Source organism: Lytechinus pictus, chromosome 4 (assembly GCF_037042905.1).
Source record: "Lytechinus pictus isolate F3 Inbred chromosome 4, Lp3.0, whole genome shotgun sequence".
Classification (NCBI taxonomy): Eukaryota; Metazoa; Echinodermata; class Echinoidea; order Temnopleuroida; family Toxopneustidae; genus Lytechinus; species Lytechinus pictus.
The window spans coordinates 20249250-20393428 of NC_087248.1; the positions used below are offsets into that span (position 1 = coordinate 20249250).

The 144179-nt window shown below is 37.2% G+C and overlaps 5 protein-coding genes across 8 annotated transcripts; 2 read left to right on the forward strand and 3 right to left on the reverse strand.

Annotated features, from left to right (window-relative positions):
• Positions 1 to 9425: 9425 nt before the first annotated feature.
• Positions 9426 to 18667, forward strand: LOC129258324 (E3 ubiquitin-protein ligase TRIM45-like). The gene is made up of 2 exons (XM_064098585.1): positions 9426 to 9580; positions 15081 to 18667. Exon 2 carries the CDS (start codon positions 15094 to 15096, stop codon positions 16951 to 16953), a length of 1860 nt encoding a protein of 619 aa, XP_063954655.1. The 5' UTR covers positions 9426 to 9580; positions 15081 to 15093; the 3' UTR covers positions 16954 to 18667.
• Positions 18668 to 31446: 12779 nt separating this feature from the next.
• On the forward strand, positions 31447 to 49991 carry LOC129258868 (coiled-coil domain-containing protein 83-like). Of its 2 annotated transcripts, XM_064098586.1 has the most exons (11): positions 31447 to 31633; positions 33043 to 33176; positions 36209 to 36293; positions 37844 to 38012; positions 40147 to 40314; positions 40999 to 41090; positions 42147 to 42215; positions 43489 to 43610; positions 44495 to 44619; positions 45173 to 45384; positions 46491 to 49991. In XM_064098586.1, exons 2-11 carry the CDS (start codon positions 33067 to 33069, stop codon positions 46674 to 46676), a joined length of 1338 nt encoding a protein of 445 aa, XP_063954656.1. In that variant the 5' UTR covers positions 31447 to 31633; positions 33043 to 33066; the 3' UTR covers positions 46677 to 49991. The 2 variants fall into 2 exon arrangements, with proteins under 2 accessions (XP_063954656.1, XP_063954657.1); XM_064098587.1 differs by lacking the exon at positions 33043 to 33176 and having other exon boundaries at positions 31546 to 31633.
• A 1381-nt stretch (positions 49992 to 51372) lies between these two features.
• LOC129258867 (ribosomal oxygenase 2-like) lies at positions 51373 to 77244 on the reverse strand. Of its 2 annotated transcripts, XM_064098590.1 has the most exons (11): positions 63842 to 64474; positions 60884 to 63488; positions 59843 to 60068; positions 58923 to 59204; positions 58249 to 58368; positions 57679 to 57810; positions 56541 to 56644; positions 55847 to 55964; positions 54767 to 54929; positions 54056 to 54273; positions 51373 to 52873 (listed from the first exon to the last, which is right to left on the reverse strand). In XM_064098590.1, the coding sequence occupies exons 3-11, from the start codon at positions 60026 to 60028 to the stop codon at positions 52703 to 52705; spliced, it is 1494 nt and encodes a 497-aa protein (XP_063954660.1). In that variant the 5' UTR covers positions 60029 to 60068; positions 60884 to 63488; positions 63842 to 64474; the 3' UTR covers positions 51373 to 52702. The 2 variants fall into 2 exon arrangements, with proteins under 2 accessions (XP_063954660.1, XP_063954661.1); XM_064098591.1 differs by lacking the exons at positions 60884 to 63488; positions 63842 to 64474 and adding an exon at positions 76886 to 77244.
• On the reverse strand, positions 64193 to 77176 carry LOC129258866 (uncharacterized). Of its 2 annotated transcripts, none has more exons than XM_064098588.1 (2): positions 77086 to 77176; positions 64193 to 67885 (listed from the first exon to the last, which is right to left on the reverse strand). In XM_064098588.1, the coding sequence occupies exon 2, from the start codon at positions 67854 to 67856 to the stop codon at positions 64464 to 64466; it is 3393 nt and encodes a 1130-aa protein (XP_063954658.1). In that variant the 5' UTR covers positions 67857 to 67885; positions 77086 to 77176; the 3' UTR covers positions 64193 to 64463. The 2 variants fall into 2 exon arrangements, with proteins under 2 accessions (XP_063954658.1, XP_063954659.1); XM_064098589.1 differs by having other exon boundaries at positions 64375 to 67885; positions 77074 to 77155.
• A 24965-nt stretch (positions 77245 to 102209) lies between the features above and the next one.
• Positions 102210 to 105049, reverse strand: LOC135153826 (uncharacterized). The gene is made up of 3 exons (XM_064097981.1): positions 104996 to 105049; positions 102842 to 104710; positions 102210 to 102245 (listed from the first exon to the last, which is right to left on the reverse strand). Exons 1-3 carry the CDS (start codon positions 105047 to 105049, stop codon positions 102210 to 102212), a joined length of 1959 nt encoding a protein of 652 aa, XP_063954051.1.
• Positions 105050 to 144179: the final 39130 nt, after the last annotated feature.

Below are 144179 nucleotides of genomic sequence, written 5' to 3' on the forward strand. Positions count from 1 at the left end.
GGATGAAGTGCCATTAAAGGATTTATAAGCAATCACTTCTATTGGTCACAATCTTAAAAAAATTCTAAGTTACACTTTTTACATTTATTTTAATTATGTTTGATATAACAAATATCCCCAAAAGACATTAATTGCCAATATGAGAAGATTTGAATGCTTGCTTTGTGTAGGATATTGCCAAGATACTTTACTGGATCTCTAACCCACTCAATTTTAATACCTACATAAGTCTTTTCAGTCAATATACTCAGTAAAACATGGCATTATAAGTTTATTTGCTGATGTGTCATCAATGTTTTCTTCCAGTGAGCATACATTATTTACTGCCATGTCAGGCACCTCTGGGCATGTTTTCATGGATTCAGGGAAACATTATTTTTGTATCTCAATTAAAGGGACCATATTTTTCTGTTTTTCAGAAAAAAATTCAGAATAAAAAAAAATGCATGTGAACATATGTCTAGCAGCTCAGCAAGGCCTAATAAGCCTGACTTACTCAGAAGTTTCACACACATTTCAAGGAGGTAAACTAATGCAGGGTCAATTTTTCAAAGAGTCTATAAATTGGGACTGTTCTTTTTTTGCAAATTTTTACATCTTTAGATCCTTTCAGCAATTATATGGAAAAGATTTTTAACACATATAGAATATGACCCTACTGATGACAACCTTCTCAATAGTGTATTTAGATTGTGCTTTTTTATTGATGGAAAATTTCACAATTTCATTTTATGATTCAACTTTGGAAGCACTCTAAAGTCTGAACCAAACTGTTATACTGAAATAGACTAGACTGTATAATAAAACGATTATCATGTGCAGTCACATTCAATTTTGTGAATTTTTAAATAAACAGACTGATTATTATGCAAACATATATGTGCAAGCATTAAAACATTATGTAAACATTCAGTCGCCTTGACAGAAATGGAAGATTAAGACTTGTTAGGGCATGGTGCGACATATAGTTCAGCTACTTCAGCAGAAAAAAGCCTGGTAATAACATTTTCTACAAGGCCGTGTGGTACAAGGCGATTAAACATTCATACATAGTTCATGCTACGTTTTAAACTTGACTAAAGTCAACCTCATATTAAGTGTAATTTTCTCCCAAGTAAAAACAATTTTTAAATATAAAACATGTGTTTTATATATATATATATATATATATATATAAAGGTACCTCTTTTAAGTCAAACTTCTTCTAGGTCAAACGGACATCTGTGCTCCCAAAATACCATTTTGCAATAACCTTGTTCTTGAATACCAAATGGATATGCTGGAGGTTCCAGACATAGCAATGAATAATGTATGCAGACTGGATTTTAAGTTTTTAATAGGGAAATCTATTCATTTTTTCTCAGAGGACTTAGTTTTTTTGGTTATGTCATTAGCTCACAACACATTAATAAATGGTCCATTAATTTGATCTTTTTTTTACTGGGTCCTTATTCTTAAAACAGCCCAGTTACTTATTACCTTTAAAGGGGAATGAAACCTTTGGAACAAATAGGCTTGTTTCGAAACAGAAAAATTAAAGAATAAGAACAAAGAAAATTTGAGAAAAATCGGACAAATAATGAGAAAGTTATGAGCATTTGAATATTGCAATCACTAATGCCATGGAGATCCTGCTATTGGCAATGCGACAAACTCAAACTTTCGTTGATCTATTTCTTTAATTTTTCTGTTTTCATACTAGCTATATTGTTCCAAAGGTTTCATTCTCCTTTAACAAAAGAATGACCCCATATCATGGCAACATTTGATTGATTGACACTAACTACTTATAGTCTGCAGGCGCAGACCCATGGTTTTCGCAATTCACATAGTGCATGTCATGATACAGAGTCTGAATTAATGAGACTAGATTCACTGTATACTGTGGCTGGCCCATAGAGATGTATTAGTATATATCTCTATGGGCTGGCCCTACTATTTGACACAGACAGAGGCCCGTATTCTGAAGTTGGGTTTAATTTAAACTCAGTTTTAAAGTTGTGGTTTAAGTATGGATAGCCAATTGTTACATATATCACTAACATTAGAGATATCATATTTCAGCTCATTTGGCTCTCAAATCATTCATAATTGTCTAGGAAGTATAAATAGATGATTGTCTTCACCATCGATGGATCAGGAAAGAGCATAGTAAACATAAGAAACATACAACTTAATAAAAATGTAGACACTTTTGGCTTGCCATAATTTTAGCACAGAGTTAGACCATGGTCTAAATTAAACCTGACTTCAGAATACAGGCCAGAGTCTCTGGAGTCTGGTCTTTACTCTAAACCTGTTATTAGTTGAAGTGTAAAATATGAGTCTGTGCTTGCAGACTAAAGACATGTGCATGTAACTTTAATAGTAAATCAGTTTTTTTTATATGGGTGCATGTCCATTTGGATACATAAAACAAAATTATGTGCAGTCTATGTAGTCTGACCAAACATACTCTTTTAAGCAGGCTGTTTTCATTTCAGCACAAATTGTCATTAAAACAATACAGGGTCCGAAAAATTGGCTGTAGACTAGTATAATATACACATGTTGGCAGAAGCGAATACTTTTGAATGGATAATATTTACACTTTAGAATTACTTTTGAAATTATAAAACGTTCATATTTCAGTGTGATTTTGAAAACATTCACTTGTCTTTTAGACAGCTTAATAATAACAGGAATATAGATTTCAGGATATTTTTTTAAAATACTGTCAGTTACTTTGGCTTATTATAATCACTCGGGTCGCGTTCGCGTTCGAAATCACTCGGGTCGCGTTCGAAATCACTCGGGTTTTGGATTTTTGGCGATTTTTTTTTTTATTTCGATGCAATTTTTTTTCTAACGGTGTCTTCAATGGGACAAACACGCTGGGCAAATAAAATGAAATTGAAATTCTAGTTTCGTTTTAAGCCAGCAAATGCCTTAAATAAAATGCATCATCTTAAAGGCGCAAGTGCAATTAAAATGTAATAGAAGTCGCAAGCACGCGCGATGATTCGGAACATGTTATTAAAATGCTTTGGGGAGCTAACGTTTTCAAATCAATTTATTACTATCTTCAGAAATTAACTTTTGATAACCAAGAACAAATATAAAAGAAGCGGGGTCCGCTATCACCACGAGGTTGAAGAGAAGTGTCTATCATCATAAAGGAGGTAAGAGAGTAGTGCAGTGATGTCCGTCGGTAATACGACATTTAAAAGTTCACGGCGGCGTCCGCTATCACCACGAGGTTGAAGAGAAGATATCTATCCTCGTAAACATCGTCAGAGATAATACTGCGTCTTTCTCCCTGATTAATGCGACCTCTAAATAGCTAGCACCTCAAAAAAATCTTGAAATATGTTCTGAACGATCACGCACTGTAACTAGATCTACGCCGATATTTTATATCCGATTTTTCCTTCAAGGGGCATGATCGAAGATTGGCAGGTGATCGCGCCGATTGTGGTAAAATCGGGAGCCGATTTTAAAATCGGTTAATTAGAACAGGTACAATTACGATTTTAAAATTAATTTAAAATCGATTTCCAAAATCAATTTTAAAATCGATCTAAGATCAATTTTAGATTAGTTTTAGTATTAGTTTTTAAAAGCCCATTCACATTTTTACTGATGCTGACGAAAAGTTAGTTTGGTTGTCAGAGCATTATTTGTCCTGGGTCTAAATAACTATGTCCGATCGAAGGACCGTTTTAATTTCGGAAAGGTAGGAGAGACACAGAGAGAGACTGAACCCCGTTCAGCTCAACGTATACGTTTGGCACGCGAGCACAAAGAAGATTAATTAAGCACATCACCTAATGCAATGTTTCGAGAATTTAGGTAGGGAATTTTTTAGGTCTCCAGTTACTTAAAACATGATATGGCCATTTTATCTATAAAATAAGACAAATTTTATGAGAAATAGACAATAGTTAAGAGCATAATTTTAAAACGCCTATCGGAAAGATCGTCCTCAAAGCTCATTACGTATTAGACAGCTGGCAGCCGTCTGTTTCGAGTTTTTTAACATTTTTATTTCTCCTCGTACACAGACGGCTCGCTATGGTGCAACCATCATTACGGGGTTAACAATGCAAAATCCCCCAGACGGCGCTCATCGATTTTTGTCTTTATTTCATAAAAATATATGGAAAGAACTGTATCAAATAAATATTATTATTCCGTTTTGTCCTAAAATGCACCAAAAAAAGATAAAATAAACTTAAAAGGGGAAAAACAGTAACTAATTGCTTCGGCTGTCGCGCAACGTCACTTCCCCGTTTTATTGGAACTTAATGCATAAACATATGGCCATTGAGTCCCTGTACAGATCGAGATAGAACTCCGGTCTCTGTATTGGTGAGTGGAGCTAATGGAGTTCAGCGGAACAACGAACATTACAGACTGGAGACCGAAGCTTTTGGTCTAATTACGTATATATGCATTAAACCACGGATGGCTGGCTATGCATACCGCTGAATAAAATACTTTCGGACGAGCTGCAGACTGACTGGCACTGTAACGTGGGATCTAACTCGGCTGGACTCACGTTACCTTGCTCCATGCTACCGATGCACGCCGTGTCCGACCGTGGCCGGGTCCCGCCTTGGGGCCATTGCATGCAGGCATACATGTCCGTACATGGGAATGACGATGTAATATCGATGTGGCAAATACGGCAAGTTCCGACTCGGAGTCCTCGTATAAAAACTGTAGAAGTCTGGATGTATTCTAGGATAGTTGAGCCACATGGCTGATTTGCTTGTTTGTTATGTTAAGCAGTAGGCGAGTGCCTTTTATTTAAGGCACTTGCCGGCTTAAAACGAAACTAGAATTTGAATTTCATTTTATTTTCCCAGCGTGTTTGTCCCATTGAAGACACCGTTAGAAAAAAAAATCGTATCGAAATAAAAAAAATCGCCCAAAATCCAAAACCCGAGTGATTTCGAACGCGACCCGAGTGATTTCGAACGCGAACGCGACCCGAGTGATTATAACAAGCCGTTACTTTTGTGTAGTTGATTCAATCAATTGTGTGAAAGCAATTTACCCCCTATTTTAGACATGTTATTGATGTTAGTCTTCCCTCATTTTATCTTTTTTTCTGTATTTAGCTCCTTAGTTTTCATTGCTTCATATCAGACGGTTATTATATTCTTATCTCATGTTTTATACACCAGCAATTTTAAGGGATTGCTCTTTAATTGTAAGAACTTTGTCACCTTTAATCTTGTTATAAGAATATACAAACCACCTGGGTTATTATTTTTATGTGATCATCAAAGTTTTATTAATTAATACTAGTGTTGACAGAACTTCAACTTTGGTAAAGGCCAAACATTTACATAGTACTCCTGGGTCCCATCTCGCAAAGGGTTGCATTGATTTGATCAATCACAACTATGGAAAGCCAGCAATGTCAACATCTAGAATGCATGTTAGTTCAAAATATTTCCTACATAGATTGTATATGAATAGTTGAATACATTCATTGATTTCTTGAAAATTCTGTATTCTTCTCTTTGTTTACAAAGAACAATGTGCAAATTTCCTGTAGAAAAACATATGACATTGATGGATTTCCATACAGTTACGGTTGGTCGGATCAATCGTAACTCTTTGTAAGACGGGGCCCTGTTCTATTTGTGGTTAAATTACATATATTTTGATGAAATCTACATCAATGTACATGTATAATCAATGATAGTGTGACAAAGGGGCAGAGTCACATGATCAAAAGAGAGAATGGAGAGAGAGAGACAGGGGGGAGAAAGAAAAAGGGATAACAGTGGAACGGGAAAACTTCATAAAACAACTTTCAGGGGCTACTTTTTTAGCTCACTATAAAAAACCTGGTTTAAAGTTGTGGTTTTACTATGGATAGCCAATGCCATATAATGTTGTTTAATACTATATGAACTATACAGAATTTGTTTAACAGTTTAAACATCCATTATTGCTTAATTTATTGAAGATTAAGTATAAAAAATAGAACTTTGTTGTTTAGGACTTTAAAGAGAGCATGGTATGAATTTTCAAACAGCCTTTTTACTGTGTAAACCATAATGAATACCATAGTAATAATATTTTTTTTGAGCAACTGATGGCACTATACAATAAAAAAAGGTTCAGAATTTGTAATACCATTACCAATACTGCTTTTCAATAACACCGTCCCTATATATCCTCTTAAGTATTTACCTTATAAATGTTATACGGCTTCTTTTAGTTCAAGTGTTGCCAATATAAAGCATAAATGTAAATAAGACTATGACATTGAAATAAAGTCTTCAAGATAGATTCAAAACTGTTTTCCTTTGTGATTTTGTCAGAGTTTGTGAATTAAAGTTGACCCCCATTTCCATTTAGTTTTTAATTTTGTATAATAATAATAATATAGGGTATTTATATTGCGCACGTATCCACCTTGTTAGGTGCTCAAGGCGCTCCTATATTACCCGTCTAAGCTACTGTAGGCGTTTATAGCGCACACAGCTTTTTCAGGAATTGCTTCCTACCGGTACCCAATTACCTCACCTGGGTTGAGTGCAGCACATTGTGGATCAGTTTCTTGCCGAAGGAAATTACGCTATGGCTGGGATTCGAACCCACGACCCTCTGTTTCAAAGTCCGAAGACTAATCCACTGGGCCACAACACTTATTGGTCTTGCATCCGTAATTTTGTTAATTCAATGACTACTAAAAATCTAAAATTTGGTTTGAGCTATTTCTGAGTCAGTGATAGTTGAAAATGTTAAGAAATCAATAATTTTTTCGTTTTGTTTCAATAACTGAGAAAAAAGATGTGCAATGTACTTTGATAGGAAATAATTTTCCAATCGTTGAGCCAGATAACTTAGCCATCAAAATAATTTTCACATTTTGAAGTGCAACGAACGAAAATAAAACCACTTTCTTCCTGCTTGTTTGTTCAAATCCCAAAAATATAAGATATATTGAGGGGTCGAACATTTCAACTGGGGCATGGGTGGGTATTGACTATATAGGCGCCGCTTTTCCGACGGCGGCGGCGGCGTCAACACCAAATCTTAACCGAAGGTTAAGTTTTTCACATGACCACGGTCAAAGGTCAATGGAATTTGGCCATGTTGGGGGTATTTGTTGAATTACCATCATAACTCTGTAAGGATATTGGTCTAGTTCATAAAACTTGGACATAAGAGTCAAGTATCACTGAACATCTCATGCGAGTTTCAGGTCACATGACCAAAGTCAAAGGTCATTTAAGGTCATTGAACTTTGGCCATTTTAGAGGTAATTATTAGATTGCTGTCATAACTTTCAAAGTTTATAGATATAGTGTATAAAATGTGGATATAGGGGTAATCAAGTATCACTGACAAGTTTTAGGTCACATGATCAAGGGCAAATGTCAATGAACGTATATTGTATCATATATGAATGGTGTTTTTTGGAATTATTATTTTATAGTAGTTTTCAAAGTCAGCACTGCTGCTATATTGAATCGCGTGATGCAGGTGAGACAACCAGAGGCATTCCACTTGTTCTCCTTAACACCTAAAATAGTGTGTGACCCATACAGAGATATATGTGGAGGTGATCTTTTAGTACACACAATCTCAAAACATTCATTGTTATTTGATTCATAATCATATAAAAATCACAAGGGTTGTTTACTGTAAATGGAGGTGGCAGTTTCTTCAAATCCATAGAGACAAATTAAAGGAGACATCAATTAATATTCACAATGTAAGTGCCCATGCACAAGGGACATACGATTTTATTTTATTTAAAGATGAAATTGGCAAGATAAGATGTCTCCGGTGGAAAGAATTTTTGGCAATTATGCAATCGGCACCCCGTTATAAGTATATCCATAATCATGATAATGTTCGCTCTCAAAATGGGGGCGAATAGTGTTCTTACGTGACAACGGGAGCTATAGGCCTATATGAAGGACGTATTGCATTAGAAAAATCTGTGAGTATGGATTATGAGGAAAATGGGCGGAGTAGCCATCCCACTCTAAAAACAGTTAACCAAATATGGGGTAAAATATGAGAACATATATATGTATATAAGCTCATTGCTGGGTAAATTGATACCAAATACTTTGTGAATATTACGCAATGTTGCGTTGAAATTTACCCTTTAAACTTGCATTTTATTATACCCTAGAGGGAAAAAATAATGCAGCAAACATGCGTGCTCCCTTTCTACCCAATTTTTTACTCAATCTTGTTTTAGAGCGCAATGTTAGCGTCGTCGAAGAAATACATTAAGACCACATCTCCCCCCCCCCAAAAAAAAAAAGTAATGAAGTAAATAAATAAAAGTTCTTCCTTGCTTTAATTTTCGCTCTCATCGTTATACATTACATGTACAGTGGTGCTTAAAGTTTATTGAACCCATGTGACCACAAAATGCATTCCTTCATGCCGAGTGTTGGATGTAGACAACACTCATTTTATAATCTGATTTCACAATTGAATATCTATAACATGGCATGAACGTGAACACTTTTAAATATGTTCATTTTTTGGTGGGGGTCACTAACCTTTTAGCACATATTGTATCTAATAATAGAATATAATTATAGAATAGATTGAAATAATATCTTTGGCTGTAACACCGTTGGTTATACTGCATGCGGTCTTGAAATGCATGCATCTTTTCCCTCTTTTCCTTTCTATGCGGGGGGGGGGGGGTCAAGGTACATCGGGAGCTGCTATACAGGGAACAAAAAGTCAACAAAACATTGATATCATTTGTCAGAGAGGAGACGGCTCACCATGCAATTACGTCATTTGTGGGGAAAACCAAGGTTCTATGGTGTCTGTGAAAAATAAAGATATATTAAAAAAAAACGGTAAAACTTGGAAACGAAAAAAAAAAAATCATCAACATTTCTACCCAACAGTATTTATATCATTCCCAGAGCCATGGGGACAATTTTTAGTGGGGATGCTGATGTTAATTGGAAAAGCAAAAAAAAAAAAAAAAAAAAAAGTTTTCACTACATGCAAACTGCATGGAGGTAAAATTAAGTCCCGAGAAATTTGAAACGCAAAAAAGGGGGTTGACTAAAAAATGACGGTATTTTTGGTTACATAATATTTCAATTTCTACACATCTTCCAGAATATACCTGGGGTTGCTGCCTATGGAGAATAATACACGCAGTATCCCCAAGGATATTATTGGGGTGCTTCGACATACCCCAGCACCCCCGCTTTACAGGGCCATGATCATACCCTTTTACTATAATACTCCCTTGGTATCGCTTCAGTCTCTGAGGACGTGCACCTTCCATTCCTATGCTGCTGCTTTTTTGGAGGGTGGGGCTTAGATAAGATGGCGCAAAATACGTCATTGGTGGGAAAACCCAGGTTTAATGATTAATTATATGAAAAAAATATTTCTATTTCTATCACGACATTACTCGTCTCGTCTCCGCCATTTTCTTTCGTTGTGACTGTGATTGTTGGTCTGAACATCGCATGATTAGAATCGTGAAGATCTCTCGATTTTTTCTCGAAAAAGCCACTTGAATTCTGAAATTTACATGTAAATCAGCAGCAATCAGAATACGGTCATCTCTGGTACGGTAAGTGTGTAATCTCGCGATCTTTAAGGTTTTTTTGTTTTAAATCTAAATGTACGTCATGGCCATGGGTGGATTAATGATGATGATGAACGTATATATATGCGCACTTTTCAACAAGGATTTAGAAAGCAAGCCATTAGATTATTTCGATATAATCAAAACGGGAATTAAAGGAAAATGTGAAAAGAACAAACAATATGAGTAAAACAATATATAGACCCCTATATCTATAGTTGATGATAAGGTTTATTTTCATTTGGTCAAAATATAATGGCAATGCCAATTCGTCAAATTACCAACTCGTCTGCGTTATCATTTGGTCTACCATATCAGTTCGTCCACTATCCACATGCTCTAATTGCCATTTCGTCCACTTACCATTTTTGTCTCACCTGCATAGCAGAGTGAGACTATAGGCGCCGCTTTTCCGACGGCGGCGGCGGCGGCGTCAACACCAAATCTTAACCTGAGGTTAAGTTTTTGAAATGACAGCATAACTTAGAAAGTATATGGACCTAGTTCATGAAACTTGGCCATAAGGTTAATCAAGTATTACTGAACATCCTGCCTGAGTTTCATGTCACATGACCATGGTCAATGGTCATTTAGGGTCAATGAACTTAGACCATGTTGGGGGAATCAACATCAAAATCTTAACCTAAGGTTAAGTTTTTGAAATGTCATCATAACTTAGAAAATATATGGACCTAGTTCATGAAACTTATACATAAGGTTAATCAAGTATCACTGAACATCCTGCATGAGTTTCACGTCACATGACCAAGGTCAATGGTCATTTAGGGTCAATGAACTTTGGCCGAATTGGGGGTATCTGTAGATTTACCATCATAACTTTAAAAGTTTATGGATCTGATTCATGAAACTTGGACATAATAGTAATCAAGTATTACTGAACATCCTGTGCAAGTTTCAGGTCACATGATCAAGGTCAAAGGTCATTTAGGGTCAATGAACTTTGGTCAAATTGGGGTATTTGTTGAATTACCGCCATAACTTTGAAAGTGTGTTGGTCTAGTTCATAAAACTTGGACATAAGAGTAATGAAGTATCACTGAACATCCTTTGCGCATTTTAGGTCACATGACCAAGGTCAAAGGTCAATGAACTTTGGCCATAATGGGGGTATCTGTTGAATTACCATCATAACTTGGAAAGTTGATGGATCTTTCTCTTGAAACTTGGACATAAGAGTAATCAAGTATCACTGAACATCCTGTGCGAGTTTCAGGTCACATGATCAAGGTCAAAGGTCATGTAAGGTCAATGAACTTTGGCCACGTTGGGGGTATTTGTTGAATTACCATCATATCTCTATAAGTGTATGGGTCTAGTTCATAAAACGTGGAAATAAGAGTAACCAAGTATCACTGAACATCTTGTGCGAGTTATAGTAGTTTTCAAAATCAGCACTGCTGCTATATTGAATCGCGTGATGCAGGTGAGACGGCCAGAGGCATTCCACTTGTTTATAATAACCAATTGGTCAAATAGCCATTAAGTCCATAAGCATTTGGTCTAAATGGACTAATTAAGTGTTGATTGGGCGAAATAAATGAAAATAAAATTGAAACTAGACCAACTGGTTGTGAGACGAAATGGTCATACGAACTGGTGATTAGACAAAGCTGTAATGATTGGACCAAATGGTTAGACAAATGGGCGGAATGACATTAGACTGAATGAACGTAGACCATTTGGTGAGTGGACGACTTAGCAGTAGACGAATTGGCAATTAACCCATGATAATTATCTTGGATTTTGAAATAATTACTTGACTTCAGTGAATCATTTGATGAAATTTTCGTCATCGCTGACAAGTTGACATCCTTTTACAGTTAGTATAATAACACTGCTTACAATCACAAAATAATGACAGCGCCATGCACTCAGCTATAAATCAAAACCAATATGAACCTGACAATTTAGACTGTGCTGAGCAATGCACTTTCACGATTTTTTTTCCAGGAAGTGATTAGAATATTGAGAGACCTGTGCATATATCATCGTTGTTTTATCAATAATTATGATTATGTCATGAGGAATGATCTTTTGATCAATGGGTATATGTACTTTTATTTTGTCTCATACACTAAAGCATTCTTACTTAATTCAGTTCTGAATGAATATTCTGAAACATATAATTTCCCAAACAACTTTCCAGAACCAATATCACAATGAGCATTAATAATTGTACCATAATATTTGACATTTTATCTGTATAATTATGCAATTGTTTTCATTATTTGTAATTCTGTTATTCATTCATTGATATGTATTTTTGTTTTGTTAAGTGAATTTAAACTTCAGCTGTCAAGCTGTGATCATAATGTTTTGATACATCTTGGTCAGTATTCTGAACTTGATTCGGGTCTGCTAACATTATGTGTCAAGTGTCAAAATGTTGACTACAGTTATGTTTCTTAAGGCTGAAAATGTTTATATCTAAATAAATAGGGTAAAATTCACAAAGCAAAATGCTGAACATTTCATCAAAATCAGATAACAAAGTTATTGAATTTTAAAGTTTATCAATATTTTGTGAAAACAGTTATATGCACATCGTCATGAATATTCATGGGCTGATGATGTCACATCCCCACTTTCCTTTTTCTTATCTCATTACATGAAATCATAAATGTTTCATTTTTTCATAAATGTGTAAATAATGTGTCTCCATTATGATGAAATAGGTTGAGGCAATACATAACTAATGCACTTAATCAGTTGTCAATACAATTGTTTTAGTTCTTGGTAGAACAATTTTAAATAAACCTAATTTCATAATAATACAAAAGGACAAGTGGGAGTATTACATCATCAGCCCACCTAATAAATATTTATAAAGACATGCCTAGAACTGTTTCACCGGGATAATGCAAATCTTTAAAAATGTAATAACTTCGTTATTTGTTATCCGATTTCGATAAAATTTTCAGCATTTGGCTCTATGAATTTTTTTCTTTTTATTGAGATATATAAATATCTCCAGCCTGGACCATTCCTTTAATATACGTTTATTCTAATTGCTCTTTCCTAACGCTTCAATGCATGGTGAAGACAATTATCTTACCTATACTTCCTTGACAATTGAGGATGAATTGAGAGTCAAATGAGCTGAAATATATCTCTACTGTTTGGGAGTTATGTCACGATTGGCTATCCATAGTTAAACCACAACTTTGAATCTGCAGTTTAAATTAAACCCGACTTCAGATCAGAATAGGCGGATCTTTGAATCTTGGGCCTTGAAAGGAAGGCGACGGATTTGACCTTAAGTTACACATTGAGTTTGAATGATGATGATGCTGATTGTGATGATGATAATAATGATAATAATAATAATAATAATAGTTACGTTCCATCGTGCTTATTACACTTTATTTCTAAGCGCTTTACATTGTAATTATCATCTGTGGCCCGTGGCCCCCCTTGAAAGTTAGGACCTTTTATTATTATTATTTTTGTTTGCTTGTCAAATTTTCCGCGGACAAAATGACCTTCAGTTGTAGGTGAACACCTTTTTCTTTCTATATTTTTTTTCCCTTGTCAAATTTTCATCGGGAAAATGTGCCCCCCCCCCCTTTGGAAAATCCTGGATCTGCCCCTAATTGTCATTACCCCTGTCATCGGATCCTGGAATGAATAAAACCAAAAATACGAGTCGAGTGTATATAAGGTGAAATTTCATAGTTATGATTTGTTTTACATGCTTGATTTTATGACGTCTTATGCCAGCATCTTCCCCTATATGCAATGTAAACTCCACAAATTGTTTCACTACTATGCTCTTATGTAATTATATATATATATATATATATATATATATATATATATGTATATACAGTGCGTCCCACAAAAAACGAAACCGAGATTTAGCGATGATTTATCATAACTTAATCACAAATACAATAGACAAATGACCTACCGTTATAAAGCTTAGAATCTCCTCTTTCATCTGAAATTACTTAGATTATTCCTCATTCACGCATGAGTGAGCAAAATAATTTGAAGAAAGGATACCAAAAACTCATTTGGCGGGGGTACCTGAATTTCAAAAAGAAAATCACATACCTAAAAGTTCAATATCTGCTCTTTCATTTGATACCTTAATCACAGAAAATAGTCGTGAAGTAAACAAGTTCTGGATATTTGAAATAAGGCTTGAATTTCAACAATTTCATAAAATGAAGAGGTTTTACAGGCTAGCGTCCAGACTCACTCGACACTCCGTTTTGTTGACGATAAGCCATGCATTAAGTTAACCGTGCAATAGCTCAGAATCTGTGTGAAAACGGTGAAAACACGTTTATTTATTGAAAATTATGGAAATACAAGCATTGTTTCGAGGGGACAGAACTTGTTTACTTCACGACCATTTTCTGTGATTAAGGTATCAAATGAAAGAGCAGATATTGAACTTTTAGGTATATATATATATATATATATATATATATATATGCATTTTTTTTTATTTATATATATATATATATATATATATATATATATAAATATGCAAATATATACGTTATTTTCACGACTGTTTCAGAAAACAGATCTTGAATTCTCTTTTTTTTTGTCACATGGGCAATGACGAAGAGTGTGACTTTACCTTTCATTTTTTATAGCTACGCTCCTTATAAATCTCTGATTTTATTTCTACGCCATTTTTCTAAACCAATTGTGATTATTTTTATTCCTTATATGCCGAAGCGGACTATTTATATGAATTATATATATATATATATAAAGTCAAACATTACTATAGTAAATAAGTCAATGTGAAATGTCAAATTAGATATCTAAATTAATGAATAACTAATAAATACTTATATAACTTAATACATGATAAATAATTTCGTTAATTAAAATGATTATATAAAAGAATTTTCAAAAAGGCATGCATGTACATGTAGTAGGTCCATGGTTCATTTTAGAATATTCAGATTAGATTTAGTATAATGGAATTCCGGACCTATACGAGCCGGATGGTCACCAATTCTATTTTTGGGGTATTAAAAACATAGCTATATTCAATTTAGATTATGAAGTATGCTAACACATACGAGCTTGATGACTACATTATTCTATTCTTTTAAATATGTATGTAATGTATAATCTATATTGACTGTAATTATATATTCAGGAGCTACGACTAAGGTGGCTAACAAATTTATGTTTTTGTAACATCTGACCCTTTTTTCTCTTGCTAGTCAGAATTATTTGTCCTCCGATCCTGACAAAGATTTGTCAGCTATGTAAGCAATTGATTTACATAGTTACTTCTGTCATGTTTGTTATCAAGATCAAGCTTTTACAGTCGGAATTAATTATTGGGTTGAAATCACATCTGTCTCAATATTTATTTCTCTCCAACTTTAAATAGTTCATACAGTCATGTAGAACGTCTAAGAGGCTTATAATGAAATAGACTTGGATATTTTCTTGACAGTCTTTATCATATCTTTTCTATTTTCTGCAGGTGAAACGTCAGAATGGCGACTCGAATCAATGACTTGCTTTCACAAAATCTTCAATGTCCAATATGCCTCAATGTGTACAAGGAACCGAAATTACTTTCCTGCTCTCATACCTACTGCAAGGAATGTCTGTCTCGGCTTTTCACGTCTCAGCAACACCGCGTTAAGTTGTCCTGCCCAGTTTGCCGTAAGGACACCGCTGTTCCCAGGGGCGACGTCGGCAACCTTCAGGTCAATATTCCTATCCAGGGCATGGTGGATGATGTCCAGAATCAAAGTCAGCTCTGCACCGTCTGCAAAGACAAGGCCTTGGCTGCTACCTACTGCCAAGAGTGCGATGACTTCATGTGCGTCGATTGTTACAAGACCCATGCCAAGTGGGACAAGTTCGCCGGACATGACGTGGTTAAGGTCGAAGACATCATCTCGGGCAAGGTCGCGACGAAGCAGCGTCGCAAATGCAAGAAGCATCGGTCGGAGGTCGAGGAGTGCTTCTGTGTCGAGTGTAAGAAGTATGTCTGCTTCCGATGCGGGATGATGGAGCACACCAAGTCTGGCCACAACATTCTGGAGGGAATGGAACATGAAGATCAGCAGAGGGAGAAGATCCATGAGTTGCAGAGCAAGATGGGTGCCAAGAGAAGCAAGGTAGATGAATACATCAGCTTCATTGAGAAGCAACAAGCAAGGCTTCAGATCATACAGGAACAACTGGCCGATGAGATTAGCCAGACCTGTGAGGAATCTATTCAGCAACTGAAAGAGAGGAGGGATGTTCTCATCGAGGAATGCAAGAGTCGTTTGAATGGAATGACCAAAGAGCTTCAGGTCATGAAAGATGAGAGTAAGTTAGAGATGGGTCAGATTGAGGACGTGGGTAATTTGGTTGGGAATGGCGTCAAGGCACCGCTGGAAGGTGAGGCTCTGGTTGCCCATGACACACTCTGCCAGGAACTGGAAAAGATCCTTGCTAAGGGTGATCCCGATTACAGCAAGCCCAAGGGTACAACCAAGAAAGGCCACAAAGTGGCTTTTCAGCGCATACGCTGTCAACAAGTAGGCCAAAATGAGCTTGATCTGGGCAATATTGAAGAAGCTGAATGGAGCTTCTTAAAGTATATCGACTTTCCTGTCAAGGATGGCATCAATTGCTTGACATCTATGCCCGATGGTCGAATCGCCGCTGGATCCCGCTTTGGTGGTCTTTATCTAATATCTCCGAGTGGCTCACAATCCATTGTCCTTAGAGATGTCCCGGTTAGACAGGTTGTCTTTTTCCCCAGTGGAAATGTTGTTATCAGAGATATCCACAACACTATCAGCACTTACTCAAAGACTTTCGCAAAGCTCGAAGTAGCCTTTAAGAGTCTTAGCAGTGATGCTGGTGGGTTTGGTGGTCTGGAGATTGACACCAACAACAACACCATCCTCTGCAGTTACACGAAAGCGAAGAAGTTGTACGTGTTCAAGCAGACCGGCGGGAAACCAGTCAATATCATTCAGTACGTATTTGAACCCCACCAGATCTTCACTCTGCGTTCGGGTAGGGTCCTGGTAATGGTCGATGATTTCACGGTTGGTGTTCTTGACGCCACCAACAGCACCATCCAAAACCGAGTGACCAGAGATGGCCGCTATGCGAGCCCTGCCGTGTGCATGGATGGGTCTTTTCTCATTGCCTGGGTCGACCATTCCAATGGCTCTGTTTCCATTGAGCAGTACTCACGGGATCTCCACCAGATTGGGTGTTTGGTTCAGGCGAAGATTTCGATCCCCCAACATGCTTGGTACCATCTTCGGGAGTTCAGGTCAGGGGAACTTGGCCTTTGCTCTCCTGACCAGTTGTACATCTTCAAAAAGACCGTTTCGGTCTGAGATGATCTATCTGATTCCTGACCAATTGTGTCGTTTTGGTCAATCAATCCATCTTTTTTCGTAATATTGCACATATATGGTTATTAGAAAACATATCGTGGCCCCGTAGAAAACGTCATATATCTCGTTTGTTTTTTTCCATTTTGATTTCAGCGGTTAGACATTGGCTTTCAAATAATTATAAGGTTGGTCTTACCAAAATATTTGTCTCTTCATTATGTTCATCTCAATCACGTTTAGCCATGCAGGAATTAATTTTGGAGGGGGGCGCGCGCTAAACGCGCGAAGCGCTCTCCCTTGGGAGGAGATCTGAGTGCAGGGCAACAAAAGGGCGATGGTGTACCTATTCGATTTCGAATCCAGGTCGACGGAATGCACGACCATCCTCTACAGATTAAAATATCGACCGAGGGCGGTGACTCCCCCCCGCCCCCCCCCCACTGAAATTCATCATTTTGTACAGCGGCCAATTAAAGAGGGTTCGCCCCTTTCATGGAAGGAACAAAATTATCACGAATTCGGCGCCTCATCATTTTCCGCTACATTGGATTATGTTCTCGCGCCTTTAGGCAAGAAGTAAAACATTTGATTCATGAAAAAACGACACATCTTTTAAATAAATATAAAAGTTGAAGGATTTTTTTTATACATGTATATAATATCATATTCACAGTTTCATATTTAAAGACGGCAAGAAACGATATCTAGATGATATGTGGGATTTTTTTTCACTTAGCTGTCATACTTATCTATTTAAATATTATATCTTACATGAATTGCAATTATTCATCATGTTACAATTTTACCGTAATTACCGTATATATTACATGCATGTATATGCAATAATTTGGCAAAGAAACCATGAAAAGCAAAAGTGACAACTTAACTTGAGTATAATCTTATCTTCCTAATTCCTACCTAACATTATCTTGATACTTCACACGTATACATTATAAACCAGAGTGTTTCGTATTTAGCTAAATGATAATTGTCATGTTTGTGGGAAAACATTTATTTAGCCTTCATTCTTATCTATGAACTTATTGTTGTGTACTTATATATTGGAACGCTATATGTTTAACAATAAAAGTCTTATTTCTACATACATAGTAATATGTTGAAAAAGTGTAACAGATATATTCAATTCAACTTTCAATTTAGTATATAGGCTACTTTACATTGATTTACATCTGTTATTTACCGTTTCATGTAATAATTTCACCGTGATATAGATTTTGTATGATGTTTTGTTTATCATTGTCGACCCCTATAGATCGATTGAATATGTATAAAAAATTGCTGACATTCGACATTACCCATTTTAAAGCAAATTCCACGTATTGGACTTGAAAGAGGCAGCGGACACATATTCAATTTGGAGACGATATGCCCTTTATACATGGGCGGAAATCTGTCCCCAAAGGTAGGGGGGCCAGGGCCTGGAAAATTTGACTTGCAAAAAAAAAAGGTTTTCACACAAAATGTAAGGTCATTTAGTCCAAAATACATGTATTATTTCGATTGCGAAGTGATGTATTTTGCTACATCATAAAAGACTAAAAATAGTAGGGGGGGACATTTGATAGTATGCCCCCCTACTATTATGGGTTGGGGGACGCGTCCCCCCTGTTCCTCGGGATTTCCACCCATGCCTATACAGCTTTCATATGTTCTGTTTACTGGTATAGGGGACTAATTAAACATAATGATTGACGATATTCGGTCTTCTTCAATGTTCTTCATGTCATTCTCCTCCTCATTTGCCTTGTTATATTGTACTTCATATACATTGACTCTTTCAGCATGCGCTGCTGGGTCAATTTTTATTTGCATTATGTAAATAAATAATCACTATCCACCCCTATTTCGATTAAATATGTATGAAAGATTGCTGACATTCGATATTACCCATTTTGAAGTAAATTCCATGTATTGGCAAGAGTTGGAAGGGGCAGCGGACACTCCGTATGCTTCAAAATATCTAATTTCGGAGACGGTATGTCCTTTAATGTATTATGTTTACTGGTATAAGGGACTAATCAAACATCATAATTGACAATATTTGGTCTTCTTCTGAAGAAGACCAAATGTTATTTATGTCACTCTCCTCCTAATTTGCCTTGTTATATTGTACTTCATAAATGTTTGTACATTAACCCTTTCAACATATGCCGCTACTGGTCAATTCTTATTTGCATTATGCAAATAGATAATCATTATCCACCCCTATTACGATTATATATGTATGAAAGATTGCTGACATTCGATATTACCCATTTTGAAGCAAATTCCATGTATTGGCAAGACTTGGAAGAGGCAGCGGACACTCCGTATCGTATATATGTTTCAAAATATTTAATTTCGGAGACGGTATGTCCTTTAATATTGAAGATCCTTGTCGACCCCTACTTCGATTGAATATGTATCAAAAATTGCTGGCAATTGATATTCATATTACCCATTTTGAAGCAAATTCCATGTATTGGAAAGACTAATTGGAAGAGGCAGCGGACACTGTCCTTTAATAATGTGTATATATAAAATTTATGATTAATGGTCCATTCACTGAATATTCGGTTGAAATAATAATGAATGTTGTACAGAAAACAGTCACTATAATTGATGATTTTACTTCCAATTTAGATGCTTTATTGAATTGGGATGAATATGTCTGATTTCATTTCATTTACTTTCATTTCAGTATGAAAATATGACATAAGTTTTCATTTGAAACAAACCCCAGTACTAATAAATAAAGAGGCTTTAATATGAGTTATTAATAATAATTTGTGAACAAATTTTCGGCATTACTCCTATGTGCCGAAAATTTGTTCACAAATTATAATTATTTCCTATTAAAGCCTCTTTATTTACTATCTATTGTCCACGGCGGACGGCATTTGCATATTAATGGGTCAGAAAGAAGAGGATGAGCTATTCCAGTTCATCGTGACTTAGCCGTGAACCAGAATAGCATGTGGTTAACATGGTTAATGAGTCTCTGCCCGGCAAGCAGTAGATGATTTTCATTATAGGAGTAATTCCGAAAATTTGTTCACGAACCCCAGTACCATTTTTAGCTGACTTTGGTGGAAACTATAAGCCGATTCAAATCTAAACTGACTTGGTTTGATTGCATTCATCATGATAGTTAATTGAAAACTTATCATAATTGTAAACTATGTTAGATGAATAAATAAAAGAGACAATATTTTAGTGTTGTGATAATGTGTTGTATAGCACCACGTACATGTAATCGTAAAGTGTCAAACATACACTCTAATTCTAAAATCCCTGGTCAGATTGACCTTGTAACCGCGGGTCTGTAAATAGGCTTATATCAAAATGGCCCAGAATAAGGTCTGATGATCGAGACCTTTTTTGTGGCCAGATGACCCTACACTGTTAAAAGCCCCGTGATTTTACAGACAGAAAAAAGAAGATTTTGCAGAAAGCAATAACAGAATCATTCTGTTAATTCATAAAACAGGAATTTTTCTTCAATTTAACAGAACAGGTCTATTAAAAAGGGGAAAAGGTGTTTTATTCAAGGAAATTTGTAAGATTCCATACACCAAATACCAATTTCCTGTAAGATTACGCAATCTGGTAAAATTACATGTGTTCTCGAGACTCTGCTGCAGGAACTTCTTTTATTTTAAGGATAAATTTTCTAATAGTGTATATAGCTTTCTGTGTCACATCTGCCATTGATTAAAAGTTCTCGGTTAAATGTTTTGGACTCAGAATGGGGCTTGGCCACAAAAAAGGATCAGTTTCCGGGTCAATCTAGCTACCCAGGATTTTGTCATTGAATTAATGTTATGAGAAGATGGATTAAATATAATGTGGAAGATCTATAGAAAGGAATTGAAAGAAAGAAAGAAAGAAAGAAAGAAAGAAAGAAAGAAAGAAAGAAAGAAAGAAAGAAAGAAAGAAAGAAAGAAAGAAAGAAAGAAAGAAAGAAAGAAAGAAAGAAAGAAAGAAAGAAAGAAAGAAAGAAAGAAAGAAAGAAAGAAAGAAAGAAAGAAAGAAAGAAAGAAAGAAAGAAAGAAAGAAAGAAAGAAAGAAAGAAAGAAAGAAAGAAAGAAAGAAAGAAAGAAAGAAAGAAAGAAAGAAAGACTTTTTGACTTTTCAAATGAAAACTTTATTTACAAATTATAATCACAAAAGTCAGGTATATAATAAAAGAATAGTTTGACATAAACATTCAAATGAGATCAGCTTGATTACAAGCACAGAGTTATAAAACCAAATGTTAAATGAGCCATGCAATGCTGCCCTCGTTAATTGTAAAAAGTAATCTATTCATACACCATTTACGTAAAAAGGCATCAATATTAGAACATAATTTGTAATAAGTAAATTCATAGATTATTCTGTTTTTGAGACGATGTAACCAAATAATAAGTGGATCGGTGAAATTTGAGGTACGGTACATAAAATAAATGGTACTTTTTAAACTAATAATAAGAAAATTAGCAAGGCGGATAACCTTTCTGTCACGCCCTCTGGCATGCGGAATGAGTGCCCAGTATAGGTCAAAATTAAGTTTGAGAGAGGGGAGGAGATTGTTCAACAGTCTATGAAGAAGATTGAGAGAAGGTTGGATTCCTTTACATTCGATGAACAGATGTTGAATGGTTCCTAGTTCTCCGCACCATCCGCAAAAAGAAGAAATGTCTGTATTAAGATGATGGAGTATAGTGAGCGACGGTAAAATATTGTGAAGGAGTCTGTATTGAATATCAGCCTCTTTTTTCGGTGTTGGTAATTGATAGATAGATAGCCAGTTCACTTTTGTAGATGGATCGAGAAATCCAGTATCATGCCAATGTGAGCTTGATAAGATTGTCGTATTATCTAGTTCTTTCCTGTAGATTCTGTAGATAGCTTTAGAAGAAGCAATAAGTCCATTTTCGGAAGAAGCCAGAGTGAAGTTGATCGGAGTAACTGGAGCAGACAATAGATCAGAGTATTTGTGTTGACAGCCTGAGTCATTAAAATATGTAGGGAAAACTTTAGAGAGTGCAGTTCGAATGAGTAATGTTTCACGTTCGATGAGACGCGATGAGGGTTGTCGAAGTCCTCTTGGAAAGTTCTTTTGGAGACAGCTACACTCAATCCAAAGACCAGTTGAGTGGTTTATCAAATGGCGAACTAGTTTCACTCCGCATGCCATCAGGCGCGTCGGAAAAAAATTATCAACATCAATTGCATCAATAATATGAAAACTATTTAAGGGCATGTTAATTGCATGGCTGAAAGAGAGGGATTGTGTCACAATTCGAGCTCCAGATGTCAACCAAGCTCGCAGAACTTCACTATAGTAAACTGGAAGACTTGTGTAAAACTTAGGATCAATTCTTGTAAAGAACAATTGGTAATCAAATCCTAATTTACAATACTGTCTCAGAAAATGAGCCATAAAGTCGTTTACTGGATGAGAATTTAAGGAAAGAAACCGTTGAATAATCGAAAATCTGTAAATTAGAACACGAGCTTGGAGACAAGCTAGCCCCAGCCCTCCTTCGTCAGGTTTTTCATACAACACTTCTTTCTTTAACCAGTGCCGCTTATTTGACCAGATAAAATTCACAATTAAATTCTGAAGTTCGTTTAATACATTTTCAGGAGGAGAAAGAACTGCAAGAACATGAAATATTTTTGATGCAGCGAGCTGGTTTGCAATCAATACCTTGCCTTTAAATGAGAGTGAGTTCGATAAACGAGACCACGAAATGAAAGTCTTATTAAGTCTTTCTTTACATTTAATCCAGTTTTGTTTAGAATAATTAAACGTGTTCCCTAAATGAACTCCTAAAAAGGGGAGACCTTCACTATTCCAAGAAAAGTTGAGGGGTTTATCATTCCGCCCTTTCCAACGGCCGACCCAAAGGCCTTGTGATTTTTTTGTATTTAAACATGCAGCAGAGGCCAGACTAAACATATTGTAAGTTTGTTCAACTAATTCAAAGCCAGCATCGGCTGTGACAAATATCGATACATCGTCTGCATATGCAGATACTACACAAGGTTTGTTAATAGCAGGGATATTTAATGCATGATTTGACACGTTCTCTCTTAGTGAGTTCAGGAGAGGCTCAATGGCGAGAGTATATAGCAACCCTGATAGAGGGCATCCCTGTCGTATTCCTTTCTCAAAGGGGAAAGGAGCTGTCAGGGATCCACACACTTTAATGAGGCTTTCAGCCCCTTCATACAAAATTCGTATATAGGATATAAAATGACTTCCAAAGCCCATGCGTTTCATAACATTGAATAGATAAACGTGATCTACATTATCAAATGCCTTTTTCTGGTCCAAGTTCAATACAGCCAAAGAAATATTATCAGTGTTTGCATAGAACAAATATCTCTAATGAGATTAATGTTGTCATAAATAGAACGACCGGGGATACAATAACTTTGGTCTCTTCCAATAACATGATCAATGCATGATTTTAGCCTACTGGCAAGCAGCCTAGCAAAAATTTTATAGTCTGTGTTGAGGAGGGAGACGGGACGCCAATTTGAAATATCAGCGAGGTCTCCTTTTTTGGGGAGTAAAGTAATGACCGCCCTCCTAAAGGAGTATGGTAAAAATCCAGATTCAAGAGAGGAGGTAAGAACTTCGAGAAAATCATCTTTGAGCATGGGCCAAAAGACATGATAAAATTCAGAGGTAAGTCCATCGATACCAGGAGACTTATTTTTGCCTAGCTGCTTGACAGCATTATCAAGTTCTTCTACAGATATTGGATTCTCAAGGTCCTTTGATAAGGACGGATCAAGCGTTTTGATATTTACAAGTAAACTATTGATGGCGCTTTTGTCAGTTGGCTTTCGAGTGTAAAGAGATTCATAAAAATCCCGAACATGATTTTTTATCTCAGAAGGGTTCTCCGAAATACATCCCGAAGCGAGCCGAATGCGGGATATACTTTTTGATAAGGAATTCGTTTTTTCTAAGTTGAAGAAAAAATTGGAGCATGAGTCTGTTTCATTTGTGTATTTAAAGCGAGACCTCACAAGAGCTCCGCGTGCTTCATTTTTCAGTAACGAGTTTAATGCATTTCTATGCTCGTCGAGAGTATATTTATCTTGTGGGCTAGATTCTTTTGCGCTCTGGAGTTTATCAATCTCCTTGTTAATTTCTATGAGAGCTTGCCTTTTCCTTTGTACTATTGTTTTACTATACATTTGAGTAATTGATTTTATATGAACCTTTCCGAAATCCCACCAAGATGCAAGATTCGGGAAGTCATTTCTTTCTTTTTGCCAATCTGACCAAAAAAGACGAATAATATCAATGTAACTTTCGTCTTCCAAAAGGGTGTTATTGAAAATCCAATATGCACTTTTTCCTTTAGCCCGTATTGGGAATTTCAAAGTAAGAGAAACTGCAGAGTGGTCAGATAAGGAACAAGGTATAATTTCACACGTATGAATAGAAGAAACTAGACACGATGGTAAATAAAATCGATCTAATCTAGACTTTGAAAAGCCATGTGCACTGGCTGGATTGTGCCGTTGCCAGGTAAATTTCTTTTCATTTGGATTTAGAAAACGCCATGCATCGCAAAGAGAAGATTTATTCAGAACATTTTGCAAAGCCGTAACAAGTTTAGTGCAATTAAAATCACCCACAATCACAATATTATCTTCGCAACAGGTGGAGATATGACAATTAAGGGCATTAATAGCTTTAATTGCCATTTCATCAGATTGAGGAATGAGTGTGTTGTATACATGATAAATACAGTTATTATGGGAGAGCTTGTTATACAATATATAGCCATCAAAAACAATAAAAGTAGATAAAATATCGACTTGAGAATTATTGACCAAAGTTGTCACTCCTGACCCTCGAGTAATACCGGGTGAGCAAAAAGGTTTATGGGACCAGTTGCTCCAGCAAGGATTGCTATCTTTAAGGTGGTAAGTTTCCTGTAAAAATACAACGAGCGGGTTGCATGCAATTTGCTCAACATAAACTCGGAAGGAGGCGTTTTGAGTTTGGGAGGAGCATCCTCCGGTGTTGAGGGTCAGCATTGACAGTGCCATTATGGCTATAGCAACTTGAGCGTACGTAATGAATGGAGAGAAGGTAAAAAGGAATTAGCTCTCCAGAGTGCTGATCAATTTGTATATCCTCTGCTGCATGTTACGTTTTACTAGGGGGCTGTTTTTCAGGGGCTTTAATTGTTTAACTAGCCCTGGAATATTTGATGTATATTTCCGTGCAATCTGGGCAGGCTTTTTCCGCCCTTTCACGTTTGATAGAAATTTCACAATTTGGCCTTGGGAGAGGGGGCCTTGAGTCAATGGGAGTGCATCTTCCTTCGGGATATTTTCATCCGTTTGGGCATCTTCCCAAGTCATGGAGTCAGTGTCTGTAGATGAATCTCCAACTGTGGAGGATGGGGTAGGAGGGATATTGGGGGTTTGGGAGTCAAGGACTTGTGTTAGGGTTGGAGAGTCTACGGTTTCGGTTTGGGAGGAGGGAGCTTTCCTGGCCACTTTCCGAAGAGGAGAGGGGGCCTTCAGTGTAGTAAGAGTAGTGTTGTTTTCGTTTGATTCGGGTGTTAGTTGCTTACGTTTTGAAACAACTTCAGAGAAAGTTCGGACAGGTGATGGGGGAGTTTTCCACACAGGCGAAGGGCACGCAGAAATAGATTTGGGGGGATCGACTTGGAGGACACGACTATGGGCGTGGTAGTTGAATTGCTGGACGGTTGAGCAGGTGATGTCAGAGGTATGTGCAGTGGGGAGGATTGAGGCTTCCTAATTATGCGCGAGGGGGTGGCTGAGGTTGAAAGGGGCCCACGATCACGAGGTGGTAAACTAGGGAAATCAGAGGAGGTGGGTACAGGTGGGGGCATTGTAGTTGCCGCCAAGGGGGGAGGTGATGGTGGCATGGGGTCCGAAACCGTAGTGAGAGGCGGGGAGGATCCGCGCTGGCGCACTCTCGTGTCATTTGAAACTGGGGCAGCGTTTGTCTTTGACTGATTAGTATTTGTGCTTGTTTGAGGTTTCTTACAATTGCGGGAAATATGACCAAATTCACCACAGTTAAAACATCTAACTGACTCAGTTGAAATAAATACACGATAGTTCATACCTGAAAACACGAAATTAATGTTATCTGGAAGTGTTGTGTTAGGTTTCACTAACACTTGAACGTGCCTTCTAAAACTCATAATATGGTTTAGACGCTTGTCTTTAAATCCTAGAGGTATTGGTTTGCAGTCGGACACAACTTTGCAAAAAGGTGCTAGATTTTCAGTCAAGACAGAATTCGGTAGTTCTGGGTATACATTAGATAAAATGACTCGAGTAGTGGGCCGTACAAGGGGGGTTAGTTCAAGAAAGGCCCCCTCATACTCAAGGCCTTGTTGTACAGCATTGATAACAGCTTCTTTGGATTTTAGGTACACAGCTATGCGACCATTAGAGATGCGAGAGGCAGATATTACGTCATTAGCGGGTATCGTTGTAGTAAAGACATTCCGGACCTTTCGTTTGAGGACGCGCACGCTTATTTACGACGTTAGTTGATTTTGGAAGAGACTTTTTGGGCCCGTCATCATGGTCGTCCTGCAATGCAAATTGTGTGACATGAGATTTTTTTTTCGTTTCGCATCTGCGACGGAAACATTCAATATGCGTTTCGTGAGCAAAATTTTGGTTGCTACTATGGTAACAGCGATATATCTCATTGAGGACGACTTTCCAAAGCCACATTTGACTCCTCCTAGAGCTCGAGAGGCCGCCCGGGGGGCCCACTTCCATTGATTAGTGGATCCCAGGAGCGACCACGCGTAAAAGGGGACAGAGTGGGCAGGTACGTTACGTATAGGCCTATGTAACGTTATAAGGGTGTCAAAACGATGTTTAAAATGCTGACAAAAAAGGGATATCCAATACTTGTAGGGTTTCACAAGCCAAATTCTTGTTAAGAGATGCATTTTCATAATCTGGAAAAGAATTACTTCCCAGCTTGTTTAGGGTATTTTTCGAAACCCCATGGTCGTGCCTGGTATCCACTCATTAATGGAAGTGGTCCCCCCGGAATTTGAATCTAATCCCCATTTCTGGGGGAAGTAAAACATAATGCCCATTACATCGTGTGCGAGAGGCATATCGTTTGTGTAGAAGGAATAAACAAAAGAAACAAAAAGAAACGAGTTCAAATGTATTACATAATGGTGTGCACATATCAACTCACGCGAAATGTTCGGCTGGAGAGGTTGATCTGACCCATGAAATCAATTGCCAGTGATACACCAATAATCCACATTAAATGTAATATCGATTCGATGGACTGTAATGATCTATATCTAAGCCTTCATTCAGTAAGTTTTTCCTCACTCAATATGTACTCGATTTGTTTGAAAAACCACTTTCTTATCCATGTCATAATCTATTTTAGGTCTTCATTTCGAATATCTCAAACCATCAGTCGTAATATACATGCTATGTATGGTGCGAGTGTCGCAGAAAAGGATTTTGCACACGAAAAGCAGATCTGTAGGGCCTGTAACCCCCCTGTAACACAAAGTTTAGCATTGATTGTAGAGCAGTTTTCTACGTTTGATTCTATTGACTATAATGCACATTCAATCTTAAAAATCAAGTGTATGATTAAGCGTTAACTTTTGTGTTAGGAGACCCTAATATTAGCGTCCGTGAGGATTGCGAAAGGTCCCAATTGATATAAGATTGTATCGTTACATTTTCAATAGCTTGAAAGCTTACACCATTGTGACGGGTGACATTTTTAAAATGTCCTACATTGTTTAACAAAGGGCCAGCTGCACTTGTGGTACGCTGGCCCTGTACACTACGTTGGTTTGCTTGGCTGGCCATGTACGAACCAGTCTAGAAACCTTACAAAAAATAACAGAAAATGTGTTTAAAAACACTAAAATTGGTAAACCTGACGAAGGAGGATCGAGTCTATATTAATCTATAACCCAACACAATTTTAATGGTACAAAATCAAGGACCAAATGGTCATATAAATCAGTGAAAAACCAGAAAAACCGGAGCTCGAAAAAAACACAACTACCTCACGAAAGAAAGAAAGAAAGAAAGAAAGAAAGAAAGAAGGAAAGAAAGAAAGAAAGAAAGAAAGAAAGAAAGAAAGAAAGGAAGGAGGGAGGAAGGAAGGAAGGCCAGAAAGAAAGAAGGAAAGAAAGAAAGAAAGAAAAGAAGGAGTCTATTTTACGCGGGATTTTACGATTCATAGCATTTTTTCAGGAGTTTCTGCATTTATTGTAAAGTCAAAATAAATTTACAGTACATAGACCTAATCGTAGTATGACATTAAAGTACATTGCAATGTGACAAATTTTATAACAAAATCTAGACATAAATACAATTTAAGGATAAGACAAAGTAGTGAAAAACAAATGCAGTGGCAAACTATATAAGCAAAATAAATGCTTGAGTAAAAGCAGCTAAAAGCGAAAAGGGCTTCTGGAAACCAATTATATTGCGTAGGTGTGGAAGAAAATATTACGTCACAGATCATCAGAAAAGGAGAAGAACAAAAATGAAGTGTCCATGTGTGTGCAAGTGTGTGAACGTGCAGATGAGATATTAAGAAAAGTTGGATAAAAGATTTTTTTAATGAAGCTTTGCAAGAAAAGATAGATGCAGTGAATGTAATATCATTGGGCAAATCATTCCAAATGTCTGGGCCGTGATGTCTGATCGTTTTGTGTGTTAATAATGCTTTCAGGTTCGTCAGGTGAATGTTTGATGAGTGGCGTGTAGGATATGGATGAATGTTGCTATTAAATAAAAATATCTTGAAAGGGTGTAAGTATATAGATTTGGTTGCGGTACATGAAATTGAAAATGGCAGTTTGGAAAGTATGAATGTCATGATTTTTTTTTAAGTTTTAAGGTTCCGATCATAGGATCAGTATGTGCTAAAAATTGCGAGGGAACAAATGCGGAGTGCTTTCTTTTGGAGTCGCAGAAATTAGTCAATTTTCGTTTTGTTGCTGTTACCCCATACTATATTGCAATAATATGTGACAAAATAAAAGAATTGTACAGCATAAATAGTGATCTTTGGGAAAGACAACATTTCAGTTTAAATAGTATATGCCAATACCTCTGGCAACTAGTTTGCTAATTAACGTATGTGGCTATTCCAAGTTAAATTAGAGTTAATTAATACACCTAAGAATTTCGTTTCTTGTTTTTCAGCAAGATGTTATCAATGTTAATGGAGCCACGAAATATATGCTTAGAATCGATGTGTTTAAAGTACATGAATTTTTGTGTTAATGTTTGTTTAAGGAGAGTTTATTTGATTTAAACCACATGGACAATTTATTTAATTCATTATTGAGTACTGTTAAAAGTACAACTGTGTAAAAAATACATTGGTATTATCTGCGAAGAGAACATAAGTAAGGGTGAAGCATTGATTATATCATTCATATAAATTAGAAATAACAAAGGGCCAAGATAAAACCCTTTACATTACAAACTTCAGAAGATTTAGAGTTTAAATCAACATATTGATATCTGTTGTATAGATAATCTTAGAACCAAGCATGATAAAACAATCCCTCTGATTCCATATGTTTTTGATTTACACAATATGATGGTCGGTGGTATCGAATGCTTTCGATAGAACCATGAAAACCCCGACAGTGTGCTCTTTTTTTAAAGTGAATCTATTATTTTGTCGTATAATTGTAAAACTGCATAGTCAGTTGAGTGATTTGTTCTGAAACCGTATTGATTAGGAATTGATAATTTTTTGTGTCCATAAAAGAATGTACTCGTTTGTAATTTTTTTTTTTATATGCTTGGTAATATGAAAAAGGGCGGTAGTTCGCAATTTTGCAAGGGTCTTCTTTTTTGTATAAGGGAATTATTTTTGCAAATTTCAGTTGATCAGGGAAATTCCATTTGTGAGAGATAAATTGAAAATATGTGAAAGTGGAGAAGCCACAAAATAAATTATTTGTTTAGGTAAATGTACACTGATACCGTCATGACCACTAGATTTACTAGTTTAAATGATCGAACTATTTCAAAAATTTCATAAGTATTGGTGGGATTAAAAAATAAGGAATGTTCAGTATATGGTTATCTAAATATTTTGTGAAGCCGTTGGCAATAGTTACTATTTTAGATGAAACTTAACAGAATATAACTATAATGAACTGATTCAATGGAGTAGGCCTATTGGCTGAAATGCAAAAAAAAATCGTGACGTCTTTATATAAGGGGCTGAGTTTTGATAATGAGTCACTGAAAATTTGAGGGAAATAGAGGAAAACATCGTTATCAAATGCGTAAGTTTGCTAATGGATTTGGCTTGTTTTAATCAGCCAAATATTAAAAAGAAATTATCTTTAAAACTTCATCCATTAACTTTCTTTTAACGATTCGAGCCGGTCGTCATCTCGGATACAAGCAGTATTGATTAAAGCATATTGAAAAGGATAAATGCCGAGCTAGTTTGGCAATTCTAAAATCATGATTTAACATTAGGCCTTATGAGCAAAATGCGCGATTCAGGGATTTATTTTCATTGTTTTCAATAAGATTTACTTTTTTTATCGAACATTGGCTGGTCTAGCAAAACCTGACTTTGGATACAGGTGTATAGGATGCATGACTAAATCTAAAATAGTTTGGCACACGAAACTGAAGATAAAGAAGTACATTATTTCCATTTTTTTTTTTTTTTGTTTGACATAAAAATTAAGTCATAAAAAATGTGTTTGGACATTCCAGACTGATACAGAAAGCTTAATTGACTTTTTTTATATAAACGTTCCGAAAAGCTTCATAATTTTGCCCAAAATGATAAGCTATCCAGTTGGATTTCAATAAGTGGCGTACTCACCCCCCCCCAAAAAAAAAATAGATTAAAAACAAAAAAATGAGGAGGCAATCATAAAACATTAATTCTTACAGTAGCGAGCGATCCGGCGATCAATGCAGGCCTCAATCAAAACCTAATTTTGTGATAGATTTTGATTATTTCACCCAGTAGCTTTTTCCCTCATTATCTTTAATAATATAGGGTATTTATATTGCGCACATATCCACCTTGTTAGGTGCTCAAGGCGCTCCTATATTACCCGGCTAAGTTAGGCGTTCATAGCGCACACAGCTTTTTAAGGAATTACTTCCTACCGGTACCCATTTACCTCACCTGGGTTGAGTGCAGCACATTGTGGATCAGTTTCTTGCCGAAGGAAATTACGCCATGGCTGGGATTCGAACCCACGACCCTCTGTTTCAAAGTCCGAAGACTTATCCACTGGGCCACAACGCTCCACCAATATCAATTTTTATTTCCTATTGTGCCTCCCCCTTTCTTGGAACTTTGTGCCCCCCCCCCCCCCTGAATCTGTGTAGTGCAGGTGGAAACCGGAGTCGGTATAAACACGCAAACCAAGATCCGGATATAACTGACAAGTGACATGTACGAGCTGGCGCTAGTGCTGGCCGGTGCGCGGGTACCGGATTGATATTGGTTTCCTCTCGATTATCCGAATTAAAACTAAAGCTTCCTTGGATACCGCGTTGATTGAACCTTTTTGCGATGGGAAACTTCCGAAAATTTCATGCGAATTGCAGTTGAAATCACTTGAATCACAAGTCAAGTTTACGCTGGCGATGGAAACTTGAAAAGGTAAATTCAATTAATTCACACCAGACTCTGTTTTTTGTCTGAATATAGACTCAAGACTGAACTTTGTTTTTAAGTCGAAATAAAAAAGTTGCATTTTTTTTGTTAGGTCCCACAAACTGAATTCGATGTGACCTAAAGTTAGAACAAGTTGGAAAGACTTTTGACTTTGCTTTGTTAGAACTTAACTTAGACTTAACTTTTAGACGTAGGCCTGGGGTGGTATTCTGAAAGCTCAATTAGCGGTCAGTTAGCATTTTCTTATTCTGAAAAGTCACTTAGACTTCCTTACATGTATGTCCCCTCCACTAATTTTAATGAAAAACTTGCCAAAAGGCAAAAACCCCCTTCTTTGGTTTTGTTCTTTTTCTTTTTTTTCTTCTTACTTCCGGTTGGAACTTGGATTCGAATCTCTCGCTGCAGAATGAAGCATCTCCAGTCTGTCGCCTTACTCACTGAGCTAGCAGGAATTGTTGAAAGCCATGTGTTTCATAACGGTTATCAACCGATATTAATTATTACGACTAGGCGGCTAGGCCTAGCCCTAGTCTACTTTCTAAGAGACGAGTATTGGCATTGCCATTGGGTATTTATTTTTCTGACTAAATCCGATGCCCTTGTTTTTAGAATTACACACACTCGAGATTTTGATGGAATAAAGCCATATTTTGGTATGTATCCAACTTTTCCTTCCTAAATGCTAAATGCTAGATAATTCCTGATAAACTTCCATATTTTCAATTTTAGTGGAGGGAACTTATGGTATGGAAGTCTTGCCAGTGCCCATTTCCTTATTTGGCAGGGTTACATTGCATCGCGCGCACTTGCAATATTTACGCGTTATGACTGCGCAAAGATTTTGAGTAGATACGAGACTTTCGGTAATCTGAAAAGTCTCAGCGCTCAATTAGTGGACTTTCCAATGGGGAAAGATAATGGTGATAAAAGGTGCATTAAGTCTCATCATATTTAGCTAATTGCGGCTTTCATTAATCTTATATTAATATCATCAAATCGGTTTACTAAAATAATGTAACCTTAAGTAGGACTAGAGGCAGGAAGAGAATTATTAAAGGAGAGAAAGGTATAAAAAGGGAATAGAATAAAGGGAAAGAAGGTTTCATATTTCATGTATAGGCCTAAAATAAGGAATAGGGAAAATATTTGGTAATGAATAAATTAGAAAAGGGGGAAAAAGGGATCCGACATTGTCATTGTGTACATACACAGGGCTACAATGGTCCACGAACTAGGCCTATTGTGGTCTATAACAGCCTCATGAATTGTGAATGGTTTGTTATTTTGTATTAAAAATATTATTTTGATTAAACAAAAGTAAAACATACAAAGACCTCATACATTTATTTAGCCGATGTAATTTTCTTTATCTGTTTCTTTGTTGTTAATGTTAGGCTCAAAGGTCATCAGAAGCAGCCATGGGGAAGAAGAAAGGAAAGAAGAGTGGAAAGAAAAGTGGAAAAGGCAAGAAAGAGAAGAAGGAGAAGGAGCCTCAGATGACCATCAGGGAAGCCATTTTAGCTTATCAGTAAGTCTTGGCCACTCATTCAGTGAACAAGGTTATAAAACACTGTATATAACCTTGTTCTCTGTTACATCTCCATGTGTGGTAAAATAAGGGTGGCAATGTTTGGCTTATTTTCTATTTTTCTTTGGGACAAATGCTTGATTTTTTTTACACTGTCAGTTTCCATTACAGCTATTCGTCATATAACTTGGCTCTTAAAGGGGAATCCAGCCTTGGCCATAAGATGTTGTGTTGGGAAGGAGAAAAATAAATTAAACAGAATGGCGAAAGTTTGATGGAAATCGGACAAGCAATAAGAAAGTTATAGCTGATTTAAAATTGAGATCACTAATAGTATGTAGATTTCAAATTGGCAACTGGGTAAGTAAATTATGACAAGGGGCAAGGACGACTCTCCCATAGGCCATGTACTTTATAATCAGGGATTTGTGGTTTTCTCCTAAGTACCCCTTCCCCTGGGGCAGTTATCTAAACATAATCCAGGTAGTATATTGTTTTATGTCCTGATGAAAGAAAAATATAATTTGAAATAATTTTTTTTTGGGAAAAACGACATTTTAGCCATAATATGTATTGGAGTACATGGAAGAGTAGTCCTTGCCTTACATCACTATGACATCCCATATGCGGCCAATTTGAAGTCTCCATGGGTATAGTGATTACCAATATTTACAACTTTTAAAAATTCATAACTTTCTTGTTGTTTGTCCAATATTGTTCAAACTTTCACCTATCAACTTGTCTGATTTTTCTTTTTCTTATAAAAACAAGTTTTTATTTGGGTTGGATTCCCCTTTAAGTAAATTTGATTCTTTAAATAATTTTTTTCTTAATTAAAAATAGAGATTGAAAAAATGAAAATTTTCCTGCCACCTGACTTTCCTTCAAAAGAGGGCGTACACAAAAACATGCCCAAAATTCAAGTTTTTTAGTGCTCTGGTGACTACAAAAGTTATTCCCAAGTTACTAATGAAAAATAATTGCAACTGTATGGAAATTCGTAATTTTGGTCACAAAAGTTATATTTTAATGATTTTTAAACTGTGTGCCCTGTACAGCATTGGCATACCATAGTCCTACCTGTAGATTTTCCACAGGCAGGATGGTAGCAGTGAACAAGTGGTCTTGGCCTTGATCAAAGTCTGTCTTGGGTTTTGTAAATTCACTGGAGGGTGTCTGTCACTGTTCCAATGCATTTGTAGATATTAAAATTAATTGTTATGCCCTAAAATTGCTGTGGATGAAATGAAATAAAAATGTTTTATTGGAATTCACCTGTTTAATTATTGCCGTAGCCGTATAGGACATCTGAGATGGTCATTTACAAAACAGTATTTGGTCGGTCTCTGCGTGCACCTTAACTGTGCTTGCAGAGACGGCGCAAAATATACCTTTGTATTTTCCCTGGTCTCACATCTGGGTATCTGAGGACGCGTAGAAAGAGAAACGTGTCATATCAATGATCAGCGCAGCAATATTTTTTAACGTCATAATGCTAATCAAAATATGAGACAATGCTGGATTCTGCGTTCCCAGGCCAGGGACGGGACATTTCAATTACAGCACAATGGTAAAGCTTTGTGGCCCAGCCTGCTCAACATAACAAAATTGAGTCCCATTCTTTAAGGGTAAAATATCAAAATTTTCCAGATTTTGCCCTAGATGTCTGATTTAAATTGTAATAAAAATATTGACTAGCTGTTCTTTTGGGGAACGTCCAATATATTGCCCTTAAAAGAACCATATTGCCCTTGTCTAAAGACCCAGGCCAATATGATTCTATTGCGGGTATATTTGATGTTCCTGCATGTATCAAGGCCAATCAATATTTTGTGAATATTTTACAGGAAAATTTAATTTGATCGGGAGCCCGATCAAATAGAAATATTTGCATATTATTTTAAAATACATAAATACTTCTTACCTATAGTTTAGAATGAGAATTTTAGGATAAGATCTTTGTAGGTTTAGGTTTCTAATATCCATTCACTCAATTTTGAAAGATAAGTTTCCAGAGTGTCATGTTTATTAAAAGAAAACTAAAACATACCAAAAGATGGTGCTAAAGAAGATATAAACAAAGTCTCATTTGAAATAGAATCAATGGCTGAAATGAGATCTAGCTGCCACTATACCATTGTACAAATGGAATGTTGTTAAAAGGGATTCTCATTATTAACATTGTTGACCCTATACAGAAGCTTTAGATCTATAGGCTTTAATTTGAGCCTGTCTTTTATCAATCAATTTTTCTAATTTGTTTGAATATTTACTAATTCATAATAATAATTATAATAATATGCTCCATTTATATAGCGCTTAAATACAATGTTTCTAAACACGATATACCGGCACTGTTACCCTGGCTTAAGCATGGCTACCCATTTCAAGCATTCAAGGAATTCCTTCCTGCCTGGTACCCATTAAAGGTCAAGTCCACCCTATAAAAATGTTGATTTGAATTGATAGAGAAAAATCAAACAAACATAACGCTGAAAATTTCATCAAAATTGGATGTAAAATAAGAAAGTTATGACATTTTAAAGGCGATAGTAATTCCACGTGTTCAGGGAGGAATGAAACTTTGTTTCAAGGTCAATGAGGAGTAAATGGGAATAGATCATATTTCATATAATGAAATAAAAGAAATAGTGAGTGAGTGATGTCATCAGTCCCCTCATTTGCACATCGAACAGGATGTGCATATAACTGTTTTGCAAAATTAAGTGAAACTTAAAAATGTCATAACTTTTTTAATTTACAACCAATTTTTATGAAATTTTAAGTGTTATACTCATTGGATTTTTCTGTTTTTATTCAAGTCAACTCTTTGTTGGGTTGGACTGTCCTTTAACTACACCTGGGTGGAGAGTGGCATGAGACATAAGTAGATAAATACCTTGCCAAAGGACGCAAGTGCCATGGTGGGATTTGAACCCCAGACCTTTTGGAGCAAAGTCTGGTGACTTGTCCACTGAGCCACAACACACCTATTCATCCATTTGTCAATTTCTACCTCTTTCTTATCTCAGGATCAATGTCAAAGAAAATGCATTAGAGGAGTTTATGTACGAGATCAAAGGACTGGAGGAGAAACGCCAGAGGAATAAAGAGAGGGTAAAGTTGCGATCAATTACAAGTTTATAATTTTGGTCCCTAAAACCAATCATAAGTCTGGAACTTGTTCCATCAATCGTAAAATTAGAACAGAACATTTGCAATTAATCGCAAGTATTTTCTTGCAACACCCCCTAAGACAAAGACGGTCAACAAAACATGTTTTGTGTGTTTTAATGTACTTGAAACGTTACAACAGGGCCTGAGTTATAACAGGTTTTTTTTTTCTTTTGACAAATGCCCTCCAGTGGTTTTTATTTTAAGGAAACCGGCAGACTGGTGAAATAAATTCAGTGTCACCAAAGACTATATATTAACCATTTTACAAGCCAAATTTCCCTATCTATACTAGGACTTTCACATGATTGCAAACCTTTAATCAACCATGCGAGGCTCAGGAAATAAAGAGCAGGCTTTCTCAATTTTCTTGCTAGAACTCATTGGCCCATAACTTTTTGATATTGTTGCATCATGAATGGGTGCGGCCATATTTTTTCTGTTCATTTGCAACATTTAGGACTATCGGTAAATAAAGTCATTCTAACAAAAGCCATTTGATTGTTGGGTAAATGATAATCATTTATCTACCTTGTAAAATAACTACCCGGTATGAAGATTGAATTTTTAGCAACTAATGTTTCAAAGCAAATGGCAGTTGGTTCTATCTAGATTGTACATAATTTACCAACTTAAAGTGACTTTTGTAAGCTTTTCCACCATAGTATTGATGAAAAAAATCATTCACTTTGTCTTTTCTTAACAACCTAATAATTTTCTAAAGTTTGATGAAAAGCTGAATTTCATTGATCGAGGGGAAATCATGCACTTTTGATTTTGAACATTGCAATTATTTAAAAAGAATTTGCAATACATGTGATAAAGAACAGGACACTGTGATTGAAAATATGATTATATTTCTGAAAAAAGGATTTCTATGCCTTGCTTTACAATTTACCCAACACCCAGTTGTCTAAACTCCAAAAGCTCCAGAACGCTGCAGCACGTTTGGTCACCCTATAAAAAAAACATATTCATATCACACCCATTCTGAAATTTTTTCATTGGTTAAAGGTCAACAATCGCATCATCTTCAAAATCCTTCTCCATGTATTCCATGCAATTAACTGCTCTGCTCCACAGTATAATATTAGTCTAATTAACAAATACACTCCTGTCAGGTCCCTACGTTCATCCAACTCTGGTTCCCTAGTTATTCCCAAATCCCTTAAGACATGGGGGGTTCGGGCTTTTGCTCACGCTGGCCCTGTTCTCTGGAATGATCTTCCCCTGGTTACCATTGAATGCACTTCCATTGACACATTTAAACATTACCTTAAGACTTGTCTATTCAATGCTTCCTACTCTTAATTGTTCCTGAATCTATTACTATCACATTTGTTCTTTAATTTCTCTTTCTTTCTTTCTCTCTTTCACTGTGCCTTGGGCACTTACTATTATTATTATTAAGACTATCAGATTTTTAGTATAGTGAGATTGGCAACCCTTTTACCATTCCAATTTTTGTTTTCTCCAAACCTTCAATGCGATAGAATGAGCGTCTGAAGGAGGAGCAGCTGTACCATATCAAAACGCTCCTAAAACAAGCCAAGGAGAGAGACCAGGAGCTGGAGCAAGTGACCGTCATTAACAAGGAGCAGGTGGAGGTGGCGCTGAAGGAGAAATGGAGATCCTGCAAAGAGGAGGAGAAAGCTATCGAGGGTGAGTCCAGGGGGCCGTTTCATAAAGCTGTTTGTAAGTTAAGAGTGACTTTAAGAACGACTGGTGATCCTTTCTTGTGGTAAATGGTATATTCATTGGCGATGGTTACGCGTAAGAAAGGTCCACCAGTTGTTCTTAAAGTCGCTCTTAAACTTACGAACAGCTTTATGAAACACCCACCAGGGGGAGCTTCTTTTTTGGGGGAGGGGGCGGGAGATTCACATCATAGAAAAGGGCAATTCCATAAAATGATCAACCTTTTTGGAAGTCCGACCCCCATTTGTCTCAAGTCTTCTTTGACTTCATAAACTGATTAAGTCTTGATCATTTGAGAGCATTACAGAATGTCAAAAAGGCCAGAAATCAGAGACAGAAAATTTCATGAAGGTCCTACATATAGGGGGTCGGATGTACATATGTTATGGAATTGCCCAAAAGTCAATCATGAGACAAGATTTGAATCAAAGCTTGGGTGAATTACTTTCTTGCCAGAGTGGAGACTTTGGGTGGTGCTATCCAAGGTTGCTTGTTTGTATTTGCTTTAAGTCATTGTATGATCTGTTTTATGGGTTAAAAATACATTATTTAGTTGACTTTAATCATGAGTATGAGGTGCTGTGACAGGGTAGGAAATAATTTCAATTTTATAGGGGCTATCTTTTTTTTTTTTTTTACATAGGACGGATTGTGAAATTTTGGGGGCTGTTTCTATCATTTTAAGGGTTACTTTGTAGGGGTTACAAGCAATTGTGCAGGATAAGGAAACATCATTCTGCCATGTAGTTAGAATATTAATTTTTAATAATCTTGAATATTTTGTGACAGATCTTGGGGCCAATTGAGAAAGAATGGTAGCCCAAAGCATGGATTTTTTAGGGATTTTAGGGGCTATTTGGGCTGTCATGAGGGAAAAATCGCCCGTCGCCAACATGTATTTCCTGCGCTGTGGACATTGTGTGCAAGATTATTGATGTCAAAGTGCTATGAAAAAGTTCGGATAATAATAATAATACATGTAATATGATCATAAAGTCTTATAGGGCATTATATGGTTGTTTAAGAGTGCACAAGTGTACTCAGGGCCCTGGGAATGATTTTTGTCTCGCCTGCATAGCAGAGCGAGACTATAGGCGCCGCTTTTCCGACGGCGGCGGCGTCGTCAACATTGAAATCTTAACCAAGGTTAATTTTTTGAAATGTCATCATAACTTAGAAAGAATATGGACCTAGTTCGTGAAACTTAAACATAAGGGTAATCAAGTGTTACTGAACATCCTGCCTGAGTTTCAGGTCACATGACCAAGGTCAAAGGTCACTTAGGGTCAACAAACTTTGGCTGTGTTGGGGTTATTTGAGGTATTGTCATCATAACTTTGAAATTTTATGGATCTCGTTCATAAGAGCAGCAGTGTATCCCTGAATACCCTGTATGCATTTCAGGAACATGGCCAAGATCAAAGGTCATTTAAAGGTCAGTGAACTCTGGCCGTGTTGGGAGTATGTGTTGAATTGGCATCAACATCGACATAAGGATAATCAAGTATGGATGATTGTTTTGCACATGTCTTTGGTCTCATGGTCAAAGCTCATTTTGGGTCAATGGGCATAATATTTTATTATCATATTAGTGTTTTCTTCTGTGAATAATATTCATTAGCTATTTTCAAAAGAAGCACTGCTGCTATATCGCATTGCGTAATGCAGGCAAGACTGCCAGAGGCGTTCCACTTGTTTTCAGTATGGGGTGCTGGTTTCGAAGAAAAATTTGACAAGCAAGCAAAAAAAAAAGGTTTTTACTACAAACTTTCTACTTTTGTAGCATACCTACATGTACTTGATAAGACCCATGATAACACCCTAGCACCCTCGCTTCCCACAAATCTAATAAATACTGCACAGTGAAGTAAACCTAACTATAAACTTGTTACAACATTGGTCCCTTTTAGTGACAGACGACAGAAATTTCCTGCCTATGCATTATCGTGGCATCAGTTTCCATTGACCTTAACATTGGCTTTACAATCCCACTGACTTGTTTTAAACACAGAGGTTGCTTAATAGTTTGCTGATGAGCTCTGTCATATGTTTGAACGAACCTGTGATATTCCTGCTCCACTATACATATACATTTTAGACATGAAGAACAAAATTTCCGAGACGATAAAGCAGTACGAGGAAGACCTGATCCAGGTGAAGAAATGGACAGAGTATAAGAACAAAGGGAGCATAGAACATGCAACGCATATCAGACTTCTTCAGGAAGAGCTGGAGGACATGCAGAAAAACTTTGAAGAAATGAGAGGTAAGTGAGAGGAGCCTTTGTTGAAACAGGCCTTAAATTTTGTTATTTTAAGGGAAAGGCCATTTCTCAATATAGGGCACATTTCTGTATTACAAGCATAATTTGGAAGAATTTTGAAAGGCCAGTGAGAGGGATATTTATGTAATATTGTCTTTGAGGGGAATATATTGCCCACAGCAGAATCATATGAGCCAGAGTCTTTAGACGAAGGAAATATGGTGCTCCCATACACTTAAGACGTACAAATCTTGCGTTTGGGTTTGACCAGCTGGGAATATTGATAATTATCAACTGATAATTCTGCACAGAGCTGCAATAAGAAAATGAAAATTTCACAGAGTAGGAGTGTATGAACAGTATGTTCCCTAGTCTTACATCTGAACCCTGGCTGGGCCATTTTGACATATTTTATGTTGGGATAAACAATTACACAGCCAAAATACATGTCTATATCCTGTCATTCAAGTAAAAATACATATTATTATTCAATATGCTCATGTATTACACATGTTTGTAAGTGCACAAATATATTGATTTTACTCACTTGTAATCCAGTTATTTTGTCAGCTTGATTAGCTTGATTTTGGGGTGTACAGATTGAGCATATAGTAAGTTTTACCCAAGTAGTACATGTATATTATTAGAAATAAGTATAAATCTGTCATTTTTTTTTTTTTTTAACAGCTCATCTTGAGAGAACTCTAAACGTAGCCAAGGAAGAGATTAAAAAGGAAACGACAGAAAGACTAGATGAACAAAAATACATAGCCTCCGAGGTGAGTACGAATGCACTCTCACTTTTTGAGGGCATGTTCCTACTCGGCTTCATTAGGCTTGTTTCACATTTTGAAAATTGATTCGGAATTGATACATCTAATATGAGGAAAATAAAATATGAAAATAGAACAGCCTGCATCTTTTTTTGCATAATCTGATTTAATAAAATGAAAATTGTGAGAAAACAAAAATGTTCATATAGTGATGCCGTTTACATTTATCCTGATATACTGTGCAAAGTTTTGCATCATTAAAGATCTGAAGGGAGGGCCTTCATCAAATTTGCACCCCCATTAACTTTTTTTTAAAGCCCATGTTGAATTCCATTTACCTGTAGCAAGAATATATTTCTCTTAGATGTTTGTGTCTTTATGTGTTTGTGCCAGCCAACAAAGGCACTCGTATCGTGGAGTGTTGTGGCCCAGTGGGCAAGTCTCTGGACTTAAAAATAGAGGGTTGACCACTCGTGGGTTCAAATCCCAGTAATAGCATAGTTAAAGCAAGAAATTGATTCATATTGTGCTGCACTCGACCCAGGTGAGGTAAATGGGTATCTGACAGGGATTTATTCCTTGAAACGCAGTGCACGTAACAGCTGCTCTGATAAAGCCAGGAGTAATTATGCTGCATTCCTGTAGATTTGTAGATTACTTGTTTTAAGCTCTCATCTTCTGTGTCCGTCTCCATTTTTGTATATAGTTTTATATATAGTTTGTTTATAATTAGAATTGAAACTACGTTTAGGGACTTGCCTTCTATACAAGCTTTGCTTTTCTTGGCAAGTCCCTCCACTCATTTCTACATTCTTTTCATAGATAAAAATTATTGCAACACACTTTAGTTTTGTTTAATTATCTTCAATATTTGTTATGAAATGTCATTGATCTGTCTGTATTATATTGAATATGTATTGTTACTTTGATTATATTTTGAAAATTTTGTTGAACGGAACTAAACAGATTGGTTAGTAACTTTGGAGAAAGTAAGTGTTAAGCAACTACATGTATATATTTTTATTTTTATTGGTGATATGCATGTTTCTCATTTCCCAACAGAAAGCGATCAAAACTCTTGACAAGTTTAGTGCCCAAGAAGTCATAGATAATGACTGGTTAAAGAAAGAGGTTAGTACGTTCATCATATATTGGGCGTATATGACATCATTCAATCGTATAATTCAATGTTATCAACTAAAATGATCACAGTGCTAAAAACTATCAATTTTATATATTTTAAATGAAAAAGGAAGTATTTAAAGGAAAAATCCAGTATTGTAAATCTTGGATTGATTCCTTAGAAAAATGTAAACAATTATTGTAATTTATTGTAATATCATAGAGAGCCTCATAACCATCACATCTATTAAACATTAAAATATAATCATGCACTTGAAATTTTATGTACAGGTAATAAAATAATAAGCGTGTGACAACATCGTCGGCTGTCTCATTTGCACATTGCCCAGGATGTCGACATAACTGTTTATAACATTGAGAAGGTTTACGGTTCACCATGTATAATATGAAGAAGGGAAGGAAATACAGGCAGAAAGATTGAAATGGAAAGACGAGATAGGATGAAAAGAGAAAATTAGAAGTATTCTTTTCTTGAAAATGAGTGAAGTCCTGAAAAGGACTGTAAACCAGATGAGATGAGCTAAATATGGCTTGAGTAGTAGCAGGATGAAGTGAAGAGAGTGACCTCTCTTCACTTCTTCCTGCTACTACTATCTCGTCTTTCCATTTCAATCTTTCTGCCTGTATTTCCTTCCCTTCTTCATATTACACATGGTGAACCGTAAACCATCTCCACGTTATAAACTCCCCCATGCAAACCTACAAAGATCATATAACTGCTTATGTTTTACCTCCGATATTACCTCTAACATGTTCCTAGATTGGAAATTCTTGAAATTTAACAATAAAATGATTTTTGCTATTTAAAAGACATTTCGGACTTACTATTCTTCTATATTGCTTGATTTTTCAAAGACTAATACCTCAGTATGATTCTCGTTATGTTTGTATGTTTGAAAACTGTCACAATAGGTCATATATTTTTCAGAATTAATTCAGTGGTACAAACTAGTTTGAATCAAACTGATTGTTAATACAAGTTTTTTTTTTCTTATATGACATGAACTTTGCGCAGGGGATGGAAACAACTCGCCAATTATAAAATTGCTGAAGTGCTCCCCAGGGAGTGGAGATAATGCATACCTTGTGAGTAGTCATCCTAGAAGCCAATAACTGCAATTGTAAAGCACTCAGAGACATTGTTTTGATGTATTCAACGCTATATATTAACACAATATATATAGATATAATATTGCTGTTATTTGTTATTATTATTAGTAGTAGTAGTATTATCAATATTATTATTGTTATCAATTTCCAGTTGGAGCTTCATAAGGAAGAGACCATTTCCCTCCAAGGGGAGGTGGAGAGATTAGAACGGGAGAATCTAACAGTGATGAGTGATCTCTTTGACTGCAGAATAGAGGATCTCAAAATATCAAGGTGAATGGACATGATGGAATCATGAAAATAAAGAGTTCTCCATGCTATTAAAAATGTCTAGCTTCCAATATAGAAATGTTAGGAACCAGGCCAATAATACCTTGACTTCAATGGGGCTATTTATGTATTCATGAGGTCATATCTCAGGCCCCCATGGACCTATACCAACCAACTTTTGGTAGTGGGGGGTTTTCATCGTACTCTACCAAAATGTGGTATCAAAAATGCTGAAATGCAAAAAGTGAAAATTGATGATGTCACACTTTGGTACTCTATTCCTTATCAATATCTATGTGTTTTCTTATACAGTAGACTTAGAAAATGAGAAGATAAAATGGAATCATAAAAATAAGAGTTTTCCTTGCAATTAAAAATTTGGAGCAAATGTCATGGAACCATTATGTACACTTGGAGCGTTGTGGCCCAGTGGATTAGTCTTCTGGCTTTGAAACAGAGGGTCGTGGGTTCGAATCCCAGCCATGGCGTAATTTCCTTCAGCAAGAAATTTATCCACATTGTGCTGCACTCAACCCAGGTGAGGTGAATGGGTACCTGGTAGGATTAATTCCTTGAATGCATGATCGCTGAAAGGCAGCTCAAGCTAAAGCCGGGGTAATAATAATAACATCGCGCCTTGGAATAGAATATTTCTAGATAGATGGCGCTATATAAATGCCTATTATTATTATTATTATTACACTGGTCGACCAATCTTTCAGTGTCAATGTGATTGATTGACACCACAATAAGAGTGCAACTTGGGTGCAAACGCACAAAGTCATCATTTTAAGGAAAAGCTTGACAGCTTACTCCTCCAATGTATTCGGTTATGATGTTCATTCAAGCCATCATTTAATCAGTGCCAAATTATTCTACTTTTTTAGGAAGTTTTACCTGACCCAGTTTGAGGATAACGAGGATCTTAACGATGGTGGAATCTTGGAGTTTGACCTAGCTAAGTCTGCTATCAGTCAGGGAGAAGTTCCTCCTCCATTGGCCATCACACAAGGTAGGCTAGTCTTCAAAACAAGACCCTTGTCACATTTTAAATGATCGCTCTTGGGTTAGAAGTCAGGCATTAGTCGTGGGGGACTGGGGGTTATTTTTCCACTAGCACTCGCGGAAGATAGTTAAGCGTCATTTTTTCAATCGCTTTTCAAATCAAAGATTTACAATAATATAGATACCAACTGTTCACATACTTGTTCCTTTTTTCCTTGCTATAAATAAGGCAATGACGGTGTTTTTTTTTTATCATTGTGTATGTGCCATTATGTATTATGCACAAATTGCTTTCCATGTATAGATTTACAGCTCCTATGCTCGGTTTCGGGCCTGGCTGATCCTTTACGGTTACCAGACACGTAGGTCGCTCTAGCCTCAAACTGTATCTTTTTTATGTATCAGCTTCAGGCTGGCGATCCAGTAAGAAAATTGAAAATGATATTTTTTGTCAAAAAATCCTTTTCCCCCCTTTTAAGAATTTTGTTGTTGTTAAACATGGTTGGCATTTTTGTATTAACGTTATTCCATGATTAATTTTTGTGACCATTCGTCATCAGGACCCCGCAAGCAGAGGCCGCAGAGTGCAACCCAGAGGGCCGTTGAACAGAAAGTTTTCTCTCTCCTACCACCGGAGCAGGACCAAGCCACCAGCAAGGAGGAGGGATATGGGGAGAGGGGTGAAGAACTCTTTGCCCAACATAGCGGAGAGGAAGAGGAATACCTGGGCGGGTTGGACAACTATCTCAACTTTGATGATGAAGATTTTGATGTAAGTGAATCTCTTTATCAGAAATTTCAAGTTTTGTATATACTTCAACTTACTAGTTCAATAACATGAAAATAAGTGCCATGGAAACCTTGGTTTTTATTTAATCTATGTAAATGTGTAAGTTTCATCATACCCCCACCAAACTAATTTGAAGGAATTGTATAGGAATCAGCATACGATTAGATGGTCCGTTGCAAATCTTGCAAATTGAAGTACTTCCTCAGTTTCTGCCCAATGATCATGAGACTTGGCACCAACACAGTTGTTGGAACTAAGAAGTAAAATCATTTTGTTATGCCAGTTGATGCCTTGCCTTGGTAATGATACTGCTTTGCCATTTTAATAGCATGTCATAACGTAGATGTACCTCACATAACGCCATTGTGATTGGGTGGGGTATTATTTACCTCCGGTAATATTTCCATTTAAAATTTACTTTCAGTGATATTTCCATTTCAAAATTACCTCTATTATTCGATTTCCACAGTATTCACGTTGAAGTGGTTTTCCACGTTTTGTTTGATTTCGTTTGGATTTCGATCGGATTTTCACTTTTAACTGGTTGGATTTTGCCCATTTCCTTTTCAGTTATTCAAATCAACTTGATGTTCAGGAATTCAACCCAATTCACAGTTTAATTTTCTCATCCAGGGTGGTGTGTTCATAAAGCCATTTGTAAAGTCATGCGCGACTTTACTAGTGACTAAAAATGTTCTTTAACTCTTTACACGCTAATTAATTTTAGGGGGATAATTATGACAATTGTTTCCATGTTGTTATTTTCAAGATTTCCATATTGCACCACTGATAGATATGATTGTTATATAGATGTTTTCCAAGAATTATTGCCTTTTCTTATCTTCTCTAATTTAAAGGTTAGGGGAGAAGACTAATTATTACGATTGTTGAATTCAATTGTCGAATGTGCAGGATTGCAGCATCAGCGTGCAAAGGGTTAAATACTGTGCTGAGTCAGCTCCTTAGAGATGTTTTTAGCGCAAGAAAGGGCACCCAGTCATGTGCAAAGTTATCTTTAATTTATTAACATTATTATGAAACGGCACCCAACTTTAATTATTCTTTATCTCTTTTTCAAACCCAACCAGGATTATCTCAAACTAGGGCCCCTTGAACTCAAGCTGTTGAGCATAGAAGGCCACGCTAAACCCATCCACGAGCACAAGAAACTCTCGGTCAAAGAAGAGCAAGCCAAGCTCTCCGCACCGGACGTCTGGCCGGTCACGGGGGACATGTTGAGGTCGGCCACCCGCACTTCTATGCAAGAGACATGAGCTGGTGCAGACCGACTTGATTCATTTATTTAAATTTAAACCACTAGCTTTTATAATATGTATTTGATCAAATGTTCTTGTTCAAATTTGCACTGGCTGTATTAATATGTTTTGGATAATTATGAAATTTGGAACCACCGTTCACTTCGTAAACAGCGCTTTATCCAGTCACACGCATTGGTTCCTTATTTCCACCTCCATTCGCTTTGTACACAAGTGTGCACGTACATAACGACGAGTGGTTCCCCAAAACACGATTTGGCCAATTACAATATGCAACATTATAGCACTTCATACAATGTTTCTAAGCGCTGCATACTGTTACCCCGGCTTTAGCATGGCTACTTTTATATATATTTATGATAAAAAGTTTATAAAGAGTCTTCTCTGACCAATGGACGTGGATTTCAGTATACATCGGAGAGGGAATTTAGTCAGATCTACATGTACCTACACGAGTTAACATTCGATCTAATTCACTGGGCGATGGCGAGAAACTTTTTACATTATTCAAACCTTCCCCGGAAAGCTTAGTGTTTAACTATATTCACAAGGGATGATATATTGCCTTATCATTGATAATCAAATACCCAGATATGCAATATTATGCAACCCTAAATGTCTACTCTATCTAATTATTGGTTTCCCTGATGTAGTTGCAAGCAAACTTCCTACATTTAGAAACGGAAGATGATATGCATTGGTAGAAGAGCTTCCTCTGAAAAAATCTATAGCAATGCTATTGTAATATGCAACAAAAGCAAATCAACACAAACGATCATAATCTTTATGACATAGTATTTCAATGTGTTGTAATAAAATGTATAGTTAAAGAGTACAGTAGTACAATTATATGAGTGATTATTTATTGAAATGTTAATAGTTTCAGTGGGAATTCACCCTGATGAAAAATTTGATTTAATCAAAGCAGATGAAATAAAGATGTGAAGGTTTGGTGAATATCTGTGAATGAATAACAGAAATATGAAGTTTTTAAAGTTGGATTTCATGACATCTGAGACAGCAGCTACTCCATCCGACATGTTATATAAATTCAAGAAAATGGATTTCTTTTTTTATAAAAATGTTGTTGGGGTGATATATTATCACACACGTCCTTTCATTCTGGCCCCTCCTATAAGTAAAATATTGTAATTCATCAAGATGGAGTTATATTACATGACATATATGGGGAAGCTGCTCACATACGACGTCACTAATTAAAAACTTGAAAAAATAACATAAGTCTTTGATGGATTTTCATTAAAGTGTTATATCTTTGATAGATTTTCATCAAACTGTTATATCTCAAGTAAAAATTAACATGAAGGCTTTACCTGAGACTTTAGGGAGGTGATCTCTGCTTGGCTGCTAAGTAGTGAAGTGGCTTCGAAGTTCAGAGCAGAGACATTCTTTCTATTTAGTCAATGATATTCCATTCAGGTATCCAGCTATTGTTCTGTCATTAGATGGCATGTACATAACTGGGGAGCATGTACATTACATTGGCATGTACATTACATTGGTATTTACATTACATTGGTATGTACATTACATTGGCATGTACATTACATTGGTATTTACATTACATTGGTATGTACATTACATTGGCATGTACATTACATTGGTATGTACATTACATTGGCATGTACATTACATTGGTATGTACATTACATTGGCATGTGCATTACAGCTGGTATTTATATTCAGAGGTACTTCAATAGTACATACAGTAACAAAAACGTTTGCAAATATTTTTCTCTTATTTTGGGGGCTTTTATTTTAAAGCCAACTTATTATCAGGGTTGAGCTTCCCCTTCGAACCAATCTGTAGTCATGTTGTGATAGATTACTATCCAGGGTGTTTCATAAAGCCGTTCTTCAGCTTGTAGAAAACAAAAACATTGTAGAGACTGGAATATGAAATATCAAAGTTAGCCTAAATTTTCAATCATTTTGAAACAAATTGTGACTATGACACATTTCAAATTATTTCATTGAAATAATGGTAATTTACAGATTGTGTACTAAGTGTTTTGTAATTTCACATTCAGCTTCATGAACCATCCCCAGGATTTACTCTTAAGTAAATATATAGGAACATAAGTGTACTAATATCCGTCCAGAGGGCTGTTTCATAAAGCTGTTCATAAGTTAGGAGGGACTTTAAGAACAACTGTTGATCCTTACTTGTGGTAAATGATATTCACCATTGAATGTTCATTTGGTGATTATTTAGCGCATAAGAAAGGTTCACCAGTTTGTTCTTAAAGTTGCTCTTAACTTACGAACAGCTTTATAAAATGGCCCCCAGGGCCCTGTTACCATAAAGCCCAATGATTGATCATAAGGTTGATTTATACGATTGATCACACCCAATAATCAATGTAATCAATCATAGACATCAGCCCAATAATCAATCACTAAGCTTCATGTTACAGGGCCTAGCTATCATATGCATATTTACCCTCGTGCAATGTGAAATCCTCTTCGTATGCAAGGAATTATTTTAAAGGGATTTCCATTAAAGTAATTAAATTGTTCTAAAAGAGCAGTAAAAGTGAACAAGGATTTCTAACAATTAATGCAAATTGATTTAACTTTTAAATCAAATCAATATTAAGGACTGTATGTCAATTTGGCAAATTGGTCTCTAAATATGTTAACCTCTTAACATGTCAACATTTTACTTTTTGGTGAATAATATCACCAAATTCCATTTCAATCAAGAGATTCAGTTTTGACTTGTTTATGAACGAATGACTCAAGAAATATTGATCCAATTGCATAGACTTTCAGAAGGAAAAAAATGCTTTTAGGTCATTTTCGTATCACTTGGATATTTTCAAAAAGTTACAATCAGTTTTAAGTATACTATTTGAAGTCTCTGAATATTAGTTTTGGCTACACTGTTAATCGCATATCCACCAGTACAGAGGTGAATTATAAAATGACACTTTCTGACCACATTGTCAATTTGTCTTAACTTAACATTTTAAGGATTTAGAATAAAATGAACGACTTTCAATTTGTCATCTATCTTTTTCCTATCATTTTGCACTGAATAATTTTTAATATTTCTGCTTGTAAGATGTGATATTGGAATATTTCAAGGGATTAAAGTCCCCTATAATTAGTTTTAAGCTGAAATGCAAATGATGTATTTCCAGCTTTTCTACAGAAAAAGCTTTAATTGTATACATGTATGTGTATGAGATTATTTAAAATGGGGCAATGAAAAAAATGTTTTGTATGTTATGTTTATACATATGTATAAAAGACTCACTATTAAATTGTTTATTGTATATTCTTGAATTGTGCGTCTTTTGTCCTGTCTTGTATTTAATAAGTAAAACCTGTTTATAAATATTATCAAAGGTATATTGCATAAAGTTCACCTACCAAGCATTTGGTTCAATTTCCATTTAAGTCCATTAACCATTTTTATCTAAATTTTCATTTAGGCTCTATCCATTTTGTCCAATATCCACTTGGTGTGACATCATTCAGTCATTCTGGTTTAATAGATGAAATCGTTCATGAACCAAATTTTCACTTGACAAAGTGAAAATAAAAGGCAGACAAAATGGAAACTGGACCATTAGGCCGTTATGCATGTTTGCCTGTGCTTCCGGAAAGTCCCATAAGGCCCCCTCCTCCCAAGAAAAAAAATTGTACCGGAGTAAGGGGTCCTTGAAAAATAGGTAGGTAGTGCATTTCGGGGGGCCTTTTTATTCTTCCAATCTGCATGTTTACCCTGGTGGGTGTTTCATAAAGCTGTTCTTAAGTTGAGAGCGACTTTAAGAACGACTGGTGATCCTTTCTTCCCAGCCTTTCTTGTGGTAAATGATACATTCATTGGCGATGGTTATGTGCGTAAGAAAGGTTCACCAGTCGCTCTTAACTTACGAACAGCTTTATGAAACGGCCCCCAGGTGTTGTGTGTTGGGACAATCTTGTTTAAACGGTCATTTGGAAAAGTTACCAAGCAAAATCTCATCAATTTTAGTACAAAATGTTGGGCAATATTATAGAGAACAAACTTAAAGATTACAACTATTGAGTTCATATTTTTTGTGTAATCCAAAGACAAAAAAGAAAGCTTCAAAATTTTAAAGAGTATGGAACCCCCCCCCCTCCATCCTACCACTCCTTACACAAACACCCCCAACAATCACACTCACACATGTATACATACATCTTACTGAAGACAGGTTCATTTTGTAATAATAACTGGTTACCCAAGCACCCCAGCCTGAGATATCTGATGCACCACTCGGACCCATACACACAACAGATCAAAGTATGAAACACCAATATTTTCAAGAGTAAATGGCGACATACATTTCTGTTGAAAAATATTTCAGTGAAAATTCATCATTGGACAATTCTGAGAAATGATCTCATTTTTCTGTCCACAACACTTCCTTTTTTTTTTCAATGTGATCGCATCGTCAGCACGAGATGTAATATCGATACTATTGATAACGATACAAACAAAAACCCTAGGGTAGGGGATATTTAAAGGGTAGGACGGGTTACTACAACACAACAAATTTTTGGGCCTAATTGGTTGGACATATAAACTTTATGGAAATGCCATCAATCTTTTCCTTACAAGCTTTGTACAAAAGTGTACTTGATTAAATGTACTCACTGAAATGGTTGACACACAGAATATGACAAGGCAAGTTAATTAATTTTAGTTGAATGTTTTGCATTTTATTCATACAATCGTGATAGCAAAAACCTTTAAAAAAACACTTTGGCAATTCAAAAGCTGCTTGAATGTTGTCATCAGTCCAAATGTCTACAAACTTAGTTTACAAAGGATGATTATTTTCATGATCTTTGCTCCGTTTCCCACACCTGAAATTCACTGTGACTGTACTGAATCATATAACTGGATTCCTTGCAACGTACTTCCTCCATAATGTTGATGGGCTTTTAAAATCGTGTATCTCAAAATTGACAAATTTTGAGGATGGCTCAGAAAAATTTGTATTTTCCAGAGTTTTGACTATAAACTCAAAAAATTTTGTCTAGAAGAAACGGTTCTTTCCATGAATCAGGAAACTGTTTTCAGACTGGATGAGGTTGCCATAATTGTAAAATATGGTTTTTCTCTGAGCCATCTTTAAATTTTTGCATAATGTCCCGGACTGCTATCAGACCCTCCATCCATTGCGACAATCCTTTCTGACCTGATGCTGCATAACCCCGCCTCATGAACTATCCCCTGTCCCAGACTGCAACCAGACCTTCTGCCCAGTGACATAATTATCTGCAACCCAAGTGCCATATAACCCAGTCCCTGACTTCCCTGCCAACAAAGATATTAACCTTACTTTAAGAATGATCTCACATGTGCTGCAATGAATGCATCCTGAACTGTCTCCCATCTTGGATTACAACCAGACCCTCTGCCCACAGTGATACATTTATCTGCAACCTTATGCCATATAATCCACTATTAAATGACCTCTACAAGACCTTCCACCTACCAACACATTATCATCTGTGACCTTAAGCTGAATAACCCTTCTCCGACTTCAACCAAACACTTCTTCGCCCAGACTGACACAGTCATCTGAGACCTATGCAGTGTGTCCAAAAATCAAGAATTATCTCCCATCCACCAATTATACCACCAAAAGTGACATGATCACCTGTGACCTAGTGACAGCCTCGGAAATATCTCCTGTCCCCAACTTCTACCAGACTCTTCGCCCACCAAGACATTATTATCTGTGACGTAATGCGATATAACCCTGCCTCAAGAACTATCTCCCATCCCAAACCCTTTGCCCAGAGTGACACAGTCATCTGTGACTTCATGCAGTATGTCCAAAAATCAAGAATTATCTCCCATCCTCTAATTATACCACCAAAAGTGATGTGATTTATATGTGACCCAACGGCAGCATCTTGAACTATCTCCCATCATGGATTTCAACCAGTTCAACCAGACCCTCTGCCCATCAGGACATCATCTGTGACCTAAGGCTATCAAGAACTATCTCGACCTATGTCCCGGCCCTGACTTCTATCAGACCCTCTGCCCATAGTGACATCATCATCTGCGACCTGACGCCATCTTCCAAATTTATGTCTCTGATGTTCTGCCAGGATTGTGGAGATTCTTTAAGAGTTCTGAGAGCTGGCTCACATTCTGTTGGTAGCTGGATCCCTAGAGCCTATCAAGATAATAAAGTAATGATAGTGTAAATAAGATCATTGAGTCACACATAAGTGAGAGCTGGGAAAAGTCTTCCTGGGCCCTGACTAACAGACCAGGGACGAATACCCATTTTACCATTAGATTGTTCGCCAGAGTAAACAATCAAACAGTTCGAACAATCAACTGGCCCGGTCTTACAAAGAGTTACGATTGATCCAATCAATCGTAACTATACGGAAATCCATCAGTGCCATAATTTTTTTTCTACAAATACTTGCACAATGTCCTCTGTTTGCAAAGAGAAGTGCAGTGACTTTTCAAGAAAACAATGAATACATTAATATATATATCATAGCTGGAAAATATTATGAATAAACATTCATAATAGATGTTGACGTTGCTGGCCGTCCATAGTTACGATTGAACGGATCAATCGTAACTTTGTAAGACAGGGACAAGGAATGTTGATTGGATATTAAAATATCAGCATAGAGTTGTCCTACTTTACATGACCTAGCGGTGGTCACACATAATGAGTGAGCTGACTCAGTTAAGCAACACAGCTGAATGTGTGATCGCTGGCAAGGCCATCACTGTTGTATCTTAACAGGCTTATTTTCAATTGGTCTAATGCAAATTTGTCCGACTACTAACTCATCTACTATCATTTGGTCTACCATCATTTCAACCATGGTCTAAATGCTATTTTGTCCACTCACCGTTTCATCTACTAACATTTGAGATAGATATTTAAATAGATCACATATGAGAGATTCAAATTTTATCAGTATTATTATGACAAAGACCTGGGCCCCATCTTACAAAGAGTTGCGATTGATCCGATCAATCACAACTACGGACGGCCAGCAACGTCAACATCAAACATGCATGCATGTTTGTTCAAAATATTTTCTATGATGATTCATTGTTATCTTGAAGATTCAGTGTGAGTCTCTCTGTTTACTAAGGAGATTTCCTGTAGAAAAAATTATGACACTGATGGATTTCCATATAGTTATGATTGATTGGATCAATCACAACTCTTTGTAAGATGGGGCCAGGATGTTGTTGGAAACCAATCAAGTTTTGGTAGTCCAAGTTTCAAAACAAAGCCAAAGATTTCTTTTTTTCTTGACTAGATAGTACATTTGTTGTACAAATTTGTCAACATCTTATCGACATACAAATTATATCTCACCTCTTTAGATTCGCTGCACATCATGTGCTCTTGGTGAGAATTATTAAAAGAATGATAGACAAACAGTTGAAATGCTTTCTCATTATCATCTTCCTTTCCATCGTCTTCTTCCTCTTCTTCTTCATCATCCTCATCATCCTCTTCGCCTTGCCTTCTTACGATGAAAGTATGATCGGGGAGGCGTAGACGCACCTGGTGGTCTGATGAAGGCATGGGACCTGATGAAGAATAAAATTCATTAAATTTGGTCAAATAATGATTATCTTTTGAAAGGAGTGAATGTTGGCAAATGCAAAGATCTGCTTAATATCTAAATCTTCTGGATAACTGCACAAAATAAATGAAGGGACACAGGTACTTCAAATCAAGGGTCAGTTACAGATAATGTTGTGACAAATGCAACTTCAAAGTCAAGCCTGCTTTTTAATCAATCAGTTGTTCTGGTTTGGTATTTTCAATTCATTTGAGCATTTTTTAAAAGTCATAATGCGCTTCAAATGGCAGGATGAAGAGGAGAGAATTCATTGCCCCCTTCCCATCCCCTACATTCTATGCACATTCGTACACTCCCAGGATATACTTATCAAACTAAACATTAACAAACTCAAATATAATTTGAAGGAAGGTAGAGGGTAGCAGTACAAAGCTAAGAATGGGAGCCGGAGAAATAACCCTCGGTGAAGCAAGTTGAATTACCTTAAAATACCTCACCTTTAGGGCCGAAGTCTTGGTCACCATTGTTGAATGGTGGCAGACGGTTGGCTATGAAGTCACAGAGCATCTCATTGGCAGCTTCCTGACCATGTGATCCAATATGGCTGCTCAGTTGTGATACCAAACTTGTTATTTTTTCGCCCGTCTCGCTGCTGCTTGCCTGAAAAACAAAACAAAAACAAAAACAGGATATCTTGAGATAAACTTACAAACATGAAGAACCCTTTTCTCTCCTATCCTTTAACCATAACTCAGAATAAAATGAGATTGAAATATTGAGAAGATTAAATCATGGAATAAACTAGGAATCCAAAATTACAGATTTCCATACGAATACTTGAAATGAAAATTTATGATCGTTCATTCCAATGCATAGGATACATATGAATCAAATTCAGAATCTTAATTACATCATCGTAAATGTACGACAAGCTACAATTTTTAACCAGTTTGGCTATAATTTTGAACTTCTTTTATAGGCTTGCAATTATTTACAATCTTGATATCGCGATTCTATAAGGTATACTACACAGAATGCTTAATCGGCAGACCAAAGAACTCGAAGGAAGGCATGGTAGCATCTTTATCAGCATCTGTCTCGGCGCCATCCTGCGTTATCTACACAAATTGCTCCACAGACTGCCACTCTAGAGTGGGGCTCTAAAGCCACTCTAGAAAATGCAACACCTCGTGCATCTTATTTCGAGACGAACGGATGCCGGCAATGAGTTATCCAGAAACTCAAATAAGATCATTTGATATTTATACTATTAGAAAATGTTCAAAATACTGTTTCTTACAAAATTGAGTCATAAGACCAGGTGTGAGGTGTTCAGTGCCCTCAGCATACCAGGTGATTATTCTTCTTTTAATTTTGATAGTTTATATGCTAAATATTATATACTTTCAACTCGATGTGTAAAAGGTTATTTATCATTTTGATCATCTCAAAAGAAATTAAAATATCAGCATTAGGTAGAACCCACTATGAACATGCAAGAATATATGTTTATATTATCTCAATGGATCGAGGCAAATCAAACTTATTTGAAAAAGATTTCATAATTAATAATTTACCTGCCGACTATGATCTGAGAAAAATCTCAAAGGAAGACCGTGACGGAAGGAGACATTCTCTAAAATGGCTGTCTGAATCATGGACGGGAGGGCAACACTGAGAAAATCACCCCAAGAACTGCATGGAAATAAGAGAACAGAATTCTTTTTCAGCATTTTTCAAACATTATTTTTTTTATCTCAAACAATGTGTGATCTCTGAACATCTTAATGATTTTCACACTGACAAGTTATCATCACAATTTTCTTTTAATTGAAATAAATAAAAGGATAATAAATACTTGTAAACATACAAACTTTTGTCACAGCAGTCTTTTCTAGAAATACTGTGATTTTTCCATCATATTCCCAAATCCACCACAATCTCTCAACAAGTGAAATAATCAAAATGAAAAAGAAAGGTAAATGATTTAATGGAAATGAATTAAAAATATAATTTCCTCTGAAACTTTTAGATATTCACAAACACACCAGTTTAATAAAAATATCAACTGTGATCACTGCCAAACATAATGTGTACCTTGTGGAGGTTTTTTTGCAGCTAATGACGACTATTTTTGACATTTTGCTTGCAAAACCATCCTTAAACTTTCACAATTTTTCTTTTGCCTGATAGGCATATGCCTAGATTTTAAGAAATAAAAAGACTTGTGTGCATAAGTTGTTAAATGATAGAGGAAATTCAATAACTTACGATCTTTGGTATGTGCTAATAGTCAGATGTGTGGAGTGGGAACATGTACTAGGTGTATCAGCCTGGTGAACCGTTCCTCGTGGGAAGTACATAAGATCACCTGCCTAAAGATGAGAGAAAGAAAGGATCACCAGTCAAGCACTAAATATGCAATTCAATCTTGTCCATCAATAAATCAATCTATCCATAATTGATATTCCACATATATGATGAATATTGTTTCTGTCTGATTGGTCACAAGTGAATCACATGATCGCTTGTTCATCAACCCATCCACGGGTGATGTTCTGTATTTCGCTGATCTCTTATAAACTATTAGCTTTGATCTCAAGAGGCACTATGGGCATTATTACAATGTTGGCACAGATTCTTGAGACCTGGCAGCACCGACAAGTTTTCATTCGATGGCAGTTACCATGGGAATGGTCAGAGGCCAGTGTTTCTCGGCCAATCAAAACCAGGGAATTCACCGACATTGTAATAGTTGGCAATTTAGTCAATACTCAGAACTTCCATGAAACACCCCCCTACAGTACCCAGTTGCCCCGTATTCTGAAGTCGGGTTTAAATTAAACTCCGGTCTAAAGTTGTGATATAACTATGGACAGCCAATTGTGGCATAAATCTCTAATGGTACAGATTAAATATATCAGCTCATTTGGCTCTCAAATCATTCTTAACTGTCAGGGAAGGGTTAAGAAGATAGTTGTCTTCACCAATCAATAATTAGGAAAGACCACAGGGATCATTAGAAACATATAAAGTAAGCAAAATTTAGACATTTTTGGCTTTCCATAGTTTCAGCACACAGTCAAAATCATGGTCTACGCTAAACCTGACTTCAGGGGCATTGTGCACAACATGAAGGTGCGTTTCTCTGTGTACTATCATAGGTAAAGTGTGTTGAACCATGTCCTATCCCAGATAAACGTTTGACTGTCTTACCCATCAGGGTACTTGAATAGGCATTAAGTATTCAATTCAATTCATTCACTTCCACTTCAAGATAAAAACATTTCATACATATATACAAACAAACACGGTAATACAAGTATCTTTGGTGGGAGGATCTTAAAAAGCACATAAATGGCTTGTTGGAAATGATCCTCAAAAAAAAAAATACTACTGAGTCGCAAACCTGAAGTACTATGTCATGTGTCGGCTCTTCGATCTCTGATTGGTCGAGATCTCGGCTATAATCTCGGGGAAGAAGGGTCGGCGGTTTATAGAGACGCCAATGTTTCTCTCCTTCAAGCTGAAGCACAAACACCTGCGAAACGGAAGGAATATTGTTGCAAGATCTTGAAATAAACATCCAAGTTTATCAAAATTGGAAATGCTGTTGTGTAGAAGCTGAAACAATGATGATGAGTTCTTTTCAATGTTACTTAGCAAAATTTAAAACAAAATCAAGAGTGAACTTAGAGTTCTATTGTAAAGAATTGTTCTTCAGAAGATGCTCTACCATTCAAAATATGACAATTTTTTTTTTAATAGCTGAAGAAAAGATATGGCCAAACATTTGAGCATAGTCCCTTAAATGCAGTTTTGTGTGTAGTTCACATAACTCACAGCAATATACAATTGGTTTCTGATAATTTTGGTGTATCCTATTGTTAGGTACTCTATAATCAACATCATCAAATAACTTCAAGCTTGTTTTATAAAGAACTTATGAATAAAAATGAATAGAATAAAAACTTCGTACCTCTACATCATCGTAATGAGGCGCCAGTCCTTGAGATAGCTTGGGTGTCATGTAGACATTGGAACCTACCAGACAACCAAAGAATGATTCTAGCTTCTCTAGTAGACTCCATATACTCTCCTGTTTAACAGGGTATAGAGGGGGGAGGGGAAGCACAAAAACAAAAGATTACACCAAGAAATCATTTTTCAGTACAGATGCTGATTAGGATGTTGGTGGTTAGGGCGATGTTGGTGGTGGTGATGGTGGTAGTGGTGATGGTGATGACCAGTCAGTGGGTAGAGCGGGGTTTTGGATTCCGGTGACCCAGGTTCAATTCCCACTAGGTGCGCTTGTGCCCTTCGGTAAGGCATTGATCCTCATTACCAGGTCCCTCGGAGAGGAGCTCAAGCCGTCGGTACTCTGGTTGCTTGCTTACAACCATTCATGCTTTCTCAGCAATGGGGTAAAAAAATCTCCACCAATAATGGTGATGATGATGGTGGTGGTGGTGACAATAACGATAATAATGGTGACGATGATGATGGTATCAGGATTAAGATGATCATGACCATGGATGATGGTATAAATTATGACAACAAAATGATATACATGGTGCATATTACAGTGCAAAAGACCGACATGATAAGCAACATGAAATGCAACGCAATATCAGAGAAATAAATGATGCCTACCTGAAAGCGCTGCGGTTGGTGAAACTGTATTGTAGCTTTGTCTCTGTCCAAAAGTTCCTTGAGTTTATTCGGTTTGACCATCCCTTTCCCGTTGAGCGATTCCCTCTCACCATCCTTGTACCGACAGACATTGCAGTCCTTGACAAAGGAGACCTTCTTCTCCGCTACAAGTTCCTCCAAGATCTTCCTTGTAAAGAGCGACTGGAAGAACTCCTGGTGCCCTTTTCTGTTCGGTATGACGATGGGTTGCTTTTCCCAGTACTCTTCCAAAAACGTTTCAACCTGGGGGGTGTTCCCAAAGATTAAGGTATGACTTACGGTGTGTTGGAAGAAAATATTTGAAATCAATTGCCAATATTCTTTTGCCATTTTACAATTGGTAGATCAATTTTAACTGAAGCAAATGAGATTACACTACATGAATTAAAGGAGCAGATTAGCAATCAATCACGAATTTGCAATTAATTGCAAGGCATATGGGCATTTTCACGGTAACTTTTTTTATTTAAAATTTCATTGCTTCTTTGCCAAATGAAATCCACTGGCAGAATTACAATACAAATGATCGGGGGCACAAGTACAAATTATACACAGGAGGTACCTGTGGAACAGTTCTAAATGCCAGAGGCATAGCAAAGGGCATTTGGACCATTTAAAAGTGAGCAAGAGTGTGTAATTACTCTCATGCCCAAGACAAATAATGTGTATTAGATGCTTAATAAGATAGTGATGCAGATTCATATTTGATAGGCCATCCTCATCTCAAAACCATGACTGGTCAAGTGAACTAGTCATTAGTACCAGTCATGAGCAAATTTACCTATTAGCGAAAACAAATGACTGGTCACATGACAAATTTCAGCCAATCACTTGATAGGAATCCATTTCACAGTTTCATAAAAATATGAATATGTACTTACCTTGATTGGATGAATGAGATGTGCGAATACATCTGAAGGCAGAGCTGAGCTGGGCGTACCGTTATCCTCATTGGCATCACCACTTGCGTCACTGTTCTTGGTCAGTCCTCGAGCTTTCTTAGAAGAGTCCTTCGCAGCAGCATTGGACGGTGGGTCAGGTAGCTGCTTTGATTTTCGCTTCGGCATGACGACAAATTCTCGAGATTCAGTTCAGGTTCTGGTTATTCTGAAATAAAGTACCAAAAAGGGAGGAAAAAAAGTAGTTATGAATAAAATAGCTTCATGCTTCTTTGGTTGCTCTCTTTTTATCCAAATCAACTTTTTGTTGAGGTGGCCTTGACCTCCTTTGAATATACTGCTGTAGAAAATGAGATTTGTGGACCACTGTCACCAGCGGATTAGTCTTCGGACTTTGAAACAGATGGTCTTGGGTTCAAATCCCAGCCATGGCGTGATTTCCTTGAGCAAGAAATTTACCCACATATGCTGCCCTCAACCCAGGTGAGGTGAATGGGTACCTGGTATTTCAGGCATGCAAATGTTTAGTCAATCTTTAATATATAAGGTAAGAAGCTTTCGTTTTGCAAGACAGATGCTTCAACGTCGATGAACTTGATCAAAATTGACGAATGAACCATCTGACGGCACATGTACCAATTCCGTAGATCCTTAGTTGTACAGACTGTTTGGAAGGGGCGCAAATCACCAATGTAATGACAATAAACTTGATCCATTCATACTTTTCATTACGTCAATGAAAAGTGCATCTTCATATTTCCCACGAAACTATGTCATCAAATGCTATACATTTCATGTGCATAATCATATTCTTTTGTACTTCTATTTCAACGGCAAATACGTCCATTGCCAGCGAGGCAGGGATCATACATCTACAATCAGATCTATATTAAATCAAAGGCACTTTTTTTGCAGGATAGAAACAATGTGACACCTGCCAGCAGAAGTGAAACTGTCGACCATCGGTGAAGCATCCGTCTTCCAAAACGAAAGCTCCATGGTGACTGGAACTGAAAGACTCACCTACCGCACCTGCCAGGAGGATGTTCCAAGACCATTCAATATCCAGATGCAGTCTTCAATTGTGAGGAGTCATGGCAAGTTGATAATACCCAGTTTTATTGTACTTGTTACATTTCCCTCTTTTAACATCCCCCTTCCTTTTAATCTCTACCAACCGTTACCCCCTATTTATTCCCTTAAACCCTCTTCTACCTCCCTGTAAATACCATCATATTCTCCCTCTATACCCCTCCGCTTCCCCTTCCCTGTCCCTATAGGCTCATCCCTCCGTCTATCCTACCCCCGCCCAAGACCAACCTTCCCTAGCAGGCATGCCTTCCATTTACCTATTTCCTCTTCCCTTCTCTATCTCCATCTCTATAACCCCCATTTCCATTCCATCTACCACCCCCTAGCTTTGCCAAACCCTACCACATCCCATCAGCTCTTCCTCTGCACTTCTTCATTTCACATCCATCTAACTACCCCCCCCCCCCATCCACCAAACTGTAATGATAACAAGAATATGAAATAAAACAAAATGAACTAAATGAATATTAAATGAAAAAAAAAGGGAGAATACCAATAAAAGAAAAATTGCCCGCAACTGTCAATGCAGAGAACACTCAGCGCGCCCGGGGCCATACAGGAGGATCGCAAGGTCAGAAGTCATCTTCAGAACATCTTCCAGATCAAGTTGTATTTGTTTAGCCAGCACCTGAGCAATTTCTCCAATGTAAGCTGGGGAGTTTGAATTGGCAGTAAGGTCAACCGGAAGGAAGGGTGAGTTGGATTCCAGCAAGACACGTGAAAAGGGGACACGTTTCAACGCTACTTGTTGAGACAAGACGTTCAGCGCAGCAGCTAAATCCAAAATGACACTCTGGGTAACTCTCTTTCCAAAGAGCCACCTCTTCACTGGTGAGGTCATAAAGGTGGAAGTGGATTCGTTGGTGACGGCTCACTTTAAACTCTTAACATAATTCTCATGCACTCCTTTGAAGGTCTCCCTGCTGCAAAGTTGGTTCCATCTGCACGTAAGCAAAGGATTAACACCCTTCCTGTGACTCCCATGGCAAGGATGTGGCGTAGCAGTACCTTCTGGCTTTCCCATTGTTCTTTAAAGCAGGAGTAATCCAATCCAACTTCGCTCAAAGCACTGACCTGTGGGTATAAGAGTGCGTGAAGTTGGTCTATCTCTGTCTCACTTATATGGAAAGCATGACGTGGATGTATTCCAACTGCTACCCTGAAAGAGGAGTTTGCCAGAAAGCGTACCTGATGGAAATTAGTAGCATCGCAATAGTTGATGACACCACCACGAAGATGAACATGAAATTTGGGGTTCCGACCTACCAGTGCCGCTATGGCATCCTCCTCTCGCTTTACCATCCTTTGCTCTAAATGGTCGAGATGAAAATGACTATCAAAAGCTTGGAAGGAGCCGCATGACGCTTGACCAGGGGGCCCAGAGGGATGGTCACTCTGGAAGGAAGGTGATGTTTTGGTGGAAATTGGACCCTTGGGAGATTGGTGACGAGGTGTGACAAACCGACAAACTTCCCTGTTCTCGTTCTGTTCAGTTTCCATCAGTGAATGCCACTCCTGGCTCTCTACAGCATGATCAGGAAGAGCGTTCCTCAGTAACACCAAAGCCCTCTGGTTGGCAGGACCCACTTTAATCCCATGCTCTGTTGGCCATTTCATTAACCGTGCGAAGTGCTTCATTTCAAAGATGACATGTTTAGGGAGGTTCCATTCATAAGTGGCTTCTCTCGCCAGATCATAAACCCAGGCCACAAGACGGGACAGGTCTACAGTACCTAATATATGTCTAGAGAAGAAACCAAGACATTTCGCCTGGCTGTGAGCTCTTTCCAGAGAATATTTCTGCCTTAGGCTTTTTGCATAAATACGCAAACAGGCATGTGTGAATACATGTGATCCCTGAGATGGCCTTTGGGATGTATTGCACACCAAACAGATGGACAAAAACCTCTTGTCCTAAATGTACATCGTGGAATCACATACCCTTTGGTGTGTGTCTGGTTGGCAGTCCAGTCTTCACCACGTTGAACAGAGTTAATGGTACCATCTGTTGGTCCTGGAACAGTATCTGGAGATGGTGGATTGTCAGGGGCTGGTCTTGGAAGCTCCTCGGTCTCTGCTTTCCTCGATTCTTCCAACCTGCTGCCACTTGGCAATTCATTCTGATGAGAGGTAGCCCAGATGCCCTATTACGGAAATCCTCACTGAACCGGCAGAGGTGCGCATGGAAACGATATTCTTGATTTAGACCCTGATCCCACCAAAGAGAACCTGGGTAATAAAAGAGCAAGTACGGGAAATGTTCCTTGGGAAGCACATTCTTCGAAGGATCCAAGTGTGGATACCTTGTAATGAGTACATCGTGAGTCATACGGTCGACTAAATGCTCCTGCAGGCATTAAATTCATACACTGTCTTGAGACTGAACTGCCAGAATGTACTGTTCATCGACCAAAGGTAGCATCTCCTCGACAGATAGGGACTTATTACCCACCAGCACTCCAGGATATATCAGCTTCCCTTCCACAGTTGAATGGTGGATAGGAAAAATCCATCATGGATGGAAGAACTTGATTATCTGTAGCAGGGAAACACAAAAGAAGTAAATTCTAATTCAGAGTAGAGGAAACATCACAATGAGCACACTGTCTCTCTCATGAACAATAAGAGATATTTCAGTATGATATATATTTGGACATTTCTTTACACTTGCAAAACAAAAATCCTCATATACAACTCCAAACTACACCAATGATAAAGCTGACAGAATAAAAATGTGGTAATGGTATCAAGGTTGAGTTGAGAAAAAGAAATCAAAATAGATCTTTTAACCACATGGAATACACTTTTCCCAATCACTTATGAGGTGCCACAAGGTTGTTTCCTAGGGACCAACCTAATATCAGCTCCACAATCATCTATTTCCCATACCTGATTGAATTCTTCTCATTCCCAGTAATTTGGGAAATGATACTCTCAGCTGCAGCACAATACAGGCTCCTGGTCACCAGAGAGAAAGGCAACACCATCAGTCCATCTTGCTTCAGGAGAGGAGAGATCTACAATTATGCTAGTTCTTCTGAAGAAAAGAACACTTTGTAATCACCTGAATAACGAAGCTAATTTTTGACTTGATATTGACAGTCATTATCTACTTTGAAAAGCACAGCTAGATTGCATTAAAAAAGCAATGCTTCAGAGCCAATTGAAGTTCGTTTTTTATCAATATTCGAAATACCCACACGCAAGGATTATACAAAGCTGGTTAGAATCCATGCAATAAATTTATTGTATAGAGTTATTACTTAGAACAGATATTTAAACCTTTCTTCATGTTCCTTTTTATAACAGAGATATCTACATCATGCCCCCATATCGTGATCGGGGAAAAAATGATCATCCTCTGAAAACATTAGTTTAACAAAACATGAATACAGTCGATTTGGAAGTAAAAAAAAAAATCCAAGAGAAAAATACATTGAGATCCCTGCCTTGATCCACCAATAGAGTGATATTTTTGAAGTGCAGGTATCTCTAAATGCAGAAACTATTGTTAATGCCGCCAGGGGCCATACAAGCAAATTGCGTTGTCAGTAGTGCTCCTGAGAACAGATTCAAGGTTGCGGTGTTGATATTCTGCAAGCACCTGAGCAATTTCTCCAATGTAAGCAGGGGAATTTGACTTGGCAGTTAAGTCAATTGGAAGGAAAGGAGCATTAGACTCAAGTAGAAGACGATTATGTGGAACAAGTTTCAAAGCTTCTTGTTGGGACAACCCAAAATGTTCTGATGAGCTACTAAACCCAAAATAACACTCTGGGTAACTCCGCTTCCAAAGAGCCACCTCTTCACTGTTGAGGTCACAAAGGTGGAGGTGGATTCGCTGGTGACGGCTCACTTTACACTCTGACATGATCTTCATGCACTCCTTGGATGGCCTCTCTGCTGCAGGGTTGATTTCGTCAGCACGCAACCGTAGGATCAACACCCTTCCTGCAACTCCCATCTCAAGAATGATACGTAGCAACACCTTCTGGCAATTCCATTGGACTCTGGGGCAAGAGAAATCCAATCCAACATCACTCACAGCACACACCTGTAGGTCACAGAGGTGATTGCGTAGTTGAATCATGTCTGTTTCACTTACACAAAAAGCGTGGCAAGGGTGAATTCCAACTGCTATCCTGAAAGATGATTTTGTTGGAAAGTGTATTTGATTGAAGTAAGAAGGATCACTGTAGTTGAGAACTCCACCACATAGCTCAATACTGACCCTGGGTCTCCGGCCTGTGACTGCTGCTATGGCATCATGTCCCTGCTTTCCTGTTTCTTGCTCTAAATGGTCCAAATGAAAATGACTATCATATGCCTTCAGTGGTACACAAATATCTGCATTAGAAGTATCTTTTGAACTATTTTTAGTTAAATCCACAGTAGAGGGTATTGTCTTAGAAGAGAGGAGTGGCTCCTGCATAACGCCTCTTATGTTATTCCTCACAAAACGTGATTCCCCTGCTGCCTCTGATTTGATCTCAACCTGGATTGGTGTAAGCTGACCAGTCTTGAAGGAGCCTGATGCTTTTTCAGGAAATGGACTCTTGGCAACTTGGGACAAACCTGACATCCCAGTTCCAGAAGAGGTTGACAATTTGGACGCTGCAGCCAATGGTATATGTAAGGAGTCTGGTATCTCAGAAAGGGATGGAGCATTGGAAATAGGCACAGTGCTTGGCTGTATCAAAACTGGATGTACCTGTACGGAACCTGATCCCCTTGTGGAATTTGGAGCCATGGAAGGTGAGGTTGTGTATGCTGGAAAGGATTCTGATGGCTCAGCAGATTTTGGTGCTTTTGAAGTTGGGGCTTGGGGACGTTGGAAAGAACCTGGTGCCCCAGAAAGGCTTGGAACCTCAGAACCCTGAGTTGGGGAAGTTTGGAATAAACTTTTCGAACCATAAAGCTTTGGGACCTTTGAAGGTGGGGCGAAGTCAAATGTGCTCGTTGGTACTGGAATCTCTGCTCCTTGGGAAGGAAGTATCTGTAAGGAACCTGATGCCGCTACAGGAGTAGGAATCTTGTCAACTTGGGAAGGGCGTATTGGTAAGGAACCTGATGCCACAACGGGGGGTGGAATTGTGGCTAGTTGGGAAGGGCATATCGGAACAGAACCTGATAATGCAACAGAAGTTGGAATCGTGGCCATTCGGACAGGAGGTATCAGTAATGAACTTGATGGCCAATCGGGCATTGGAATCGTGGCTCCTAGGGCAGGGCGCATCTGGAAGTTACCTGATGGCACAGCTAGGGTTGGAATTGTGGCTCCTAGGGCAGGGCCCATCTGAAAGTTACCTGATGACACAGCTAGGGTTGGAATTGTGGCTCCTAGGGCAGGGCGCATCTGAAAGTTACCTGATGGCACAGCTAGGGTTGGAATTGTGGCTACTTGTACAGGAGGAATCGGGAAAGAACCTGATGACCTAGCAGGCACTGGAATTGTGGTTCCTTGGGCAAGGTGTATATGTGAGGAACCTGATGGCCTGGCGGATGATATCATTTTGGCTACTTCGGTAGGTTGTATCTGTGAGTTACTCGATGGAACAGCAGGCGTTGGAAACATGGACATTTGCGTAGGGCGCATCTGTAAGGAGCCTGCAGCAACAGAGGTTAGCATTTTAGCAACTAGAGCAGGGAGGATCTGCAAAGGACCAGGTGGCCTTGCCGGGGATGGAATCATGGCAGATTGAGATTGCTGTATCTGTAAGGAACCTGATGGTGATGTGGTGGTTAAACCCTTTGTAGTGGTGGTTAAATCCTTGACAGTTGTGGCTGCACAAATGTCTCTTACTTGGGAACTTGCTGTATTTGCATGAGTTTGATTGTTCAAAGCAGTCATCTGTGGCTGTGTGGAACCAGCTGAATTATTCTTCACCTGGTTTGTTTCAATCCCTAAACTTGAGATCAACTCGAATCCTTTCAAAGTATTATCAGGAAGACCGTTCCTTAGCAATGCCAAAGCCCTCCAGTGAAGCAATGAGGCAGGATGGTTGGCAGGACCAACTTTAATTGTATCAATTATTGGCCAATCCATATGTCGGGCCAGGTTCTCCATTTCAAAACGAAGATCTTCTGGCAGGTTCCACTCATAGTCAGCTCCTTCGGCCTTGTCATTTAACCAGGACACCAGCTCGGGCAGATTGTCTCTTTGAAGGATATGCTTTGCAAAATAATGAAGGCATCTTGCCTGAGAATAAGCTCGGTTGGAAGTATATGTCTCACTTGAAGGACGCAGACAGACAGGCATGTGGTCATATATGTGTTTCCTAACAGACCCTGTAAAACGAGCATTACATCCTGTAATTGGGCAGTTTCTTTTTTTAGCTTTACGCTTTTTAGTAGAAGTTGGTGTGTCCAGAGGCTTGGCATCTTTGCACTCCTTGACATTAACGGTGCTATCAAGGGAGGGTGTCAGGGGAGGGGCAGAACCTGGAAGCACTTTAGTCTCCTTACTCTCTTCCCTCTTGCTGCTTGTTGGCGGCCTCCGTTGCTCAGGACGTATTCTAGATGCTTTTTTCCGGAACTCTGCACTAGTAGAGAGGAGGTCAGCAGAGCGACGATGTTGTCGACTTAACACAGGATCCCACAATACTTTACCTGGGTCGAAGAAGAGGAAGTCTGGGAAGTGTTCCTTGAGAAGCACGTTCTTTGAAGGATCCAGGTGTGGATACCTTGAAATGAGCAGATTGTGAGCCATACGGTCGACTAAATGCTCCTGCAGGCATTCGATCCATAGTTCATCATGGGTTGTGACAGCTAACTTGTACTGCCCATCGATGAAAGACAACACCTCCTCGACTGGAAGGGACTCATTGGCCAACAACACACCAGGGTATATCAAATTGCCTTTCTCAGCTGAACGTTTGATAAGCGTTGCAAATGGACCATCCATCTTGGTTTCAGGGACGTGATGACCTGTAGCTGGAAGAAACAAACAAAAACAAAATCTGATATTGAGAAAGACGATACCACACGTTTTAAGCATTAACAAGTAGTTTAGCACCCCTCTCTTATCCTGCACTATAAAAATCCCATTCAAAAATCATGTCAATGTATGTGTGTCAAACAGTGCCAATATCAAGAATTAAAAAAATATCAATGCTCACATCACACATTCAGGACAAGTCTTAACTAAGTCACCCCATACTAAATACACTCATCCAATACAATACAAGTTTTCAAGCGCGTTCACCTCAACACACAGATATCCCCACAGGCTCACATCAGGCAAAAAAGATCAACATTGGGCTGGAAAAAATTCCCTCCCAATTTTTGAAGGATCATTATTTGGGATGCATTATTCGATAACAGCACCCCAAAATTACAATCTCAAAAATGCTAATGTACATACCTGCATAATAGTCTGCATGTATAAAGCAAGCACACTCAATGCCAATTTGAGGATTACCAAAACCAGTGATCATTGTACTTTTCATGTTATAAGCAATGGTACATACATGTACATGCTCAGAACACACACTTATGGAATTTAAAATAAAAATTAAAATCAAATACATCAAGGCATGGCACAGCATAATATGAAGTGCCATTGGTAAGTGGCTATGCTAGCCATACGAAAGCGCGAATGCACAGCGTCTGGTCTAGCCAAGTGCATTCACGATTGCACTGTTGGCAGCGCGCTATCTGCTGGTATCGGGGGGGGGGGGGGAGAGTAAATATTGATGTGTCGCTACTTCTGAAAGTCAGATCTAATACAAAATCAGTCGTATTAATACCCTTATTGATACAGCACAGAGAATCTGCTCCTCTAGAGCTGCAGAACCCAATTGTGCAAAGGATAATACGCATGAAAACAGCTATACTGACCATGAGATTGGATTGGACGTCTCTCGTATATTACACAAGCAAAGGCACCAATCTAATAATTGATTGTATTATTTTTGGTATTTTCTATGACTGGTACGAAGCCTAGGTTTACCACAAGTCTAATCATCTTTTGCACTCTTTCTTCATATACTAGCCTCCATTTCAATCTCCCTTCCTTCTTGATTGGCCCTTGACCATTGCGAGCTGAAAAATTAGAGCATGTCTTTATCGGGAACTATTTTGAGAATAAGTTTTCACAGCATCGACATATCGACTTGGTAAAGAAAGACTTCACTTTGTCACTCCGCGCCACATACCATACACTCACACGATCAAAGTTATCAAGACAAAGATGATATCCCTGAAGGCTCAAATCAAGCAACAACAAAAATCATTCATACTGGGCCAGAGCCAGTGGCGTACCTAGGATTTTCCACAGGGGGGGCAAAACCGTCCGCCCAAAAATTTGAAGTCTTCAAGCTCTTCAGGGGGGCAATAAAGGTCTTCAAGCTCGTCAGGGGGGCAGGGATACGTCCTTTGCCTTTGCATGGGTTGTGGCTTGTCAGGGGGGGGCAGACTGCCCCCCCCCCCCCCCCCCCCCGTAGGTACGCTAGTGGCCAGAGCAAATGCTCCTCTGACAAACCATGTTTTGTGGGTATCAAAATTACCTCGTTAAAGCACCACAAAATGTGCCTGGCCCAATCTCAAAAACATCATACATACCATTGTAGCTAAGCAACACACTCAAATTAAACTTGAGGCTCACCATTCACCAACTGTCCCAGGTCCAATGATCATTTTATCGAGAGGGTCCACAAAACATAGGGTCCAAGAGGCTCATTTTCTCATATATGTAGATTGAAGACTTCTGGCTTGGCCTATTCTTCGATGAAAAATTGAAATTTATCCTAGACTATTGACTATTAAAATTGAGGATTTAATTAATTATGAAGAAAAATATGAGAAAAATTGGCTTCATGGACCCTCAGCCTTATGGGAAGCCCTCATTATTATCAAGTAATAAGCACTGGACATACAAGCTATGAACGCACACTCATCAAATCGAGAAAAAAATAATTAAAATTGAAAATTGCTTTAGCTTTATAACAGTAAGTTCTGCGTAACCTCTGCCGTTAGTCCACACACTGATCTCAATAGTCATCAAGGGCACAACATACATGCTTGAGGGCAAGTAAAAATGATGTGCAGGTATAAAGCACTTCTCAAAATCCCTTGCCCAATCAGGCAAGTGGTTAAAAAGATATCAACAAAATCAAACAAATGATCACACAAACAAAACATAATATTCGCTCACAGATAGACTTTGAAGATAACAAACTTGCAACACAATACAGCAAAGTATTGATCTGAAGATTGATAACAATGCAGCACCCATTTTCATTTTTCAGCCTGGATTCTATTTTTACCCCTTTATAGCAGCATACAGAGTAAAATACTCAACATTTTGGTTTAGATGTAATTATTAAATTGAAAACCGGCCAAGATTCTGCCAAAGTCAGATCTACACCTGTAGTACTTTTTTTAGATTAAAAATTTGCTGCTTTCCTGTCTATACAACCAACAATTAAAAAATATAGTTTTTGGAACGTGCGAAATAATTTGTAATATTTACGCCGCCATCTTGGCCTTTGTCATGGAAAGCGGTTGCACAATCGTTGGGCCTACCAATCATCAAGCCAGACATTTGAAACAATGAGGTGTTTAAATTGTCCAGGCTTGGTGATCGGCCCATTGCATATTTCGCAAATACTTTCCCTGACAAAAGTCAAGATTGCAACGTAAAGTTCCGTTACCACCTGCGATTTATCTACCACGGTTCCGAAAAGGACGTTAGGTCTAACATTAGATTCTATGCTACGAAAAGTCATATGTCAATAATCATTATTTATTATTAAATCATTATTCACTCATCATAATTTTTTATCTGGCAAGAGGAAATCAAATGATTTTCCAGCCTTTCCCTTGCTCTGTGCAATTAAAGGTCAAGTCCACCCCAGCAAAATGTTGATTTGAATAAATAGAGAAAAATCAAACTAGCATAACACTGAAAATTTCATCAAAATCGGATGTAAAATAAGAAAGTTATGGCATTTTAAAGTTTCAATTATTTTTCACAAAACAGTGATATGCACAAATCGGTGACATGCAAATGAGTCAGTCGATGATGTCCATTACTTACTATTTCTTTTGTTTTGTATTGTTTGAATTATACAATATTTCATTTTTTTACAGATTTGATGTAGGGACCGACTTGACTGAATCATAGAGTATTAAATAATGCTAATTCCACATGTTCAGGGAGGAATAAATCACTGTTTCACTTGACAATGAGGAGAAAATTAGAATATTTCATACAATAAAATACAAAAGAAATAGTGAGTGGATGACGTCATCAGTCTCCTCATTTGCATACCAACCAGGATGTGCATATAACTGTTTTGTGAAATTAAGTGAAACTTTAAAATGTCATAACTTTCTTATTTTACATCCGATTTTGATGAAATTTTCAGTGTTATGCTTGTTCTATTTTTCTCTTTTTATTCAAATCAATTTTTTGTTTGGGTAGACTTGTCCTTTAAGGACGTTCCACAGTTAAAATAAAGTCCATGTCATTTACACCATACTCTCTAGATTTGTAAAGGAATATATTCTGAAGACGTTAAAACATTAAAAATATAAGGTTCATGTGCCCATTTTCAAATTTTTAGAGTCCAAAGTATTGCAAGTTGGCTTGAAACAGCCCAAAATGCTCAGAAAACAAGCAAAAGTCTGATAATACCGTCTAAAATGCGAATGGTTCAGTACTCTTGCTCCCAAACATTGAAAATCTATGTCATTTTCATCATACTTTGCACATAGATACTTTAGCACCTGAATATTCCAAATATGCAAAAATTAACATCTTTTTATCTAGGCCCATGAGCTTGATTTTTTGCTATATAGTGCTTCAAAGTTCACCCGAATGGATGTAGGGACAGTGATTTTCCGCGATCGCGGAAAACGGACGGAATTCACGGAAAGGGCCTTTTGAAACGGAAAGTGGCATTTCAAACGGAAAATCACGGAAAACGTATTTTCCCTCAAAATACACAGAATAGCAACAGAAATTACTCCAAAATCACAACAAAATGAGAATATTGAATGGCAAAAAAACCCCAGAAAACAGGATCTCACTTCGCTACTATCATGACAATTCACACATCGTGACTGCACTCGACATCAGCACACTCGATTGTACCCCGCACCGTACCCATACCCGGCCGGGGCTAGCTCACATACACACATATCGTTCAACTCCTTACACGGTCGTGTGTTGCTGCCCTCTACATTTGAAGATGTAACAGCACGATATCGTGGTCTTAAAATCCAAGATGGCAATAGCCGTTGACTGATGATAACGATGTCCAAAAACCCCCAAAATTATCGATGAAATATCATTTCACCGTGAAATAATGCTAATAATATGAAAGGTGAGGATGTATGCATGCAAAATGGGTGTGTAAAAATATTTTATGCACCCGCATAGATCCGATTAAAACGGATTTTATTGTGTTGTTGGTACAGTAGCAGATACAAATTTTGACCAGTGCGAGTGTGCGTGTTGTGATTTTGCTATTCAATGTGTAAACGGAATTGTCACTTTTCCGTGTGTACAAAGTCTATGGGGAAACGGAATTTCCGTTTTCTGACATGCTGAAACGGAATTTGAGATTTTCTGAAACGGAAAAAGCAATTTTTTGAAACGGAAAATCACTGTCCCTATGGATGTTCTTAAGAATTGCACATTTAAAAGAATTTGGCATTCTTAGACCTCACAAGACCAAACAATGAGTTTAAAGCTCTATTACTCAGTCAAACTCCATGAAAATTTCATTAAATTTTTTCAATATAAGTAATAATTGTATCCTGGCTTAAGATGGATAATGTATTTATATTGCTATTAACATGATTAATTGATTGCTCTTTTAAGTCTAACAGCACTCTCAGTTCTTAGAAATTGCGCGAAAGATATCAAAAACTCAAGCTCAAAAATGTGAAATTTAAATAACAAACTTGAGAACTACAAGAAAGGATGCACTTTATTCAAAATCCATGTAATTTTCACCAAACTTTGCAAAGTTGTAGAGAAAGGTATACCTAAGAGGTGCAAACATTAAAAAATATGGGTTAGTAACCCATATTTTTTAATGTTTGCACCTCAGGGTCAGTGTGCTCGTTTTCAAACTATCAGCACTTTCATTAGAGCAAATGTGCTTTTGAAAACAACCCAAAAAGCACAAAGAGCTTTGTATGCATGTGAGGAAAAATTCCAAGTCACTTTACCATTCATTCAAACTTGGGGTCATATTCGTTATACTTTGCAGCACTAGTACAGAGTAAAGTATTTTGAAATTGGAGAGGAATTTGAAGAAAAAAAACTTGTCCATATCATATGGAATAATTCCAGTTTATTAGCTTCATAAAATAACAAATCGGATCAGCAGTTAGTGCACAAAAGGAGAAAAATCAGCTCATACCTAACGTTACAGCTGATTAATCACCTGCTCATCCATTGTGACGTCAGCGCGCAGAGTGTAAAATATGCGCAGATCATAATGCGCACAAACATAACTGTGGAACGTCCTTAAGAGAATTAGCGAGCTGTTATCTTGCTGACTTACAAGAAAAGTTAAGAAAATTTTCAGAATACCACCCCAGGGCTCCGGCCCACGATTTCGAAGTTCAACTGTCGGGACAGTGATTTTCCGCGATCGCGGAAAACGGACGGAATTCATGGAAAGGGCCTTTTGAAACGGAAAGTGGCATTTCAAACGGAAAATCACGGAAAACGTATTTTCCCTCAAATTACACAGAATAGCAACAGAAATTACTCCAAAATCACAACAAAATGAGAATATTAAATGGCCCAAAAAACCAAGAAAACACGATGTCACTTCGCTACTATCATGACAATTCACACATCGTGACTGCACTTGACATCAGCACACTCGATTGTACCCCGCACCGTACCCGTACCCGGCGGCCGGCCAGGTTGGGCTTAACATGCACACATATCGTTCAACTCCTTACACGGTCGTGTGTTGCTGCCCTCTACGTTTGAAGATGTAACAGCACGATATCGTGGTCTTAAAATCCAAGATGGCGGATTGGCAATAGCCGTTGACTGATGATAACGATGTCCAAAAACCCCCAAAATTATCGATGAAATATCATTTCACCGTGAAATAATGCTAACAATATGAAAGGTGAGGATGTATGCATGCACAATGGGTGTGTAAAAATATTTTATGCACCCGCATAGATCCGATTAGAACGGATTTTATTGTGTTGTTGGTACAGTAGCAGATACAAATTTTGACCAGTGCGAGTGTGCGTGTTGTGATTTTGCTATTTAATGTGTAAACGGAATTGTCACTTTTCCGTGTGTACAAAGTCTATGGGGAAACGGAATTTCCGTTTTCTGACATGCTGAAACGGAATTTGAGATTTTCTGAAACGGAAAAGGCAATTTTTTGAAACGGAAAATCACTGTCCCTACAACTGTAAAAGCTCTTCCCGGAAGCCGGCGCACTTAATTGTTGAACTTGGAACTTTTTTTAAAGGTCATTTCGGAATTTTCAATTACGAAACAACCAAAGTTTAAACACAAAACTTAAATCAGCTCAACACTACAGAATTCACCAAACTAGACTAGACAGCTGGCAGCCGTCTATAAAAATAAACTTAAAAGTGGAAAAAACAGTGACTTACTTTGGCTGTTGCGTAACTTCACTTCCCTGTTTTATCCCAACATAAACATATGGCAATTGAGTCCCCTGTACAGATCGCGCTAGAACTTCGGTCTCTGTATTTGGTGAGTGGAGCCAACGGAGTTCAGCAGAACAACCAACATATAAACAGAGACCGAAGCCAAAGCTTTTGGTCTACAAACTAGACAAGACTTCTCTTTTTTTTATTCAACAGCTGTCGACGCGCAGAGCCTGTAAAATCCGAGCGCTACCGTTTTGATGCACACGCTCGCCAGACGAAATGAAGGAGCAGTGTTCCACAATGAGACTCTGGGGCCCGTTTCTCAACACCGTCATAAGTCTAACTTCTTGACTAAATCGGAGATAGTGAGCTACTTGTCCGCTAACCGTTTCAGGAAGCCCTCTTTGCCAAGATCGGGGACAACAACCCGACTAAATATTTATGCCACCTCCGAACCTGTCATTCTTTCTTAATGACGTAGTGCCTAGTGGCATCATGTGGGTAGACTACGACATGCAAAATTGCCTAGAAATTTGAAAATTATAATCTTAGCCTTAGGTAATCAATCATAGAAGTTGAAATTACATTGCAAAACAGGTGTGATAGATCATTTAATAATAATTGTAATGCACAGAAACTATAAAATCTGTTGGTAAAACGCAACAAAACCATTCATTTTGAAATAGTAAAATAATTGAATCGATAGATTCTAGTCTACGTCTGGTCATCCCTAACTGTAATTCGTATACATTGTTTTCACAATTTCAGACCCCTATCAACATTTTGATAATTCTATCTCTAATTTATGCAAAAATATTTGTCAAATCATGTGTTTCGGTATCTTAAGATTTAAAAATTTATGTTCCACTATATTTTGATGTTTGAAACCCTAAAATAAACATATAATTATCATTATTTTACAAAGAAAACAATTGTGGTTAACTTGCCTAAACTATCAAAATTTACTATCCCAGGGGTACCCATCTCAACATCCACACACTCATTCAATGAACAAGGTTATGATATAACCTTGTTCTCAGTTATATCTCCATGTGTGGCAAAATAAGGGTGGCAATGTTTGGCTTATTTTCTCTTTTTCTTTGGGACAAATGCTTGATTTTTTTTACACTAGCGGTTTCCATTACACCTATTCGTAATACAACTTGGCTCTTAAGTAAATTTGATTCTTTAAATTATTTTTTCTTAATTAAAAATAGAGATCAAAAAATGAAAATTTTCTTGCCATATTACTTTCCACCAATAGAGGGCGTACACAAAAATATGCCCAAAAATCAAGTTTTTGAGCGCTCTGGTGAATACAAAAATTATTCCCAAGTTACTAAAGAAAAATAAATTGCAACTGTACGGAAATTAGTAATTTTGGTCACAAAAGTGAAATTTTAATCATTTTTAAAGTGTGTGCTCGGTACAGCATTGGCATACATCATAACCTTGTTCATTGAATGAGTGCCATTGAGTGGGCATGCCATAGTCCAACCTGTAGATTCCCCACAGGCAGGGTGGTTGCAGTGAACAAGTGCATCCACATGTGATTTTTAGTCATGAAATGAATTATTCATAATTTCATTTTCTCAGCAATTGAATGTTCCAGTCTTCATGGTTTTAAGTATGCATGGTACATATTTTGCCTCTGCTATTATTTTGATTAGGCCCTAAATGTATCTTCAAATTCATAACAATAATTGCAGTTTTATCAATATCATATTTTTGCTTTTTAAAAATTATGCTATTTTGTGACTAACTAAGCCTAAGGCTGCATCTCGTCTTAGTCTGGAGGACGCAATGATGATGACTTTTGAAATAATGAAATATACTTCTTCATCATTGACGAAGAAGTATATTTCATTAAGACATTATTTTAAAAGTCATCATCAAGAGTCAAGACTAGTATTAGACTAACGTTAGTCTCGTCTCACCCAAGCCAAGGGTTCATTAAATGCCGCCGCGCACAGAAAAATCAAGCCATAGAAGTCGTGTGTTGTGGACCCAAGAAGTGAGATCCCAGCACGCGCGACCCACTAGTTAGAAATCCACTGCCAAACGTGGTTCGTGGTGCGAGGTTAGTATACTAATACTAACCTCGCAATACGTGTGAGTGGTCTCGTCGACTCTAGTCGAGTCTAGGGCCTAGGCACTATGCCACTGGCACTGCCCGCCACTCTCGTCTGCTCTTTCTACCGCCGTACCGGCGATAGTATCGATATCAACTAATCAAGTGATTCTAGTTAGGAAGCATTTCATGAAACGGGTTCAGTAAGATTGGAACTAACTCCGTGGTTGGTGGATAAAGATATGACTAACTTGTCCAGGTGTTGAGAAACAGGCCCCTGGACCTGGTACCTGACTGAGCCAGCAGCAGATGCGGGCACTGGCGTAACCCGGGCCGGGCTTCGGGGCGGAGCTCCCTGGGTTAGGGCCGGGGTAGCGGGACCATGCTCGTATGTAACTTGTTCGTCGGACGGTGTTGAAATAAAAAGGAAAGTAAATACTGCCTATTGTACCTCATAAAAACACTCAAGTTTGCTTGGAGTAGGAGGGATTCAGCGGCAACATTTGAAGCACAAAATAATTGCAGAGATATAGGCCTAGATCTGTATCATCCTTTTCTCGAAGCTAAAACTTTCGAAGGTAGTTCAATCTCAATATTTCCGCACGTGTATAGTCCGCGCATCCTACACGGTATGGAAGGCCATCATTGCCCCAATATTCTGTGTGACGTGGGGAAAGAATCAGTCGGCAAGTCCTGAAAAAGTAACTTTTTTTATCCAAGTGATATTCATGACAGACTGGAGGGTTTTTGCATTGTTAATGAGCTTGGTGCAGACCAAATCACCTCTTTTTATTCGGCCATTGCTGTTCTAAATATTGACAAAATTTTATGTTTTTGGTATCTTTATAAAGTCTTTATAAAGAAGACAAGTCATTCTTTCAGATCAAGTGTTTGGATTTTTTAAAAGATTGTGTAATATATAGGCCTAGGTGAAACTTTTGATCTAAAACATAAAAGAAAATAATTATTTTCATTCAACAAAAGTTGTTATTTTCCCACTTAATTTCTGTTTGAGCACATATAATTTTTAGATTATGATAAAGCTGATTGAAATAGAGCTAAGCTTTAATAAGATATCATTTTTATAAAAAGAGGTATTTTAGATCGGTCAGCAGCCAGCTTTTCATAGGCCAAGTACCGGTACATTTAGCAGCTCAAAACAAGAATCGCTCTGATTGGTCATAGAGACCACACACCCACGCAAATTCCAATGTTCCACACACTGGGCCTCTGCAAGGTCACACTCACTATATGTTACCCGCCGACTGTGTTTCATTGCCCTCGTCTTGCATCCGATGGAAAAAGCAAGAGTGACATTGTAATAAAGATTTTGAGCTATCTGATGATATAAATAATGTTTGTGCCTAAAACACAAAATTTTGCACAATTTGCAAGTGAAAACAGAGGGAGAAAATTCTGTTTGAGGCATCTTATCACGGTCAAAAATTCACTTATTTATCAAAATATTTTATTCAGAAAAAAATAACCAGTATATATAGAAGAGTAACATTTACTATTTTCTATGGTACGAAAATAATCAATATTAGGCCTACTTAAGGAGAAAGTGGTTAAATTCTTTGAGAAAGACAGTCTCACAATTCACGAGATTTTGCATAAACAGGGACATGAATTCAGCCATGCACGAGAGGACTTGGATAAATCTTGCTCATTTGCTCATTGACACAGCTAGGGCATGCGGACTGACTGGATAGGTCCATGATCTCAGCTAGCTCACCCCCCCCCCCGGGCTCAAACCTGCAACTAGTTTATTGTTTTACTTTCAGAGAAATCACTGAATCTCCAAAAATATTGAAAATGTGTATACTATCGGATTTGATCATATAGGCCTAGACTGATCGATGAGAGATCTAATTCATATTAGCCAGGGACTGCTATTAGCTATATATAGGCCTAGTTAGAGGGCCCTGCCTGGTGAATATCGGATGAATATTGTTGCCATGACACTCCTCCAGTACAGTACGCTGACAAATTTTCAGGGCTGCCAACAGCTCCGGCAACTCTCACTCATCAGTGACACCTACTCATTTTGGCTTTCTAACTCTAAAATTTTGTTTCACTTGCATGCATTTTTATTGATCTCACTCATTTTTGACCCCTAAATGATATCATTGGCCTCAGTAGGAGCTATCCAATGTTGGCAGCCCTTTAAAAAGTACAAATTTAATGAGACAATCAGCTTTTCGTTCTTGACTCAGTGATCACAATTTTCAACTATAGATCTAGGTGAAATAAGGAAGATACAACATAATTATATCGAGTGCTTGATCTGAGAAAAAGAAGACCCCTTGTGGCTTGTGACTTATCAATCAAAACGACCACGCATATTCTTTCAACTAGTACTGTAATTAGTTATCATAATCTCAAAATAAAATTCCAATGATTTTCCAGCCGTTTATTTTTCTTCGTTTGTTTGGTTTCCATAAGTTTCGAGCAATAAAATATGACATTAATGGCCTGCCATATGTCTTTTTTCCGCGCTAACTTCTAGCGACCACTAAAAGGTTATGAAGTTATCAGATAAAAAATGTATACATTTGTAGTACGGTTTCTGCAAAAGCCTCTGTAATACCCATCCCAACCATCATTAAGTCTCCCATGACCCGGGCCATAAACAAACATCCATAAATTCTGAACCAGGATGACATTTAAAATGTTTTTACATGGGTGTGTAGGTAATTGTATAAGCTACCCTCTAATCTGAGTGAATGTTTATACAGACGTATTTTATACAGTCATGCTCTAGTGAGCACCGCCAGAAGGCAAACTTTTTAACCAGGGCTTTTTAATCACAAACCCAACCCATAAATCGACTTTGATTCCATTTTATCGGGAGGAATTCCACATTCTCATCATGAAAAATGTTCAGAAGCTTGTAAAAGGTACTTTCTAAAAGACTATACAACTTTTTAAGGCTAATTTTCATGGGGAAGGCGGGGTAAGTTGAGCATAGGGGCAAGTTGAGCCACCACCCCCACGCAGGGGCGTCGATCAATTTTTTAGATTGGGGGGGGGGGCGAAATCATGAATCAACGTCCAAAAGGCGCTCGATCACACAAAACAAACACACACACACTTATGTCTATATATATATATATATATATATATATATACGTAAACATATATGTCTCACATATATAATTTATGAAAGAGACACATATCTCACCAACAAAATAATCATCAAATTATTTATATTCTGACCTGAAAGCTTGATATTCTAAGTATTTTTGGTCCCAAAGATTAAGATTTTATGGGTACAATGTATATCTAAAGCAACAATATAGATGCGAGCGCGAAGCGCGAGCTGAAAATTTTGATATTTCGATCTGAAAAAATTGACAGTTTAATCGTTTTTAATAAAGAACAAGATATATATCAAACAAAAGATTATTGCAAATCGAAGCGGGAGTTCTTTTGAGGTTTAGAGGTTTGGAGGGGACCCCCATTTTTACACTAAAATTTCCGTTCCAAGGCATAGCACTTTTGTCTTTAATATTGAGAAAAAGAACAAAGAAAGCCGCTCCAAAGCATAGCATTTTCTTCTTATCAAGAAAAAAGAAGAAAGAAATCCGCTCCAAAGCTTCGCATATTTTCCGTTACGCCGTTCTGGCCGCATTCATCTGCTAATACAATGAGCTGCAATTTTGGTGAAAAGTGGCTGCAGAGCGCTGTCCGACCATCGCCTCTGCGCTAGCTGCATGCACGTTCGATAGGGATGCATCATGGCATACACGCTCACACACAGGCGACCCGTTCCAAGGACTCCCGTTTTCACAAACATTTTGTAGTTCCGAAGCCCGTTCCGAGGGCCTTCCTTTTTAATATAAGCCTGATATGCCCACTCCAAGGCCCCCGTTTTTTGTCTCGCCCGCGGCACATAATTTTATATACCTACTACTTTTTTGGTCGAGTACCCCCCCCCCCCTGGGGCAAGTTGAGCCATGGTAATTCTTATGGTAAATAATGTATAATTTTAAAAAAAAAGGACCTTAAAAAGCCATTGATATGCAGGCAGAACGAAGCAAATTCACATGACAGTTCTTTTACTTTTAGTGGATGTTAGTATTTATAGAGAATTAGCAGGTTAAAAGATTTTAAATGGGGCAAGTTGATCCATTTGACATCGGTTTTTTTTTCAAAGGTCACAATGACTTTCAGTGTGGGGGTAGAAAGTTATAAAGTGCGTATCAAAAAAAAAGTTTGCACTTTGAAAAAGCCCTGGGAATTAAAAAATATACGACATGTGAGTAATCATTTCACACCTTTTCTTGGGTTTGGGTCTCTTATATCCAATGAAAGTAAAAGTTTTGACAGAATTTTACACTTGAGTGAGCACTGTCCATTTTTGTAAAGCTCGCAGAAATCTGTTTGCGCAGAAATGCTCGTTTTCACGCTGTGTCAAGGGGAAAAGGCGAAATCAAACTTACCCTGCAAAACATTTCTCATACATTTTCCTCGCACTTTTAGTCAATTGAAAAAAAAAAAGATAGGTTCTACATTCAAGAATTTTGTAACAATTTTGCCACCCAAATTGAAATTTTAACAATTAGTCAGCACAATATATGGTATATTTTTTTAAGGATGTTTTTTTATTGTATTCTCTCAAATCAAAATATACATTCCATAAACAAGTTGTACAAATTATTTGAAACACGATCATAAATTATACAATAGATCCATATTTCATATAATTATACAAATTATACATCAAACTTCAGATAATGGAAATTAATACTGATGCGTTTCAACAATTACAAAATGAAATATTAACAAGATGTAAATGACAAGAGAGAAAAAAAAAATGATAAAAATATGGCTTATAATCGATTACTTTCCAATCTATGGAGCGGCAGAAAACATAAACGGGACGTCTTACCATGGACGTTTTGAGAATGTTAAAAAAGATTTTCTATTATTTCGATAGGGAAAAAAGATATTCTCAAGTACGATTCATTTAAAGGTCAAGTCCACCCCAGAAAATGTTGATTTGAGTCAATAGAGAAAAATTAAACAAGCATAATGCTGAAAATTTCATCTAATTCGGATGTAAAATAAGAAAGTTATGACATTTTGAAATTTCGCTTATTTTTCACAAAATAGTTACATGCACCAAGTCATGCTAATGAGATAGTCGATGATGTCCCTCATTCACCATTTCTTTTGTTTTTTATTGTTTGATTTATACAATAATTCATTTTTTCAAGTTCTGATTTGACAATAATAAGGACTCTCTTGTTTGAACCATAGAGTATAAAAAACAAAATATTCCCACATGAACAGGGAGGAATTAACGTCGATCTGTTTCACATATGTACATGAGGAGAAAATTAAAATAATTTATGTAATGAATTTGCATTTGCATTCTGATCAGGATGTGAATATAACCGTTAACTTTAAAATGTCGTAACTTTCTTATTTTTCAACCGGCCGATTTTGATGAAATTTACAGTTTTATGCTTGTTTGATTATTTCTCATTTTCAAGTTCAAACCCGACCTTTTTTAAGTTGGGGTGGACTTGTCCTTCAAACATAAATTCCACCCAAACATTGAGTAGATTTAAATAAATTTAGAAAAAAATAGTCAAACATGCAGGCATGATAACCAAGTTAAAATGGCCCCCCCTCCGGGATTACGTGTATATATTTCAATTTGAAACATAACTATTTCATCTAATAGCTGTATATAAGAAACTTAGCCTATATAGGTCTAATAACTATAAAAAAAAAAGTTCTGTATAAAATGACATTTCATATTGGAATGAACAGTAATTGTAAAAGCGTTTTGCATCTAGGCCAAGAACATTCCATTTTGGACCATCCATTGACGTTTAAAAGCATTTTTAAAAACTAAATGCTTCGGAGGCAATTTTGAAGTTCAAATTCGGAACATTTGGACGAACTATGTGTCTGCTGGGAGTCTCAAAAAATGAAAAGACTTGGGATTTGTGCTTCTTAGCTAATTACGCATTATTTGGAAATGAACGTCAGTTTCTTCAGAAGGGGGGGGGGGGAGGAGAAAACCCCCCTAACATTTTCCACATCTCATGATTTTCCACGTCTTGTCTGATCCTCCGGATCCTTAATGGTCGCCGACCATAGCCGAGAACTGAGTGTATGGGTTATGCGTTCTTTGTTGCTCATCGATTTATCCTCTCTTATATGACAGACTGGCCACATATTTTGGATTTAATCTTCTTCTCTTATGTTTAGTCTCTATCATTAATGAATGAGCTGAGAGTGTGTTGAACTTTTATGCTGTTTCTTGGCTCTTTGTTTGACACTGTCTCTGTCTCCGACTGAGTCTGAATGACCTGACCCGATGCCAGAAGGCAGAACGTTGCTGTGACTTTGCGGCCGTACCTTACGGTACCGGGTCGGTACCCGTGCGTGCACTGTGGAGTTGACGGTGTGAAGTAAGTTCCAAATGAAACATCACCCTCCTGGCTGTGTCACGTCAAATCAGCTGAGATGCTAGCTGCCTGAGCCGAGCTGAATACGGCAACACACATCCCCTTTAGTCTTTACTTTACCAAGTTTAGGTAGGCCTACGGTATTTTGTCTTTTTTGTTGTCAATTAACGGTACTAACATGACTAATAAGTCAAGTTCAAGCCCGGGCCGGGTCAAATTCAAGGCTCCACAACACTAAACAGTTTTAACTTTTTTGGTGGTGGACCGTGGCGTTTGGGCCATCGAAACCCCAGGGGGGGGGGGGCACTCAGTATATAATTCATAGTGGGTATGTGCCGCAGGGGGACCCCCATTTTTACACTCGAACTTCCGTTCCAAGGCATAGCATTTTTGTCTTGAGAAAAAGAACAAAGAAAGCCGCTCCAAGAGTTCAAAGCATAGCATTTTCTTATCGAGAAAAAAGGAGAAAGAAATCGGCTCCAAAGCTTCGCACATTTTTCGTTACGCCATTCCGGCCGCATTGATCTGCTACAATGAGCTGCAATTTTGGTGAAAAGCGGCCGCGGAGCGTTGTCCGACCTAGTCTTGAGGACGCAATGATGATGACTTTAAAATCCTTCTATATACTTCTTCATCGTGAAGAAGTATATAGATTATAGGCCTACTTCTTCATCGTGAAGAAGTATATGTCAGGATTTTACTTCTTCACGATGAAGAAGTATATGTCAGGATTTTAAAGTCATCAACATATGAAGAAGTTTATGTCAGGATTTTAAAGTCATCATCATTGCGTCCCCAAGACTAGTCCGACCATCGCCTCTGCGCGAGCGCACGCGGCGGCTGTGCCGCTGGGCTAGCTGCATGCCCGTCCCATACTCAAGGACCCCCGTTTTCACAAACATTTGTAGTTCCGAAGCCCGTTCCGAGGACCCTCCTTTTTACAATAAGCCCGCTCCAAGGCCCCGTTTTTTGTCTCGCCCGCGGCACATACAGTACCTACCACTTTTTTGGTCGAGTACCCCCCCCCCCCCCGGATCAAAACCTAATATTTTTTGGTGGCCCGATTTTGTTTCGTGGCCTGAAAAAAATATTAAGAAAAACATTAAAAATGAATCGGCCACGACCATTAAGTTACATATAGTGGTGATTGTATTATTGACCGGCCTTGTATTACTGAACGCGTGCATCTTACGCGTCAGAAAATAATTACATACGCTCATAACTTTGCAACATCCTTTCAAAGGGAACTTGAATAGAAAGATGATTAAAAAAGGTCAAAAACACATTTTCAAAGCCTTAATATTCTAAAAATAATAAAATATGGTCAAAATAGCTCATCAGTGATTTTGTTGTTTTCTCAACTTTTCCCATAGAAAACACACGTTCAGTAATACGATACCTTTTTCAAGTGACCAAAATATTTCACCTGCGAGGAGGGGTCCGATTGGAAGCTAATATCGTAAAAGGGAAAACGATTTCGGCAAAATTTTTACATATTTATTAGGCAGCGGGTACTCTCCAAAATGGGGTAGAATGGGGTCTCAATAGCACCCCAAATAAAAGGGGAAAAATAAATTATGCACTTACCTCGATTATATGGATGAAGGTCTATCATGACACAGAATCCCGACATTGAGGCACAAACTGGACCCTCAAAAAAAGGAAAAGTTCTGTCTCGTTCATTCTCCTTCTTTCAAAATTGAAAACAAAATGGCCGATCGATACCGAGAACGAACGCGACATGGAGGTAAAACTTTTCCTTTTTTTTGAGGGTCCAGTTTGTGCTTCGATGTCAGGATTCTGTGTCACAATAGACCTTCATCCATATAATCGAGGTCTGAATGCGTATGTATATAATTATCTGGTATTTTTTAGCATGAAAAAGTTCTCGTAATTTAACGTGGATTCTTGTGATCGAGGCGGTTTGAAACCACCCAGTGATTCAGTTTGCTTTACGCCTCCAAGGCACAGGTGACAGCAAACAAATATAACAATAATAATCAGAGCCTGAGTCAGCTTACTACAGTAAATGTATACGGGTAACTGTCAGTTCTTGATCATGACACACGATATTGTACGGAGCAAAGTTGCAAAGTAGGAAATATGCTTCTTTTTTGACACTTCATTTGATGGTGTTTGAAATAATTTATATCATCAATTATGTTTACACTCAGTACATTTGATCCTTGGATAATACCACATGTTTGTTTATTTAAGGATGATGGGGGTCAAAGGTAAACTTGTAACCGAATTTTATTGCAATTCCCGACCTGATCCGATTTTTCCCTTTTATACACTTTTCCGAACTCCGATTTTTGATGAGTGGGGAAAAAAAAATTGGATCAGAAAAACCAAAACATAAAGACAAAAAACATGTGGCGACATGCATTGCGGCGGAGCGCTATTCCTGTGAATGAACAAGCTCTGAGCGAAGTCCTCATGTCGGTCGGCAACATGCACTCATTACTTGTTTTGATCTCGGAAAAAAGCGGTGGAAAAAAAGAAGATAAAGGAGAAAAAATGATGATTTGTTTTCATCTCCGATATAAGCAGAAGAGGAGGAGGAACAAGATGATGATTTGTTTTGATCTTCGACATAAGCGGACAAAGAGGAAGATGATGGTGATGATTTGTTAGATCTCCGACAAAAGTGGAGGAAGAAGAAGAAAAAACAAGAAGAAGATGATTTGTTTTGATCTTAAGCAGAGGCAAAGAAAATGTAGTTGAACTCGCCGACATGCACCATAATGTTTTAGACGTGTTTTGAGGAGCTGGCGATTTAGAATTATTATTAGCAATGATCTCTTGCTCTTCTAGAAGTAAAAGAAATATAAAAGACGCATCTTCCTGACTATGTTGCAAAGGCAAATGGAATTGAACAGAAGTCTCCAACAGATTATTGACCGATTGGTGGAACATGTTATATAAATGTTTTGAGGTGCTAGCCATTTAAAATGAATATTAATGTATAAAATAGATATTGAATTTGATCTATTTTTTTAGGAATGATCTCTAGCAATAGTCTAGCTAATGCAACATCTTAAGTCTTTTATAGAGTTTACGTCTGCCTCCGAAATCACGATATTGTAGAGAAGAGGACTATCATAAATAACTTGAGATAGTAGTACATCTATTTCCGGAAGTAATGCGACCTCAAAGAGTTACAATTGCCTCCACAATCATCGCGATGTTTAAGAGACTATCATTGACCAGCGGTATTGTCGTGCGCTGCATCATCATTATCTTCTTCTCCTTCCTCCGCTTATGTCGGAGATAAAAAAAAAATCATTTTTTCCTTTCTTCCCTTTTTTGTCGGAGATCAAAACAAATTCTGTCATCAGTGTAGCTTGCAGCATTTCTCCGTGTGCCGGTCACTCACAAATTTTAATGTTTGTTTTTTAATATCCACCAATCCGATATTCGAACCGATTTAGATTTTAGGAGCAAAACTTCGATTTCCGATCCCATTATTGCTCTAACTTACAACATTAGTCAAAAGTCATCTAGAGGTTGAAAGGTCAAATGATATGAGGTTTTGTCAGTCTTTCAACTTGATCTCATTTCTTTATTTACATGTACATCAATTTTGATCACATTTGGTTCAAATGATTCTTGGGTAATACCATTTTTGAGTTGTTGAGGATGATGGGGTCAAAGGTCATCTTGTTTTTGTGAACAGGAAACCCCAAAACTACAGGTACATGTATATATTGTCAATGTACAATGAACCCCGGGGGGCCAGTCAAATATATTGTACACACGCGTGACAAATTTTTTTTTTAAAGGGGTGTTTTTTCAGTTTTGGATGCAGGCTTGCGCGTGTTCTTGTTGAGGGTATCAAAAACACCGATTTTCAAAAAAAGGGTAGTTTTGAAAGCCTGGTCAATGGTCAATCGCAGGGTCAAAGGTATGTAGGACCTGGTATGTTTTTTTTCCAAAGCTTTTTTTTAAGACTAGCCAAACGTGTTTAGGGTATGTTTTTTTTCCCCAAGCATTTTCCCCGGGGTCATATTCTGGCGACAACTTGTTTAGGGGCCAAAATGTGTAAATAAAGCCCGCGAAAAACTTGTTTAGGGGGTTATTTTGCACACAGAGAAAAATTTGTTGAGGGGGTGTTTGGAAATAATTTGGCCATGCGTGTGTACAGCTATACATTTAACTGGCTCCCCCGGGCAATGAACACTGAAGTTGCTATCTTGTAAAAATAAAATTCATGTGTATTTTCTTATTCAGGGAATTCTAACACCCACTTCCCTGATATATCCTTTTCTCTACAATTTGAATTGGAAACCAGAATTTGAATTTGCTGATCTTCTAGAAGTAGGCCTGATGGTTGATAAATTATGATAAACCACTTGAGGTTCATTGTACTGTACATTTTAAAATCAATTATCAACTTATGTCAAGTATTCTACATGTACATGTATTAGTAGTTTCACTGGTAGGGTCCATGATACCACACAGCCCGGGGGGGGGGGGGGGGGGGCCCACTTACATTGACGAGTGGATACCATGCTCGACCAAAAAAACACGTAAAAAGGATGTCTTTTTCAAGATAGGGCACGTTACATGTACGTACGTAACGTAATAAGGGTGTCAAAAACACTAAAATAATGAAAAAACTCAAAAAAGGTATCTATTTTAGCTAGGAAGCTACGTGTTTAGGGTCAAATTTGCGATGGTATAAAAAATTAAGACTAAATTGTTGTATAAAGGATGTACTTTTTGCCTCAACTGTCAACACTACGTGTTTAGAGTATGATTTGTGCGAGGTGTGGGAGGTGGGGCTGTACTAAACCCAACGATGTAGGTAAAGGTAAAACTGACGACCGACGGCTGGGCCGACGTCCGCGACAAAACAATTAAAATATTGCTGTATACTTGTTTAGGGGTTCAATTCAGGGAATACTTGCCAAGAGTATCGTTTTGTTTCCAATTAATACTTGTTAAGGGTAGGGTTATATCACACGCCAATACTTGTTTAATAGGTGGTGCATTTTCAGAATATGGAAAATACGTGTTTTGGGTGCTTTTCAAGACCCCATGCTTGCGCATGGTATCCACTCGTCAATGACAAAAGTTAAAACAATTAAAATATTGCTGTATACTTGTTTAGGGGTTCAATTCAGGGAATACTTGCCAAGAGTATCGTTTTGTCTCCAATACTTGTTAAGGGTAGGGTTATATCACACGCCAATACTAATAAGGGGTGAATTTTCAGAATATGGAAAATACGTGTTTAGGGTGCTTTTCGAGACCCCATGGTCGCGCATGGTATCCACTCGTCAATGGAAGTGCCCCCCCCCCCCCCCCCACCGGACACACAGCCAAAGTAGGGAGGCAGAGATTGCATGTCTACTACAATATGCACAGACAGTACAGGTGCATGTATACATGTGCATTGAACATGTACCGGTAGTTCTTTCTCTCACCATTGATTGATCATGTAACTATTTGTTACTGAAAAAAATATATATACAGTTACGGTATGTTTAATCATGAGGTTTACTTTATTCAACTATTCATTGGATGCCGTATTTGACCTTTACCCTTTTTGCATTTCCTGTAATTATTTTTGGAAAGAAGCAGACTTCCTCTGTGGAAATCCATGCAATTTAGTGCAGGATTGCTTCCTGTATGTCTTTGTGTGCAAACAGTTTAAATACCAACATCATTCTATAGATTATAATTTGTTATGGGGGGAAGGGGGGGCAAAAGTTGCTAGGCAACTGCTGTAACAGTATGGTGATTCCAATATCCAGAAAGTACCATGTAGGGCTTACATAACCTAAGATGAATTTGATGTGATTGGCTTTAGCTGTATGGATGAGTATTACCAAGAAGATTCTATGACTGGAGTTTCAACAGGCAACAAATTTATTCAAGCAGATGTTCATTTCTAAAGAAGCATGAAAGAAAGAACGGCAATGAGGACCTTTTGATGTCCGCCTTCGAAGCCGCCAGTTTCAGTGAAGAAAGCAGAGGGGTGAAATTTTACGAATATCCATTTGTATCAATTTTCCATCTTTCATATTAATAAACAAACTGAAATTTGAATGCATGACATTACATCAATAACCAAGCACTATTACGACAAGATATTTGCCCAGACTATATCAATTAACCTTTAATTGGTGAAAAAAGAAAGAATTTGACCCTTAATGAAACCAGATTTTAACACTTTTCCGATCGTTTGCGACGCATAAAAATTTCAAATGTGGTCGGTGGAATATTGTTCATTGCTGTATATGCCAGATGAGTGCCCGCACATGCCCAGTCGAGCAAATTTGAGTCATATTTCAGGACATATTGCATAGTTTATTTTCGCATGCCCCTGAATTATGTACTACACATACATGTATAACCAGACCAAGATCATGAAGATGCCGCGAAAAAGTAATTATCATCACAAAAGCATATTTTCCTTTATGTATGACCTATAGCTGCGAGTCATGCGGGAATCATTTGTCTACACAATTGCAAGAGATGTTGAGCAAAGTGCATGCCTGACATACTTTCTGCTGGCGGCTTTTAACCTTGTTCAAAGAGATTTTATATGATGTTACTCCATCTCATTTGAAACCTCCTTGGTATTACCCATAACCCATGTGCTGTACATACAGCTTGGAAACAATAATAGATAGTTGTTGTTGAAAGGAGGGTGTATTGTGTTGTGTCAGCTACATGCAACAGCTATGCCAAAACCATTCCGTCATCATATACTTTGTACTGTACATGTAGCAAAGTAATTAGTTTCAATGCAACATTCATACTGTACACAAGTTTGTAAACACTTTATACCAGTGAGGAATTAATATTTCCTGTTGACATATCCAGTGAAATCTCTGATCCAATCATGGTCAAACAAAATAATATGTTTTAATCACATTTCCTTCGTATTTCCAAGGAATATGCCTTAATATTGCTGTATGTTTTTTTACGAAATAATGCATACCCAGGTAGTCCAACTCCAACATGAAGTCTTCTAAAAAAAATAGCACAGATTTCAATGAAATTTGTAGCCTTTTGCTCAGTATACAATGTTTGTGTTTTACTCTATTTAGGGGGCTCCTGGATATGGGCGCTCAAATTTGGAAAGGGTAGAGAGTACGGACCCAAAATCTGAAGTTGCTATGAAATGACGGGCTGAAAGACCAGGGCCCCGTCTTACAAAGAGTTGCGATTGATCCGATCAATCGTAACTCTATGGAAATCCATCAGTGTCATATTTTTTTCTATAAGAAATTTGCCTAATGTCTTTTGTAAACAAAGAGAAACACAGCGAATTTTCAAGAAAACATTGAATTCATGAATATACATCATAGTTAGAAAATATTTTGAACAAACGTGCATAATAGATGTTGACGTTGCTGGCCGTCCATAGTAGTGATTGATCGGATCAATCGCAACTCTTTGTAAGACGGGGCCCAGGGGTCCGTTTCATAAACTACTTGCAACTGTTGTAACTTTGCCATTATGGCAACTACCATGGTAACCTTGATTCTGATTGGCTGCTGAGCCCTGTTACCATGGTAGTTGCCATTATTGCAAAGTTGCAGCAGTTGCAAGTCCTTCATGGAACGGGCCCCAGGTCTACATGTATTGCCCTCGACAAGCAGGGGTGCTTGGTAACTGATATTTAACATGAAATTGGGGGTCTTGTCTTGAGAACTGACATCTGAAAGGAGGGGGTTTAATAAAAACTGGGGAGAACCAGATTTTTCAATGCAAAAAAGGGTGAAAACCGTTCCACTCACTTTGGTTGCACATGACTTATACCGGTATTCCTATGCAATTGTATGAAAAATATTGGACTTTGTACTGTACTACGTCTACAGCAACGTCTACTGTTTTGTAGTTGTTAACAATGAGGCCTTTTTTGCTTAAAGGACAAGTCCACCCCAACAAAAAGTTAATTTGAATAAAAAGAGAAAAATCCAACAAGCATACTGTAACACTGAAAATTTCATCAAAATCTTATGTAAAATAAGAAAGTTATGGCATTTTAAAGTTTTGCTCAAATTCACAAAATGGTTATATGTATATGCACATCCTGGTCAGTATGCAAATTTAGGAGACTGATGACATCATCCACTCACTATTTCTTTTGTATTTTATTGTGAGAAATATGAAATATTCTAATTTTCCCCTCATTGTCATGTGAAACAACAATTAATTCCTCCATGAACAGGTGGAATTAGCATTGTTTATTTACTATATGGTTCAGTCAACTTGGTCCTTATTGTCAAATCTGTAAAAAAATAAAATGTTGTATAATTCAAACAATAAAGAACAAAATAAATAGTGAGTGAGGGACATCATTGACTCATTTGCATGTAACTGAGTTGTGCATATCACTGTTTTGTGAAAAATAAGTGAAACTTTACAATATCATAACTTTCTTATTTTACATCCAATTTTGATGAAATTTTCAGCGTTACGCTAGTTAGATTTTTCTCTATTTTATATACAAATCAACATTTTTCTGGGGTGGACTTGACCTTTAATAATCTTTGTACTGTTAGTAACCATGGTTTAACATGATGTTTTCTGTTCCTAAAATACATGTACACTGTATGGACATTTTTCCTTCTCTGTTATGCAGAGGATACATGTGGGGAGTTTGGTTAGGGTGGGGTGGGGTGGGGCGGGGGGTCATAAAGTTTTTCATATAATGCAAAACTGGTGACCCTGTGGGCGCTTTTAGTAGCGTACCTGAAAGTGCTTGTCAGGAGGGGCAAAGAAAAGTTGACAAGCAAGTGGGGGTGGGCTGACCATTTAAAAAAACCACAATAAATTCTATGTTTTTGTATGTGCGTTTATTGAAAAGAGGGGGGGGGGGAGGGGCAAAGCCCTATTGTGGACACTCTCGTATTCCTCAAAAGTTGGCATTGATGTTTGTTGATAATAAACAAACTGAACTTATAAGTTTTATGATTGTCGAAGGTTAATATTGAACTACATGTTTACATCAGTATTTGCTGAAACTGGGGCTTCGTGTTACTGTTCAAGTACAGGTCAACTTCATCTTACATAAAGCTCTATGAAACCTCACCTAGTCTGTAGTTACATGTAGCCCAAATGATCGCCAAAAATTGTCCATGAATATTTTGACATGGAGAAGTCTTGTGCACTTTAGATTTAAAGGCGAAGTTCACCCTGACAAAAAAGTTTATTGTAAAAATAGAAGAAAAAATATATTGGCGAAGATTTGAGGAAAATCCATCAAATAATAATAAAGATATTAGAACTTTAATTATTTGATTTGTGACATCATACATATGTGTGAGAACAGCTTTCCTACATGTACATATTGTATGGTAAAAAAATCATTTGAAATTTATGGTTTTTATTGTATATCAACGCACAAATCATTTCACATGCGCTCCTAAAAAGAAATAAAAAACAGTAGTCACCACGAACCATTAAAAATGAAATTAATACATTTTATATCACACAACGTACATGTATGGGCAGCTGTTCGTTTATGTTGTCACAAATTAAAAAAACTTGAAAATCTAATAACTTTCTTGATATTTAATAGACTTTCCTCAATCCCTCATTTTTTTAATTATCTTTCTGCTATTTTTACAAGAAACTTTTCAATAGGGTGAACTTCCTCTTTATTGAAGAGAAGGTGCCATAGTATGATATTGACCCCATTCTCATTACACTTTCTAAAACTAGTTTACTGGAAACCGTTCAGGAAATCAGTTTGGAAGATCGCTTTGCTATAGTATTCCCATTTTTCAAAATCACTTCAAGTAAAGTGATCTTGTTGCTATGGGAACGCTCTCAGTGGGGTGACACTTTTCGCGTGAAATTTGAAACCGCAGCGTAGGCATTCTACACACACTGTGTTGTGTAGCGCGCTCAAAATGGGCGGAGATTGCTTGCTGAAGAATGGTTGTCCTCACTTGTGCTAAAACCAGTGTATTGAGGCAAAGAGATCTTGAAAACTACATCGCCAGGTGGTTGTATGAACCGGTTTGGAAGAGCGCTTCTACCGTTCTCATTATATGTTAAACTAGTTTCCACTATTAAAACTACATGTAGTTTCCAGTAAACTAGTTTTAAGAAGGTAGTGAGAACGGTGTCTTAGTCTTTCCATTTACATGTACTAGTCAACTTGATTCTCTGAAACTTCAAAGCAAATATGAACCAGCAGCCTTTTACAGAGACTCCAACCCAAAGTGCCTTCTGATCTGGAGATTCTCCCGCCTAGATCCCCTTGCAAACTGGAGACTCTAACTTGATGTACGCTTCGCGCACACCAAGAGTGCAAAGCACGAAGTCAGGCCTTGTGGCCGGGGTACTAACATATGCTGTAGGATTCTAGATGCTCTCTCGTGCTATCCTAGGCTATGATGGCACTTAGTAAATAACAATCAATGAATCAAATCATACATTTTGGCTGAATAAAACTGCTTTTTATCACTGTTCATGCACTTGCCATATGAAATTGATAAGCATTTACAAACCTATACATTTTTGTGATACCAGTAAAGACATATACTACCTCACGTTATTGACATGTCCACATATAATATCCATGCCTCAGCCCCATGCGGGGCGCACCAAGCGGGGGCGCCAGGCTGTACGCACCACCAAAGATTAGCGCATGGAGGCACCGTACGGTAGCTATAGCGTAACGATCCCACGCATACAACTCTGTGCGTTACGCGATTGTGCGCAGCGTTGACGCTCTCTATCGACTTGAATACCGGCTTTGATATGAAAAGTTAATTCCAGATCTTAAAAGGGTGTTTGGGCGGGAGAAAGATAATTTTAAGCAGGAGGAAATACATCTTAAGCGGGAGACAAAGGGCCTGGGTGGGAGATATTAAATCTCAAGCGGGAGAACGGGAGATTTTGGTAAAGTGGACTTTCGACAGGAGATCTCCCGCCGAAAGCAGGAGAGTTGGAGTCTCTGCTTTTACTTGTTACAATCCTCAATTCCTCAACTTCTCAAATCTGGCCAATTTCCTTACCCATAATGCAACATTCTGAGCAGTTTAGTCTTGTAATGTAGACCCAGTTTAATGATAACACTCTAATTCACTACTCATTACATTCATAATGTTCGATACTGCAATTAAATACCAAGTAGCAAAACAACTACTTTCCCTTCAAAATATTCTAGTTTCTCTACAGGTGTATACAAAAAATAAATTTGAGGCCAATTTATTCTGTGTATAGAACAGTTATCTACGACTGTAGGCCTACATTTAGAGCTCTAAAGCACAGTCAATGAGAAACCATACACAGTTCACTTCCCCTTTATTTTAAATGACCTTTTTTCCCCTCCTAAGAAAAATATTCTCATTTTGAATGGAGGAATTTTGTCGCAGTACCCCTTGGAGTTTAAACACCCCCTACGTGGGCTTGTATCTCTCTGCATGCTTGTCATTATTGAATAATGAGCATTCTATGATCATGTTTACAATGAAAGGAATCAAATCCAGGGCCGTCAAGTTGACTCTGCTTTATACAATCTCAGGATATTACTGCAGTCACAGAGGGAACGGCACGGCAGCTATCGCGTTATTGGCCTAATTAAATTGAAACCGCACAACAACAAAATGCAGCATTGCTATGTACATTGCTATGACTCCCTTTCACATTCACTGCCAAGATGGGTTTCATATCTGGGTCACGTCTTACAAAGAATTGTGATCAATCACAACTATCCTGTCCTACATGTAGGAGCTGTTTCGTTGAATGTCCTGGCAGTGATCTTGACTGGCATGTGTAACTCTTAAAGGTCAAGTTCACCCTGAAGAAAACTTTGTTGTAAAAATAGCAGAAAAAATAGTAAAAAATATTGGTGAAGGTTTGAGGAAAATCCGTTAAAGAGTAAGAAAGTTATTAGAGTTCAAAGTTTTGGATTTGTGACGTCATAAACGAGCAGCTGCCCCATGTGTTATGTAATATAAAATGCATGAATTTCAAATTTTGTATGGTTCCTGATGACTTTATTTATAATTTTGTTTTCTATTCATGATCGGGAGTGAAATGATTTGTCTATTGATATACAAAAGGTACAGTGAAAACCATTTTCAATTTTCTGAGAAAATGAAATTTCATTGATTTTTTACCATTCGCTGTGTAGGAATGCTGCTCGCATATGACGTCACAAATCAAATAATTGAAATTCTAATAACTTTTTAATTATTTGATGAATTTTTCTCAAACCTTCGGCAATATTTTTAATTATTTTTTCTGCTATTTTTACAATAAACTTTTTGTCAGGGTGAACTTCCCCTTTAACAAATAAGATGAAAGAATTTCAGAAGCTTTTAACACTTTCAAGTGAAAATTACTTACATTACATGTACATTACATGTATCCCAATTATTATTTTTCCCAGTTCTTTATATGAATCGGCCCCCTTTCATCCCTCTCACTGATCCAATTTTCTCTCCCTCCCTCCTCTCCCCTCCCCTCCCCTCTTCCACCCATCTTATCCACTGTTCCCTCCCTCAACCCCTCTTCCACCCCCTCATCCTCTCTCCCATGGCTCCCTCACCATCTCTCAACTCTCATTCCCTCTCCCCCTCTCTCAACCCATTCACCTCATCCACTCTCCTCTTCTCTTCATCATATGCCCCCCCTCCTGTCCCCGACCCCCTTTTCACTTCCCTTCCATTCCCCTCCCTCATATCCCCCACACTTTTCATTTCCTTAAATGACCTCCGCTGTTGTTGTGGCGACGGCTTGGTCATGAATAGAAGCGCTTCGGCGTATTCATGTCTCTGCATACAGTATCCGACTCGTCGTCATCTTCAAGAAAATCAATACTTCTTCCCTTTTTTCCCATTTTCATTTTGTTACAAACAAGGACTGTGTTTGTGCCCGATGAGGTTGGCTCAAGAGCATGCAGACAGATGTCAATATTTTTCATCCTCAAAAAATACACAATACATTCTTAATACGTTTTTTTTTTCAGTACAGCTGCACATGGATTATGTTTACATGAATGTAAATTTCTTATCAATCATGTGATCTACATGTACATAAACTGAGTGGGAAGCCAGAAATGTATTTTGTATTACTTTGTTGATGTAGAATATTGTGTTTAGACTTTGTAGGTGATGGTGTTGGATGTTGAACGTATCTTGTACATGTAGTGTTGGCTTGAGATTCTGAATCAGGCAACCTAAACTCAACCTTTGACACCAAACCTCCAGCACCAATCCCTCATACATGTATGTGATCCTTAAAGAAAACAAATCATTACTATTAACATAGGATAGGATTAAAACACACACACAAAAAAAAACCAACAATCCCTCCATCCCCCGCTCTAACTGAAACCCAGCTATCACAATCACATAAACATTGCTATTAGGGATGCTCCGGGCTGAAAATATTTATATCTATAAATAGAGTAAAATTCACACAGAGCAAAATGCTGAAAATTTAATCAAAATCGGATTACAAGTAACGAAGAACACTGAATTTTAAAGATTTGCATTACTTCTGTGAAACAGTTTTACAATGTAGGCATGTCTTCATGACTATTCATTAGGTAGACTGATGATGTCACATCCCCACTTTCCTTTTTCTTTACATGAAATCATAAATTTGTATCATTTTGTCATCAATGTGTAAAAATGATGTGTCTCCATTTCCATTATTATGAAATAAGTTGCAGAAATAAATAACTAATGCACTTAATCAGTTGTCAATCCAATTGTTTTAGTTATTGGTAGCACAATTTTGAATAAACCTATTAAATTTCATATACCAGTAGTAAAATACAAAAGAACAAGTGGGGATATGACATCATCAGCCCACCTAAAGAATATTCCTGAAGACATGCCTAGAAGAACTGTTTCACCGGAATAATGCAAATCTTTGAAATTTGTTATTTGTTATCCAATTTTGATGAAATTTTCAGCATTTTTCCCTTTGAATTTTACTCAATTTATTGAGATATAAATATCTTCAACCCGGAGCATCCCTATCAAGATTCAGAATGTGTAGACTTTTAATCCAGTTTTAACATAAGAATTTGAATTCAAAGCTATTGAAGATGCATGTTTTCAGTACTTTTGAAAGATCCAAATGGTCCATAAGTCTGTCAAAGGCTATTAAAAATTTCAAGGATGTAACCTTTTAATAATGTGATATGATTTCAAAACATTTTGAAGCAATCTTTCATTTTTTCTCATAACCAAGTGTTTTTTTTTCTGTTATCATGATGCCTGGGAACCAAATACAGTGACTTTACAGTATTGTGATACTGAAAATCATGAACCCACATTTATTGGGATGAAAACCTGAAAGGAAATCCTGTTTCAATTTTGAATACTTTATTGATAATTGATATATGAATGAATGAATTGTTTATGATAACATTGAAACATCGAATGCACTGAATGGTTTTATGAAATACATTGCTCATATAAACATAAAAGTAAATGGTACTTGTAGTTTTGTAACCAAACACATGACAAGAGATTTTGGGGTTGTGATTATGCAATTACATGTAATATTTTTCTAGGAGTTTTATGCATGATCATGCATGATCCTGCACTCTAAAAAATGTTTGAGTAAAAATTCACTGAAATATTGGTTAAAGGACAAGTCCACCTCAACAAAAAGTTGATTTGAATAAAAAGAGAAAAATCCAACAAGCATAACACTGAAAATTTCATCAAAATCGGATGTAAAATAAGAAAGTTATGACATTTTAAAGTTTCGCTTAATTTCACAAAACAGTTACACTGTATATATGCACATCCTGGTCGGTATGCAAATGAGGAGACTGATGACGTCATCCACTCTCTATTTCGTTTCTATTTTATTATATGAAATATGAAATATTCTAATTTTCTCATTGTCAAGTGAAACAACGATTAATTCCTCCCTGAACATGTGGAATTTAGCATTGTTTAATACTATATGGTTTGGTCAACTTGGTCCTTAAGTGTCAAATCTGTAAAAAAATGAAATATTGTATAATTCAAATAATAAAAAACAAAAGAAATAGTGAGTGATGGACATCATCGACTGACTCATTCGCATGACACTGAGTTGTGCATATCACTGTTTTGTGAAAAATAAGCGAAACTTTAAAATGCCATACACTGTAACTTTTTTTATTTTACATCCGATTTTGATGAAATTTTCTTTTTCTATTCAAATCAACATTTTTCTGGGATGGACTTGACCTTTAATAAGGGATTATGTCTGTTTGTTGGGTATAGTAGAGCGGATTAGCTCCAAAAATCACAACAATTGTGCAAATTTTGACTAAAGCATGAAACTTTCACAAGTATTAGTATATGCCGTAAGATTTATTTTAAAGGTGGGAGGTAAATTTCAAAATGCCATTTTCGGCCGTTGCCATGGCAACGGATTAATTTCTCAAAAATGACATACATTCCCATGTAAATGGTAAATAAACATGACATAGATGACCAAAATGATAATTTTCAAGTTCCCAATTGAATATATATAAAATTTAGAAACATTCAAAATTAACAAGATAGTTCCAATTGGTCCGTTGCCATGGCAACGGCTTGTTTTTTCCCAGAAAAATAAAAAAACTGATTAAAAAAACGTTGTAGAATAGGATTTATCTTTAATTTCCCCTAATTTTACAGTGTAAAACAACGATATTTTGGTTGCTCAATGTATAAACTACATCTCAAGCCATTGCCATGGCAACCAAATAACATCTAATTTACAAAAATAACATGGTAAACTAGACAATGGACAGGTGGAAAATACAACTGGAAATGACTTAATCTGTATGCTTAAGTTTTGACCCCCTCATTTGAACAAAAAATACAGAATGTGTTCTGCAGGAGTTCTTTATAAAGATAAAACATTATGTTGCCTTGGTAATGCTTGAATTAAATTAAAAAAAACGAATGTTGCAAAGATCCCGTTGCCATGGCAACAGTTTATTTCCCTCTAGAAAGGTAAAAATTTTGATAAAAATATAGAATACATGTATGATCATCATTCCATTTTCAATATTTTTAAGGAACTAATCAAAATATGATTGTGACTACATTTATAAATATAACATCTTAAGCCATTGCCATGGCAACCACATAACATCTAATTTAAAAAACAACAGCAGGGATGACAAGGTTATGGATAGGTGAAAAGTACAATGAAAATTAACTTATGTATATGCATAAGGTTTGACCTACTCAATCAATTTAGGGGAAATAATACAGTGAGTGTTCTGCATGAACTAATTGGAATGATACAGATTGATGTTGCCTTGGTAATACTTGAATTCAACGATAAATATCAATGTTGCAAATTGCCTGTTGCCATAGCAACGGATCATTTAGTACCAGTTTTTATTAAAAAAGGACTATAGAATCTGGTTTTTCTTGCATTTCCCCCAATCTTAGTGTGTTAAACATAGATATGTTTGATGCAAATTGTTTAAATAAAATCTAATGCTATTGCCATGGCAACCAAATAATATATAATTCACAAAAAAATAATAATTTGGATGACAAGATCATGGACAGGTGGAAAATACAAATATAACTCAATATGCGAAAGGTTTGGCTAGTCATTTAATTTTAAACAAAAAATTCACTAAGTATTCTGCATGAGTTCATTAGAATAATAAATTGATGTTGCCTTGGTAATTCTTGAATTAAATGATAAATATTAATAATTCAAATGTTCTGTTTCCATGGCAACAGCTCATTTCCCCCAGAAAAGTATCAGCAGCTTTGATAAATAAAAACATGATAAAATCTGATTTTTCTTTCATTTCCCTTAAGTTAAGGGTGTTAGAAAATATATGTTTGCGGTTAATATGTAGATAACATCTTCAGCCATTGCCTTGGCAACCAATCAAGATGTAATTTATAAATACAAAAAAAAAATTACTGTTGAAATGATAATGGTCAGGTGGGATGTAAAATAAATGTTTACTTTTAAAAGCTCCATAATGTTTGACCAGTCATTAAAGGAAAGTTTGAGAAAAATCAGACAAATAATAAGAAAGTTATGAGCATTTGAATATTGCAATCTCTAATGCTATGGAGATCCTCCCATTGGCAACGCTACAAGGATGTGTGATGTCACACATGAACAACTTTCCCTTTGATGGACCCTGAAAATGTGTCTTTTTGCTTTTTCGTATGGTGATACAAACTCTTTATCCATGATGTATTCTTTAAAAATCTGTATTACATGCCCTCCTATAGAAAGAATACATGTTCTACTGATAGATGTAATAAAAGAGGCAATTTAAGTGAAATATATACTAAAGTAATGGGGAGAGTTGTTCAAGAGTGACATCACGCATCTTTGTCGCATTGCCAATAAGAGGATCTCCATAGCATTAGTGATCGCAATATTCAAAAGCTCATAACTTTCTCATTATTTGTCCGATTTTTCTCAAACTTTCATTGATCTGTTTCTTAGATTTTTCTGTTTTCACACAAGCTATCTTGTTCCAAAGGTTTCATTCTCCTTTAAGTTTTGAACAAAAATTACAGTAAGTGTTCTGCATGAGTACAATAGCATGATAAAAACTGATGCTGCCTTGGTAATGGTTGAATTTAATATCATTTTTTTGCAAATGTGTAACGGATCGTTTTTCCCCCAGAAAATACCATCTTTGATAAAAAAAATACCTAGTAGAATCTTATTTTTCATTCATTTCCACTAAGGTTAGGGTGTCAAACATACACGTACATGTTTGTTGTTAAATGTATAAATAACATTTTAAGGCGTTGAAATGGCAATAACATAACATTTCATTTACAAAAAAAACATAGCTGACAAGATAATGGACCGAAGGAAAATACAATAAAATTAACTGAATATGCGTAAGGTTTGACCTACTCTTTTAATTTTGAACAAAAGTTACATTAAGTGTTATGCATGATTTCATTAGGATGACAAAAATTACTTTTGTTTTGGTAATGCTTGAACATAATGATGAATATCAATGTTACAAATGGCTCCAGAAAAGTACAAATTTTGATAAAAATATGTTTATTTATTTCCTTGCGCGGGTCGTGCGTCGGGCTATATGTGACCGGGCCTTAAGGCCCGGGGAGCGTTTCATCAACAATTTTGTCTGACAAGTTGTCAGATCTGACATCTTCCCTTCATTCTGATTGGCTGAGGGGTACTGTTACTATGGTAATTGTCGGATAAAACAGTACTTGTCGGATAAAACGTCCGACAAGTCCTTTCATGAAACGCTCCCCCGGTCACATATAGCCCGACGCACGACCCGCGCATTGAAAATTGGAAAATAGGGCCAGTGCGTCGTTGTGCGCTCAACTCCTGTCAGAATTTGTGAAAGGCTAGCGAACTTGCATCGAATACATAACATATTGATAACGCGCTGCGCGTATACTTGGCGCATATTGACCGTACACAGAGCGCATATACAAAACCTCCTAACGAATGCATCTCGAATTGCGAGCGTGTTGAACGAATGGCTAACGCATGCACTGCAGCAACAACAATTTTAGACTCTATTTTCAAAGCCATCTTGGATTTTTTAAATATACTGGACAACTGACTGTCCGTGTAACTTGTCATAGTGTATTACTTGACCATTGAAACCATGGTCTAGACACCAAATCATATATCCCAGACGGATATGAAATAAGCTATGTCCATTTATATATCAACAGCCATTTCAAACTCCATTTTTGGAAGCTGTCTCAGGGTCTTGGACACATCAGACCACTGGCTGTCCTTGTAACTAGTCACAATATACTACTTCACCCTTAAAACCATTGCATATAAACCACATTAAGCCACTGGAATTAGATGTAATTTGGTTGTCATGGCAATGGCATAAGTTATTTGTATATCAACAGCAAACATAATGCTTTGCACTCTAAAATTAGGGGAAATTTATGACAAAATGCAGATTCTAAACTGTTTTTGATCAAATTTGGTACTTTATTCGGGAAAAAAGGAGTCATTGCCATGGCAACGGGCTATATGTAACAGTGATATTTATCATTTAATTCAAGCATTACCAAGGCAACCTCAAATTTTATCATTCTAATGAACTAATGCGAACCACTGTAATCTTTGTTCAAAATTAATTGACTGGGTCAAACCTTGAGTTAATGGATTGCATTTTCCACCTGTCCATTATCATGTCAACCATGTTATTTTTTTCAAATTAGATGTTATTTGGTTGCCATGACAATGGCTTAAGCTATAATTTGAATGTTAACAGGAAACATATCCATTCTTGATCACTCTCGCAAAAAGTGTTCACTGGCTTTCTAGGAAATTCGTGATCACTCTCGCAAAAAGTGTTCACTAGCTTACAAGTTCACGAGCTTTCGAGTGCCGCTGCAACTCTTTATCAAGTGACGAAAATTATCTGATGACGTACTCTATATATACTAATCTCCAGGACCGTACGCACGAACGCGAGAACAATAGGTGGGTATTGATCCGTTGCGTCGGTATGCGGCGCGGCCGGTAATCCGTATATGCAAATAAGCCGGGGGTATATGCAAATACGCCGTGGGTCGGCGATATGCAAATTAGACAAAAATGGCGGGCTCGCTAGTTTCCCGTGGGCGGGGGCTGATTAGCTGAGCGGTCCCTCGTTCGGGGCCGGGAACGATCGGGTCGGCGTGCACTGCCAGGCAAGGGGGTATTGTGCTGTCTGATGGTTCGCATCCAGAAGTCGGGGATGTCGATCCCGTTGTCTCTGTTGAAGTTGTTAGGACAAAGACGTATACTAATAGCCTCCTTAATCCTGCGTGTATACCAATGTCTCTCTTTGGCAATGCAATGTACACCCTCCCAATCTGGGTGGTGTTGTTTCTCCCAAGCATGTTCTGCCACCGCGGATGTGTCGGTTCGCTGTAACCGAACATCGCGCTTGTGTTCAGAAATGCGTTCAACTATCGGTCGGGCTGTTTCTCCGATGTAAGACCCGTCACATCCCTGGCAAGGAATGTTGTATACTACGCCATCACGTCTGTGATCAGGGATAGGGTCTTTGGGGTGTACAAGCTGTTTGTGTAAGGTGGTGTCCGAGCGGAAAACCGTTCGGATACCGTGACCTTCTAATCGGCGTTTAAGTTGTTGTGAGAGGCCATCTATGTATGGCAAGACTGTGCAAGTCTTGAAAACCTTCTGATCCCTTGGTGGTAGTTTTTTCTTGAAAGTGTTCTTGATAAAACGGCGTGGGTAGCCGTTGCTGTACAAGGCGCCACGTATGTGTGCTCTTTCTTTCGGGAGTTCAGGTGGGTGAGTTATGATACGTGCTGCTCTGTCGAACAGGCATTTAACAAGACCTTTCTTGACCGATTTGTCGTGATGAGAATCAAATGGTATGTATTGGTCTGTATGAGTGGGCTTGCGGTAGACAGAGGTGGAGAGTTTCCCGCCCTCGTGTCTTTGGACTAGCGTGTCAAGGAATGCTAATTTCCCTCCTTGCTCAGTCTCCAGAGTGAACTGGATGGACGGTTGCTGGCTATTCATGTATGAGAGTAGGCTGTCTGTTTCGGATCTATTTACGATTATGAAAGTGTCATCGACGTATCTCTTCCACACCCGAGGGTGGCATGTGGAAGGACACTTGGGCAAAGCGTTCTGTTCAAAACCTTCCATATATAGGTTAGCCACAACCGCTGAGACTGGGCTACCCATTGCTGCTCCTTCTGTTTGCTCATAGAAAGAGCCTCTGTACAGAAAATATGTGGATCTGAGGACGAACTCCAGGAGTTCGGCTATTTGTTCGGGCATAAGTGTGGTACGTTCTGATAATGTGGGATCGGATTGCATGCGTTGCAGGGCCGTACTGCATGCGCCCTCTATCGGTACGTTAGTGAAGAGGGAGACTACATCAAAAGAGATCATGGATTCCTGTTCGTTAACTGTCTGCTCCGATGTGAATTCAGCGAATTCACTGGAGTTGGAAACCGTGTGTTCTGAGCAGTTAGTGAGAGGGGACAGGATGTCCGCCAGGTACTTTGATAGGTTATAGGCAAATGAACCTATGCATGATACTATTGGTCTGAGAGGTATCCCGGGTTTGTGTATTTTGGGCAACCCGTATATTCTAGGTGGCTGTTTCTGTGTGGGCTTTATCTTTTTGTATGTAGCCTCATCTAGAACTTTGTCTTTCTTTAGTGCCAGTAACGTACTGGTCAGTTTGCGACACATTCGATCTGTGGGGTCTTTCTTTAGCATTTTATACGGACCAGAGCTCAGAAGCTCGGTCATTTTGTCTTCGTAGGCGGTACTATCTAGAATGATTGTGGCACTACCCTTATCCGCAGGGAGGATTGTGATGCTATCATCATTCTTGAGTGTCTTAAGAGCATCACGCATCTCTCTTGTGGTATTCGGTTTCGGAGGACGTGCTCTCTGTAGAATGGAATCTACATCTTTTCGTGCGGCATCGGCCGAAACTGGATCAATAAACTTGACCGCGGTTTCAACCTTAGCTACAATCTCGGTAATGGGCAATTTTGGGGGCGACACGGCAAAGGCGAGGCCTTTCTTAAGCAATTGCTCCTCGGTGGAGGTGATCTGTCTCGAGGATAGGTTAACAACCCATTTATCCTCATTCGCTAAAGAAAGACCCCACAGATCGAATGTGTCGCAAACTGACCAGTACGTTACTGGCACTAAAGAAAGACAAAGTTCTAGATGAGGCTACATACAAAAAGATAAAGCCCACACAGAAACAGCCACCTAGAATATACGGGTTGCCCAAAATACACAAACCCGGGATACCTCTCAGACCAATAGTATCATGCATAGGTTCATTTGCCTATAACCTATCAAAGTACCTGGCGGACATCCTGTCCCCTCTCACTAACTGCTCAGAACACACGGTTTCCAACTCCAGTGAATTCGCTGAATTCACATCGGAGCAGACAGTTAACGAACAGGAATCCATGATCTCTTTTGATGTAGTCTCCCTCTTCACTAACGTACCGATAGAGGGCGCATGCAGTACGGCCCTGCAACGCATGCAATCCGATCCCACATTATCAGAACGTACCACACTTATGCCCGAACAAATAGCCGAACTCCTGGAGTTCGTCCTCAGATCCACATATTTTCTGTACAGAGGCTCTTTCTATGAGCAAACAGAAGGAGCAGCAATGGGTAGCCCAGTCTCAGCGGTTGTGGCTAACCTATATATGGAAGGTTTTGAACAGAACGCTTTGCCCAAGTGTCCTTCCACATGCCACCCTCGGGTGTGGAAGAGATACGTCGATGACACTTTCATAATCGTAAATAGATCCAAACAGACAGCCTACTCTCATACATGAATAGCCAGCAACCGTCCATCCAGTTCACTCTGGAGACTGAGCAAGGAGGGAAATTAGCATTCCTTGACACGCTAGTCCAAAGACACGAGGGCGGGAAACTCTCCACCTCTGTCTACCGCAAGCCCACTCATACAGACCAATACATACCATTTGATTCTCATCACGACAAATCGGTCAAGAAAGGTCTTGTTAAATGCCTGTTCGACAGAGCAGCACGTATCATAACTCACCCACCTGAACTCCCGAAAGAAAGAGCACACATACGTGGCGCCTTGTACAGCAACGGCTACCCACGCCGTTTTATCAAGAACACTTTCAAGAAAAAACTACCACCAAGGGATCAGAAGGTTTTCAAGACTTGCACAGTCTTGCCATACATAGATGGCCTCTCACAACAACTTAAACGCCGATTAGAAGGTCACGGTATCCGAACGGTTTTCCGCTCGGACACCACCTTACACAAACAGCTTGTACACCCCAAAGACCCTATCCCTGATCACAGACGTGATGGCGTAGTATACAACATTCCTTGCCAGGGATGTGACGGGTCTTACATCGGAGAAACAGCCCGACCGATAGTTGAACGCATTTCTGAACACAAGCGCGATGTTCGGTTACAGCGAACCGACACATCCGCGGTGGCAGAACATGCTTGGGAGAAACAACACCACCCAGATTGGGAGGGTGTACATTGCATTGCCAAAGAGAGACATTGGTATACACGCAGGATTAAGGAGGCTATTAGTATACGTCTTTGTCCTAACAACTTCAACAGAGACAGCGGGATCGACATCCCCGACTTCTGGATGCGAACCATCAGACAGCACAATACCCCCTTGCCTGGCAGTGCACGCCGACCCGATCGTTCCCGGCCCCGAACGAGGGACCGCTCAGCTAATCAGCCCCCGCCCACGGGAAACTAGCGAGCCCGCCATTTTTGTCTAATTTGCATATCGCCGACCCACGGCGTATTTGCATATACCCCCAGCTTATTTGCATATACGGATTACCGGCCGCGCCGCATACCGACGCAACGGATCAATACCCACCTATTGTTCTCGCGTTCGTGCGTACGGTCCTGGAGATTAGTATAAATAGAGTACGTCATCAGATAATTTTCGTCACTTGATAAAGAGTTGCAGCGGCACTCGAAAGCTCGTGAACTTGTAAGCTAGTGAACACTTTTTGCGAGAGTGATCACGAATTTCCTAGAAAGCCAGTGAACACTTTTTGCGAGAGTGATCATGAATTTCCTTGTTGACCATAGTAGATTGCGAGACAAATGAATACCCTCTAGCGATTATTTCAATCCACAATAATGAACCTATTTAGTATTATATCCATTCTTACCCTAAAATTAGGGGAAATGAAAGGAAAAAATCAGATTCTACAGATTTTCTGATCAAAACTGGTACTTTTCTTGGGGAAATGAGTAGTTGCTATGGCAACAGGTCATTTGCAACGTTGATGTTTATCGAATTCAATTATTACCAAGGCAACTTCAATGTTTATCATTCTTAGAATGATAAATAGTTCATGCAGAACACTCATTGTATTGTTTCCCCTAGATTAATTGAGGTCAATCCTGATGCATACAGTGATGCACATCAAGTGAATTTTCATTGTATTTTTCACCTGTCCATATCCTTCTCATCCATGTTGTTTTTTTAATTAGATGTTATCTGGTTGCCATGGCAATGGTCTAAGATGTTATATTTATAAATTTAGTCACATATATATCTCGATTAGTACCTTAAAATTATTGAAAATGGAAAGATGATCATACATGTCTGTATTCTAAATTCTTCTAAATCAATATTTTTACCTTTCTAGAGGGAAATAAGCTGTTGCCATGGCAACGAGCCCTTTGTAACATTTTAAAAAGAATTTAATCCAAGTGTTACCAAGGCAACATAAGTTCATATCTTTTTAAAGAACTCCTGCAGAACATTTTAAGTACTTTTTGTTCAAATGAGGGGGTCAAAAGTTAAGCATACAGATTAAGTGGTGCGTCGTGGTCTAGTGGTTCTGACTCTCGCCTTTGAAACAGAGGGTCGTGTGTTCGAATCGTAGCCATGGCGTATTTTCCTTCAGCAAGAAATTTATCCACACTGTGCTGCACTCGACCCAGGTGAGGTGAATGGGTACCCGGCAGGAGTAATTCCTTGCATGCACTGAGCGCCGGTGATGGTAGCTCGAGCTAAAGCCGGGGTAATAATAGCAGCGCTTTGTATCCTCTGGCAAAAAGCGCTTTATAAATCCAACTATTATTATTATTATTAAGTCAATTCTAATTGTATTTTCCACCTGTCCATTGTGTTGTCAACCATGTTATTTTTTTTTTTCAAATTAGATTAATTTGGTTGCCATGACAATGGCTTCAGATATTGTTTGTATGTTAACAGCAAACATATCAATTCTTACCATTAAATTAGGGGAAATGAAAGAAAAATCAGAGTCCAAAGTCCTTTTTCTAATCAAAACTAGAACTTTTTTGCGTAAATGAGCCGTTGCTATGGCAACAGGTCATTTGCAACATTGATATTTATCGTTGAATTCAAGTGTTACTAAGGTAACATCAATGTTTATCATTCTAATTAGTTCATGAAGAACACTCACTGTATACTGTTTCCCCTAAATTAATTGAGTAGGTCAAAACTTATGCATAAAAGTTATTTTCATTGGATTTTTCACCTATCCATAACCCTGTCATCCCTGTCATTGATTTTTTTTAATTAGATGTTATTTGGTTGCCATGGCAATGGCTTAAGATGTTATATTTATAAATGCAGTCACAAACATATATTTTTATTAGTTCCTTAAAAATATTGAAAATGGAATGATGATCGTATTCTACATTTTTATCAATATTTTTACCTTTCTAGAGGGAAATATGCTGTTGCCATGGCAACGGGATCTTTGCAACATTTGTTTTTTAAATTTAATTCAAGCATTACCAAGGCAACATAATGTTTTATCTTTATAAAGAACTCCTGCAGAACACTTTCTGTATTTTTTGTTCAAATGAGGGGGTCAAAACTTAAGCATACAGATTAAGTCATTTCCAGTTGTATTTTCCACCTGTCCATTGTCTTGTTAACCATTTAATTTTTGTAAATTTATGTTATTTGGTTGCCATGGCAACGGCTTGAGATGTAGTTTATACATTGAGCAACCAAAATACCATTGTTCAACACTGTAAAATTCGGGAAAATTAAAGATAAATCCTATTCTACAACGTTTTTTTAATCAGTTTTTTTATTTTTCTGGGGAAAAACAAGTCGTTGCCATGGCAACGGACCAATTGGAACTATCTTGTTAATTTTGAATGTTTCTAAATTTTATATATATTCATTTGGGAGCTTAAAAATTATCATTTTGGTCATCTATATCGTGTTTATTTAGCATTTACATGGGAATGTATGTCATTTTTGAGAAATTAATCCGTTGCCATGGCAACGGTCGAAAATGGCATTTTAAAATTTACCTCCCATCTTTAAAATAAATCTTAGGGCATATACTTATACTTGTGAAAGTTTCATGCTTTAGTCAAAATTTGCACAATTGTTCGGCTAATCCGCTCTACTAGGTATTACTTGTATGTACACTAAGGTACAATTTATATTCTAACCCAAGAAATGTGCATGTTAATGCACTTTCTTTGATTCATGACTTGTATTAAAACCTTTTTTTCTTGCAAGTTTCAGATAAAAACTGATACTACATGTAGGTTGTTTTTCAAGGCTCTGTATTAGAGATACGTACATCTAGACATAAAGGCCCGTATTCTGAAGTCAGGTTTACATGTTACTTGAACCATGGTCTATTAGTTACACTCTGTGCTATAATTATGGGAAGCCAAGCATGACAACTTTTTGTTTACATTTTTTTTTCTTCTGTCTGCAGTGCTCTTTCATTATTCAAAACTATAATGGTGATGAAAACTAATTCAGTGATTATCCCCAGACAGTTATGAATGATCCGAGTATCAGATGAGCTGATAAATTGAACCTGTACTGTTAGAGCTTTGTTTCACAATTGGCTTTCTATAGTTCAACCACAACTTTAGACTATGGCCCGTGTTCTGAAGTCAGGTTTACAGATGTAACTTAGACCACGGTCTAACTCTGTGCTAAAATTATGGGGAGCAAAAAGCTCAAAATTTCTGTTTACATCGTATATTTCATGCTTACTGTTTTGTTTCCATTTGCTTTCATAATGAAGAAAAATACTGCAGTTATCATTCCCAGCAGTTACAAATTACTTGAGTGTCATATAAATTAATAAATTGAACGTGTACTGTGCCCCAATCGGCTATCCATAGTTAAACCACAACTTTAAACCATGGTTTGATTAAACCCGAGTTCAGAATACGGGCCCAAGAGTTTGAATTATTAAAACCTGAATTCAGAATACAGGGCAAAGAGATGTATTTTGAGAGTAATTATACATTTTTACATGAATGGTTTGCCATCTACACATACATGTACATGTACATGTAGCTGAACAATAAATTCATTGTATGCAGTAGCTATATTGATTACTGTACATGAATGTACAGTGTACCAGCATTCTTGAAGCTGATTACCTTGTGAGGAAATGTCTGAAATATAATTACATAAATTGTCTCCTTTTTTTCTGCTCCATCTGCAGGTACTGTACTGTAGCCGAGCCTCGCTGGCAGTAGTGATTATAAATGACTCACCCCCAAGCAGCAGCACAGGGCATGCTTCCTCCCCTCTGTCATGAGTGGAACAGTCCGTTGGATGCATGAGTCAGGGGTGCGCAAGCGGTTGTCGGCTCGCCGCCTTCACGGGTGCGTGCTGTAGTCAGGCTAACGAGGCACAGGAGACGACGGAGATACGCATGCAGTGACGTTTGTGGGGGATAAATCTGTAGATCTGGAGTACATATCTCTCAAAGTCTACTCGGCTATCGATTCGAGGTTGGGATAGTGATCTCATGTACATGTACGTGTGCGAGTCTACCCATGGATGTCTGAGGATGCTTGAGCTATATATGTGCACACTGAGAGAATGTGATCTAAAACTACATTAATGCTCAGCAAATACTTAAACTTCAATCAACTGGAAATTTCAACTTGGAGGAAATATGTGCGCATCTTAATGGTTTAGTTCTTCTAAAGTCATGTTCTTGTGGAATTTACAGTATTAAATTCATGTGAAAAGTAAGGGAGACATTGCTGCAGTGTGAGCTATTTTGGATCAAGGATTGTCCAACATTATAAAAAGTGTGCATCGATACTTTTTGGAATTGGAAGAGGAATAGTGCAGGGGTGATGCTCTCATTGTGATGTGTCGTGGATATGCAGAGGATAAATCCGAGTCACGTTCCACTTGCGGATGTTCCCACAGAGGAGGAGAGAGAGCTAGGAGCATCAAGTGTGAGAAGTGCCTTCTATACGACCAAACACCACCGAGTGTGGCTGTGCTTCGCATAACTAATGATTCAATCCGAGTGGGAGGAGAGGAGTCGATATAAGAAGAAACATTGAGTTATTTCTGTCTGGCCTTACGCAGGTGGCAAACATCACGGCTCCGGTAGTTGGTGTCCTTTCTCCCAGTAATTACTGCCATAGATCACGGCCCGGTGTTTGTGTCTGGCTAACGACCTTGCTGTTCAGGAGTGGATCTCTCTGGGATTATAACTTTTAACGACTCCGTGTGTGTACCGTGGCATTCAGAACTATGGAAGGCATGAATATGCAGCAGAATCTTTACAGCTTACAACTGGTTTTTCAAATTTCAATTTTACTTTCTGCAAGTCCTCAATGCGTAAACCATATGAGAGTTGCATCGGAATAAAACAAACAATGCACTGGAGGAGAGGAAGGAATTCAATCTGGTTTCAAAGCAACTGAGGAGGTGATATTGGTATATTTATTGGATATTTTAGAGTCCAGTTTCACGCCTCTCTCGTCATCATGTATGCAGTACTAGAACAAAACCCGGCAGCGCGCAGTGACTGTACTATTCTGTCGCTGTCATGGAAAGGAACGGTCCCCGAGAGCGAGAAGGATAAAAGCTACACTCGCAAGCGACATTACACCAAAGGTTGGCTGGCTACTGGCAATATTAAAGGGGTGGTTGGAGCAACCTACACCACAAGCCACTGTGGGAAGAGTCCCCAGGCTCCGGCAAGAAGAAACTTTAACCTCCGTGGGCACAATAGTGAGGTAAGATCAAAAGAATAGATCTACAGTATCTATTTTGTATCTTCATGTTTGTATTATTAAAAGAGATTGTTTTAAAAACTTCATTCAGAAAGAATAGTTTCTCTTTTGCAGCTAATTAATGCTGTTTTCATAATTGCAAACTTATAGACAGACAGAAATCGCCTGGGATTTTTAAGCTGAATGTAATTTTTGTCAGAATCATTTTCCACCCAAATGAAAGTTTAATGTTTTAACATAAATGCTTTTTTGTTTTGTTTTGTTGATATCTTTTTTGTTTTGTTGATATTTTCTTTTGTACTGTTATTGTAAACAGGGGGGGGGGGGCAATATAAAAGAGTTTTGCTACTGTTTGGGTTTTCTTAACAGTAGATCAATCAATCAAACAATCTCGGTGTACAATGAAAGCTTAGTGATAATGAACACACAAACATTTTCGAGAAATTTTACATCTAAATTTGATTCTCATTAGCTGCAAAAAGGTAATCTACATGTACATGTAGGGGAATCTCTTTTTTTAACCTGTAGTAACCTGTTGTAGACTGAGCAGTCTTGAGTCTATGAAAGTCAATTAAAACTAAAGTACCGGTACCTGAATCTTAATTATACCAGTATCATCCATACAGTAGTTAGAATAACTACAGATATGCAACATTTATATACATGTAGCACTATAATATTACCCTTGCTTAAGCACGGCTATCCTGATCGGATGCTCGAGCATTCAAGGAAATTTTTCCTACTGGTTCCCCATTTGGTGGAGAGTGGCAAAATGCCTTGACAAAGAATGTGAGTGTTGTGGTGGGATTTGAACCCTGGACCTTGTGGTTCAAAGTGCGGAGATTTATACCCACTGAGCCACAAGCCATAAGTTTTTTTTAGTTCAACTGTTCAAATCTTATTGCTATTTGTCCTCTAAATGACAAGAGAATTACACTGGACTCAGAGGTTCATTTGCTCAGGTTCTAATTCAAATTTGTTGCTTATTACACTTGACTCATTATTTATGTATTCGTGTATCCCCCTTTTTGTTGACTTTTTCGTTTATTCTTATTTATTCTTCTACTTTTTCTTGTCATATTGATATTTTTATGGGACTCTCAGTCTCACGTCATACATGTATATTCATTGGAGGCTTCAACAAACAAGCTTTGCTTTTACTTTTGGCTCCCTCATATTAGTGCTGCAAGTCAGGCGGCATGTTCGGGTTCGGTTCGGCAGGGTTCTGGAATTTTTTTCCGAACTTTGGTTCGGTTCGGGGTTCGGTAATAAATGCCAAATTTAAATTATTAACATATGAAATAAAGGATTGCCGACTCTCGAACAGATAATCCCAAGAAAGGTCTGTCATATATTTATAATAAATTTTGTTTCTAAAAAGAATAGTTATAAGAATTGTTGCATAACTTTCTTTTATTTATTTTAATCTTTAAACAAAAATAAGAGTTATTTCTACTTTCATTTTTAAAATGAAATAATAAAAAAAAAGATAAAAATATTGATAACGAGAGAATCAGGACAGAAACAGAATTAAAAAGATCAGAATTTTTTTCATGATTATTTCATGTAGCTATGATCATGATCAATTACAATGTCATTGCAAACGCAGCTTCTCCGATTGGAAAGTGTTGATCGGGAATGTCGAAACAGTAGACAAACAACGTCCAGTCAACTGTTATTATACTGGTAAAATTCACATTCCAAAGAACATGAAATGTTTTAGAAAGTCCCTATCTTCTGAAAAGTGGTTATATCTGGTCAATCAATTACATTAAAAAGATAAAATATCAGTCCATTCTTGGTCCCGAAAGATCAACGCTACGTGACTTCAAGCATATTTCCAACACGAAAATGAGTAACTGAGTACATGGAACTGTACTGTGTATTTCAGTGTTGTGATATCACAAGGCGTTGATCTTCAGAACCAAGACGGAACTGATAATTTATCATTTCATTTTCAGTAATTGACCAGATTAAACCACTTTAAAAAAAATATTGACAACAGAAAAACGTTTCAAATTCGGAACACAAATTTTACCTGTATACATGTAGCAACTTTATAGAGCAAATTGTTTGGACTTCCTGTTTCAACTTTCCTTACCAACCATTTCCGGAACGCGATCAGGGACCACGTGTTGATTTGGTTTGAATTATTTTTCTGCCCTCATTCCTTCATCTCTTATTTGTCTTTTATATTAATATGGAAATTTCAGAAGGTGAAATATATATACTTTACCATTATTTTGTCAGTCACAAGGAATTAATTTATGTCTTGTCTTCTGTTTTTTAAATACAAAACAATTAAATGTACTTCCGATTACAGCAATACGTAATTCAACTACACTTTTTAACTGAGTTAAGCTTAAAATATCCCCACATTTTATGAAGAAAAAAATAAATTCATGTTTATAAAAAAAATTAAAACTGATAAAAATTCAATCAAAGACGAGACCGAAGCTGTCATACTTTGTCATTTACGAGGAATGAATTTATGTCTGGTCCTTTTTCTTTATTAAATACAAAATAATTAGGTCCGATTACGATCACGATCGATTACGGCAATAGGTAATTACACCACACTTTTATACCGAGTTTAGCTTCAAATGTCCCCTCATTTTGTCAAGAAAAAATATATTTATGTTAATAAAATATTCTCAAGTTGATAACAGTTCAATCAAAGACAAGATGGTAGCTTTCATAGTGGATTTACAAAATATTTTGTGTGGAATTCTTATTGTGCACAATCATTAACCAATAATTTTTTTTAATTCTATACTTAAATCTATGTGGTGTCCGCTGTTATGCATATTAATTTGCCTATATATGCTTTTTTTTTTTACCGAACCACCGAACCAGGCCTTTGCGTTCGGTTCGGTCTGGTTCAGAAGTGCCAAGTTCGGCGAACTTCCGTTCGGTTCGGCAGTTCGGCTACAGCACTACCTCATATCCACATTTTCTTTCTTTGTCATTATTTTAGAACCAATTACAAGAATACTTTCTAGTATTTAAATCGGATTTTTATGATTTAAATCAGATTTTTTTTATTTTTTTCCAACGAAAAATAATGTTCACACTTAACAAGTTTTAAACTATATTCAAGCTGTTTTTCATCAATAATAGTGGTCAAGTAGTCTTTTGAACATTGTGTATTGTACTATTTGACACAATAATCCACTTTATAATATATACAGGTAATTTTTTATATTTTTTTAAATTTATTTGCATTATAGAGAGGGACATTTTATGGAAGCCCAAGTAATGTTATGTATTATGTATACATTTAAACTCTTGAAATTTTTATATCAGTCAGTTCAAAACATCCGAAGTGTTACTCCAATGCATGAAGTACTCAAAGAACTTGAGAATTTCCAACAAAATTGACATTATTAAAGGCCTGTTTGGGTTCCTATACTGCCCTTGGGAATTCTAGCTGGGAATATTTCCTAGAATTATCACATGGGGGATTTTAGCTAGGAATATTTCCTAGAACTATCACACGGGGGACTTCCCAACTAACAGCTGGTAATAGCTAATAAACAAGGGTTTTGCAGCTTTTGTGATGCATGAATAAGCATCATGTCTGGAAGAAAATCAGACCCCATTTGGTACTTTTTTTGCTTGTTTTACAATTTGAAAATAAAACAGTGGTGTTAAATCAGACTCCATGAGGGTGTATCATTCTTTTAAAGTATCTCTAAAGCATGTGGAATAGAAATGAAAATGATTACATTGAAAGTACATGTATCTGTTAAGAAGAAGAGAAAATAGAGAAAACTTTTTTTCATAAAAGTTGATTTAAATCAGTGATTTTTTTGAAAAAAATTGAGTGATTTAAATTGCGATTTAAATCATGATTTAAATCGACATGATTAAAATAAAAAAACCCTGTAAAATTGAGTTGAAAAATCAATATTCCTTCAGGTGCCAGTTGTAGAAAGAGTTGCAATTAATAATTGATTGCATACCACATGTACAAACAAATATTAAGTTCAAAAGTTCAATTAAGCAGGGGAGCATCCGATCTGACAAATTTCCTTGATTTTGATTTGTTGAGGAGCACAGTGCCTACATATGTATGGTAACTGTAGGATAAAATAAAAGTAGGATAAAACGTTCGAAAAGGAAGCTCCCCATACTTGTGTGTGTAAAAACTCTCCAAACTCATGACATATTAAAAGGGATTGGATGAATCATTGTAAATATTCATTGAAAAAGTTTGACAATTTTTCTGTAAAATGTTGCTGCATGAAATTTATTTTTAAGATTAGAATGATCCAAATGGCAATTTTCATGATTATATTTTGCTTTCAATCGCTAGTACGGGTACAAGGTACCTTTTTTTGGGTGCAAATTATGTGAATGTCTGCCTCACATTTAGGGATGATTTCCTAGAAAGTCTGCAAATAGTTCTTTAGTCAAAATTTTAAAATTTAGAAAAAAAAAATTTGTGGCAATGTTCTGGGGCTTGTTAAAAAATGAATACCAATAATGGTGAATTTTTCATGTTGGTAACAACCTTGAAAATCTTGATCCATGGTAATTATTAAACAAAATTACTTAAATTATGGAAATTATTATTAAAATGAATCAGGCCCTGATGTCTCTTGTAATCTCCCCTTCTACTTGAAAAAAAAAATAGAAAAATTCTCAACACAAATACATGTACACCTGTAAATGTTTTATAGAGAAAAGGTGTAAAATTTGCACCATCAAAACAGTATTAAATAGGTATCAGCTCTATTGTTTGTACATCAATGAAGTATTCCAATTGTTATTATAGTATTCATATTATCCAAAGAAATGTTATCTTTCATCTGAAATACATGTGCCGGTACTCATATTTTTACATGACATTTTCTATTCATTCATGTTTGACATTTCAGTCAAGCACAGAAATCTATATTTGGTATTGTTTACGTACAGGCCTAAAGTACTCTATTTTTAACATCTGTCCAGTGTCCACTACAGTATGTGGAATTGTGGATATTGATTTTGTTTATCAAACATTTGACTGAAATGCACATCGCATTGGAAACATATAAACCATAGACAGTTTTTAGATTTCATTTTTAATTTGTGATACACAATTATATTGATGGGCATTTCACATTTTAATCTCAATAAAATTACACATTTGTATACATGTAAATATTTTAAACATGAATAGGCCCTATGGCATGAATATCAAATTTGTATCGTAACATGATCATCTTGATAGTAAATACTGTATGTACACTATGTACATGTGTCCATGATGTATCTAATTCACTCTTGGTTTGTGTACTGAACATCATACCGCTATTGCAATATAGCATGTTTAATATAGAGATGATATTTTCAGGAGATTTGTAAACAATCTACAGTTTGCATACACAGTACATTTTATTATCTGTAGGCACACATATTGTTTTGAAGTATTGTTTATTGTCTTTGCAGGTGGCTCTTCATGTACATTGTGTATTATTGATTATGTAATAAAGGATTTTAATACATTACGGTCCACTTTGTACAGTATGTACCTGTATGTGGGCAGGTCCAAGCTATTGTCCCCTCTGAAGCCAAAATTAAATCTTTGCCTAAATCTAACAAACATGTATTGTATGTCATTTTAAAGCTTATACTCTGAAGTTTTTTGCCCTATATTTTTTCTTCTGAAAACGTGAAGTTAATGAATGCCAAGGTCACGATTCCAAGAAATCATTAATTAGCGTGACGTACAGGACATCACATTTTTTTGATCTGCAGATAATGCAAATTATATATTTGAAAATATTTCTGTGGGGACTTGTAGTGCTATTAAGTTAATGCAAACATTTGAGAAAAAAAAATTATTTTGAAAATTAATTAATTAAGTTTATGTGGTGTCCAACAGGCAGTGTCCCATATGTCACAATAGCATATATGTTTTTTAGATTCTTATTAAGGAAAAGTTGAACAGTTTTCTTCACCCTTTGGAGAGTTCTAATTTATATTACTATACATCCAAAAATTAAAGTGAATTTACTGAATCAATTACATGTTTAATTATATCAGCTAATTATTAAAGCTTTATGACGTACGGGACAAATGTGTGACGTACGGGACACACCATACTTTATACATAGGATTTCTATGTAATTCTAATTTGGGTTATTTTTCAATTAGGAGCAAAGATAAAGTAAATTGAGATAAATGATATTATTTCATTGGTTAAATATTGGTAAAAGGCTGATAATAAAGTTATGATTTGTAATAAATAACAAGGGTGCATACTGTATATTAGCATACTTGTAAACATATCGCTGATGTGGTTTACGGTACACCATGTGAAGTGTTGTAGAAACAGTGGATAGGAGAAGAGAAGAAATGGATAGGCGAGAAAGTGGAGATTTGAGAGTAGAGTATTCTTTCTTGAAAGTACTACTCATCATCTCTACTTGCCGACTCAAGCCAGCATCTCCTCACTAGCTCTACTACTCAAGCTGTTCTCAACTCATCAATCTTTCCTGGTTTACAGTCCTTTTCAGGACTACTTTCAAGAAAGAATACTCTACTCTCAAATCTCCACTTTCTCGCCTATCCATTTCTTCTCTTCTCCTATCCACTGTTTCTACAACACTTCACATGGTGTACCGTAAACCACATCAGCGATTGTACATACCACCATGCAAACCTTCAAACAACATCTTGTAAACATATGTTATTAATTAAACATATCATAATTATAAGGTCATAAAGTTTTTTGTGTTTTGTTTATTAAACTATATACTATAATAGAAATATATATCAATCATAATAATCCATGTAAAACTTACTTACTTTGGTTTACATGTACATCCAGTTAATTATAATTTTTGATGAAATTTCACTTTCCCCATTCGTTTAACACATGGAAATATTTGCAAGACATCTTTCATAATATTTATAAGGTCGTAAAGTGTTTGCTATGTTTTTTTTCAGTGTACATGTATGCTATTAAATATATCAATCATGATAAACCACGTAAAAGTTGACTTACTTTGGTTTACTTAAAAATAATTATAAATTTTGATGAAATTTCACTTTCCCCATTCGTTTTACACATGGACAAATGTCCCGTACGTCACATGTCCCGTACGTCACAGTGCGGATGTTTATATTTTGAGCTATTACATAATAACAACAATGAGTTCTATCATTTCATTCATGGCTAATGAAACTTGATAAGATACAAGATGAAAACATGATAATGAGAGATTTCCAGCTTATTCCAATTCACAGAGTTTTAATGACAAATTAAAAAAAAAAAAAAAATCAGCTTTTGTCTGGTCCCGTACGTCACACCGCACATTAATCCAAATATTACATCGTTAATGGAATTGTAGATCACAAATTTTTTTACTGAATAAAGAGGGCACAACTGGCTTTCCAAAATCCATAAAAGTTTCTCTGTGGTGCATTTATTTTTTATGTTACACAACTTTAAAGTCTCTAAATGTCCTGTACGTCACAAGTCAAATAGCTTGGACCTGCCCATGTACAAACTCATACACTGTGACTGTGTAAATAATCAATTCCAAGGATATTTATCTAAAATTCTAGATTGATCAGCTACAGGCCTCCAATGTACATGTACTCTGTACATATATGATTTAGTGGTCAACAGGTTTAAGTGTTGTGTTGGAAACTTGGAATATGTTTTAATTGGGAAAAAATATGACGGCAAGTTTGTCAATCATTCTTGATCTAGCGTGAATTCTTCAATTCGATATATATGCAGATACATAATATAGGTTATTATGTACATGTAGATGAGCATCCATGGTGTTATGAGCCAAAATTTTTGAAGGGGCCAATCAGGGTGTATGAAAGTATGGGGCAACATTTATAGCTTACTTTAATACAAATAGTCACAAGCAACAGAAGCGAGCAAGGAAAAAAATAACCTTTATGATTTTGTGATAAATTTTGAAAATACATATAATTCACCCTTTTCTCTTTAATTTTTTTTTTTTCATTGTGGTGGTCTGATGGAGCTTTATAATGTAATTATTTATTTATTCATTTTTTTTAGGGGGGGGGGGCATGGCACCCATGCCAGTGATGGGCGCTATATACATGTAGTTCACATGCAACTTCATATACATGTACATGTACTTTCCAACGTAAAAATTATCAGCCATTGTTACAAATAATATAAAAAGTTCTTTGATGATACATGTACATGTATGTGTTCACATTTATGGATGGAATGTCCGCTCATATTTTGACACTTTTCCAGTCGATTGTCATGCATGCATCTCTTTAAGGCTTCATCCCTTCTGAACAAGTGTCTGGTCTAGTAACTTCTGATGCATGACCATGAATGGACCATTTATATAGCACAGCTACTATGTTAATATTCTCTACTGCGCTTTATTGGTATCATAATTATTATTACCCCGGCTAGAGCCGAGCTGCCATACAGGTGCTCAAGCATTCGAGCAATTTCTTCCTAACGGGTACCCATTCGTCTCCCCTGGGTTGAGTGCAGCACAATATGGCTAAATTTCTTGCTGAAGGAAAACACGCCAATCGAACCCACATCCCTTATAGATTGAAAGGAGAAAGTTGTAACCACTAGACCACGATGCCCCCATAAAGTTGCTCTACAGGAGGAAGAGAGAGCAAAGTACACTTTTAGCTAGTTATCTTTCATTCAATGTACCCCCCCCCAAAAAAAAAGAGTTAAATCTGGCAATGTGATATCCTCAAAATTGCCCCTTTCACTATGAAAATTTATAAAAATAAATTTTCTTTCAGTTTCAATTATTACAATTTACAAACCTATTAGAAAAAAAATACAGCAAGTAGATATCGATGTTGCCAATTTGAAAAAAAAATGCTGATCAGATATTAAAAGGGTACTTTTAAAATTACATACAGTATTATCCAGAACATTTGGGTATAGAAGACCTCTTTGTTCCTCCTGTTTATTCTCTGTCCAACAAACAACTTCATTCTTGTCTCAAGTGATCAACCTAGCACTCTATATATCGGTAGTGCAGTAGTTGTGAAATAATTATAAACAACAGGCTTCTTAACGATGGTGCAGATGTGATACCCATTTGCAAAAGTCATTATGAATGTGTAAATTCACTTTTGGTTGTGCATGGAATGTATAATCATTGATGGTATAATGGGGTACAGTGGTAGACTGTATAATCTCCAAATTAGGGTACACGATGATGTGTATTGATTAATATACTACTTTCACAGGACAAGATAACTCGTCAGCGGTCATCCGATCCGTTGTATCACACATACATGTACATGTACAATGGTTCAAACCCATTTCAGAGAAAATCATCTTCAGAGTTTACTATCATTTTCACACTTAGTTCTCCAGCTTTACAACATATTCATTGCTAGAAAAATACTTGGTTGGAGAGACCAATACAATTGCTTGACGTTGGTATCTTTTTTTTATACAAAACCAAGGATCAGAGAAAATTTTGCAAAAGATTTTTATTATTATTATTAATTATTATTTTTATCATTATTATTTTTTTTTTTTTTTTGGGGGGGGGGTGGGGAATCAACCCCCTCCCCCTTTTCTCACCTGCACTCTTTCCCATCTAACCTCCCTTCCATTTTGCTTTCCTACATGTAGTCTATTTAGTTCCACCAGTGATGAACCAGTGTTTACTATAATTTAATCCACCTGTGTAAATGAGCCAGAGTCATAATGCGAGATCCATTAACAAACCATACAGACTCCCCTGAAGAAGCAAAAACCCTTAGCTAAAAACCTTTCAAGCCTTGTGACGCATGCTTCATGTAAACAGTACATGTTCACGAAGGAACCCCCTAAGATGACGTAATCCTGTCTCCCCCCCCCATACCCCCCCCACACCCCATTCCCCCAAGCTTGTAAACTTGATCGTGATGTGGTTGGTGTTTCTCCCGACTACTGTTCCATTTCCCACATCAAACATTGCCATGGCACTGATGCAGTCAATTAACCGCCCAATGTATTTTGGATGCCGAAGCAGTTGTTAGCAGAGCAGATCAGTGGTGGATTTTAAAGGGAGTCGTCAGGAACTGTGACCAGTCTGCTTCTCTCTTTCATGCTCCGTACGAGAAGTTTATTCCGTCATCAAGAAAGTAGAAAATTATGGAATATGGCAATATTACAGAGCGAACTGAAAATTAACGTGTTTGTATGATTGTGTGAACAAGTTGCTTTGTGTTATTAATCAAAGAAAAGAGAAATAACCTATATGTATTTCATAATTTGTATTGGGAATGTCCTGCTATCAGTACATTGTACATCTTTTATCTTTCTTTTAATTTCATCTCGACGTAGGTGATGGCTGTCCAATTATATGAATACAATAGTTGCAAAAACTTGTTCTCTAGAGTATTGCCTAACATTTTTGTAGTAAAAATTGATGAGACTGTGCTTGATAACTTTTACAAATGGCTGTTTGAAATCGATTGTGGCCACACAACAGCTGGGTATATATGTGGCATTGTGCTTTGGGGACAGGCGGTCCCGGGTGACACAATAAACCTTCCCTCCACAGCCAGAACATAAATTTTGCTGCTCAATACATGCCAGTAATACCCCTTTCATAAACCTATCCTCCAATTAGCCGCCTAAGAGTAATGCGGATAATTCAATAAAAATTGCGCTCACAAACTCCGAAAATAATCTGCATTATTTTTACGAGCGCCCGTCCTGAAAAAGGCGGATAATCGTCATGACAACTGGACACGCCCCCTCCGATGCGGTTGTGTTGGAAAAGGGTGACCTTGTGACCGTACCATGGCAATTATCCGCATTATTTGGAAATGCGTTCATAAACTCAAAATCTTGTCCCGATGCCGCTATTATGCGGATAATTGCAGCATCAAAATAATGCGGATAACTCTGGTCCTCCTCCGATTTTACGACCAAATTATGCTGCTATTAGCCGCATAATTGGGTTTTATTGGGTTTATGAAAGGGGTATAATTCTACCCTGTACTGATACAGCTTTCTAATTGTGTCTTCCTCTCTCTGATAGGTGGTGTTAGTGAGATGGAATGAGCCGTTTCAGAAGATGGCTACCTGCGATGCTCAAGGGGTAATATTTGTCTGGATCAAGTACGAGGGACGATGGTCAGTGGAACTGGTCAACGACAGGTCATGCCAGGTAAGGAAGGGCATTTGTTCTTTTGGATGTTTCACAGATTTTTTTTGTAGTTGGGGCTTTATTTTAATTCAGGTGGAACGTGAATGGTTTTAATGGCATCATGGTTGTTATGATTCTCATCATTATTATCATCATCATCATCATCATCACCACCACCACCTACATAAGCATCATCATTGTCATCATCCCTACCATCATCACCATCAACACCATGATGATGATGATGATGAAGATCATCATCATGATCATGATTGTAATCATCATCATCATCACCACCACCACCTACATAAGCATTAACATCATCATCATCTTCATCATCATCACCATCATCAGTATTATCATCAGCATTGCCACCATCATCATCGTAAATATCATCATCATCATCTTCATCATCATCAGCAACATCACCACTACATTGTACCACCACCACCACCTACATGCACATAACCATTATCATTGTCATCATCATCATTATTATGTTCATCATCATAATTTCCATCATAAGCTTTATAATCATCACCATCATTGCCATTGTTACAATCATCACCATAAACATCATCACCATCATCATCACCATCAACATCATCAACATCATCACCATCATCATCATCACCATCACCATCACCATTATCATTATCAACGTCATCGTGTCTGCACATCGACTTTTGGGGCATAAGTCCAACAGGAAAGAAAATACAGTGGTTTTGATTTGCAATTCAATTTGACAATGTAGATGTTAGCAAAGTCCAATACGAATGATTGAAACGCAATTACTCTGATTACATTACAAGTATAAAGTATACATGTACATTGTAACTCCCATGTAAACTGTAACATCATAATTACATGTACCTTGGCCAGATCGATAAATATCTTTAAACGCATGTATTCCTTTTACGATAGGCCATTATTTTGTTTAGTGACTGTTCAGATATAATCATGAATATTCTAAATTGAAAGGTTTTTATTTAAAAAGGGCTGTTGAAGCAATATACATGTACACCTTCTTGCCAGAAATCATTTTGCAATTCAGAGAAAATAATGAATCATTCTAAAAACAATAACATCAATGCATTCCTTAAAAGAAAATAAACTGGAAAACTTTGCTTTTAGTATAAAATGAACTGGGACCTCCCATTTCTATTGTACACTGTATTGTATTTCAGCACTGTGGAGGAAGTCATCTCTGTCTCAAGTTTGAGGACAACGACTTTGACCTTTCTGAAAAAATAACAAAGGAAACATTCGGTGTAAATCTGAATAAATATTTTCTTATTTTTCTCTTGCCAGCCTCTTTGTATTGTAGATATTGAATACTTTGTTCTCCTATCTTCATTTGAAGTACATTGGTTTTGAGTGATTGTCCAAAATAAAGATTAATTACATGTATGAACCCTGATGTCTCATAATGATTATAAACAGATATTGAAGAATCTAAAACGATCTGAAGAATAATTTTCAAGACTTACAAAATCAAGAATAAGTTTTGCCAGTGGATTTTCATTAAAAAAACTTCCTTTTGTATTAAAATCCAGGCCCAATTTCAGAGATTTTCAAAGTGGAAGTTCCATGAACAGCCCTCACGGGCAACCAGGGTCCCTTATTCACGAAGGTTAGCGATTGATGGTACGCTTGATTTTCACGATTGATTGTGCATTGTTGTCATTGCGATCAGTCATAGAAAAATGTTATACGATCATTGCTAGGCTTTGTGTTACGGGCTCCAGAAAAGATACAATCAATATTTACAATGAATTTTTTCATTGTACATCGTTTGTCATAGATTGATTGTATCTGTGTGGCAATCTGCGTACATGTAAATGTAATGAATTTTACTAATGGAGGTGAATGATACCAGGGGCACTTTTCATCAAACTTTAATATCGAATTTGCAATATCAGATTAGAGCTACTGAAGTTGTTCAATTTGATTGGTTAATAGTAAACTTGAACGATGCATTTGTTATTGCGACGTCTTTATATGAAACAGAGCCCAGAAATGCATCCAATTTGATCGACCTTGCTCACACTATTTGAAAATCACTCAATGATCCAATTTCCTAGATTGTCCCTTTTGAAGAACCTCGCTGATATTTAGGGCAACGTTGAAATCTGGTTGGATATTCCCTGATTGTTGGCCATGTTTCCACCAGCTCAAGTTTGAAAAGTATCCCACAATATTTGATCTTGGAGAGTTAACCTGATTAAACAACAATACTGTTGAGTAAATCTGTAATATTAAGGCATCATCCTATTCAGCAGTGGGTCTTTAATACTTAAAGGCAGTTTCATTGGTTTGAACTTTAAGATTCCACACTGCTTTATTAAGTGCCTGGTCTCATCTACTTTTTTAACAAGTTTAGTGGAAACCACTAGAAACCAGTTTTAATAGGAATGCTTGAAGCGGTCTTGGAAGGGATCTTAAGTGGTCTTCAAGCCAGTTTGGGAAACCTTTTCATGATGTAGTTTTCAAGACCACTTTGCCTCGTTAAACTGGTTTAAGTCAGGTGAGAACACAGTCTTTAAGAAGCAATCTTCACAGTATGGAAGTACATGTACGAGAGTGGGTGCATGTTGGGGGTGCCTCTCAGTACACAAGGAAAACCAGTTCAAGAAAGTACATAAGATGAGAATGGGGTAGACCTATCAGTAGGCTAATTTGCAAAAGCTCATTCTCCAGCTACGTGTAATGTACAGAGAAGAGCCAATATCTGGTTGGATACATAGGCCCGTATTCTGAAGTCGGGTTTAACTTGAACTCAGGTTTAAAGTTGTGGTTTAAGTATGGACAGCCAATTGTTACATAATCACTAACAGTAGAGATATCATACTTTCAGCTCATTCGGCTCTCAAATCATTCATAAAATGTGTAGGAAGTATAAATAGATGATTGTCTTCACCATCGATGAATCAAGAAAGAGCACAGTAAACATAAAAAACATACAACATAATTGTGATATGCGCTATACAAGAACTGTTTATTATTATTATTATTATTACAACTTAATAACAATTTTGATACTTATGGCTTTCCATACTTAAACCACAACTTTAAACCTGAGTTTAAGTTAAACCAGACTTCAGAATACGGGCCTCACTGTCTAGGGCCCTTATCCCCCCAGCCCAAGTAAAAAGAAAATATCTCGCCTTTTCTGATCTTTAATATTTAGGAAGTTAAACTGATAAACAAGTTTGAGCAAATTTCTATTGAAGGCACAATCTTATACATGTAAGCAGTCAGTTTCATTGGTTTCAAACTCAAAATCCCTTGACAGTGTTCCAGTTGGCAACATTCTCCAGCGATATTTTGTATGGGACAGAGCCAATATCTGGTGCAGAGGTCGGATACTGCCTCACTGGTGGCCCTATCACTAATCAGCCCAAATTTCCATCTTGGCTAATTCTAGGAAGTTATTAAGACAATCAGAACTAGCAATTAGGGGTAGATTATTTATAAAAGTTAATCAGCAGTATTAACCTAGGTCTTCATATTCACAGGCAGTTTGACACACCCCTTTGGCAAGAGCCACAGTGGCCTGGTTTGCAAGAGTTCATTTGAAATCCTCAGTGGATGTTTTTAGGGCACAGCCAATATATCTGGATGGAAACTCCCCGACCGTCTGTAGGCCTTGTTCTCATCAGCCCAATTTTCCAATATATCTGGCTAATTCTGATACTGGCGAGTTAATCTTATCGGAGCTAGTACATGTAGGTCCATGGTAATAACTTAGACACAACGTGGCTAAATTTCTAAAGTGAACGACGACCAATTGTGATCTTGGAAACTAACCTGATTAACAGAAGTTCCTTCACACGATCAGCAGAACGTGTTTTTAGCAGGCAGTTTCATTGGGTTATGATCACCCACAGCTTTTGTAAGTGCCCCATTGTCCTGGTTTGCAAGAGTTCATTTGAGATCCCCAGTCTGCATATTTAGGGCACAGCCAATATATATACAAGTTGTACCTGGATGGAAACTATCTGACTGTCTGCTTTGTCTCCATCAGGCCAAATTCACCATGTGCATGTACATGTAGACTGCTGGTTGTGATTTGGGGAGAGTTTCATCAACTCTTTTGTCTGGCATATTGTATCTGACAACTTGTTCCTATGGTAGTGGAGAAGGGTAAAAATAAACATGATTGTATGCAGGGCCTGCTGGTAGAGCAGTTTCCTAACTGAAGTGGCTACCCAGGGTAAATTAAACATTATTATGGTAACTGTCAGGTGAATCAGAACTTGTTGGATAAAACATTTGAAAAGCGAGTCCTTTCAAGAAATGTTCCTCAGCGAGCTAAACCTGATCAACGCGAGTTCGTGCATAAAGATACAATATTACATGTAATTTAGAAGGCATTTTCATTGGCTTTTTCTAATGATATTCACCTATTGCTTTTGCAAATGCCACGTTGTTGTGGATTGCAAGAGTCCATTTGAAATCTTCAAGTGACTACTTTCAGGTCGCTCCCTGTGATGTCAGAAAGTATTTAAGGAGGAATGTTTTCATTACTTACTTTTGAAAAAATCCTGATAATGCTGATCTGGAGGAAATGACCAGAGCACAAGTCACTCTGGAGTCTGGAGCTACATGTACAGTGTAGTTCAAGCTATAATTCATGGCACTAGCCCATTGTACACTGTTCAAAACACATAGGCTCAAATTCACAAAGGTGGTTTTAAAACCATTGGTTGAACCCATGGTTTATGCAGATTTCCTGTATAAATTACGCTTATTTATCGGGTACATTAAAAAATGTCCAATGCTGATGCGCTATTTTATTCTTGAGTCCACTGTTTGAAGAGTGGACTCATTAATTCAAAACAGTGGACTCATAAATGAAATAGCGTACTTAACCATCGCAACGCGCATCAATTTGGCACACTGTGATAAAAGCGGGCATTAGCATTGAAAATTTTTTAATATACGCGGTAAATACATGTAATTTATACAAGCGATGGTTTTAAAAACCACCTTTGTGAATTCGGGCCACAGTGTGCATTAGCGCAAGGTCATGTTCCATGCTCCAGTGAGAATTACCCAATGGGCTTTTCATAGGCAGGCTGATGGAAACGTACCTTGTATGCTTGTGTGAAGAAGAGCGCCAAGGCTTCCCAGTGTTTATCACATGGGCAAATCATGCTTGAAGGCAAATATGAAAAAGGGATTTGGACTGTCATATTTGATTTGATATTCCAGGGAAGGACTGAGACTCGTAAATACAAGTAGCAGCTTTGTTGAAGAGTTTGATTTTCAGTTTTTTTCAGATACTACCGTAACAAATGAAATTTAATGACTGTTTTTACACTGTAATATCTGTATTTTCTCATTCACTTGGTTAGTCTCTTGTTTTTTTTTTAATTTCAATCCAAAATACAATGTTCCGGTGTATTTTTTAATGAGCAGTCTGAATTCAAAGATCCTTTTTATCAGAAAGGTTCAGACTTTTATGGTAAGATCTACATGTATTTACTTTATAAAGATTATCCAGTGTGTATGAAAATGACGTCATTTGAAAAAAAAGTTTATTGGAAGTATAGCCGCAGCAATAAATTTTGACATTGAGTTAGGGCTATTCAAAGTATATTTATATAAAACTTGATATTTTTTTTAAAGTCAATGGTACATGTAGGCATACATGTACAGTATCTAGGCATTCTATGCCCATCACAGACAGCTTATGGGTGGTAGGCACTTGTATATGGAGGCACCGAGATGCAGTCAGTAACAAGCACTGGTACACTCCTACATGCCGGGGTTTGGCACCAGTGGTATCCTGGTGGTTGAAGTCGCCGCGATGCATTCTCCAAAAATACCAACATGCTATCAGTGGTAGATATGAAACTGGTACGTAGTGCATGTAAGGTGCTTGGGGGCGTCGTGGTCTAATGGTTACCACTCTCGTCTCTCAATCAGAGGGACCTGGACTCAAATCCCAGCCATGGTCTGTTTCCCTTCAGCAAGAAATTTACCCACATTGTGCTGCACTCAACCCAGGTGAGCCTGGTCAGGTGAATGGATACCCGGCAGGATCAATTCCTTGAATGCACTGAGCGCTGAAAAGCAGCTTGAGCTAAAGCCAGGGTAATAATAACAATGCGACTCGGAATAGATTATTTCTAGATAGATGGCGCTATATAAATGCCTAATTTATTATTGTTATTTCTGTCTGAGGCGCTGACCCCCTCTCCCCGAGCCCCCCTCTCTGTCCCTCTCTGTGTTTTTTTTTCTATCTCTCGTTTTATTTTGTGCTTTCCTCTTCAAGTGCTGTACAATAAAAAAAAAAGATAATTTGAAGCACATCCTGGGAAACTTCACCCCCGTAAAACCTTTGCCTACACCATGAGACATCATCACTGCTCTCATCTTGCTGATAACATTTCTAAGAAAACGATGCTGTATCATATCTATTTCTAATACTAGTATAATTAAAAAGGCGTTTCTGTATAATTTCTTATTATTCTCAAGCATACAGAAATGCCAAACTTTTGCAATTTAAATATAAAGTAGGTTTCTTAATCATTAAAGCAGGTCAAGAAGAACAGGACATATTGCTTGAATTTAATATTTCTTACTAGAAAAAAAATCTTCTGACCAAACTGACTGACAATGTATTTTAATACCAGATGCTTACAATGGTATGCATGCATACCTTGATTGAATGTTAATACATTGGATGTCAAATTTTACCCTCATATTGTCAAGGATGTGTTTCAATGAACACATGAGGCACTCGTGCAATCATGACTTTGCATTACGATCCAATTTGTTTTTGCAGCGCAAGTTATTATTGTATTACATGTTCTGTTTGTGCCAAAGCGAAGTCCCAATCACTCACGATCATGGAGGTTTCTAATGGATTTCAACATTAATATCTACTGACATATTGTCCAATCCTTCCGTAAATACCAATATGGCTGCCTTATTTACGAGATAATCCCCCCTCTGGGTATTTACTGTCCTGATTGCCTACTGTTTTCAACATGGTATATAAGCTCTGTATGCACATTGAATCTTCAATTACATGTCGTAAATGTTTATACCCATTTGTACTACTTGTGATATGTGTACAAGAATAAATGGGTATTTCATACAAATGTATATTTTCATGCAGCAATAAAAAGCCTATTTACATGTATTATTTTTAAATTTTTCCTTTTGTAACTTTTATGCTTGATTACCTTGTATGTTTACAAGCCCAGATAGTATTTTGTTTTAAAAAACACATAACTGCCGGACAAAACGTTATTTTTTTGGTACTTCGTTGGGTACTTTTCACAACATACTGCCTGAATTTTCCACATAGGATAAGCTTTAACAATAGTGAATGAGGTTTTCCAGGGTTCTGGGGCAAAATCACCCGCCCCAAGCCCCGTGTAATTGTACTACCCGGGCATCAGGGTCAATTTTAAAACTTGGCTTTGAAAGATATTCATTTAAATTTTCTAGAAGATTCATATCTACTGTTTCATGAAATTTGAGTTTCCTACCAATTTTTATACGTTTTCGTGAATTTTTCCTTTTTTAAAACACATCTTGCAAATTTGAAAGCATGTCGAACGGAATTTCTCCTCTGAAATGAAATGGTGCTATATGTCCAGGCCTATCGCAGGAAATGTTTTTCTTTTTGTTCCCCCCTCCCTCCCTTCTTCCCTCTTTTGATAAAATACAGAATTGTTGTTTCTACAGAAGTAACATTCAATGGCCTCATTTTTTCTTGGAAATCTACTTTTACCTTCCTTACTTTACCCATTTCCTCATTGAAATTTGATGTCTTTTTAGTTGGTATATATCACCTTTTTTCAAATATATGATCTTTTCTCTATTTGTGTAGATAGATCTTTACAACACATTGAATTAATAAAAAAAGAATAGAAGAATAAAAAAGGCGTATGGTGGTCTGGGATTTCCCCGTGTTTCTTTTGAGATGTCATGCTTTGAAGTAATCCGATTATTTAGTAATTCCCCCAGGCTATCATGTTTCACTGTCTTATTTATATAAGCGTATAGATAATCACATTATCTTGTAGCCATAGGCCATACTCGCGTGTCTCAGCCTTTTGAATTGTTCAAGGAATCAAATTTAATACAGGATATTTTGTCATTAAAAGGGTTTCCCCCTTTTTTCATCAACAAGTGCTTGAAACTTTATAAAAAGAAGACATGTATGCAGTTTTCCAAGTTTATTTTGCGGGTGTACATTAATAGCTATAAAGTAGAGTTTTCCTTTTCAACTCGTGACAAAGGCTCAAAGGTCCATTTAGACTTTTGCATGAGAACAAAATTTCTTGTATTGTTTGTAGCATGAAGCTATTAAGAGATAGCTTCATGGTTTGTAGCATTAAACTTTGTAATCAATGCGTATAATTATAAAGTCAGAAATACACAGTAATTCCTTTGATTCAGAACTTTAAAAGATTTTCCCTGTTCTCAGATTTGACTCACTGGCCCTAAATCACTCAAAGTTGTACTGGCCTTTGTAGTGTGTCTTGTTGTTTTTCCCTTCAAGATTTTTCAGATACATATTGTGCTGTCTGTGAGAAAGTACATTTAATGTGCCCTTATCAAGAAATGTGAACTTGTTCCATAATATCCAAATTCACGCCTGGCCTTCTCCTTCCTACCATGAGCATGAGCCCAAAACCAAGTTTTCATGATATAATATTTAAACTTTATACTAGTAATTCCTTAATATAATTTCATACATATTCTTTGCATTTTCCAAGTGAGTAACATTTGTTCTTTCTTACTTTTACACCAGTTGTAAAAATGCTGTTGAAAATTTTAAGCTGGTTGTTATTTAAAAGCCCATCACTTTAACAACTATTGTTTTAACTTTTTAACAACTGTTTTAACTTTTAAAAGAACTGTTTTAAACTTTTAAAACAAGTTTTTAAAAAAGTTATAACAATCACAAAAACAACTTGTTTGTACCCCTACATAAAATGGAACACAAGGCACATACAATTACAGTACCCCTCCCCCCCCCCTTCACTACTTTAGTACTTTCCCGTTTCCAAGTATGCCTCCTTACACAGCAAAAACTGCGGTGTTAATCGGTGTACATAGAGGACCACACCAGTGATTTTATACCGGTGTTAAATTGACAGTGTTAGTTTAGCACCTATAGGTGTTATTGCAACACCTTTGATTGTTACATATACACTCTTTGGTGTTATATTCAATCTCTAGGGTGTAATTTTAACACCAGAGGGTGTGGTCCTATATTAACACCCACTGGTGTCAGTTTTAACACCACAGTTTCTACAGTTTTAACACCACAGTTTTTAATACAGACTACAGTATCTGATAAACATGGGCCACTGTCAGTCACCCTGCTATAGGCCTCTTGTGTTGACTGTCAAAGGACAAGTCCACCCCAAAAAAAGTTGATTTGAGTAAGAAGAGAGAAAAAAAAAGCATAACACTGAAAAATTTCACCAAAATCGGATGTAAAATAAGAAAGTTATGACATTTTAAAGTTTTGCTTAATTTCACCCACCAGTACACATCTTGGTGGGTATGCAAATGAGGAGACTGATGACGTCATCCACTCACTATGTCATTTGTATTTCATTATATGAAATAGGAAATATTCTATTGTTCTCATTGTCAAGTAAAATAGCAATTAATTCCTCCCTGAACATGTCAAATGAGCATTGTTAAATACTATATGATTCAGTCAAGTTGGTCTTTATTGTCAAATCTATAAAAAAAAATGAAATATCGTATAATTCAAACAGTAAAAAACAAAAGAAATAGTGAGTGAGGGACATCATCGAATGTCTCATTTGAGTTTTGCATATCACTGTTTTGGGACAAAGAAGAAAAACTTTAAAGTGTCATAACTTTCTTATTTTACATCCGATTTTGATGAAATTTTCAGCGTTTTGCTAGTTTGATTTTTCTCTATTTATTCAAATCAACATTCTGGGATGGACTTGACCTTTAATATGTGCTTTGTGCAAGATGTAGTTTTCCCAATATGCTGATGTATTAAACATGAAGGGAATATTTTTTGATATTTCAGTTATTATGCAGGAGAGAACAATCAAATTTGTCATTTTCTGGGAAATCCTTGATAACCTAATCAGATTAAAGCCTTTTGCTATCCTGCTCAAAACAAACAGAGACTACATGTACTTGTACATTCTAGGACACAGGTATCTGCTGTACAGTGCGTCCCACAAAAAAGGAAACCCGTTTCCAGAGACAGATATCACAATTACTAAATATGGTTTTACTATAATTTTGATATTTATGGTAAGAGTAAAATCTCATCCTTATTATGAGACCAAATAGCAAAACGTTCGCGCATGGCAGATTAAAAACGATAAATGCTGAGGCATGTCAGAGATGATTTGCGCAGAAACTCACGTGTGAATCTGAATCCACACGCATTTCAGGGATCAGTGATAGAAACTTAGCAAAGAATACAAAATAAATACTAATGAGCCAATCGCCGAATAATCATGGTCGGCGTATCACGAACCAATCTTGTTCAACTTTTCTGCGCAACCTGATTTCGACATTTAAATTTCAAACTCGTTTTGCTCATTAATGCGTGAAGTGTTTTTCTCACATTAGGTATCAAAATATAGAAGAGTAATTGAATGGTATGATGAATTCATGAAATATCATGATTCATTTTCCTTTGAAGGAAAAAGATATGGGAATCCCACTTTCCTTTTTTCTGGGATGCACTGTATAGTGAACCATTAAATTTTATTATCAAAAGGTAAAGGAAGAGAAGAGAGATATAATGGAAGTGAATTTAATGGTATTTTCCATATAGTGTGTAAATAGACTTTCAAAATGCTTTTGTATTTTACAAGCATTTTTATTTCGGTTGGTGTACATTCCAGAATACAAATACCAGTAAATGCTCAAAGTGATCAAGGCATAACTCTTCTCTTTTTTTTGGAGGGGAGTTACATTTTTAGGATGCAATGTTTAATAAGGTAAATGTTGCATTTTGTGTATCGTTTTTTAGATCATCTGGCCCTTCTGGCCAGATGAGTTTATGCCTTGGCGTGGCGTCCATCGTCTGTGCACAATATCAAAATGCTTCTTTGTGATTTCAAGTTCGATTTCAATTCTGTTTGCTTTATATGATAGCTCTAGGTGGGGAAACTACATTTCTACACAGAATATTTAAACTCACTAAATATGCTAATTTATGCATATTTTTCAAAACTCACAAAAAATGCTTCTAATTAATATGTGTTGACTGATTTTGATTTTTTCCTTCCATCTGAGAGCCATTTAAGGTGGGGAAACTGTTCGAATCCCAATCACAACAGGTATACCCTTGGGCAAGGTATTTTATTCCAATTGTCTAGTCTTCGGAGGAGACTCTAAGCCGTCAGTCCCGTGTAAAGGAGAGTCACACCATTTGCATGTTAAAAAACCTACTCCTCTTTTCGTAAAGAGTAGGGAAGTTATCCCGGGGAAGTAGTTAACATATTAATTTATTACTGATAATTACTAATTTATAATCCTGTTCCTTTGTAAAGTTGCATTAGGGTAATTTGTACTGTATTATAGTAACCTTTCCAGATTAACTGTCCGACACTTATATGACACGCATGTGTTGATAGTGTCGTTAATTTTTTATCAATCAATCCATCTGAGAGCCTTATTAGGTTCACCAAGGTTCTACACAGAATTTAGAAATTTTGACTAGAAAATTATTTATGCCAACTCATACAAAATTTATTCATAGATCACAAAAATATGCTTCTTTGTCATTTCTTCATCATTTTCAATTCCGTTTCCTCAATTTATGTCACCAATGTAATTCACTACAATGTCAACTGGGCTGAAATTAAAAATGGTGTTAAACTTTGTTGCGAGATGCCAGATGAGCTCCACATCATTGATATGCTAGTTCATATTCATAAAGTTTTTTTTAATTTAAATTTCTTTTTTTTAACATTGATTCAATTTAAGCAGTGCCTCAATTTTCTAATCCATGTTACCCTCATTTACAATAATGTTCATGGAATTCATTTTCATGGTCTACTTGTCCAGTACTTCAAATGTAATTTTCCTCCATGTTACCCTCATTTACAATAATGTTCATGGAATTCATTTTCATGGTCTACTTGTCCAGTACTTGAAATGCCGGCTTTGATTTTTAGTGAACCTCTGAGCCCAGCTATTGGAAGCGGAGAACTGGAAAGGCTCCACAGTGGATACACATCTGGAAAAATACTAATCATTTTGCATGTCTATTACATTGAAGAGGTGTGAGTAAAATTAACAAGAACCTCATCAGAAACCTATTACAATGCTCAACCGCTGTTACTAATGACTCTTCAGGTGATGTTGCCAATTTGATGAGTGACCCTTCCATTTGGGGCCATTCTAAAGGGGAAGAGCAATTTCTAATTGTTTCGAAGATAATTACATGTACCTCTTTTCGTACATTATTACTTGTACATATACGTGTACACTGCTTCTCAATTTTTTTTTTTTTTTCATCTCTGCATTTGGTGTACTGCACCACTCACCTACAGCATAGTGAATGATATGAGTGAAAGGTTGTGGTGTGGGGTCCCCTGGTGGGAGTGAACCCGCCCTCCCCACCCCCTCTCTCCGTCTCCAAAGCTTTTAAATATGAAAATTTTTCATTACCCCAACATGTTATTATAAATGTAAACAACACTTACAAATTCAACATAATTTCTGAAACAAAAAATGAAAAAAACTTTTGACCTGCATTAGTCACATGTGGCACTTTACAAGCCCGGGGGAGCGTTTCATCAATATTTTCATCCGACAAGTTGTCAGATCTGACATCTTTCCATGATTTTGATTGGCTGAGAGGCACTGTTCCTATGGTAACTGTCGGATAAAATGGGACTTGTCGGATAAAACGTCTGACAAGTACTTTCATGAAATGCCCCCCTGATGTCCCACAAGGAAATATGCTGCAGATTGCAGTAAACATGTACCTACATGTACGATGGTTACATTGTAGTGAGAACAAGTGGTAACGATATAGGAGCATGTCGTAGATTTAATACTCATATGCAGCTTGTAATCAGAGAAAATAATGTCAAATTGTTATCTTTGAATGGAAAAATGCAAGGACCATCTGGGGCCCATTTCATATAAAAGGACTTGCAACTGTTGTAACTTTGCCATTATGGCAACTACCATGGAAACCTTGATTATGATTGGCTGCTGAGCCCTGTTACCATTGTACTGTAGTTGCCATAACGGCAAAGTTGCAAGTCATTTTATGAAATGGGCCCCTGATATTTTCATTTTCATGTTCATGCCCTCATCATGATCATATAACCCAATAAACAGATCATCCTCGAGTCAGGTGACCACTGTGAAAGGGGTATACCCTATGAGAGAAAGGACCTAAACAGTACGCTGGATATTAGATTTTGATGAACAAAATGCCTCTTGCTTACTTGGAAAGAAAGGAGAGATAAGAAAACATGGCGGGATGGCGTGGGAGGGCTTGCAAATATTAACTGCACATTTTATCTTGTTCGTATTTCAGCGATATTTTTGAAGGATGTTTTTCTTCATATTTCAACATGTTCTGGCGGCTTGTTGTTCAACATCTCAAGTACTTTTCTTGTTTTTTTGTATTTGCGTTGTCACATACTTCCGCCGAAAGCTAAGTGTCTGGAGATGTTGGCTTTTCATGTCATGGTAAGGAGGAAAGAGAGAGAAAGAGAGAGGGAGGGAGGGAGAGAGAGAGGGGGATTGGGAAGAGTGGGGGAGGGGGTGAGAGAGAAGGGGCGGGAGATAGGGGAGATATTATTGATGAAACCTAGGAAAGTAGAATACTACATGAGACCATGTAAATGGGGGGGGGGGGAAGCTAGTTGGTGAAGATGGTTGTGTTTGTCAAAAAATAGTGATGGGGGGGGGGGGAAGCGAGGGGTAGAGAAGCGATGAAATTGATGAAGGAGGGACAGAATGAGAAAAAAATATATTTACAGTAGACTGAAAACAAAAACAGAAATGCATGTACTTGTATAGAGAGGTTTGAGATAACTTTTTCAAGTAATACAGCAAAATATGCAGAAAGTGAAAGGACTGCTCTGCAGTGGAAAAAGAAAGCAAAATAGAGATGGAAAGAGAAAGCTGTATGGTGTTTATGTTGAATGTGGCAAAAGGAAAAATCCACCTCAACAAAAAGTTGATTTGAATAAAAGAAGAAAAATCCAACAATCACACTGAATCACACTGAATATTTCATCAAAATCGGATGTAAAATAAGAAAGTTATGACATTTTAAAGATATATGCACATCCTGGTCGATAGGCAAATGAGGGGACTGATGATGTCACAAACTCATTATTTCTTTTGTATTTTATTATATGAAATATCCTCCCTGAATATGTGGAATTACCATTATAATAAACAGTTTATGGTTAAGTCAGGTTGGTCATTATTGTCAAATCTGTAAAAATTGAAATGCTGTATAATTCTAACAATAAAAAACAAGAAATAGTGAGTGAGTGACATCATCGACTCTCTCATTTGCATATCACTGGGTTGTGCATATAAATGTTTTGTGGGAAATAAGTGAAACTTAAAAATGTCGTAACTTTCTTATTTTACATCCGATTTTGATAAAATTTTCAGCGTTATGCTTGTTTGATTTTTCTATATCGATTCAAATTAAAACTTTTTGGGGATGGACTTGACCTTTAAACAAGTTATTAGCCACAAGCCTCAATGGTAAATCGCCTACCATCTACATGTACACTTGCCTCATCTCCTTTCGTTTTGGCCTCATCCTGTTCTTTTACATTATACAACCAGTTCTTTTTCTATTAAACCCTTTTGGCTAAAATTTTGTCAATCAGCCAATCCATAATTTTGTTTGAATTCCATTGGCTAAACCTATTTCTTCTAGTGCCCACTTGCCACCCTTTCACAGAGTAAAGAAATCGTAATTTGAATGATGTTATTTGAATGATGATTCCAGTGAAATATTAGGCTAATGACGAATATTTAGCACGTGTGAAACCAAACTAGAACATGATTAGAATCACGAACGCTAGTCACAATCACGATTACAATCGCGATCAATATTACAACGATGATCCAAGATTTATTTGTGAAAAGGTCCTTGGTTTAACGCCATGCAGTTCTTTTTAGTGCAAAAGAGCTAATCCAGTCCCATTTCACACTCCTCTCAAAGTGAAACTTTATATCGGGATCAGTTCCTTTGGGGTGAACTGTACCTCCTTATAGAGTGCATTATAGCTCCTTCTGGAGTGAACTGTGCACATTTTTAGATATTTTCACTCCAAAAAGATGTAAGATCCACTCCAAAATGAGTAGGATCTTCTAACCATAAATATGCAAGGAATGTTGCTTTTATACATGTAATATATTTTTCTTATGATTTTACTCAGAGAAAGGAACTTGTTTGACATCTTCCTTTAATATTTTACGGTACTTTCCTTCTTGATACTTTTGTTTTACTTTTCTTACTTATTTACACATTTATGTTTATAAAGATGAGGAATATTTAATTGTAACTTAACATGATACTTTGATAAAGGAAGAATATCACTTAATATCTTCCTTTATAAATAACAGTTTTACCTTCCCATTCACTTTATAATTATGGATTTTTTAAATACTTTTATTAGATTAGGAAATATTAGATATACATGTAAATTATAACTTGACATCATACTTTGATATAAAGTGGAAGGATGCAAATTTGATGTTAACATCTTCTTTAGATAACAGTTTTACATTTATTCTTTTCTTATCTCAAATATTATAATTGATTGGAAATTTGTACTTTGATGAAGTTTGTAACTTCACATTTATTTACATAACAATATGAACATTAAAAAACCATTTAATAGTATCGAGACATCTGTTTTCATTTTTGTAAATAATCTACTGATGATATTCAGTATATACATGTAATTAGGAGATGATTAAAGTCATACTTTATTATAGATGCATATCAATATTCACTGCATATTGTTTAAAAACCACCTTAAACAATTTTCTCTTGTTCACGGTGTCATTGGGCAATGTACAATGTACAGCACAGACTTTGTCAAAGTCTACTTGTACTGATATATAATTATGACAATTTTTGTAAGCTTTTCACACTTTTAGCTCCCATGCTTTGTACTCGCTCATTTTTCACTCCCTTCTATAGTGATATCAAGGACCACTCAATTTAGAGTGAACATACAAACTATTAAAGTTTTCACCCAAATTTCACTTTATGAAAGGTGAATTCACTCAACAACGGGTGTACTGTAAGTTTTTCTTAATCTACATGATCAAATGGAATTTTACAATTTATTCCTACCAAGGAATGAATTATTCACTCCACCAAGGAGTGAATTATTCACTCAATTTTGTTTAGAGAGAGTATTTTTATTTAAGCATGAGAAGAATGTGAATAATCATAGATCAAGTTACTTTATCAATAAACAGATTCTAAATAGGAGTCTGTTTTCAGCTGAAAGAAAGGGGAAAACCATCTTGTATTTCTGAATAATGTATTAGTTACACACTATTTTTACCCATCTCTAGAGAGAAGAGATTCTATTTTAAACTAATGCACAGTTTTTTCATAGTCCAATTACAGTCCACTGGTTAGGAGGAATTCACATCCCAGGGGCCGCGGAACTAGGGGGCTGGGGGGGGGGGGGGCTTCAGCCCCCCCCCCCACTTTTTTCCAAAACCGTGTACAAAAACGTAAAAATGACCATATGATTGTGATTTTTAGCATGGTCAGCCCCTCCCCCCACTTTTGGCTCAGCCCCCCCACTTTGAAAACCATTCCGCGGCCCCTGCATCCCAGTTGTTATTTCAGAAATCTTGTAAACTCTGTATACCGTGTAATACAATTACATTATGTTCCATCCTTTTACTAGTTAATAAAGTCTGATTTTATCCCATTTGCTGCTTTGGGATTTCGCTGCAGTGGATAATCAAAGCTTATAACTGGTATAGGGTACATTATTGAGAGCTGAGAGTGCATTTTAATAAATAATGTACTGCAAAAGGATACGTATAGCTATCTTTGCATAAAAAGTCTCTTCTGGGATAATTTATTTCATATTTCCTTTCATGCACAATTTTCATTTTGTTCCAGACAGTATATACAGATGAATAAGAAAATGTGGCGATATCACATTGTTATTGCGACTTAATACTGGAACACGTCGTGTTCCAAATTACTGTTACAATATATATGCACATGCATGATTTATATCTATTTGATATTATGGGGGAGAATTATTGCAATTTATTTACATTTTCCTATTGAACATGTTTTAAAGGACAAGTCCACCCCAACAAAAAGTTGATTTGAAGAAAAAGAGAAAAATCCAACAAGCATAACACTGAAAATTTCATCAAAATCGGATGTAGAATAAGAAAGTTATGACATTTTTAAGTTTTGCTTAATTTCACAAAACAGTTATATGCTCATCCTGGTCGGTATGCAAATGAGGGAACTGATGACATCACTCACTCTCTATTTCTTTTATATTTTATTATATGAAATATGAATTGTTCAAATTTTCTCCTCATTTTCCTATGAAACAAATTTTTATTCCTCCCTGAACATGTGGTATTACCATTGTTATAACATTTTATGGTTCAGTTAAGTTGGTCCTTAATGTCATATTGGTAACAAATGAAATATTATATGATTCAAACAATAAAAAACAAAAGAAATAGTGAGTGATGTACATCATTGACTCTCTCATTTGCATGTCACTAAAGTTGTGAATAGAACTGTTTTTTGAAAAATTAGCGAAACTTCAAAATGTCATAACTTTCTTAATTTACATCCAATTTCGATGACATTTTTAGCATTATACTTGTTTGATTTTTCTCTCTTGAATCAAATCAACATTTTCTGGGGTGGACTTGACCTTTAATATCATATTCTGTAATGTATTTGCAGAACTAAATATGTTCACTGTACATGTTGTTCAGCTTTGGTCTGCGGTCCGAGGAACTTTTATCATTTTAAAGGGTATTTTTAAACCAGAACCAGATTTTTTTTTGAAATCTTGGCAATGGTGTTTATTTATATTACCTGATTACTAAAAGAAATAGTGAAAAATCAAATGAACATAATGCTAAAAATTTCATCAAAATTTGATGTTAAGTGAAAAGTTATGACATTCTAAAGTTTCACTTTTTATTTTTCGCCAAACAGTTTATGCAAATGAGAGAGTCAATGTCCCTTTATACTCACTGCTTCTTTTGGGTTTTTTTTTGTTGTTGTTTGAATTATATTAATTTTTTTTACAGATTTGACATTAAGGACCAATTTGACTGAACCATGAAATTATAAAACAATGGTAATTCCACATGGGAGGAACAAAACTTTGTTTTACAGGACAATGAGGAGAAAATTAGAATGTTTCATATTTCATGTAATTAAAATACAAAAAAGAAATAGTGTGTGGATGAGGTCTTCAGTCTCCTCATTTGCATGCCTACCACAAGGCTTCACACTAACTTTTTTTCTTTGTGGCCCGATCGGTCCACCAAAATCATCAATTTCATATTTTTGATGGCCCGTAAAGCGAATTTAGTGGCCCTAAACAATAGAAAACAACAGAATTTATCAAAACTTTGGTAGCCAAAGCGGGCCATTAAGTGTTGGCTTTTACAGAATTCTGGTGGCCCGACTTTCAACTTTGGTTGCCCCGGGCCACCGGGCCACTGCTAATGTCAAGCCCTGCCTACCAGGATATAACTGTTATTTGAAATTAAGGGAAACTTGAAAATGTTATAACTTATTTTACACTCAATTTTGTTAATATTTTCAGTGTTATGCTTCTTTGATTTTCCTCTTTTCATTAAAATAAACTCTTTGTTGGTGTGAACTTGTCCTTTAAAGCTTCTTCTGAATATGAAAAATTTTAGTTACAATGTTTTACTGCCCTAACAGCTATTTTCCATGTTTGCTGAATGCTCTCATCTGTTGCTATGGAAACTGAAAAGAGTGGGCATTGTGAGATGGTGGAGATGTGAAAGTAAAAGACCGCCGGTGAGATGTCAACCTACTATTCACTCTCTATTATACTCAACATTTTGAGATGCAATGTTTCACTGCCCCAATAGCCGTTTTCCATGTTTGATGAATGCTCTCATCTGTTGCTATGGAAACTGAAAAGAGTGGGCATTGTGAGACGGTGGAGATGTGAAAGTAAAAGACCGCCGCTGAGATGTCAACCTACTATTCACTCTCTATTATACTCAACATTTTGAGATGCAATGTTTCACTGCTCCAATAGCCATTTTCCATGTTTGATGAATGCTCTCATCTGTTGCTATGGAAACTGACAAGAGTGGGCATTGTGAGACGGTGGAGATGTGAAAGTAAAAGACCGCCGCTGAGATGTCAACCTACTATTCACTCTCTATTATACTCAACATTTTGAGATGCAATGTTTCACTGCTCCAATAGCCATTTTCCATGTTTGATGAATGCTCTCATCTGTTGCTATGGAAACTGACAAGAGTGGGCATTGTGAGACGGTGGAGATGTGAAAGTAAAAGACCGCCGCTGAGATGTCAACCTACTATTCACTCTCTATTATACTCAACATTTTGAGATGCAATGTTTCACTGCTCCAATAGCCATTTTCCATGTTTGATGAATGCTCTCATCTGTTGCTATGGAAACTGACAAGAGTGGGCATTGTGAGATGGTGGAGATGTGAAAGTAAAAGACCGCCGCTGAGATGTCAACCTACTATTCACTCTCTATTATACTCAACATTTTGAGATGCAATGTTTCACTGCTCCAATAGCCATTTTCCATGTTTGATGAATGCTCTCATCTGTTGCTATGGAAACTGACAAGAGTGGGCATTGTGAGACGGTGGAGATGTGAAAGTAAAAGACCGCCGCTGAGATGTCAACCTACTATTCACTCTCTATTATACTCAACATTTTGAGATGCAATGTTTCACTGCTCCAATAGCCATTTTCCATGTTTGATGAATGCTCTCATCTGTTGCTATGGAAACTGACAAGAGTGGGCATTGTGAGACGGTGGAGATGTGAAAGTAAAAGACCGCCGCTGAGATGTCAACCTACTATTCACTCTCTATTATACTCAACATTTTGAGATGCAATGTTTCACTGCCCCAATAGCCATTTTCCATGTTTGCTCAATGCTCTCATCTGTTGCTATGGAAACTGAAAAGAGTGGGCATTGTGAGACGGTGGAGATGTGAAAGTAAAAGACCGCCGCTGAGATGTCAACCTACTATTCACTCTCTATTATACTCAACATTTTGAGATGCAATGTTTCACTGCCCCAATAGCCGTTTTCCATGTTTGATGAATGCTCTCATCTGTTGCTATGGAAACTGAAAAGAGTGGGCATTGTGAGACGGTGGAGATGTGAAAGTAAAAGACCGCCGCTGAGATGTCAACCTACTATTCACTCTCTATTATACTCAACATTTTGAGATGCAATGTTTCACTGCTCCAATAGCCATTTTCCATGTTTGATGAATGCTCTCATCTGTTGCTATGGAAACTGACAAGAGTGGGCATTGTGAGACGGTGGAGATGTGAAAGTAAAAGACCGCCGCTGAGATGTCAACCTACTATTCACTCTCTATTATACTCAACATTTTGAGATGCAATGTTTCACTGCTCCAATAGCCATTTTCCATGTTTGATGAATGCTCTCATCTGTTGCTATGGAAACTGACAAGAGTGGGCATTGTGAGACGGTGGAGATGTGAAAGTAAAAGACCGCCGCTGAGATGTCAACCTACTATTCACTCTCTATTATACTCAACATTTTGAGATGCAATGTTTCACTGCTCCAATAGCCATTTTCCATGTTTGCTGAATGCTCTCATCTGTTGCTATGGAAACTGACAAGAGTGGGCATTGTGAGATGGTGGAGATATGAAAGTAAAAGACTGCCGCTGAGATGTCAACCTACTATTCACTCTCTATTATACTCAACATTTTGAGATGCAATGTTTCACTGCTCCAATAGCCATTTTCCATGTTTGATGAATGCTCTCATCTGTTGCTATGGAAACTGACAAGAGTGGGCATTGTGAGACGGTGGAGATGTGAAAGTAAAAGACCGCCGCTGAGATGTCAACCTACTATTCACTCTCTATTATACTCAACATTTTGAGATGCAATGTTTCACTGCTCCAATAGCCATTTTCCATGTTTGATGAATGCTCTCATCTGTTGCTATGGAAACTGACAAGAGTGGGCATTGTGAGACGGTGGAGATGTGAAAGTAAAAGACCGCCGCTGAGATGTCAACCTACTATTCACTCTCTATTATACTCAACATTTTGAGATGCAATGTTTCACTGCTCCAATAGCCATTTTCCATGTTTGATGAATGCTCTCATCTGTTGCTATGGAAACTGACAAGAGTGGGCATTGTGAGACGGTGGAGATGTGAAAGTAAAAGACCGCCGCTGAGATGTCAACCTACTATTCACTCTCTATTATACTCAACATTTTGAGATGCAATGTTT

What these genes read in the sequence shown, in the direction of transcription:
- LOC129258324 (XM_064098585.1), top strand. Translation starts at nt 15,094, where the DNA reads ATGGCGACTCGAATCAATGACTTGCTTTCACAAAATCTTCAATGTCCA.
- LOC129258868 (XM_064098586.1), top strand. Translation starts at nt 33,067, where the DNA reads ATGGGGAAGAAGAAAGGAAAGAAGAGTGGAAAGAAAAGTGGAAAAGGC. An exon ending in GAAGCCATTTTAGCTTATCA is followed by an intron (nt 33,177 to 36,208) that starts GTAAGTCTTGGC and finishes TTCTTATCTCAG; the next exon opens with GATCAATGTCAAAGAAAATG. An exon ending in GCCAGAGGAATAAAGAGAGG is followed by an intron (nt 36,294 to 37,843) that starts GTAAAGTTGCGA and finishes TCAATGCGATAG; the next exon opens with AATGAGCGTCTGAAGGAGGA.
- LOC129258867 (XM_064098591.1), bottom strand. Translation starts at nt 60,028, where the DNA reads ATGCCGAAGCGAAAATCAAAGCAGCTACCTGACCCACCGTCCAATGCT. An exon ending in ATCTCATTCATCCAATCAAG is followed by an intron (nt 59,205 to 59,842) that starts GTAAGTACATAT and finishes AACACCCCCCAG; the next exon opens with GTTGAAACGTTTTTGGAAGA. An exon ending in TGTGCAGCGAATCTAAAGAG is followed by an intron (nt 52,874 to 54,055) that starts GTGAGATATAAT and finishes TTATCTTGATAG; the next exon opens with GCTCTAGGGATCCAGCTACC.
- LOC129258866 (XM_064098588.1), bottom strand. Translation starts at nt 67,856, where the DNA reads ATGGATGGTCCATTTGCAACGCTTATCAAACGTTCAGCTGAGAAAGGC.
- LOC135153826 (XM_064097981.1), bottom strand. Translation starts at nt 105,049, where the DNA reads ATGTGGGATCGGATTGCATGCGTTGCAGGGCCGTACTGCATGCGCCCT. An exon ending in ACTGCATGCGCCCTCTATCG is followed by an intron (nt 104,711 to 104,995) that starts GTACGTTAGTGA and finishes TTTTGTATGTAG; the next exon opens with CCTCATCTAGAACTTTGTCT. An exon ending in ACCACCCAGATTGGGAGGGT is followed by an intron (nt 102,246 to 102,841) that starts GTACATTGCATT and finishes TTCAAATTATAG; the next exon opens with CTTAAGCCATTGTCATGGCA.